Raw genomic sequence first — 144179 nt, forward strand, 5'->3', positions numbered from 1 at the left:
GAAACCTGGCTGTCTGCAGTGATTTGTGATATGGAATTTACTGCCTGAGAGAGTTGTGGAAATGGATTCAATAGGAACATTCAGAAGAGATTTGGATAAATATTTGAAGGGAAACAATAAAATGTCAGGCCTTTAGGCAAAGGACAGGAGAGTGGGGCTAATTGGATAGCCTGACAAAAGAGCCAGCATATGCATGATGGTCCAATTGGCCTCCTTCTGTGCTGTATCATTCCATAATTGTACGATGCTTTGCTTTTGCCTTTTGGATAGGTTTTCAAAGGTTATCAGCAGGGATGATTCATAACAAGTCATGTTTTCGCCCCCTTCTTGCTCTGGGCATTACAGTGCCATCTGTGTTCTGTTTCGATAATTGGCTCACAATATTATGAGCTTCTTCAGAGATTTGAGTTTCAAAGTCGCCCATAGTCCCCCTTCTGAAGCAGTTGCTCTGGCGCTTAGCGATGAATTAAATTGATAGAACTGCTCCTGTTGTTTATCATGAAATCTGGTGACAGGTCATGGATCCATCTGTCCGGCTTGTCATTAGCCGCCAGACTGAGCTTCACAGACGCAGGCTGTTTGAATAAGACTCTGCAAAGATTCACATGGACAGTGCAAATTCAGATCAATTCAACTGACAGCTGCATAGTCATTCTTTAAACATAGATCACTACTTTCCTTTAGTTGTCTTTTACATTTAGTTTGTCGTCCTGGTTATCTGCTCCAGAAGTAAATCTAACTGATAAATTGTCAAAATGTTGAAAGAGTTTCAGGAACAGAGAGAGCTAGGGGCTCACACATACAAATCGTTGAGTGGTAGGATAAGTTGAAAAGGCTGTCAGAAATGCAAATGGGATCCTTGGCTTTATAAATAGAGGCACAGAGTACAAAAGGAAGGAAGTTATACTGAACCTTCATAAATCACCAGTCAGGCCGGGCTCAGCTAGAGTATTATGTTCAATTCTGGAAGCATGTCAAGGCCTTGGAGAGGCTGAAGAGCGGATTTAGTAGAATGGCACCAAGGATGAGGAACTTTGGTGATGTGGCGAGACTAGAGAAACTGGGATTGTTCTTCTTAGAGCAGAGAAGGTTTAGGGAGATTCACTAGGCGCATTCAAGTTATAAAGCATTTTTGTTTGGGTTTTGGAAATACAATGCTGTACTGACTAACTGGCTTGCCATAGTCATGTGACTCTGCCATGGGGCATTCTGCCATCTTAGGTCAGTTCAATAAAGGTTCCCACTGAAGAAATGCAGCTGTCCTTATACATGAAACAGAAGAGTAACTAAGGAGAAACTGGGCTGAATTTTACGGGGATGGGGGCAGGGGTGGGAGTAGGGGTTATTGCTCCCCAGTAGAGAAGTTAGCCTTGAGCCAACCAACTTTAAAAAAGGCTGCCCCGGGGGCAGCAATAAAACGCTAGTGGTTGTCTTAAGATAATTGTGGGACTTCCGACCCTTGGGGACAGGAATTCCACCCTTGAGAGCTGCTGCAAGGAGGGCAGTCAGAGAGGGGGAGTGACTTCGTGGGGGGGGGGTGGGGTGGGGTGGGGGGGTACCCCTGATGGGCACAGGGCACTCCCACCAAAGGAGGTACCCCTTTCCTTCCCACTTTTTCACCTGCGATGGTGATAAAGTCGGCTGGTCTCCTCCGTTCCGTCTTCACCTGTGATGGAGGTGGAAACCGGCCCTTAACTAGCCATAAATTGGCCAGTTATGGGCTTCCAATTGGCCTAAGGGCGGGCAGGCTGGTTGATGCCTTACCCGCCCACTGTGTTATGGGGGACGTTTTGGGGGTGTGGGGGAAGACAGCGGGTTACTGCATGTGTTTTTGTTCCACCCACTCCTGCAAATGCAGTAGCTGGGGATTGGGGGGGGTGGGGTAGCAAAATACCCCCGCGCCCCCCCCCTACTGTTTCCACTGTCAGGAAGGTCAGTACCCGAGGACCCAGATTTAAAGTAACTAGTAAAATAATCTGCGGGAAGATTTTTTAATGCAGTGATTTGTTATGACCTGGAAGAGTGGTGGAAACAGGTTCAATTGTAACTTTTAAAACAAAATTAGATACGTGTGTGCAAAGGAAAAAAATTCGGGACAATGGGAAGGAGCAGGAGCGTGGGACAAATTTGATAGCACTTTCCAACAGCTAGCACAGGCACAATGGGCTGAAAAGCCTTTTTTTTTTTGTGCTGTATGATTCTATGCATTGTCAGCATGAACCCAAATGACTAAGTAAAAGAAACACTGCTTTCCCTTCACTATCCTTGTTTTGTAATAACTGAAGCTGGATTCGCAATTGCAGCATCGCCAGATAGTGAGAGCTTCTATACAAAACATGATTGAAAGATACAGCTCGTTAATCTTTGATTATTATACTGATAACTTTACCTGGAATTTCTAGTAGCTTCAAGTTTTATTGGTGTGATGTATACTGCAATAGATCAGCAGCACTGTGCTCTCTGTTGGAAATAAGATGTGACATTCAGACATTCTTAATGTGGGTTTATGGGCAAAAATCTTGGGAGTGGGGTTAATTGGGCAGTTTTTTCAAAGAGCTGGCACAGGCGCAAGGGGCCAAATTGCCTCCTTCTGTGGTGTATGTTTCTGTGGAAGTGGATGTCTACAAGAAAATTGACCTGGAGTGGGTCAGAGATGGCCAGTAGCCTCTGTGCTGGCTAGGGAGGTTACCTCTTAAAAAAATATAAAACTGTACCCTAGCCAACTAATCAATGACGGAAGATTTCTGTCCTGTTAATTTTAAAATCTCCTCTCTACCACCCATAGCAACATTGGATGTGAGGAAATACCAGATGTGCCTTGTGACCAAAATGATGGTAAGTATCTTGTTATTCACGTTAATTATAATACACCATCCTTAATTGGATGACTTACTATATGCCCAAAGGCACCTCCAGCGAAAAAGCCTGGAGGGTCAAGTGAGAAATTGTTGGGGCAGTTTGCCTTACATTCCACTAGACTTCTGTTGGCTCCCAATGTAATTCCTTAGAAAGTCCAAACAAGTTTCTGGTGTGAACTTGAATCATCACAAATGCCGCATGGTGGCTCTCAAACTTGGAAGATTGAAAAAGCCAAGCAAACACCTTGTTGCCTTCCCATTGCTCAAGTGTAACTCCAAATTCAGCTGCTGCCTAATCACAATATTCACAACACAACTCAACAAACATATCCTTCCCGTGAAAACCAGAAATACTCGGTTCAAAGTCTTCCATGGTCTTTATAAGTTCGAGTGGTTGGTTATCAAAGGAACAGTTGGGGGATTTTAACAGATAATGGTGAAAACAGCATTGTAAAGGTTTGATGATCACCCATGGATATTCAGTAACCAGGCTAAGAAAATTCCATTCAATTCAACGACATTAATCAAAAAGTATAGTTCTTGTGTAAAATAGCAGAGAAATGAGACCATTTTTTCCCTTCCAATCAATTTTTAGACAGCACAGTGAAAAACTTCAACAATGAGGAGAATAACAACAGACTTCAGGAGGACATGGACAGACCAGTGAATTGGGCAGAGACATATGGTAGATGGAATTTAATGCAGAAGGATGTGACGTTATATATATCTGCCGAAACCCTCGTCCATGCCTTTGTTGTCCCTAGATTTGGTAATTCCAGTGGTCTCTCGATAAGCTTCCCATTTTCCAACCTCTGTAACCATCAGCCCTTCCAAAACTCTGCTGCCCTGTATCCTATCCCACGCCAAGCTCAAATCGCCAATTTTTCCTGTGTTTGTCCCCGCTTGGTGGGAAAATCTACCCCATCATCTCGAGATATGGATGGGAAATGTGCATCTGTTTGAAAAGCTGTCCATTAGTTTTCCTTCCAGTAATAGTAGAATCCAGGGAATGACACATCAGTATAAGTATTAGTTTGCACTTGAAGTGTAAATGTTCCTCTAGAATCAACTCAGAATGACAAAGAACCATGACAACTAATGAATAGCTCAAAGCCCTCCTGGATAAAGTAAGGCCAAATATACTGAATGTCTTGAAAGCCCAAGGAGAAAGTAAACAATAGCAACCACCTCTCCATCAATGACTCAACGTCAGTGGAACATGCGCCATAACATAGGAACAATGAGACATAAAAACATTTAGAACCTCAAACCCAAAAGCAAGTTAGCCCAGAAATGCATCAAGTTTAAAGGAAATAATGAACTTGCATTTATAGTTCATTGTTCACATCCACAGAATGCCCCAAAGCATTTTATAGCCAATGATTTGTTTTTGCAGTGTAGCCACAGTTGTTCAGTAAGTAAACAGGGCAACCATTTTGTGCATTAGAAGGCTCTGTAAACAAAAATGACCAGTTAATCTGTTTTTTATTTTAATTGAAAGATAAACGTTTGCCTGGACGTAGGAGGCTTTCCGCTCTCTTCGTCAAGTACTGTCATTTTTATGTCCACCTGATGAAGAGGCATGGAGGACTAAAGTGGATAATCATCGAAAACGAACGCGGGATCTTTATAAGTGATTAACCTGCATCTGTTCAATGTAATGCAGGCAGCATGCAAATGTCACGCTGCTTGCTCATTTAAATAATTGCTGCATGCAGCCAGTGTTAACTGTGTTATTCATTGACTGCATGCTTCAGTAGAGGGCACAAAATCATAACTTGCTAGCACCATTTAAAGCTAACCTGTGCCACTTAAAAGGGAAGGAGCATTGTGGCTATAGAGCAGGTGCTGGCAGTCCTGTAGGAAGTGACTCTGACCTGGGAGACGGTGAAGAATGCACAGCCTCGGAGAGAACAGGCTGAAAGGTTTTGGAATGCTGCCCTGAAGACCTTGGCGGAGGAGGTGGAAAATGGAAGAGGTGTGTATCTGTGGAGCCAGGAGGTCCATAGACACAAACTCAAAAGACAGTATGAGCAGGTAGTTATGGAGGCCAATGCCAGGAGTCAAACCCTGTGAACCTGAATGCTGTGCTGCAAGAAGTCCAAAGATTTCACACATGTGGTCAAGTTCAGTGAATTCATCTTCAAAGGTCATATCCAACCAATTGTACCACGAGCCTCAGACACTGCTCGATTCACCACGCCCTCATTACTCAACCAGTAACAATCTCAATCAATCAGAACTCATTTCTAACATTCCTGACCCGCTCACATTTAACATGGGTGCAAGTCTCACACCCCACATCTCAGCCTGCAATCACTGCCAGCTATTCAACTATGAAAGTCACATCAGTTAAACAGATTCTATCATACTCACTGAAACTCTTCCCTCGCTCTGGCAGGTGAAGGTGATACACAGAAAGAGGCAGCAGAAGGAGTCCAGATCATCAGTGCAAATGATAAGGTTGTGGCTTTTGCAACAATCTTCAGCCAGAAGTGCTGAGTGGATGATCTACCTCAGCCTCTTCCGGAGGTCCCCAACATCACAGATGCCAGTCTTCAGCCAATTTGATTCACTCCATGTGATGTCAAGGACAAGCTGAAGGCACTGGATAATACACAGGCTATGGGCACTGGCAATACTCTGGCAGTAGTACTGAAGATTTGTGTTCCAGAACTTGCTGTGCCCCTACCCAAGCTGTTCCACGCCACAACATTGGCATCTACCTTGCAATGTGGAACATTTCCTGGGTATGTCCTGTACACGAAAAACAGGACAAATCCAACCCAGCCAATTACTGCTCCATCAGTCTACTCTCTATCAGCAGTAAAGTGATGGAAGGGGTCATCGACTGTGCTATCAAGCAGCACTTGCTTAGCAATAACCTACTCGCTGACGCCCAGTTTGGGTTCTGCCAGGGTCACTCAGCTCCTGACCTGATTACAGCCTTGGTTCAAACATGGACAAAAGAGCTGAACTCCAGAGTTGAGGTGAGAGTGACTGCCCTTGACATCAAGGCAGCATTTGACTGAGTGTGGCATCAAGGAACCCTACCAAAAATGGAGTCAATGGGAATCAGGGGGAAAACGCTCCACTGGTTGGAGTCATACCCAACACAAAAGAAGATGGTTGTGGTTGTTGGAGATCAGTCATCTCAGTTCCAAGACATCAGCCCAGGAGTTCTTCAGGGTAGTGTTCTCAGCCCAACCATCTTTAGTTGCTTCATCAGTGACATTCCTTCCATCATAAGGTTAGAAGTGGGGATGTTAGCTGATGATTGAACAATGTTCAGCACCATTTGCGACTCCTCAGATACTGAAACAGTACATGTCTAAATGCAGCAAGACCTCGACAATATCCAGGCTTGGGCTGACAAGTGGCAAGTAACATTCACACCATACAAGCGCCAGACAATGACCATCTCCAACAAGACAGAATCTAACCATCGCCGCTTGGCATTCAGTGGCATTACCACCACTGCATCCCCCATTATGACTATCCGGGGGTTACCATTGATCAAAAACTGAATTAGACTAGTCATATAAGTACTGTGGCTACAAGAGCAGGTGAACGGCTAGTAATCCTATGGCGGAAACTCACCTCCTGACTCCCCAAAGCCTCTCCACCATCTACAAGGCACAAGTCAGGAGTGTGATGGAATACTCCTCACCTGCCTGAATGAGTGCAGCTCCAACAACACTCAAAGCTTGACACTGTCCAGGAAAAAGCAGCCCTTGATTGACACCCCATCCACAAACATTCACTCCCTCCACAACCAATGCACAGTAGCAGCAGTGTGTACCATCTACAGAATGCATTGCAAGAACTCACCATGGCTCCTTAGACAGCACCTTCCAAACCCATGACCGCTCCCATCTAGAAGGACAGGGCAGCAGACTCATGAGAACACCACTACCTGAAATTTCCCCTCCAAGTCACTCACCATCCTGACTTGGAAATATATCACCGTTCTTTCACTGTCGCTGGGTCAAAATCCTGGAACTCCCTCCCTAACAGCACTGTGGGTGTACCTACAGCACATGGACTACAGCAGTTCAAGAAAGCAATTCGCTGCCAAGGGCAATTAGGGATGGGCAATAAATGTTGGCCTTGCCAGTGGTGCCCACATCCCATGAATGAATTTGAAAAAAAGCTAACCGAAGAGGCACAGCCTTGCCTGCATGACCTAAGGCCATGGAGGAGACAGTGTTGGTCATTATTGGGGTGGCTATTGCTGAAAGCAGGGTCTGTGCCAGGGCTGAGACTATCAAAGATGACCATATCCTCATATGTAACCATTCTCCTCATTTCCCCCCTCCTCTGATTCTCCTGATTTGTAAGCTGCAGATGTTACAAACATACAGCTCCTTCCTTTTCCACTTAACTTCACCAAAACATTAACCTTTTGCCTTTTCCCATTCATATACCCAATAACGCAACCTGTTCAGGCAGTGGAGAAACACCACAAAAAGAGCGATGATCATGAAGACAGCACCGTTGCTTGATTTCAGACACAAAGCTATGTGTGTTCAGATACTGTGTGTATCTTAGAAGATCTATTAGAGGCAGGATGGTGAGATATTGGGCATGAGTGGGCTGCAACCAGGGCAGGGTGCAAGAATAATGCAGGTGCCAGCTCGTGAAAGAGTAAAGTTGCACATGGGTTTCACTGCAGGGGACTCAGATGAACACTCTGGGCTGGCCTACAGAAATACACTGATGGATATGCACAGTGACATGCTTGGTGTGTTGAGAAGCCTGCCAGAAAGCCTGTGGTCAATGTCAAGGGGAGTGGATGATTCCGGCACCAACTCTGCACAGGGCTTGGAGCGCATGCTTCTAGCATGGGTGTTGTCGCCCACTATGGTTTGCACGCTTGTGGATGTAACCATGAAGCAATGTCCGGCCAATGTTGCAGCCTCCATTGATACATAAGCAAAGTCGGCCAACACCTGAGTGATGTAGTGAAGCTCAGGCTGCTGTCACACAAAGTCATTTTGCTGCCATGCACGTTCAGACTGCTGCCATTGTGCCTGTGGATTGCAGTGTGCAGGGAGTCACTGTAGTCCAACTATCTGTCCTTCAACAATCACTAGGATAGCTGAGGCGCCTCTCTGGAGGAGTGCCAGTAGCTTCACAGACTACGAACCTGCTCTTCTCTCTCGGGAAGACAGCATTTGTCCTCCGCCCACTGTGCCTTGCTACCAATGTCTTTGCTGCTGCCTCTCAGCCAGCCAGTTCAGATTGCTGCCTCCAATGCTGAGGTGGTACAGTCCCCAGCTGGCCCTCCTAGGGCCAGAGCTGCTCAAGGTCACCCTCCAAGGCCATCTGCAGCCCCTCCCCCCCCCCCCCGCCATTGAAAGTCAGCAGCCCTCCACCAACCTTGCTGCAGCCACTGGGGTAACATAGCCTGGGAGCATTTGGAAGGCAAGGGCACACAGAAGACAGGCTGTGAGAGAATGCACTAGGATGATTAGTTTGTGTGCAAAGTGGCATGGTTTGATTTATAACTTTGGTTTGAAATGTTTGTTCTGTATTGACGTTTTTTACTTTATGGCCAAGCGGGATACTCTGATGGTCAGTGGCCGAGGATTGGTAAGCTGTGTGGGACTGTTGGTGAATGAAGAATTGGAGCTGCATTTTGTGGTATTTCAGTCAGACGAGTTGCTCACAGACAGTTTGGGCAGAAGAAGGCTGAACAAGTTACATCCTTCCTTTCCTTTCCTCTCCTCTCCTCCTCCTCATGCTTGTTCTCCTCAACCTAGGCCTGGTGGCCAGAGCCGTCTGCTCATGATGACAAAGTTGTGCAGCATGCAGCAGACCACCAAGATGTTTGATAGCTACTCAGCTGAGTACTGCAGGGCTCCTCAAGATCCAAACCGGCTGCAGAATTATTGGCTTCCGCACGCCAATGGTTTGCTCTGTCATGTTTTTGCAAAGTGTCTGCACACATGGTTCACATGACATTTTGGGACACCAAAGGCAGATATGGCGCCCAAAAATACAATCACTAATGAGCCCAATTTCTTGCCCACAATCTTGATTTAACATCCCATCCCTCAATAACACAGCACTCCCTCAATATTACACAGCATGTGTCAGCCTAGATTATTCATTTAAGTCCCTTAAGTGGGACTTGAAGATATAACCTTCTGTTGTAAAGCGCTACCACTAATCCAATTGCAAGAATCTATGCCAATAAAGAGAGAGACTGTAATGCCGCAAATCCAAGATCAAGGCAAATTTGGGAAATTTCAGATCCATCAGGATTTGAAAGAGAGAGGACAGATTATGTTTTCAGTTTGTGTTTTGGGATTTTGGTGAAATTTACAGTTATCCATAGTCCTAATATCCTCTGTTCTTATTGCTAGAATCGATGTACAGGTTGCGATGGAAAAAGCAGAGGTGCAGCGAGGGCAAACTATTCCAGAATGCTGTCAATATATTCATTTCATTCACATAAAGAGATGCATATTTATATCCTCATGTCAATGTAAGCAAGTGGAGATGAAGGCCTGATAACTAATAGGAGTTTTCAGCGTTGCTATCTTGGCTAATCTTTATGTAAGAAATAATGAACATTACAAATTCAAATTTGCATTTGGAATTTGGGTAGAACTAAAGCTTAAGAACCATAGCTATGACTCAATCAATAAGACTCTTATTTCTATTCAAATGAACAAAGCAACTGAAAGGTTTAACACATTTAAAGTCCTGTGGACTGATGTATTAATGTTTGAACAAAAGCAAACTACTGTGGATGCTGGAAAACTGAACTTAAAAACAGAAAATGCTAGAAGCATTTAACAGGTCAGGTGGTATCTGAGGAGTGAGAAACAGAGATGACGTTTCAAGTCGATGACCTTTCATTTGAACAGTATTCATACATTTATAATGTGTAAATATTAATTTATATCAGTTGAATGTCAGCCATGGCTCAGTGGTATCATTCTTGCCTCAGTATCAGAAGGTTGTATGTACAAGTTCCACTTCAGAGACTGGGCACCCCAATACAGTGTTGAGGGAGTGCTGCACGTTTGGAGGTGCCATCTTTAAGATGAGTTGTTAAACTGAGGCCCTATCTGCTTTCTCATGTGAGTGTAAAAGATCCCATGGGCACTATGTCGAAGAAGAGCAGAGAAGCTATTCCTGGTCAAAAACAGAATTACCTGGAAAAACTCAGCAGGTCTGGCAGCATCGGCGGAGAAGAAAAGAGTTGACGTTTCGAGTCCTCATGACCCTTCGACAGAACTTGAGTTCGAGTCCAAGAAAGAGTTGAAATATAAGCTGGTTTAAGGTGTGTGTGTGGGGGGCGGAGAGATAGAGAGAGAGAGGTGGGGGGCGGTTGTGGTTGTAGGGACAAACAAGCAGTGATAGAAGTAGATCATCAAAAGATGTCAACGACAATAGTACAATAGAACACATAGGTGTTAAAGTTAAAGTTGGTGGGAAGCTCCCACTCCCATCCCCACCCCCTTTCTGTTTCCCCCTTCCTTTTTTTTTCCAATAAATTATAAAGATTTTCCTTTTCCCACCTATTTCCATTATATATATAAAAAAAACCCCACTAGAGCTATACCTTGAGTGCCCTACCATCCACTCTTAATTAGCACATTCGTTTAGATAATATCACCAACTTTAACTTTAACACCTATGTGTTCTATTGTACTATTGTCGTTGATATCTTTTGATGATCTGCTTCTATCACTGCTTGTTTGTCCCTACAACCACACCACCCCCCCCACCTCTCTCTCTCTCTATCTCTCCGCCCCCCACACACACACCTTAAACCAGCTTATATTTCAACTCTTTCTTGGACTCGAACTCAAGTTCTGTCGAAGGGTCATGAGGACTCGAAACGTCAACTCTTTTCTTCTCCGCCGATGCTGCCAGACCAGCTGAGTTTTTCCAGGTAATCCTGTTTTTGTTTTGGATTTCCAGCATCCGCAGTTTTTTTGTTTTTTGTTTTTTGTTTTTAAGCTATTCCTGGTGTCTTGGCCAATATCTGTTCCTCAATTAACATCACTAAAAACAGGTTATCTGGTCATTTTCACATTGCTGTTAATGAGTGTTTGTTTATTGTGTACAGATAATGTTTTCTACATAACAATAGTGACTACAATTCAAAAGTGCTTCGTTGGCTGTAAAGCACTTTGGAACATCCTGAGGTTGTGAAAGGCACTCTATAAATGAAAGTCTTTATTTCTTTAGGTATTGCTTTTCTCTCAATGGAGCTTTCCTTCTGAAATGATTTCTCCTAATTGCTCAATGTTCAGACAGAATAAAATTTATCTTTTCTACTTTCTGTCTTTGCCCGTATATTAATGTTTCACATGGCTAGTCCAGCTGTCTCTTGATTTAATTGGTTTCTGAACATAGTTTATGGAAAAGCGGTAAATACCTGCCTCCATCTTGAAATTTAGGAAGATTAAGAAAACTTCATTTTTAACTCTCATCATTTAAAAAAAAACTGTGGCATAATTCTTCACAGCCATTCCAGCTAAATGCCACTCAAACAAAATGTGTTTCAAATATTTTACTGTTCCAACAAAACCCTAGGCAGTTGGAATGGTAGGAGGTGGGGACTTTTAAATTGTATTTCCAATGGTTTCTTTCATTTTTAAATTGAATTAAGTCCTTGTAAAGAGGACTTGATAAATACTTGGAAATAAAAATTCTAAAACCAAGGAACCTTCAATAGTGTCACCATTCGAAAAGAATAGATGCACCCTTAATTTTAGTGTAATTTATTTTTAGATTCTTTAGCTCAGATTTTCTTTCATTCGATTATTGACTTCATTGGAAGTAAGCGGATGGGATGGCATTCTTGCTCATTTTCACACCTCTCGGATTTCTTTTTGCAAATCATGAGCGATGCTGCAAATGTTTGTCCATTTTTTGGGGAAAGGCATTGTTGTAATATGCCTTTAATGGATAGCACATGACATCACTAAAAGGGAAGTGTGTCATCCGATCCAGTCTTAGTTTCACTTTTTCGCGCACACAGCTCTGCTGCTGATGTCTTCATGCTTTACCTCGGTATAGCTGTTCTTAGTGCCTAGTCTAAATGAATGAACTCACAACTTGTTTACCTAATCCCTTATGATTGGTGCCTTTATATCATTATAGCAACATGACAGGCATACTAAATTAAAATTCCAACAACTGCAATAATCAGCTGATGCCGACTTCTATTTGATCCATAGCTGTATATCAATGGGTGCTTGAATGTGACCGGTCAGTTCCAGAAGGAAATCCACTGGCTTAAAACTGACCATCAGTGTGATCGAGTGTGTCCTTGTCCCTTAACTATCATCTCCCCTACTCACTGCGTGGCCCCATTCCAAATCATAAAGTGTCAGAGGAGTATAGGTATAGGACATTGAAATATTGAAAAGTTGACATTTACTGGAGGATAAATGCCCATATGGTGAGGGTTGGTTAATTCAGTTGTCTAGATGGCTGGAGTGTTATGCAGAATGATGCCAACAGTGTGGTTCAGTTGGCTGTGGTAATTTGTGTAGGCCTGCCTCTTTGCCTTGCCTCATGCTTTATGTAGAGTGGTGCTCCTCAAACTATACAACCCTTTCTCTAATAGAGAGAAATGCCTATGGCCCTTCGTGGTCAATGGCTAATTCCCTACCTACCTATGAACAATTATTTATTTTTTAGCAAATGCAAATGCCTGAAGCCAAGTGATAGTATCCTTCTTATCTGCTGAGTTTAAGGTGATTAGTCCGCCAATTAGTCTGTAGAGGGGACTCTCTTAGGGAATGTGCAGCATCATTTGTACTTTTCCACAAGTGAATAAGGGGTTTGTACTCAGGCCCCATTGGTTAGGTTGGCTGCATAGGGGGCCTGTCCTTGCCTGAACCTATTTAGCAAGGATCACTCCAGCCATGGTAGTTCAAAGCCTGTCAATCGACAGATGGGGTTTGTCACAAGTAACTTGTTCATGACTTTCCATGTTTCCCTTGATCCTTGATCCTGATGAAGTCTACCTGGTAGATCTTCCTCAGGAAGGGTCCTACATACGGAGCACCGAAATGGAAGGCGGGCAGTAGGGGGATTGAACAGGCCATCATGGAGCGGCAAGTGAAGTGCAGCATGTATGGCTTCAATCAGCTTGTGGGCCTTTGTCAGTCGGCGGATGTTCAGCAGAGTGATGTTGTGAGGACAGGAAGTTGGGAGGGGTGTTGAGCGGAGAATTCCAGCTATGATGCACATTGTTGCGTTCAAAACAAGATGTGTGTGAGATGACCTTAGCCAAACAGATGCACAGTGCTGTGCTGCGGAGTACGATAGGGCAAGTGCTGAGGTCCGGAGTGTTGTGGCAGCAGCACCACATGTAGATCCAGCAAGCTTGGTTAGTAGTTGTTCCTGGTTTTCACCTTTGGTGCTGTTTTCTTCTTCAAATGCTCCTGGAAGAACAGAGTCCTATTGAGAGTCGCTCCCAGTTATCCTGGGTTGGGATTATGCTTTAGTCTCTGGCCATTCATGTAGATAAGTAGTTATTTTTTTGGCACTGGTGTTGTGGAGATGGGATACACTAGATAAGGTTTTAGAGGGATTTAACATTAGACACCATGTGCTGCAGTAGTCGGTCAACTTTGTAATGTCTTGTGTTAAGGATCTGGTCCAGAGGACAGAGGATAGAGCACAACAGATGTCATCAGCATAGACAAAATTGCGAGGCATGATTGTTAGCAGGTCATTTATATACATATTGGACATGATTAGGGCTAGCACTGAGCCCATTGGCCTATTTTCCCCATATACTTCTCCCTTGCCCAATGTAGACTCTGAATCGTCCACAGTGAATAAGTGTTTCAACAACCATCCCAGGTTGGAAGCACCCTGGACAGCTTTCGGAGCAGGCCAGTGTGGCACACTGTATCAGAGGCAGCTAATGCTTGTCTTCAGGTTCTTTTGGAAGCCATTTTTGATGTAGGTGGTGAGTGCCAGAACTTGATCACGTGCTATGTCCCTTACAGAAATGCTTAAGGATGGTCTCTATTTCTGGAGGAATATGCTGTAGGATAAGTCAATCAAAGATCTTAAAGTACACAGAAAGTAGTGGAATAGTTGACCACTAATGTGAGATCTGTATGTGTTATGAACTATGCTGGATAGGTAAAGAGGTAAAGACCTTCTGGTCCATTCAACCTGTCCCACACAAATAAACTGAGCTTTCTCTCCTTACTTTGAGGAAGAATTAGAGGAGGATAAAAAAAGCCACAAAGAGACAGATTAAGTGAGTGGGCAAAAATATGATAGATGGTGTAAAATGGAGGGAATTGTGAGTTTATCCCCTTTGGTCTCCTTATCTAAGGAAGAATATACTTGCCTTAGAGGTGGGTACAGCAAAGGTTCACTAGATTGGATCCTGGAATGAGAGGATTGTGCTGTAATGAGAGACTGAATAAATTTGGCCTATACTCTTGAGTTCAGAGCAGTGAGAGGTGATCTCATTGAACTATAGAAGGTTTGAAGGATTTTGACAGGGTAGATTATTTCCCTTGGCTGGAGAATCTAGAATATGGAGGGCCTTAGGATAGGGGGTTGATTATTTAGGACTAAAATGAGAGAAAATGTCTTCACTCAAATGGTTGTGAATCTCTAGAATTCTCTTACAGTATTCACAGCCCCCTGTTATATCATGGAATAAATTTAGGGCTGGGATAGATAGATAGATTTTTGGTCTCTAAGGGAATCAAGGGATTTGGGGAGTGGGTAGGGATGAGTAGACTTGAGCAAAAGATCAGCCAGGATTGTATTGAATGGCAGAGCATGCTCGAAGGGGCCTATGCCTACTCCAGCTCCTGTCTCTTATGAGATCAAAGTTATTGACTTAGAAAACAAAGATATTTTGTTCCTCTCTGTTTTTAAGGCCTTCTAACCACACTCCCCCCTCCCCCATCACCACCACCATTTAATGGGAACATTTCCTTTGAGCATTAATTGTAGCAGGATCATAAACACATTATAAAGCTGTGGACTATTCTCTACGGACTCCAGGAAGTGCTTGAGAGTTAATTGAGGTCTGACAATTCTTTTTTGACTTTTTCCTATTTGGAAAGCACTCAACATGCTCTTGGTACCATTCCCAACAACGTAAGAGTGGAACTCACAAACATCCTCTCCTGTCATCCTTGGCCAAAATTCATTACAGAACCAATTGATGTCACCTGAAAATTAGTGATTTCATTTTGGCCATATTTTGTGGATCATTAGTGGAGCTTAACTTTAGTATGATACAGTGAACTTCGTATCTGTGAAGTCATGATTATTTCATGTTGCACAAATCATCCAGAATAGTTAGACTTTACAGCTTATACATGGTAAAACATGTTAAACTAATTGTAAGTTAATTATTGTTAAGAAGTGGATAACTGAACAGCAATTAGGATAGGTCTAAATGTTTCCTTTTTTTCTCATTAGGTTACATAACTGCTTTTGGACTCATTCGTCTGCCCATTATTCCTTCGCCCAGTCTTCACCATGCATTGGCTAAACACCTATCTGAAAGGAGAGGATTCTAGTACAGAAGCAGTATTTTTTCAATGTTTGGAAATGTCACACATTTATACGCGGTGATGTGTGCTGCTCCCTGATGCCTGTCAAAGAGAAGGGAAGTGCGTGTTTAACAAAATGCAGTTATTGTGAAAACTTCAAAAGGATGGAATGATTCCCATAGCCTCAAAGTCTAACGGGGCTTGAGGTGGAAGCTACGGGGGAGGGCATGGCCAAACCCTTTGTTAGACTACAGAGATTTCTCCGGCGGACACCCATACTTTTTGTTTTCCTCATTGTGGCCTACCTGATGGCTGGCAGCCTGCTGCTACTGCAGCGGTCAGGGTTTTCCATACAACTGGGCCCGCGTGGTGTCTCCAGCAGCCAGGCAGTGCCAGCTTCTGCCACAACTGTCCTAGACAAAGCTATGCCTGATCCTGAAACAGTATACAGCATGAAGTACAAGTCCAAAATGCCAGTAAGTGTGCGGGTGTGGGATGAGCCAGTGCTGAATCGGAAATTTGGACCGCGTTGGCTGATATCAGGACATCCTGAAATTGGCCATTTGAGAAGGAGGTGGTTTAGCAGCTTTGTGAAGGAACAAGAGCCAAGGCAAAGACTGGAGATTGGAACAGTCAAGAAAACAATTGGAAGCAAAGGTATTGATCATTTAAAGGCTAATTCGTTTTTCTTTTCTCCCTCTTATTCCTGTGACTGTTTTCCTTTAACTTGCTCATTGATTTTTGTGTATATTACAATTTCAACGGACTACAAATAATGAAATATTCCTTTTTACGTGAGGAGAATCAGAACTGAATTAAGGTGAGCCAGAAATGGTGTTGGTGGTCTGTAGGATGTAGGGAAGTGTTGTCCACTTTGTCAGCTGGAAATTCAGAAATGGCAAATTGTATTATTGATTAGCAAATAAAAAGTATGTAATAGACACCATCATTGGATTATTGTACGTGTATTGCATGTGTACTTTAATCTTTTTAGTGCATTTGTTGCCAAAATGGTCAGATGGGTTTGCCAGTGTTTTTTTAATCATTGTATGTGCTTTGCTTCCTTGACAACTGCTTGGCAAATCTGTTATGCTTGATATTGGGGTGTATTTCACACAAACATTAGCCCATAATTTCCGATTAGAGTTAGAACCCCTTTGTCCAGTGCCGATAAGGTAAAAAACTACCCATTAACCTGCATATGCTGAAAAAGCTCTGACTTCCAATCCATGATGCAGAAGAACTCCAACAGCGCAGGAATCCTTGGATAGAGTGGCAAAGAGGATCGATGCAGAAACCTTGCCCCCTTTTCATGGCATTAGCTGCCATATTCTGGTAAGTGTTTTGTATTCTGATAAGTGGTCAGTGTGTTAGTGAGTGGGTAATTGGGTAGGGTGGTAGATGAGTAAGGTGGTAGTTGGGTAGGGTGGCAGCTGGCTAGGATGGTAGGTGGGTCTCATGTTGGGGTGGAGTCAGGGGGGGAATTGGAGGTGGTCAGTGTGAGTGATTGAGGGGTCAGTTGTATAGTTACCTAGGAGTTAGACGAGGATTTTTTTGTCTAACAGTTCTTGGGTAACTATTCAGGTAAGTAAGTCAGAACTGTCCGAAGTCTACGACTAACTCAGAGTTGGAGACTTGTTTTGGAGGGACCCAGGAAGCAGGGAGATTGCCGATCGGAAGTTCAAACTTCCTGGGCAGTTCTCAAAGAATCAGTGTGTTAGGACTTTTGAGGGATCCTGAAGCACATCTTGGGTCATAAGTTTTGTCTCCGATGGTCTGGAGACTGGAGATCTGATTCATTGGCTCCTTATTAACAGACGGGTTGCTGACACTATTTGTTAGGGAATGAGTTCAGGAAGGGTGGTCAAGGCTGAGATTCTAGACTCATTTACCAAAGTGCAGGGTAGTTTTCATCTTCATTGCCTGGCTGCTAATCTGATGTAACAGATTGCACACCAGTTGTGTTACCTGTCCAACTTTCATCTTATTGAAATGAAAAACAGGATGAAAATCAAGTGTGTTCGAAAATAGGTGGGTGACCCACATGGCCACATTTTCATCCAGGCAGTGAAGGTGAAAATCACTCCCTGTGAAATGTTCATCGTGTGGGTACTTTGGAAGTATAAAGTTGAATGCCCCAAGAAGCCCTCTTCATCTGAACACACGTTTGGATCGTACAAATGACTGGGGAGGGTGGGAAATTCTGAAAAAGAGGAACAGGAGAAGAATTGTTCATTTACTTCCCCGCTTCACTCAAAGGGAAAGATTATTTGGCTTCTTTGTTGATCTTAAAAAAAAAATAGCTTTCATTTTGCTTTTGACCTGCTCGGTTTGTCTTCCTTTCTGATGATTATACACTTATGTAGGTTATGCTGGTATCTTGTTTCCAGGGTGTTTTGCCCTGCTGTACATGATGTCTGTTTATATTTTCCCCACAAGGAAGATGAGTTGCAGCTGTCAGCTGGAGGAGCAGTAACTTGAGCTATGTTTCTCCATGACTGCCCTTGATTGGGCTTCATTGCTGGTTGACCAGAAAGTTGCTATGGGGGTGTGACAAATTATGTCAGATTTTCTCTCCCCTCATTTGGAGTGTCCCAGTACCACAGGACTCTTGAGTAAGTGGCCTGGGAAAGAACTGCAACAATCAGGACCTTAACTGATGGATTTCATCAAAATCACACAGCACTAATCTGAGCGCTCTCATACTTCTGTGCCACTGGGTTATATATGAAGTGTTAAGTACATTTGACAGGTATTTGCATTGAAGTGTAATGGACTGTTGGTCTTTTTCTTGTTCTGACCAAATTAAAGGTTTTACATTTTTCTTATACTGGTGCGTTATTGTTCAAAATGGGAACAGGAAGCAAACACTTAATTTTTGTCTATTTTTGAATTATTATATATACTTCTGTGAAGGTCGATCTTGTGTAAAAGTCAGCTCCATGATGTTGACAGAAAAAAAAAGTAAGTTTTCATATGGCTTGCGTAAAATTTCCCCCTAGTTTCTCAGGGATCAAACTGCGTTGTGATAATAATTACATACCAGTAATCACCAAGGGTCATTAATTTCAAGACATGTGTAGGAATCTATAGATTTCCCCTTGCCAATCCTGTCGGCAATCTCCCAGCCAATTGACAAGACAACTGTGTACCAAATGATCTATCATGACACCTTGGAGAAAGAATAACAAGGGCGCAGCTCGATTTAAACTAGAGAAATAAAGTGTAAGAATGGGTTAACAGGCATCAGCAAAATGGTCATATTATCACCTATGGAGCCATCTGACTCTCCAACCTCAGAAGTCGAGAAAGGTTTTGTTCCAGAACTCAAGGCCAATGCAGGGTGGTGCACAAGATTCATGAAAAGGGGTGATTTAGTGCTCCATCAAAAAATAAAAATTCCACAGCGTCTGCCGCCTGAACTCAATGATAAAATCATCAGATTCCACTGTTTTGCCATTTTGACATTAAGAGAAGAATGTGTATCGATTGGCCTGAGTTGGAAATATGGATGAGGCACCGATGAACTTCAACCTGCTAGCAAGCAAGACAGTTTCCAAGGTTGACGAAGAAACAGTCCTTGTAAAGAGGACTGGCCACAAGAAGGCCTGGCTCACAGTGCTTCCATCTTGTACAGGGGATGGCACAAAATTAAAACCACGGGTGGTATTCAAGCACAAAGCCTGCCCCAAAGGGAAATTTCAGAAAGGCATTGTCACCCCTGTTCATGAGAAAAGCTGCGTGGATGTAGATGGTTCCAAGAAATGGATCAATGAAACTTGGAATTTGAGAGGAGGACTAAGCAAAGAAAACAGTTTGCTTATCTGGGGCATGTTCAAATCCCGCCTTGTCGGTGATGTAATCTGTGATGAGAGCTCAACCAACACTGATGTGGTGGTTATTCCTGGCAGTCTTGAGTGTTATTCAGCCTGTGGGTGTGGGTATAAATAAACCTCTCAAGGACCATATCTGAAAGACCTGGAACAACTGGATGTTGGAAGGTGAGAAAGCACCCTCATTTGCAATCTTGTGCCAGTGTGTCATAGAAGTGTTTTTTTGGACAATATTAGGACCCATGTATCTAAAATGTGGAATATCAGATGTGCTCGATGGTGCCAAGGATGATTACTTGTGGAATGATGATGCTGAAGTTACTGGTACCTACTGATGATGAAAGACTAGGAAGATCCATATGATGTTAGATAACCAGGCGATTGGGAAAAATGATTCGGTGATTCATATTCAAAATCAGAGTGATTCAGAATGATTTCAAAGTGAAATTTTATTGTTATTTCATTCTGGTATACATTTCTATGGAGTTAGATGAAATGCATATAGTTTGTAAGGTTATAAAATAAATGTAGCTGCATTAATGTGAATTTTTTAGTGTTGTTTGTTTTTACTTTATTCTATTGTGACAGTCTTTTTGAGTCCAAATCAAGCATTCCAATAAATCCCTCAGAAACATTACCATGTAAAAGTTGACTCCCAGACTTTTGACCTAGAATATGGGTCTCTAAAATGTGACTTTTTTTTTACGAAGTATATACAATATTAGTTACAGAAGTCTGAACGTTTTTAGCACTTTATTAAAATTACTGAATACACTCTACTGCAAGGATATCTGAAGACTGATATCTCCTCTAATCTCAGTTTCAGAGTTTCACTCTGTTTATTTGATGCAGTGGTGCCATATGATGTAGCCTGCAGGCTAACAGCAGCCCTTGCAAAGCCTCTGCTCCAGCCCTTGGACTGAACTTAATTTGATCGTAATGGAAGCCATCCAATCTTGTAGTCCATGCTTCAGTAGTGATCGATTGTAGTTAAATGACTTGTCTCCCCAATGCACTCCACCTTCTCCTGCTTGATTCCACTCCAGTCGCTCTTACCCCAGCCTGCTCCTGCTAAGGCTGCGCTAGGGGATCTTCTGCCAGCCAGCTCCAGCTGCTTCCTCCCCCAAGTCTGTCTGTGTTGCCTCTGCTGCAGTCACTGCCTCCCCATTTCAACTGCCCCTGTGTAATTTCGATTCAAGCCATGTTTTTCAAGGTGGCACATCAATAAGTCACTATGTAGCCCTCAAACAGAATTCAGTCATGCATCAAAGTTTATTCTTAGGCTGATGTATTCCAATGCGCTGGCTATTCCTTCTGTGCAGTACCACCAGTGACACCCTTACTAACAGCTTATACAGCTCTCAAGAAACCAGCTGTTTGGAATGTCAAAGCCGATATCCGTGCTGTTGAATGTTTTTTTTCACAGCTGAAACAGAAATTGTTTGAAAATTGTACATGCTGAGTATTAACTATTGCTGAAATCCTAATAACATTGGGTGGAATCTTATTGCCTGAATTTTTAAACAAGGGTCAGGACGGTGTTTTACCTGCCAGCTGTAATGGTGGCTTTTCACGCTGCACTGTCCTAAACCTGTCGCATTAATTATGCATTCCCAGGATACGTTTCAATGGCGGGCACGCTCTGACTCCTCTGCCACGCCATAGCCTCGTCGCTTCATCACGCCAGGCACCACATTTAAAGTACAGCCGTGCTCAGTGCTTCCAGTCCAAGACTGCAGCACAGATCATGTGGCCCTGAAAGGCAAGAAGACTGAAGCCCTCGAGCTCCTTTTGGATGCTCTGGAGGCCCCACTGTTATGTCCCCTACCCCCGCTCCAGCCGCAGGAGGGGCAACAACATTACCTCTCCAGGTTGGTAGGTGGTGGCACTGATCCCCACCGCCAATGTTGCACAGAAGAGGTTGGCCATCCAATGCAGAGAGAGTGGATGAATGATCTCATCCGTGCTGCCAGGGTAAGGCAACCATCTCACCACTCTAAACTCACCCACTCACAAGCCCATCACACACTCACTGGCATCTCACTCACTGCCAGCTCAAGGGACATCACCACTCACTCTCTCACACACACACACCCTCACATCTCCATCTGGCCTCATCTCCTCTGGAGATGCCTCCTCAGCCCTCACCATCTTGAGGCCACTTACACAGATCAACACGTGCCCCACACACACCCTGGGATACCCCCCCTTTCCCTAGTACAGCCCCCACTCTGCAGCCTCTTCCCTTGCCTCAGGCCACTTCTCCCTCTTCCCCTAGCAAGCCCTAGCCCTGCAGCCATTAAAAAGCCACCCACGTACGGCTGGTCTGGTCGGTAGAGACCTGCCCGTGAGCCCCCCTAAAAGTGATGTCGTACTGTCTGCGAAGCCTGGCACTGATGACTGGTGCCTGACGCGAGGTAGGCAAACAAACCTCGTGCGATGTGCAGCCCGCTAAGTGCATGCCTTATAAATGCTGTTGTAAAACACGTCCATGTTCTTTCCTGCTGATGTGGGTGGACGATCCAGCGGCGTGGGGAGTGAGTCCGGCTGGCTGGCCTTATAATAATAGGCCAGTGAGGATCCTGATGTCTGATGATGGGGAAAGTGGCCTGCCATCAATGGGTTGAGCAAACAATCCCAAACTGGCTTCACAACGTCATGAAACCGATTTTTGGCCTTCTCCCCATTTTGTCTGTTCACGCAACCGAACGCCAGCAGCCAGGGAAAATCCCGGCCATTGAATCAAGTTATTTTGTATCATCAACCCCATAAAACGAAATATTTTGAATGAAAGTCATAATTCACTCGTTGATTAATTAATTCATACTTCTAGGGTTGTCTGTACAATATTTTTTGAGGGAGTTGCAAATCGATGTTTCTTTATGAAGAAAAGTCCTAACACTCGTGATGGCCCAAACCGGATTTCCAGTGTGAGGGTAAAATGAACAGACCTGTGCTCTGTGCAGGGTGCTCGGTTTGAAGAGAGTGCAGACTGGACATAGGGTTACAAGGCTGGTGGCTGGTTTTGCAGCCTACACCCTTCCAGCAGCTCTGCATTGTGAGTGGGGATTCGCTGAATTTACTCTTTGCGTTTTCTCAAAGAAATGTTTCGCTGTGTTATCCAAAGAAGAAATGTACAAACAATTAGTTAGGCAACAGAAACGGGGCCTACCTCAACACAGAAATAAAATACTATCAGTCTCATTCTTGCCAAATAATGCCTCATCTGGATCCTGGCTAAAAGCCAGTGAGGCCTTCAATAGTGAGGATGATCACTTTGAAGGCAGTAAAATGGGAGGCAGCTCACATCCGTGAGCTTAGAGGTCGATGGATGTATTACTTGCTTCATATACTTTCTCCTCACACCAACACAGAAGGAAACCTGTGCCTCCTATGAACTAAAGTGTGATGATGTGCATAAGATGCTCCGGGATAGCATGATGTGCAGTGGACCCGTTTATTGACTCTGGATTACACATTTCAGGCTGTATCTTATGTGCTCAACCCACCCCACCCCACCCCACCCCACCCCCATCCTGTCCATCCCTGAGCTCATCCCCAAAATACAAATGGGAGGGGCACCAAGATTGGCAGCCTGCCCACCGTATTCAAATAAGTAATCAAGGGCCAATCAGTTTTGTTATCAAGATAATTGACCCTGATAATATGCGGCCCACACCATAAAATGTTTTTGACATGGGCTCATTAAAAAAATACATTAAGGTTCTTCAAAGGGTGGGAAGGAAGTGGGGAGCGGGGGTGGGGGGGTAGTTTGCTGTTTGGGAGCTGCCCCTTGCTGATCGCAGGCCACCCCATCCCCACCCTCTTGAGGACCCTTGAAACCTGCCTTCATTCCTACCCGCCTGCAGCCTTAAACCCGCCCCCTCCCTCCCACCCTGCCACACCGCCCCCCCAACCGACCCCGACCTGACCTGACCTGGCCTGACCTGACCTATCCAAGCCCCCCCTGCCCAAGACCCAGGATGTACTTTCTCCACCTGCAGTGCTGGTAGCCGCCACTGGCACGCTTTTGGCGCTGCTGGAACCTATGGAGCTGCCGGCCAATTCGATTGGCCAGCAGCTTCAGAGGGTGGGACTTCCCAGCGAGGGGTGGAAGTCCCACTTGGTCCTCGTTTAGCTGCCCCGCGGCACTTCATGACTGTGGAGCGGGTAGGCATGGAGCATGTTGGTTCCACGCCAACTTTGCTTCCTGTTTGGGGGCTGGGGGGATGGTGTGGTGGTGGGGGGAGGTCAGTGGGAACGAGCTGCCTGCCCTCTGATTTTATTCAGCCCATCATTTCCATCGTAAGCCTACGATCACTTCAGAAGATAATTAGTATCAGTCAGGCAGGACTGATTCTGTTAGAATAATTTACAGAGGAAACAGTAACAATTATTTGTCAGAGTCTTTTTGAATAGTACAATAGTTTCAAATCAGGATTGCACAGATGAACCAATTAAGCTTCTTGAACTGGAGATTGCTGACCTTTCGAACTAAAGATAGATAAATATTTCTCAGAAGGGGGTTTAACTGGCCAGTCCCTACAGGTTACGATCTTTCTCAGAGTTAAATAGGCGTTCCTGTTTAGGGTACTGTCTTACTGCTTTGTCAATTGTGATTAGGTCAAAACTATGACTAACTATACATCAAAAATGCCCAAATTTTTCTATCTCCAAGACTCTTAAATACAGCAATATCTTTGAGAAGCCAGTTTCTGAGAGAGGGGCACTTAATTTGAGTTTTGGACAACAAACTTCATAACACATGCACAAAGGCACCTGCGGTGTCTGACAGGTACAATCTAAGTTAAAGTTTTCATGATTTGATCATTTAATTGCCTAATAGCCGAATGATGTACATGAATTGTTTCTGATGCTTGGTGATTGTTTCCCCAGCTGCATACACTGGTATAATCTACAGGATTGGCCTGACCAGTTTCTTTTTCTGATGAAATTAAATTATCTGAAATTGCATCATCTGGGATGCAATTGTGGAAGGCCATTTTTATGGTGGTAACATGCTTAAAAGAACATTTATTAAGATAGAAAGTGCAGTACAGAGAGACCCCTCACAAACAACTAATATACCCAGGAAACTTTATGAAAGATAGGATGCAGCCTGCAAAGTCCCGAATGAGTTTTAGTTTTGTATGGGTGAGGGTGGAGAGAACACTGGAGAAATGATGTCCTGCAACGATGAAGACATGATTGAGGGTTTTCAGTGCCACTGGGGGTGTGAGAATCTATCACATGAGTAACCTTGGTGAAGGCTTGGTTGGAGATCCATACATGCATACGGATTAGGAGCAGGAGTAGGCCGCTCAGCCCCTCGAGCCTACTCCACCATTCAATAAGATCATAACTGATCTGACGATAATCTCAACTCCACATTCCTGCCTAACTCCAATAACCTTTCACCCCCTTGCTTATCAAGAATCTATTTAGCTCTGCCTTAAGAATATTCAAATACTCTGCTTCCACCGTCTTTTGAGAAAGTGAGTTCCAAAGACTCGGGACCCTCTGAGAGGAAAAAATTCTCCTCATCTCTGTTTTAAATGAGTGACCCTTTATTTTTAAACAGTGACTCATGGTGCTAGATTCTCTCACAAGGGGAAACATCCTTTCCACCTCCACCCTGTCAAGACCCCTCCTGATCTTATATTTTTCAATCAAGTCACCTCTTACTCTTCTAAACTCAAATAGATATAAGTCTAGTCTGTCCAACCTTTCCTCATAAGACATCCTGCTCATTCCAGGTATTAGTCTAGTAAACTTTCTCTGAACTGCTTCTAATATATTTACATCTTTCCTTAAATAAGGAGACTAATCCTGTGCAATAAATGATGACATTCTATTAGCTTTCCTAATTACTTGCTGTATCTGCATACTAACCTTTGGCAATTTGTGCACTATGACACCCAGATCCCCCTGCACTCAGAGCTCTGCAATCGCTCACCATTTAAATAACATGCTGCTTTCTTTTTCTTCCTACCAAAATGAACAATTTCACATTTTCTCACATTTTACTCCATTTGTCAGATCTTTGCCCGCTTACTTAACTTATCTATGTCACTTTGTAGCCTCCTTATATCCTCTTCACAACTTACTTTCCGACCTATCTTTGTGTCATCAGCAAATTTAGCAACCATATCTTTGGTCCCTTCATCCAAGTCATTTATATAAATTGTAAAAAGTTGAGGCCCCAGAACTGATCCCTGTGGCACACAACTTGTTGCATCTTGCCAACCAGGAAATGACTCATTTATGCCTACTCTGTTTCCTGTTAGCTAGCCAATCATCCATCCATGCCAATATGTTGCCTCCTACACCATAAGCTTTCATTTTCTGCAATAACCTTTGATATGGCACCTTATCAAATGCCTTCTGGAAATCTAAATATAGTACATTCATCGGTTCCCCTTTATCATTTGCACCTGTTACTTCTTCAGTGAACTCCGATAGATATGTTTTTTCCCTTTCACAAAACCATACCGACTGATGACTTTGAATTTTTCTAAGTGCCCTGCTATAACATGTTTAATAATAGCTTCCAACATTTTCCCAATGACAGATGTTGAGCTAACCGGCCTGTAATTTCCTGCTTTCTGTCTCTTTCCCCTTTTTGAATGAAGATGTTACATTAGCTATTTTCCAGTCTAAAGGGACCTTCCCTGAATCTAGGAAATTACAGAAAATTAAAACCAATGCATCAACTTTCTCACCAGCTACTTCTTTTAAGGCTGCTACAGGATGAAGTCCATCAGGGCCCGGGGACTTGTCAGCTCCAACAATTTGCACAGTACCATTTCCCTGTAGATTGTAATTTTCTTGAGTTCCTCCCTCCCTTTCATTTCCTGATTTACAGCTATTTCTGGGATGTTACTTGTATCCTGTATAATGAAGACCGAAGCAAAATACCTGTTCAATCCACCTGCCATCTCCTTATTTTCCATTAATAATTCCCCAAACTCACTTTCTATAGGACCAACACCCACTTTGTTAACTTTTAAAAATAGCTATAGGAAGTTTGACTATCTGTGTTTATGTTTTGAGCTAGCTTTCACTCGTACTCTAATTTTCCTTCCTTCTCAATCTTTTAATCATTCTTTATTGCTTTTTATATTCTGTCCAATCTCCTGACCTGCCACCTATCTTTGTGCAATTATATGCTTTTTCTTTAAGTATGATACTATCTTTAACTTTTTTAGTCAGCCACGATGGTTGGTCCTCCCCTTGGAATTGTTCTTTCTCGTTGGAACGTATCTGTTCTCTGTACTCTGAAATATCCCTTTAAATGTCTGCCACTACATCTCTATTGACCTATCTCACAGCCTCATTTGCCAGTTCACTTTAGCTAGCCCTACTTTCATACCCTCATAACTGCCCTTATTTAAGGTTAAAATACATAGTCTTAGGCCCACACTTCTATCCCTCAAACTGAACGTAAGGTTCAATCATATTATGATTGCTGCTACCTAGGGGCACCTTCATAATGGGCCATGAATTAATCCTATCTCGTTGCACAGTATCAGGTCTAATATAGCCTGCTGTCTGGTTGGCACCAGAATGTGCTGTTCTAAGGAAATATCCCAAAGACGTTCTATGAATTCCTCATCTAGGCTTCCTTTGCCCATCTGACTTTTCCAATCTATATGTAGATTAAAATCTCCCATGATTATTGCCGTACCTTTCTGGCAAGCTCCCATTATTTCTTCCTTTATACCTTGTCCTACTGTGTGGTTACTGTTAGGGGGTCTGTGAACCACTCCCACAAATGACTCCTTGCCTTTAACGTTTCTCATCTCTACCCAAACCACTTCTACATCCTGTTTCTTGAACTTTGGTCATCCCTCTCTATTGCACTAATACCATCATTAATTAACAGAGCCCCCCCACCACTCCAATTTTTCCTAGCTTCCTGCCCTTCTGAAATGTCATATACCCTTCAATATTCAAGTCCCAGTCTATGTCATCTTACAGCCATGTTTCTGTAATGGCTATCAGATCATAATTATTTGTTTCGATTTGCACTCTCTATTTGCGTTTTATTTTGAATGCTACATGCACTTAAATGGACAGCCTTTAGTTTTATGCCAGACCTGCTGAGTTTTTCCAGGTAATTCTGTTTTTGTTTTTGTTTTGGATTTCCAGCATCCGCAGTTTTTTTGTTTTTATTATTTAGCCTTTAGTTTTGTCCCTTTATTATTTTTGTAACCTCTAGCCTTATCTGCTGACTTACTTTTAGATTTGTACTCTGTCCTTTGCTGTCAAGGTCTGCTTATCCCTTCCAATATTAATTCCTTTCTGTCTTGCCTTGTCTCTATTCTTTGATTTGCCACATCTTCCCAAATTTGACCCCTTGCCCCAGCTATTTAGTTTAAGACCTCTCTACTTCCCTAGTTATGCGGTTCACAAGAACACTCACCCCAGCACAGTTCAGGTTTAGACCATCAGAACGGTACAGCCCCCACTTTCCCCAGTACTGGTGCCCGTGCCCCACAAACTGGAACCCACTTCTCGCACACCCAGTCTTTGAGTTGCACATTCATCTCTTTAGCTTTATTTACCCTGTGCCAATTTGCATGCAGCTCAGGTAATATTCCAGAGATTTTTACTTTTGAAGTGCTGCTTTTCAATTTAGTACTTTGCTCCTCGTATTCTGTATGCAGAATCTTTTCCCTAGTCTTCCCTATGTCGTTGGTACCTCCATGGACCATGATCACTCGATCCTCCGCCTCCCACTTCAAGTTCCTTTCCAGCTCTGAGCAGATATCGTGAACCCTGGCACTGGGCAGCAACGCAGCCGCCTGGGCTCATGCCCTCAACTGCAGGGACCAGCATCTACCCCCCTTAGAATGCTGTCTCCTATCACTACCACATTCCTCTTTGCTCCCCCCACTTGAATGGTATCCTTTACGATGGTGCCATGGTCAGTCGGCTCATCCACCTTGTAGTCCTTCTTCTCATCCACACAGGTAGCCAGCACCTCATACTGGTTTGACAAAGGCAGGTGTTGTAGCTGTTCCATCACCACATGCTGGCTTCTCTTACCTGCCTGACACACCATCACATCCTCCCGTTTCTGACCGTTTACCAACTCTAAAGTTTTGCCGAACCCAAGCGGTGTGACCGGCTCCTGGAATAAAGGGCTGAATTTTCAGTCTGACGTGCGGGTGGTGAGCCCCTCATGTTCGTAAGTAAAGTCACCGCGCGCCATCGCGATATTTCACTGAAGTCCGACGCGCGCCAGCTAGTTAATGGGCTAGTTAACGGGCTAGTTAAGGCCCTTTATTCGTCAATCGACGGCGATTTTTAGACGCACATGCAATCTTCGGTTCGGCGCACGGACAGACGGGTAAGAGACTTTTCTATGAACCTCATCCACGGGCGGGATAAGAGGGCTCAGTGGGGTCGTCAATCTGTTTTGTGGAGTATTTATTGGAGAAAGTATTTTAAACTTGCCTGTGTGATCTGTAGTAGTTCAGAATGAATTCCAGCAGCTTTCTCTGTACTTTGAACCTTCAGCTCAGCACTCAGCACTTTATCGGGCCTGCAGCTTTCCGGAGCTTTCCTTAGCCTGGGTATGGGATGTGACATGTCCACTGGAGGCAGCTCCTCTGAGGAGGAAGGGAGGGCTAGAAGGGGGAGGAAGCCAGGAATGCACATTCAGCCTCCAGGGGAGCCACCTTTGGGTGGACAGGTGCAAGGACAAGGGGTGCAGCTTCAAGAGGTAGTCCAAAGCAGAAGGGGCCACAAAAGACGCCACTATCCTGCTGCCAGGGTTTACAGGCGGCAAAGCAGCTACCTCAATATGACAGGTGCAGTGCCGAAGGAGGCTTCGATTGTGGTGTGGTCAGCTATGTCGTAGGTTACAGGTAGTTTGAGAAAGATGAGCAAGTATCATTTAGCATCTATTACTGTTATGTTAAGAGACTTGGGACTTTTTTTGCTTACATTGAAGGTGTTATATAAATGCAAGTTATTGTTTAACTTATAGTGGAAATTCAGCATAAACCTTCCACCCCACCACCACCAAGAAATTACATTTTCTGTTGTTTGTATAATTTCTCCAAACCACCAAGAAACTATATATTCTGTTGTTTGTATAATTTTTCCCAAGTTTTGCTTATTTACAGCAGGAAATCAGAAGAACTCCCACAGAAACTACAACTGATATTTTTTTTTTCTTTAGTTTAACGGTGCCCTGACATATGTGTTACTATGAGCTGTGTAAAAATCATGCTCTGCTGCATAGGAGGTTCAAATACAATGCGGTGGGGCTGTGCACTGCAGTGTTCACATCCAAAACGCATCTCCAGCCTCACTGTGTCACTCACGCAGAGTGCAAACAAAGTTTCACATGCTTCCTGATAGAAAATGAGCAAGAGAGAAGATTTGTGGATAAATCGCCCTTGGCGCTTTCACATATCACCTAGCAACTGGTCATAATGTACAAGAGGCCTTAGAGCAGGTTGGCTGCTTAGCATTTACCCTAGGCAATGTTGTATTTAAAGGCATTTTTACAGACTCAACTCTTAATTTTTAATTATCTGTTAATTTAATTCTACTGTGCAATTTTATTTAAATTGCCAAATTTGAGTTATTGGCACCCTTGCAGCACCATCCAACACATCTTTGATGGGAACGTCTGATAGAATAGATGACAGGGGCAGTATTGACACGTTCCTCTTTCAAGAGAGAAAAGTTCAGTGAATTTGGTGTCCACCTTTATTTAGATCATTTCCAACGTGAGATTACAGCCTTGAAATTATGTATCATTGAAACTTACATGGGTATATTTTTCTTCTGTCACTGAAACTATGGAAGGTGAAATATTTCTTGGGCTGTGTCGCGAAATGAGCAATAGCAAATCAGCATCTGGCTTTTACACTCTGTCCATTGGATTTGGAGGGGAAATTCAGTGCATTGTAACATGGGCTGTTGATTTGCTTTGCCCCTTTTTTGTGCCTGTTTGTGGTCCTGCTCCTGCCCCCCGACAAATTTTGTGCCCCTCTTTTAACCCAACATTTTTACCTTTAGTCTCGTGTCTCAAAACTGTGAGCTAATGTCAACAACTGTGATTCGCTTTTTGCTGTTATTTAGTGCATTGATGGCCCAATATTGAATAGAAATACTGCTACCAAGCAGCGATAAGAAAGAATGCTGGCAGGAGCTGTGGTCCTGCTGTTCTACTGCTTTGCTGGTTTCTGTGGTAAAGCAACAGCAGAGGTTGAGCATGCTATGGAGTTTACAAACGTAGGAAAGGCAAGCAAGGCAGATTAGGGAAGGGCAGATATCTTTGCAGAAAAGGGCCCAACTTTGCTTCATGATCTGCAGCTCGGGAATCTGACCGATGGACTTTACCAGATCTATATTCAAAACACAACCGCCCTGCCCCACACTACCCCACCAAAAAAAATTCAAAGGGCAGAGAATTTAATGAACAGAGCACTGTCAGTCTCCTGGTGCATGTTGTGACTTGATCCTAAATATCATAATAGAAACAATGAAAAGGAAATTTAAGGAGGAGTTAAGAGGGACAGTTCTTTAGAAGCAGGAATTAGGACTCACGGAGGAATGCTTATGAACGATTTGTGAACAGAATAAAAAAGCAGTGCTTCACAGATGATGAGAAAACGTTTGACAAGGTGAAGCAAAAAAGAGTCAGAGTTGATGCAAAGACCTAAGGTTTATCATAAACCTGTACTGGGAACAGGAAGCAAATAAGAGTGAGTAATAAGCTGCATAAACTAGCTCTAGTAGCAGGTTCCATGAGGGTGTTGGCTCCCTTCCCTGTAAAGAAGTCCTAGGTTCCCTCACATTTTGAATGGATCATTTTGAATAGATTTTTTTTTTAAATTGCAAAGGTTTCTATGGGGTCACGTGTCATAATCCCAACCTGGTTTCCCAGCTGGGGCATACTTTTGCCATCAGTCGGACTGCTACACTCGTCGTATCAGACATATCAGCACCAATCCTAAGCCGAGTTACTCTCATGGACACTGTATGGACTCCCTGTGACCCTCCCTTGTTGCACCAATGGTGTTGTTTGGAGGGGTGGTGGAGAGAGGTTCTGTCTCCAACAAGCTATTCCTGAATCCTCAAAGTAAAGCCAGGTTTCAACCTAAAGTACACTTCCAGCAAAGCTGGAGTGTAAATGTGCAAAAGAGTTGCTGATGCAGACATAATCTGAAAACATAAGTAGTCAGGAAGAATGATCAAGAGAAAATTGATAAGATCATGGTGGGAAAGACAAGAAATTCTGGTACATTATTTGAGTCACAAAGAAGATGTTTGTTTCACCTTGCGTTCGGGGTCTGGATGGGGTTTCTTTATGTTTTGCCTGTTACTCTAAGAATGTTACCATAAGACATAGGAGCAGAAATTAGGCCTTTCGGCCCATCGAGTCTGCTCCGATATTCAATCATGGCTGATAAGTTTCTCAACCCATTCTCCCGCCTTCTCCTCGTAACCTTTGATCCCCTTACCAAACAAGAAACTATCTATCTCGATCTTAAATACACTCACTGACCTGGCCTCCACAGCCTTCTGTGGCAATGAATTCCATAGATTCACCACTCTCTGGCTAAAGAAGTTTCTCCTCATCTCTGTTCTAACAGGTCTTCCCTTTACTCTGAGGCTGTGCCCTCCGGTCCTAGTCTCTCCTACTAATGCAAGCATCTTCTCCACATCCACTCTATCCAGGCCTTTCAGTATTCTGTAAGTTTCAATCAGATCCCACCCTCATCCTTCTAAACTCCATCGATTATAGACCCAGAGTCCTCAAACATTCCTCATATGTTAAGCCTTTCATTCCTGGGATCGTTCTCGTGAACCTCCTCTGGATCCTCTCCAGGGCCAGCACATCCTTCCTGAGATACGGGGCCCAAAATTGCTCACAATATTCTAAATGTGGTCTGACCAGAGCCTTATAAAGCCTCAGCAGCACATCCCTGCTTTTATATTCTAGTCCTCTTGAAATAAATGCCAACATTGCATTTGCCTTCCTAACTACCGACTCAACCTGCAAGTTAACCTTAAGAGAAATGGACTAGGACTCCCAAGTCCCTTTGCACTCCAGATTTCTGAATTGACTCCCCATTTAGAAAATAGTCTATGCCTCTATTCTTCCTACCAAAGTGCATGACCTCACACTTCCCCATAGACTGTTATTTGTAAAAACCATTCTTGTTTATTTACAACTCTATCAACATCTCAATACTCTACATGATGTTGTACTTCAGCTTCTCACCAGATCTCACCCCTTAGTCATGTGACATTGCATCATAGTTACATCAGTATCAAATGTTAACCCTTTACATCTCCCCTCAACTCTTTATCGCAACCATGTACATCCTCCTACATCTCCCCCCAACTCTTTATCCCAACCATGTATATACTCCTACATCTCCCCCCAACTCTTTATCCCAACCATGTATATACTCCTACATCTCCCCCAACTCTTTATCGCAACCATGTACATCCTCCTACATCTCCCCCCAACTTTTTATCGCAACCATGTACATCCTCCTACATGTCCCCCCAACTCTTTATCCCAACCATGTATATACTCCTACATCTCCCCTCAACTCTTTATCGCAATCATGTACATCCTCCTACATCTCCCCCCAACTCTTTATCCCAACCATGTACATCCTCCTACATCTCCCCCCAACTCTTTATCCCAACCATGTACATCCACCTACATCTCCCCCCAACTCTTTATCCCAACCATGTATATACTCCTACATCTCCCCCACAAGTCTCGGACTTCACAGGGTTAGTCTCTGTGGTGCCTTGACCAATCTCCCTGGCCTGGTCCTGATTTTCTTTCAAGGCTGAGGATGAACTGCACTCTCTCATTGTTCGATAGGAGTGTCTTCCACCTGGCTGGTTGTAGACTTTCTACTTCGTTCTGTTTCCTTGACTCCATCTGGATCTAAATAGTATGTCCAAGATTCCATTGGTTTCCTTCCCAATGAGATCAAGGCTCTTCAGTTCCTTCTGATATTTCCCTGGTCTATCTCATTTCTATAAGATCTTGGGTGTGGAGCTCTTTCCATTACAGTTCCTTCTGTCTGTTGCTGTTAATCTCCTATCCACACACTTTCCCCGGGCTGTAGAACTTTCCAGTCTCATGCTCTGTGCCTGAAGCTGAAATTACGAGCTTGACTGTCTCTTTGTTGCTCCTCACACTTCCAAACTTTCTCACCGCCATCTGAGGTAATGTTAGGTTGTAGTGCTCGTTGTAGAGCTGGAAGTTGTGTTCACAGACATCTTCCCAACAATAATTCTAATAGCAAGAACCTGTTTTTTAGTGGTGAGATTCTGTAGTTAAAAAGGACTAAGTTAATTTCCTCATTTTTTTTTATCAATTCCATGATGGTTCAAACTCCTCTTCCTGCTTCTGCATTCGACTGAGGATATCTAGGTGAACTTGTCACATGCATGAAGCCATATTCCTGCGCAAAGTTATGGAACAGCTCATTAGCAAACTGGGATCCGTTGTCTGACACCACAACGTCCAGGATGCCATGTCTTTCAAAGATTCTTCTTAGTGATGTAATGACTGCCTCCCTCGTGGTGCTGCGCAGTCTCCTCACGTAAAGCCATTTGGAGTAGTCATCAGTGATGATGATGAAAATTTTGCCTTTACACTCAAATGAATCCATTCCCAGGCACTGCAGGAAAAGTGGAGGGTGCCTGTGGTTTGCTCTGCTGTTGGCTATTCACTGCACGTGTCAGACAATTCATGATTAACTCTTCAATGGAGTGACTGATGCCTGATCACCAGACTGACTGCTGGGCTCTTGTTCAGCATTTCACTATTCCCAAGTGACCTTGATGGATTTCCTGGAGAATGTTGCGTCAAGATGATTCAGGGATGACTAGTTTGTCATTTAAAAACCAATGTGTCATGGATGATTGTGAGATGTTTTCTTCGTTCGAAGTATTGGCAAAGTACTGAGTTGTTAGGAGTATAAATTGGCCATCCATTCTGGCAGTACTCTTTTATTTTGATGCAACCATCATCCTGCTGTTGTGCTTGCTTAATTTATTGTAATCTTTTCTCAGTGGCTGGTAAGTGTTCAGCAATGAGCAAATTATATTCTTCCACTTCCTCAATAAAATTTAAATCTTCAATTTGAATCCTTCCACTGGTATCCTTGAGAATGCATCCGCTGTTGTCCAGTACGTCCTATGAATATACTCAGTAACTGAATTGTATCTCATGAGTTTCAGTCTAAAACAATGAATCTTAGGCAGTATTTTTGCAATATCCTTTAGGGTAGAAAGAGCAACCAAAGATTTGTGGGTAGTTTCAATTTTAATCCACGAAGTAATCAGAGAACCTTTCACAGGCCCATTTGGCTGCTAATGCTTCTTTCTCAATGGCTGCTTAGCTCTTCTCTGTGTCCTCTGAGGGATCTTGATACGTAATAAACTGGTATTCTTTGTCCATCTCTTTGTAATTAAAACAACACTACACACAAGCCGGTACATATATGTCCACTGCTACAATTGTTGGCAACTATGGGTCGCAGGCCACTAGATTTTCTGGTGAAATTAGGAGATTTTTGATATTGTCAAAAGCATTTTGCTGGACCAAACTCCAGCATTGTTGACCTTGTCTCAACAGCCATCAGAATGGCTTGTTGATTTCAACTAAGTTTGGTAGGAACTTACTTACTTGACTCCCATGAATCAATATATTAAAAAGAAAACTTGATTCACATCCCAAGGAATCTTTGTAATTCTGTGATGCTTTTAGGTTGTGGGAACTCGCTGATGACCTTGGCTTTCTGTGGGTTGGCCGTAATTCCCGAAGTTTGCACAAAGTAGCCTAAGAATTTTATCATAGGCTTTGAAAACTCCAATTTGCTGATTGATGTCAACCTGCTTCTTGTAAGACCTTGTGACTGCTTTCACCCGACAGTCATATTCTTCTCTTGATGAACCGCGTACAAGAATGTCTTCCATATGGCGTACTACACCTTCAGTGATCTGAAGCATGGTCCTTTGGAATATCTCAGTTTTAGAAGCAATTCTGAATGATAACCCGGTAAAACAATTACAGCTAAACGGGGTGATAAAAGTAGTTGATCTGGATTCTTTGTCCGGGAGCAACTTCCAAAAGCCGCTGTTAGCATCTAATTTTGTGAAGAGGGCCCTTTTTTGGCACAACTTTCATCCACTGATGCCATTGGGTGGATCTCGTGCTCTATTGACTTGTTTAATTGAGTCGAGTCCATGCCTAACTCTAATTGGACCATTAGACTTTGGTATTGTGACCATTCCAGAGCACCACTTTGTCAGTATGGTTACTGGAGAAATTACCCCTTGTTGTAAAGTATTCAGTATCACTCTTGACTTTGACTAAGAGTGGATGAGGAACCTTCCTCACTGTGAAGAGACAAATAGGCTTAGCATCTGCCCTTAGGTTGATGCAATATTCTGTTTTCAGCTTTCCTAAGCCTGGAAATAGGGATGGAAATTCATTTCTGATCACATTTACTGGACGGCTCATCAGCAACTTCATAAACCTTGTAAACGAACCTCAGTTGCAAACATATTTTTCTCTTCAGTAATGATGACTCCTGGTTCTGTATAACTTACAGGGTTCCACAATCCCTTTATTCTTGTATCTTAATCTTGCCAAATGTTGGCCCTATTACTTTCAGTGTAGTCTCTCCTGGACCTTGCAACTGGATGGAGGATGGATGTGAGGTGGTTTTTTTTTTAAGCCATTTCACTTCATATAATACTGAAACACCTATGCCAGTATCTAGTTGCAATTCTGCAGGATGACCATCGACTTCTAATTTGATGCTCCAATAATTATTTTCTGTTTCATTAACTTCTCCTAAGAAGGCTTGATTCACGTCCCAAGGAATCTGTGGCTCTTCCACTTGCTGGATTTTATATGGTTTCTTCCTTTCTTCCTGTGAGCTATTGGAACTTTGGATCTGGAGATTACTTTAAAATGTCCTAACTTCCCACAGTTGTGGCGCTCAGCTCCCCCTGCTGGCCATTCTTCCCACTTGTGTCGGGTTTTACTGCCACACTGAAGACATCTGAAGATGGAGTTAGATGCGCTTTTTCCCAATTTTTGCAGGCTATTGCTTCACTGCGCTTTCTCTTTTTTTTTTGTCCGAAATATTGAATGGCCTCACTCATATCTTTATTTCTAAGAGATATCACTTTCCCCCTGAATAACTGCTCTGTTTTGCTTCTTAAGTTTAGTCTGTCACACTATTTGTACTGCCTTTGTGAGAGTTAAATCTTCTCTCATTTGCAAAAAAGTTCTGATAGGGTTTCATCTAAGACCTCAACCACTATATAATCACTCATTAATTCATCTCTGAGGATCCCATAGTCACAATTCTATGCAAGGCTGTACAGGTCATTTATAACTGAGTCAGTAGATTCGCCTGGTTCTTGCTTCCTCTTTAAATTTCACCTGCTCAATGATCATGTTTTCTTTGAGCAATGAAGTATAAATCGAATGCCTGGAGGGCACCCTGTCTTGCAATAACATCATCTGCTATGGCCCCTACTGCGTAAAGTACTGTTCTGATCCTTCTTATCGTTATGCAAACCTGAAGCTGTTCTGTACCTGGAGAATCGTTTTCTCCAATTGTCCCAGTGTTGAGCCTGTTGCGAGTCCTCAGCCCTTTGGAATGGTTCTGGGAGTGGCAATGTGGATTCCATGCTTACCCTAAGCTCTGGATCTGTTGCTGCTTCAGTAGTGTGGATTGTAGATTATGATCTGTACTCTTCACTGACTGGACTCCAAGTCTGTGTGTCTGCTTGCACCGACAGCACGCGCGATGCTCCAATCTCAGGTGAGTCTTTAATTTTTTTTTTTCCACTTGTCCTTTATCCAAGGATTTGCAGTCCTTTCAGGTCTGCTGTGTTCCTGTGTTTTTCTGGGTCTTTATGCTCCGTCTGTTGCCATCACAACTGCCACTATGGGCAGGATTTTCCGCACCCATCCGTCACCGCGATCTCCTGGTCCCGCTGGAAGTCAATGGGCTTCAGGATGGGGCATTGCCTCACCCCGCGGCGGGTCCACCCCAGACAGGGCTGGAAAACCCCGGACTATGTTTCGGATGGTGCACGTGAGCAGTCGACAGAAACCACCAGCTGCCAACATGTTTTGTCTGGGTTCAGGGCCCAGATGGGTTTTTCTTTAGGGTTTGCCTGATACCCTAAAAATATTACCATAGATTATTCTTCATAAAAAACATTTTTTGTTTATTTGCAGATCTATTTATATCTCAGTAACTCTACATGTGGTTGTACTTCTGCTTCCCTCCAGGTCTGTCTTAGTCATATGACATTGCATCCCAGTTACATCAGTATCAAGTGCTCCTGGTGTTAAGCATGTTGTTTATAAAAGAATCTTGACACAGAATCAACTGTCGGTATATTCAGCAGCAGCTCTTTACTTAGTATAATTATGCACACATAAGAAATGCTCTTTCAAATGCTCTAAAAGGCAATTCAAAGTTACACAGTTTCTGTTGGTTATATACACCATCTTCAGGATAACTCATCATTAACTCACAATGTCCTTATCTATATATCTAATTGTTAAGTCCTTAATTACAAATGAGTTTGCAACATAAACATGGAATGACCTGTACATCTCCTCCACAGTACCGGAGGAATTTGTAAAACAATCACGGAATGGCCTGACCTTCAGCACAAACGATGTTCACAGTTCAATCCAAAATGTAAACTTTGCTTATCTATCCTGGTATTTTACTGCTGTGCCCATCTCAACTTGACTCTGAAGTTAAGGAGTACAATTTATTGCAGTATAATTCACAGATCTTTCATCAACTTAGTTTATCCTGACCCAAAGATCACATTCCTTTAGCTTTAACATGGACTGACCCATGGGTTAGTCATTAGCTTCCGGGTTTGCCCAAAAGGTCATACTCATTCTAGTTTTTTTAACTGCAGACACTTTTAAAACATATCCTCCATATGGCCAAGACTGGGTAATCCCTTGATGCATCCTGTTATGCCTCTTCAACCCTCCAGTGATTTTTATTGTCATTGGCTGGTCAAGTTGACAAAAATTAGATCGGGGGAATACCGTGACTGGATGAAGTGAGGGACTGGGAAGTATAACGTAAAGGTCTGAAACAATCCAGCTTTATGACTGTATAAATACACCAGGTCACCAGCTTGTGGTGAGTCTGGTAAAAAGCAACTGATGAAAAAGATGTGGCATACGATTCCATGGAGAGCAGTAGACGTGTGCATTATGACTGTAAATTTACATACGTGTTATATGTCAGGTTTGTGTTTTATTATAACAGAATGATGGAAGGTTGAGATATTGCAAAGCTGTGCTTCAATAAGAAGCTAAGAGCATGTCGGAAGAGGAAAAACTTAAGCTTATAATGGTTAGCATAAAAAGATAAGAATTTAAAAAATATATAAGAAATGACAAAAGGCCTAACCCTTACCATTATACCTTTCAATTCCTTCTCTCACCAGGTACACATTCAGTTGACTTTTGAATCTTTATACAACTTGATTCAGTGATCTCCCTGGTTACTATTCTAAAGCTCAGTGTGGTTCCTGCATTTAACTACCTATTATTTTAACATCTATTATTTAAACTCTTCTCCACAGACACCAATCTCTGACCTTGAAGGTCAGATTGTGATCTTGAAGTTACTCACTGCTGTTTCTTATTGTTTACAATATGTATATTTTATGTGACATTTTGAATCGCTTATGTACCACCGGTGATGTGCAGCTAATATTGCTCCTTAAAATTTAATTAAGAGAGACATCCTTGCTAAAACTTGTCTGAAAAATACAGCAATGATTGATGAGAGGACAATGCATACAGTTATCCAACAGTATTTTAAAGGACACCATATTTTCTCAAACAATATAATTACAATTGAGTTGTAAAGGCCCCAGCACCTTATATGTGTGTGTGAGTTTCAGTTCCATTTTCTTTTGTTAAAGTTAATCAGGCTTACCTTTTGTTAGTGAAGTTACATACCGACATACGAATTAGGGTCAGGAGTAGGCCATTCCTTGAGCCTGCTCCACAATTCAATAAGATCATTGCTGCCCTGATTGTGGCCTCAACTGCACGGGCAGAATTTTGCCATCGGCGAGCAGGGGGTGGAACCCCCGACATCACCCCGCCCCATTTAAATTTTCAGGAAGGTGGGGCAGCAGCAAAATCAGCCGGGGGCCCACCGACCTGTCATTGGCCAATTGAGGCCATTGACAGGATCATTTAAACAATTAAAGGACCTGCCCGTCCAACCTTAAGGCTGGTGGGTCGGCCAGGAACCCCGGCAGCTAATAGAGAAAACATGAAACCTCATCCAGCAGCGGGATGAAGTTTCATGCAGGGTTCTAAAAATTTTAATAAAGTTATTCAGTAAATTATGAACGTGTCCCAACTCATGTGACATTGTCACATGAGGGGGACATGTAAGGGATTTTTTTTTCTATTTTTAACATTTTTCAAAGTCCAGGCAATCTCCCTGAGGCTGCACTTAGCCTCGGGGAGATGTGCGCATGCACGAAAGAGTGCATTCTCGCTTTTAGGGAGTCCCCCCCCGCCCCAACCACTCCCCCCCCCCCCCCCCCCCCCGCCCGCACAGGGAGCGCATAGTGCTTCCCGCCAGACGTCACACTGGGTGGGCCTTAATTGGCCCGCCCACATAAAATGGCGGCAGGGCCCGCTTCTCCGGTGGGGATCGGCTCCCCACCCATCGGAGATTGGGTCAGGCCCACCCACCCAACAGGCAAAAAATTCTGCCCCACATTTTCCCAACCTTTGACTCTTTTGTTGGTCAAGAATCTGTCTACTTCTGCCTTAAAAATATTCAATGACCCTTTCTCCACCACTCTTGAGGGGAGGCAGTTCCAAAGACGCATGACCCTCTGAGAGAAAAAATTTCTTCTAAACTCCGTCTTATTTTTGAACTGTGTCCCCTAGTTCTAGTCTCTCCCACAAGGGAGAGTCTCTCATCCACCCTATTGAGTGCCCTCAGGATCTTATATGTTTCATTAAGATCACCTCTCATTCTTCTAAACGCCAATGGACATAGGCCCAACCTTTCTTCACAAGATAAAGCCCCTCCATCTCAGCTATTCAGAAAGAGAGAGAAACAGAAATCAGGAAACTATAGGCCAGTCAGCCTAACATCTGTCATAGGGAAAATATTAGAAGCTATTAGTAAAGATGTTACAGCAGGGTACTCAGAAAAGTTCAAGGTAATCAGGCAGAGTCAACATGGTTTTGTAAAAGGGAAATCACGTTTAACCAATTTTTGGCATTCTTTGAAGGAGTCACATGCTGTGGATAAAGGGGAACTGATAGATGTACTGTAAATAGATTTTCAGAAGACATTTGATAAGGTGCAGCATCAACGGTTATTGTGGAAAATAAAATTTCATGGTGTAGGGCCTAACATATTGGCATGGATGGAAGATTAGCTAGCTAACAGGGGAAAATGGGTCATTTTCTAGTGTAATTTTCTAGATGTAATGTGTGGTGTGCCACTGGGATCAGTGCTGGGGCCTCAATTTTTTACAATTCATATAAGTGACTTGGATTAAGGCACCGAAGGTATGGTTGCTAAATTTGCTGATGACACAAAGATAGGTAGGAAAGTAAGTTGTGAAGAGGACATAAAGAGGCTACAAAAGTATATAGATAGGTTAGGTGATCGGGCGAATGGAGTATAATGTGGGGGAATGTGAAATTGTCCATTTTGGCAGGAAGAATATAAAAGCAGCTTATTATCTAAACGGTGAGGGATTGCAGAGCTCGGAGATGCAGAGGGATCTGGGTGTCCTAGTGCATAAATTGCAAGAGGTGAGTATGCAGATACAGCAAGTAATTAGGAAAGCTGATAGAATGCTGTTGTTTGTTGCCAGGGGAATTGAATATAAAAATAGGGAGTTCATACTTCAGTTATACAGGGCATTGGTGTGACCACATCTGGAGCACTGTGTACAGTATTGGTCTCCTTATTTAAGGAAGCGTGTAAATATTTGAAGCAGTTCGGAGAAGGTTTACTGGACTAGTATCTGCTCTGGGCAGGTTGTTTCATGAGGAAAGGTTGCACAGGCTAGGCTTGTATCTGTTGGAGTTTAGAAGAGTGAGAGGTGACTTGATTGAAACGTATTGTATAAGATTCGGAGGGCACTTGATGGGGTGGATGTGGAAAGGCTGTTTCCTCTTGTGGGAGAATCTAGAACCGGTGGGGCGGGGGTGTGGATGGGGGGGGGTCACAGTTTAAAAATAAGGGTTTGATCATTTAAGACAAAGATGGGGAGAATTTTTTTCTTTTGAGGGTCATGAGTCTTTGGAACTTTCTTCTTAAAAAAGCAAAGCCTTTGAACATTTTTGAGGTAGATTCTTAATGAGCAAGGGGGTGAAAGCTTATCGGAGTTGGTGGGAATGTAGAGCTGAGGTTACAATCAGATCAGCCATAATCTTAATGAATGGCAGAGCAGACTCGAGGGGCTGAGTGGCCTACTCCTGCTCCTAATCCGTATGTTCTTAGGTATGTTCGTATCAGTCGAGTGAACTCTCTCTGAACTGCTTCTAATGCATTTATATCCTTTCTTAAATAAGGAAACCAAATCTGTACATAGTATTCTAGATGTAGTCTCACCAATGCCCTGTACAACTGTAGCAGAACATCCCTACATTTATATTCCATTCCCTTGCAATAAATGAATTAAATTTGCCTTTCTAATCATTTGCTGCACCTGCATACTAACTTTTTGTGATTCATGTACAAGGACACCCAGATCCCTCTGCACCTCAGAGTTCTGCATTCCCTCTCCATTTAATTAATATACCGTTTTCTTTATTCTTCCTTCCAAAATGAATAAGTTCACATTTTCCCACATTATGCTCCATCTGCCAAATTTTTGCCCACTCACTTAACTCTGTCCTTTTGCAGACTCCTTATGTTCTCTTCAAAACTTACTTTCTTTGCTATCTTTGCACCATAAACAAATTTAGTTCCTTAATCCAAGTCAATGATTTAAATTGTAAATAGTTGATATTCCAGCACTGATCCCTGTGGCACTCCACTCATCAAGGGCAGCAGATAGATGGGAACACCACCACCTGGATGTTCTCCTCCAAGTCCCTCACCATCCTGACCTGGAAATATATCGGTTTCTTCACTGTCGCTGGGTCAAAATCCTAGAACTCCCCCCTAACAGCACTGTGGGTGTACCTATACCACATGGACTGCAGCAGTTCAAGAAAGCAGCTCACCACCACCTTCTCAAGGGCAACGAGGGATGGGCAATAAATGCTGGCCCAGCCAGCAATGCCCACATCCTGTGAATGAATAAATAAAAACATCTTGCCAACCTGAAAATGACCCATTTATAGCTACTCTCTGTTTCCTGTTAGCTAAACAATCCTCAATCCATGCCAATATGTTACCCCTATACCATGAGCTCTTATTTTGTGTAGTAACCTTTTGATGTGGTACCTTGTCAAATGCTTTCTGAAAATCTAAGTGCAGCACACGCACAGGTTCCCCTTTACCCACATCTGACATGTTTTGGTTTGATATGGGAGTCCTATTTCCTGAGATGAAAGGGCTGCTGTGATTTAGCCTATAGTGAGACAATAGGCTGGATTTTACACTTTCCCACCGATGGGTTTGAAGGCAGGGTACTTGTAAATTCCAGCAGATTGCCTGCCCATCGCCTACCCACCAACAAACAAAACTTCCTATCTGAAATTTCTCAGGGCAGTGGAGGCACCAGGCCCTTTACCCTATTGAGGCCCTTAAGTGGCCAATTAATGACCATTGAAGGGCCTCATCCAACACCTGCCGCTATTTTTCCCATAGTAGGAGGAGGCCCATGCCAAGTGGGTAGCTTTAGCTTTAGCTGTGAGGGCTGGTGATGGGCAAGGGTGGGGTCCTCGTTTTGCGGGTCCCCTGTTCCCATTTGAGGCAACCCCATCACCAAGTTCATATACTTCCTCCTCAACCCTCCTCCTCTTTCCATCCTTGCCCCACCCCCCCCCCCCCCCCCCCAAAACCAACTGCCATTCCCCTTAACCCCTTCAACCTTGCCTGACCCTGGCAATATCCTCCATATTTACCTTGGTGTCTGGTTCCAGTGGCGATCTCCACTGTGGACTGCCTGTAGTCCCAGCAGCGGCCACTGCTCCTTCCTGGTGCTGCTGAGACTATGGGGGCCACAGAGCTGCAGGCCATTTGATTGCCAGCAGCTTTCTAAGACGGGACTTCCTCCCGAGATAGGGATGGAAGTCTTGCCTTAAAGCTCTGAACGCTGATCCCAGTGTCAGATTGCCGAGGGGCGACCCTCGCTATGGTCGCTGGGATCGCCACTGACACTTTAGCTGGGACCATGGCGCCCTGTAACAATTGGTTGTGGCTCGAAAGGACAGAAAGCCCAAGAAGAATTTCTGGGGATCAGGCTTGTGCTGAATAGCACAAATATTGGAACGTTCTCTCATCTGCTGGCAGTTCCAAAGCGTCTTATGATTTTTTTGCCCGCTTTTAAGAAATGAATTTCACATCCCTCATATGTAAGTTACCTGCTATATATTAGATATGTCAATTATTTATGGTCCCTCTGATAACAGAGAAATCATATAAAACTCTCTCTGCAAGCCCCATATGTAATTATTAATGTTCTGACGAGCGCACAAAATGTTTCCTTTTTTTTTGGAAACACTGCTACTGCCCAATCATTTCCCTTGCATTGTTTTTTTTCTTTTTGCCATTAGATTTCCCTTGCCTTTTCAAAGTTACTATGCCTATTTCTGAAGGCCGCATTCTCTTACTTCAGTCTTCCCTCTGTACTGTTATGGCGTCTGACTTTCAGCCTTTCCCTTCAGTATTTCCCTTTAAGTGGTGCCAAGATTGACTTCTTGTCCTTCCTTCCTTCACCTCAGTTATCAATATTTATTGGATCTTTCTCCTTCTTCAAAAATCTGAACTCCCAAGTTTCCATCTGCCTTCCTCTAAGAGTCTCCCCACACTTTTCTGTTGTGCTTTAAAACCAAGCCAACTATATCAAGGAGATCTCAGCTCCAGCCTCTCGTACGTGCTTCATTAACTGATTTCAGCTGAGCGTTGGAATGACTTTTAGCGAGACTGGACAAAAGAGGGAAGAAATCAATTGCCCTCCAAACACCCCTGCTTGTCCGAGCATGTGGTAACATCGAACGTCAGGGCCAGACTGTTACATCACACCACATGTTAACATCACACCCCCGCCCTGGGAGCAGGGGGTGTAAAATGGGGCGGGATGGTAGGAGGGGCTGTGCCCACTGCCTACCCGCCTCTACTGGAATGTTACCAGTGGCAGGGGAGATGTTGGATGGCCCTCTCTGTCCTTAAGTGGTGTGCCCACACTTTGTGGCAAGGTGACCAGGTGTATATACCCTGGTGGCCTGACTGTGGCCGCGAGGTAGGGGTTGGGGGGAATCGCTCCGGTTCAGGCACCCTGTGCCCCACAGAGGGCCCTCCCCCCAGCAGAAAGGGCCACCTTGCTCCTGGTGGGGCTGCAGCATGCCTTGTAGGTGGGACTGTTATGTCTTGCGTACAGGGTCCGGATGGGGTTTCTTTAGGGTTTGCCTGTTACCCTTAGAATGTTACCGTAGACTGTTATTCATAAAAATCATTCTTGCTTATTTACAGATTTATGTACATCTCCATACTCTACACAAGGTTGTACTTCTGCTTCCCACCAGATCTGTCTCTTAGTCATGTGACATTGCATCATAGTTACATCAGTATCAGGTGCTCCTGATATTAAGCCTTTCCTTTACATGGAAATCCTGCCTCATGGGGGTGGATGCTACTGTAGTATAAGGGCCTGGCACATGTAGGCATGGACGTACAGGCACATATACTGAGTACAGTACCATCCACACAGTGATGTAAGAAAGCCCATGACCCAGACCCAGAGTCAGTGTGGTGTTGAGCAGAGAAGTGTAAAGACCTAAGCATGGAGGCAACCCCAAAGCTGTACACTTTACTGTACACGTGTAAATAGTTCGAGTAGTTGATAAAGACTTAGTTAACCCACAGAAGACTACAGAGACTGCTTTAAGACATACTGTTCTGTAACCAGCACCCTCCCAACAGCCACAACAGGCTAATAATTGCCTAATGAGTGTAAAATCCGGTCATGGCTTCCAGGGCCGATTTGGGAGATCACAGCTATCATTTACAGCTATAGTTTATGAAGCCTATGCAGTTTCCTAGGGCATGAGCTGAGCACTGACATAATGAGGTCCATTCAAAGGATCAATAGTAAGTATGCACATCATTAGTATATCTAAGTCATGCTTAAGGTGCTACGATCAATCTGGGAATATCCTGTGATGTTAGCTTACTAAGTTGTATTTGGGTGTTGTATATCCTGCACAACTTGGCTTTACAAAGAGTTGGCTGAGTGGAACTGAAATAGACCAGCTGCTTCACTTCTCCTGCTGGCTGTCCAGACCTCGGAGGACCTGGAACTGACAGGTGGCATGCATATATAAAAACAAAAAAACTGCGGATGCTGGAAATCCAAAACAAAAACAAAAACAGAATTACCTGGAAAAACTCAGCAGGTCTGGCAGCATCGGCGGAGAAGAAAAGAGTTGACGTTTCGAATCCTCATGACCCTTCCACAGAAGGGTCATGAGGACTCGAAACGTCAACTCTTTTCTTCTCCGCCGATGCTGCCAGACCTGCTGAGTTTTTCCAGGTAATTCTGTTTTTGTTTTTGTTAAGGTGGCATGCATATGCTGCCATCCTGAAACATCAACTCTGTGAATTCCTTTCCTGTACTCAGTAGTGAGCTGTGAGAAGTGGATTGAATGGTACCCATAAGATCAGTGAAGTCTGTCACATGGTGTGCCGGAGCTAACGCAAACCCCCACAGTGCTGTGCAGCCCTCCTGCTGATGCACTCCCCTACCCCAGCGCTACCTGCAGCACATTTGCTGATGTGACCTTGAGCCTGCGCCAATGTCTGACGCTCTGGCGGAACTGTCCTTTCAAAAACAGGACAAGTAAGATCTAGAGCCCGGACTCACCAGCTGGGAGGAGAGGCGTTGTGGCTCTGATCGCTAACATCTTAGCAGTTATGCTCTGCAGGAATGTCCAGTTCTCAGATTGCCACTCACGATGGTTTTGATAATGCGTGGGCAGCATGTGACGCAAGACTTTTATTGGAAAGAAGATACGCAAGGAATTAAGTGAAGTTTAGAGCCAGAAAGAGTACTGTGCTGCCTCATACAGATTTATCAAAAGCAATACGAGAGAGGTCATTGTAAATGACAGACTTGCATATTCTTGGATGGTGTGGCTGGTTCCTCTTACCTCACATGGTCTGTTAAAAGCCTAGCATACATTGCCCATGCATTGGCTATTGGAGTTGGCATTTACTGGCCTGGCCAACTCCTTCCATTGCCCTTGGGCAGATTTCCTTGGGCCCCTATATCTCTTCAATTCAAAGAGGGTTTCTATCCTCTCCCTGACCTCCTCCTTTAGTAGGACTTCTGCAGCAGAACCCAAAGAACAGGGGACTCTGTGCCCTGCCGGTGATTTCAGTGACACCCCACCGATACTGCGGGTGGTCCCTGTCCTAGCTTTTAAGCTTCTACGGACATTTTGGTCTCGCTGCAGATGTTTCTGCATTCTCCAGTGGTGACGGCGCTGAAGAGATTGGCAGGCAGAATCCTGGCATGCTAGCTGGGATCAGTGCCCAAGGATCTTCAGGGCCATAGAGCTTAAAAATAAATTTTCATTCCACATATCCGTTCAGCTTGCATATACTAATTGACGAAAGAAATCATATTTGATTCAGCTACTCAAAACATCTCTTACCATATGCTAACACTGGAGTCTCCAGCCTCTCATAAATTGGCTCAGATTTGTATGTTTTGCCTGCAACTGTGGAAAGGATTCTGAAATTAACCAGAACACACAACTTGTTAAAGGAAAATTCAACATTTGTAGAGGGGTGGGTTGGGAGGTCAGGACCATCTTTAGGAACAATCGTAATGTGCAACACGATGGCAGCATTTGAATCTGCACAATTTAATGTTTGTTGCCCACGCCCTTATCAGCAGCTTGCACACAGAGTGTAAAAGCCAGGACTGGCCGTGATTTCTAGCTGAATCTCCTATTCTCTGCTTTAGTAGATTAATGTGTTGTGTTCTTCAATAGGGGATGGTGGGTAAAGGCAGAGCTATTACATTGAGCAAGCCAGGCCAGGTTTTAAACACTGTGGTTAACGATTTCTATTGGTTTTGGCTATCAATGTATTTTACTTTCCAGAGATTAAACTGGGTGAAGTTTAGTCTTAGGGTAAGGGTTCTTTTATTGAAACAACAACAGATATATGTCACCTTTTAAATGGGGAAAATCATGCCAAGGTGCTTTGCAGCATTGTGGCAATAGAGAAAGGAGTCTCCCCGCTTGCATCATGCTGTGGTGACCTTATCTCATTGTCTACGTGCAATCATTAATTCCAAGTGCTGGATACCACTACTGTGACTCTCTGGACACTGTATCATTTTTATATCCTTTTTCGCATTCCTACTTACATTTTAGACCCTTGTGATGTAATCCATTAATTACCTGGACAATTAGCTTCAACCACGTTATTTTATTCCCAAAACTTGTGCATCAGAATTGCATCTTACAATTGAAATATTTGTGCAGAATGTTAACTGCTGCACTCAACAGCTAGAATGGTAGATATATTCATTGGTGATAGATTTACTAGACTAATTGACATTCACTGCTGCAAATTAAAAGCTTCTTGATTGCTTTTTAATTATCTTTAATAAGCCTTTAACTCATACTAATTTGGTAAATGGTATAACAATTTGTCATTTTGCCCTGTTGACATTTAAAATGCATTGTACAAATTAGGTTCAGATGAAAGGTGCACTTCAAGAGAGCAACTGCACAGCATTAACCTCTTTTGGAGGGGAATCCGCTCTACTGCCCACAAATTAACATTGCCAGTGCCTTTTGTAGCCATAATCCGAAGGGAAACACAGTGGGGATGAAATTGAGCTTTTGTTGTACCTGTGTTTTTTTATTAAGAATTGCTCTTCAAATAATAAAACAAGAGACAAAAAGAAATACACGTTTCATTGTAACAGTATAAACGTTGACCATTAAAATAAAACTACAATACTTGATTGAGTTTTAATGCTGACTATTTATGGTGAAACAGTAATACACCCCTTGCCTGTACTTTCCCATTTCAAAGACAAAATCATTTACATTTTGTTATTTTGTTGTGAAGAATAATCACTATCTGCAGTTTAATGTTTGATTACGGGAAGAGGTCATTCATCAATCAGAATGAATGGAAAAGCGTTCAGGGATGTTGTGAGATAAATTGCCATACAGAGTGAAAGAACATAGGGCATATTCAAAATAGGTCACACCAGGCATGCCTGCTTCTGGTCATAATGCTAATAAGGCCAATAGCCTGCATATTAATGAGCTTGCTCTTTGTGGGGAGGGGAAGAGAGCGTAGAATAGAGTCAGAGTAAAACAGAAGATTGTTAAGGCACTTTGAAGTTGGTGAATGCTTTTATAATTTGTTGTTCGTTTATCTTGATGTTGTGCTGTACAAAATGAGATTTTATTATTTATTCATTCATGGGATGCAGGCATCTCTGGCTAGACCATCATTTATTGCCCATCCCTAGCTGCCCTTGGGAAGGTGGTGATGAGCCACCTTCTTGAACCCCTGCAGTCCATGTGTTGCAGGAATATCCGCAGTGCTGTAAGGAGGGAGTTCCAGGAACTAAACCCAGTGACAGTGAAGGAACCTCCACGTCAGGACAGTGTGTGGCTTAGAGGGGAACTTGAAGATGGTGGTGTTCCCAAGCATTTATTGCCCTTATCCTTCTAGGTGGTAGAGGTTGTAAGTGTGGAAGGTTCTGTCGAAGGAGCCTTGGTGAGTTGCTGCAATGCATCCTCTGGATGGTACAGACTGCTGCCACTGTGTGGTGGTGGTGGTGGAGGAAGTGAATGGTGAAGATGGTGCATGAGATGACAATCAAGTGGGCTGCTTTGTCCTGGATGGTTTCCAACTTCTTGTGTTGTTGGAGCTGCAGTTATTCAGGCAAGTGGAGAGTATTCCATCACATTCCTGACTTGTGCCTTGTAGTTGGTGGACAGGTTTTGGGGAGTCAGGAGGTGAGTTACTCACCACAGGATTCCCAGCCTCTGACCTGCTCTTGTAGCCACAGTATTTATATGGCAGGTCCAGTTCCATTTCTGGTCCATGGTAACCCCTAGGATGTTGATAATGGGGGATTCAGCGATGGTAATGCCATTGAATGTTATGGGGAGATGGTTAAATTCTCTCTTGTTGGAGATGGTCATTGCCTGGCACTTAAGTTACAAGTATCATTCATGCCACACATCAGCCCAAGCCTGAATATCGTCCAGTTCTTGTTGCATATGGACACGGACTACTTCAGTATCTGAGGAGAGGCAAATGGTGCTGAACATTCGGCAATCATCAAATTGCACAATACATTGCACCATATAGATGTAAGTTATTTTTAAGTCATTTGTTTTAAGTCCATTAACATATTTGCTCCAAGGATCAAAATGCAGCATTTCATGACACATGCTCCTTTGTAAGTACAGCCTATAGGGAAGCACTTGGTTTCCAGTCAGCACTTGGAATCCTAAAGCATGAATGTTTGAACCTGTGTCTCACTACATGTTGCTTCTCTGGCACTCTTCTGCCACATCATCACTTTGCACTAATTTAAAAGGAAAAATGGTCATGCTAAAAGCTGAAGGTGTTCAGGACTTACTATTTACACACACACACACACACACACACACACACACACACACACACACATATATATATATATACATACATATATCTGCTCTACTTGAGCAAAGTCTGCATTGTAATTGCACTTTTTAGATAAGTATTGTTTTGCATCTTTGAGGACATTTCTCAAGGTGCCAATTTCAGAAAGGGAGATATAAATTACATCATCAGATCACCAGTCTTCTGGTAAATCTTGATTATTATTAAGAAGCAGTAATATCGTCATAAAGTTGCTCATTAGCATTTGGGTGATTTAGCTCCATGCAAATCATTTGAAAACGTAATTGAGATGGTGCAAACTACCAATGCTGTTCAGATTAACTTTTAAAAAGATGCCAAAGAACACTCCAAAAAATCTCTCTTGTGTTAATATTTTGGGAAGTCAGTCAAAATTGAACAGTGTGGATGTACTTTTCACAAGTAGCTTATGGGGGAATCCATTTTAGATCCAGAAACCCAAAAGCTAGATTCCATTGTCTCAAATATTAATAAAGAAGTTTTTAACCAGTGGAAATGAGCTGATGTTTACTGTGGAAGTAACAGTGAGGCCAACAGCACTTGCCATTTTTAACATGTAAATCAGCCAACAACTTCTAACAGCTGCGGTTAAATGCAAAATCAACCACACATAAACACAGTTAGATGCAAAATCAGCAAGTCTGAGTTGTCTTCTTTCCAAAGGCTGTTTGATTCACCATGTTGATGCAATGAATGCTGTACTTATGTCATAGATAGAGATTAAAATTGCCACAAAAAGTTAGGGCTATCCTGTTCCAGTGTAATATCCTCCTTAATGGTGTGGTTGGTGTTCATTACTTTTTCCTTTTGTCTCTCTTCATCCCATTTTTTCTTTCCCGCTCTTCATTTTGCTTTCACATTGTATTAAATATTCTAATGTACGCTTCCCGGCTGAGCTGCTCTGCTCCTCATTAACAATTCTTCAATCTGATTGGTTGAGGAGACAAGTAAGGTCCAAATCCAAAGAGGATGGGGCTTCAAAAAACGCAAGTTCCAATGCAAAAGCTCAGCCTGTGCGACAAGCGCAAGTGTAATGAAACCAATTGTTTGCGCTGTGAATAAAATCCAACATGTTGACAATGAAAGGCAGTACAGTATGTTCGTTGTCTACAGCACAATGGCTTCCATATTCACCAGAAATAGGCAACGTTTTTGAATAACTCAGAGCAATTGCAAGCATTTGAAACAAATGATTGACTGAGTCAGTGAAATTTGGCTGAAAATTGAACAGTTTTTAAATATTCTTCAAAAAAGAGACATGCTGTCAAAGCTTTTTCTTCTTGCACTCATCAGGGCAGACACAGGAATACCAATTGTAAAGGGAACAACAATTTATACTGCGTAAGAATAGAGTGCTAATTGGTTGACAAGTGGACTCTGGTAGAAGCATTGCCATGGAGAATGCAACCAAGAACAGTTGACTGCCAAGCCTCTATCAGTCAGAGTCTACTTGCCAAACAATTGGCACTCTCTTCTCATGTAGTATAAATTACTGTTTCCTTTACAGTTGGTGTGTTTGCATCTGTCCTGATGAGTACAAGATGAAAAGCTTTGGTAGCATGTCTGTTTTTTCAGCAATTTTTAAATAGTTGGGTAGAATTTAGTTTCAGGATTACATTTTTATTGTAAAAATGTACTGTTGCTTAGAACTGTTAACCCATAGAATTCTCAAGCAGTGATAATGCGCTAAGTATAATGAGATGTAGAACTTAGGGTGGCTTTGTTGTGTTTTTCAGCAACGCACATTGGATGTTTCAGAGATGAATCGAAGGAGAAGGCTTTGAAAGGAGCAGTGTTTTATGACTTTCGGAAAATGACTGTTTCACAATGTCAAGACAGTTGTGCTGAAAGGTAAGGGCAAATCTCACTGGTATCCCTTTTGGGTTTTATATCCATTTTACATCCTCCTTTGGTGTTTCCACATTTCTTCTTGCTCCAATTCCTCTGTGAAGATGATTTTGGCCCTGCTAAAAATGATGCTGGATTTGGTAGAGAACTGATTTTTCTTAAGAAATTTTTGGATCCCCTCCCCTCCTCTCAAAATTTGCTGGTGAGAACTCTGCCAACCATGGCAAAGATTTTAAGTTACAAGAAGCCCTGGACTCGATCTCACACCTTTCTGTTTGGGAATTAAACACTTAGGGACATGTTGCAACCAAATCATTGAATGTTTTGGATTTTATATAAAGAGCTGAATGATTGGAAAATTGACTTGCTAAAAGAAGGTAAGAAATAAGAACTGAAGTAGGCCCTTCAGCCCCTCAAGCCTGCTCTGCCGTTCGATAAGATCTTGGCTTATCTGATTGTGGCCTTACCTCCACTTCCCTGCCTGTTCCTCCATGACCCTTGACTCCCTTGTCAATCAAAAATCTGTCTAACTCAGCCTTGAATATAGTCAATGACCCAGCCTCCACTGCCCTCTGGGGAAGAGAATTCCAAACACTAATGACCCTCTGGGAGATGAAATTCCTCATAATCTCCATCCTAAATGGGAGACCCCTTATTTTAAACTGTGCCCCCTCGAGGGGAAGCATCCTCCGAGCATCCACCCTGTCAAGCCCCCTCAGAATCCTAAGTGTTTCTGAAGATAAGAGGGCAAAACACGTCTTTCAGTTTGAGCTTCTGGTTCTCAACCACATCAGGATCAGCGACAGAGCTGAAAAACGAGGGCAGGATTTTCCTGTGGGATTCTGAACCCTGCCATCATGCTCAAATGGGGATCAGAAGCCCACCCTGTATGGGGAAACAGTCAGTCGCATGTGATTTTCCTAAATTGGCCAGTCCGATTAAGGCTGGCAGGCAGGTTCTCGGAGCTGGGGGACCAATAGGAGGCCCTGCGGTTTGAAAGCAGCAGCAGGTTGCCATGGCAGTGAAGTGAGGGAAAGGGTGCCTCCAAATGGATGCTCGTTGTCGCCAACCTTTTTAAATTTAAAATGAATAAAAATGGCCTTTGCAGCCTGGTCAGCACTGTTGAAGGGAGAAACCCAAGCAGGCTGGGAGGGCCTCTAAGTCTGCCAGGAGCACTGACCCCACCACACACCCCAGAAAACCCGGTCCACCGCCTGCAGGGAGCTGAAATCCGACTGTAGAGTCACAGTTAACCTACGACAACAAGCCTTTATAGGCCCTTAACCTGCTGAATTGGCTACCCGCTGCTTGCAGGCAGGTAGTCCCATCCAGCCTCCAGGAAAGTGGCCCAGGGCAGGTTAGAGAGCCAGGGAACCAGAACCCAGGCCAGCAGCATGAAATTTCGTGCCCACTGACCACTGCCCTTGCATGATCGAGGAGGGGGCTAAAATGCCCGGGGCAGAACATTTTCGAGCACTTTTTAAATTATGTTTGTTAACTAGTCATCTGACAGCAGATTTGTTTCTACAGAGGTTACCTGTATGCTGGTCTGGAATATGGTGCAGAATGTTACTGTGGAAATCGAGTTACTTCAACCAATGCAAGGCAAGAGGATTGCAACATGGAGTGTAAAGGGGAGAAGCACACAGTCTGTGGTGGAGTGAATAGACTGTCAGTGTACAAAGTTGAGGACCTCCGACCAAGCAACAAAAGATGTAGGTCTCTTTCTTGGACATGTTTAAAAGAATATCACGCAACAGTGTTTGTAATTTTTCATTGATAATGCACCAATATATACTATACACCGCCCCACCTCCCAGTCCCTTAATAAAGATTCTTTTGCGCACAGCAATAATATTCACTTAACCAATTTATCAGAGTTCTGCGAGGACCATGGCTGCAGATTTTGGCTTTGTATCATTGCTGGGTTTGGTGCTACTAGAGGTAGATGCTGAAAACAATGAAGCAGGGTCTCCTCTCCCAATGACTTCCGGTGTGGCCTGTACCAACTGCCAGGTTGTGAAGGGTGATATTGCAGGAAGCCAGTACGCCAGAAGCATGCAGATTGTGATGACATTCGGAATCTTACACTGATTCGTCACCGAGCCTGCGTTTTTGGACCTTGCTGGTCCTGTTAATGCCCACTCTTAAACGCGCAGAGCTGAACATGTGTTCAACTGCCCGAGGGACCTCCCCCACCCCCTGCCCGCCCCCCCCTCACCTCCCCAGCCACCGCTAAAATCAACATTGATATCAGCATTCAATTTACAGGTTAGATGGCTTTGACTTCCATTTTTCTGTTGCGGAGTTAATGGAAGTTTTGTGTTGGTGGAGGGTTTGACAGAAGTTATTTCAGTTACTGGTTAGCCACATCAATAATTCCAAACACCGTTTCCTCCAAGGGACTGAGGACATTCAGTCATGACTGCTCCCCCACCGCCCCCACCACCTCCACCCCGCCCCAGGCCGCACAAAGTTTGCGTGTTGAAAACGCTTCCAAATTAAGCCGGTTCTGCTGGGCGCAAGACACTTCCATTGGGTGCGGGGTAATCGCACATTGTGATCTCCGTTCATGCTAATGAGTTTTGTTGAACTCCCCCTCCCAAATGTGAACTGATTGCTGATGATGTATTCCTATCCTTTATATTTCAATTGATTCTTTTATCTTTAAAGAATCTTTCACTGGAAAATTACTTGTATTCATTTATATACATGTACTCTGTATACCACAAATTTGGAATTCAAGGTAAGATATACAGCCAGGAAAATCCGAGGGATGGTTGTCTCTTCAAGGGATTTTTCAGCCAAAACCCAAATGATCTGTCCTCATTGTGTCTAGAAGGGTCCCTTTGATGAATCAGCTTCAGTTGTTTCTCATCTGCCATTGGCATTAGTCCCAGCATAAGCTGTCCATCTTGCGAGAAAACCTTTTCAAAATAAGTATTGTAGTTTTTTTTGGTTTGTCTCTATTGCCTCTACCTGAAAGGATTTAATGCGAACCTAAGAAAACTGAGCCTTTCCAAAAAAAAATGGTGAGTTCACCATGGCCACTGTATTAGTGATTGTAAGGATCATGTGACTGTATAGCCAAATCAGCCCTAAGCGCGGGTAATCTTAGGGGCGGAGCTTTCTAGTCGTGGACCTTGTTCACGCATGTAGCTTCTTCAGGAGCCCTGTAAATAAAGTTTACTGTTTCTAACAAGAAACCTTGCAGTACATCAATTGGCAATGAGGATAAATAGCTCCAACACTGCACCTTACCCCCTGAATGTGAGTATATCAATTTTTAAGGGAAGGTAAAAAAAGTATACCCACCAGTCTTCAACAGAATCAGCCCATACAACTCATCCATGAAAGACTGAAGTCAGTACATAGAGTGCCTTGGTTCCTATTTTGTGGCAAATAAAGTAACAGCAGAGGAGAAGCAGAAGGCAATTCTTATAAGTGCCTGCCAGAGCAAGACAAATAACCTCATTCATAGTCTGACTACCCTAGACTCATCCAATTCCAAATCTTCTAACAAGCTGGCAGACCCCGTGAAGACACATTTTCAGCCTAAGCCATCGGTGATTATGCAAAGATTCAAGTTCAACTCAAGAGTAAGGGCCTCGGGTGAGCCAATCACAACGTATATAATGAAGTTGGGCAAACCAGGATCTAATTTTATCAAGAGTCCGAGAACAGGTATGGTCAAATACCCGTTCTGAATACTGAAGAGTTAAAACCATCCTGTGCCCATGAAACTGAATTATGTTGTCAAGATGGAATCTTGTTGTGGGAAGTCAGAGTTATCGTCTCTTCACAAGGAAGAGAACTGTTCTTGACAGAGCTTTACAGTGCGCACCCAGGCATTTTGAAAATGAAGATGCTTGTGTGAAGCTATGTCTGATGGACAGGTATAGACAATGATATAGAAAAAATGGTTAAACACGGTCTCCAGTGACAGTCAACCAGCAACAACAGAAGTTGTCAGTTTCAGTTCCACTGCATCCGTGGGAGTGGTCTGGTCGACCCTGGATTAGACTGCACGCAGACAATGTAGGTCCATTTTTAGGTACCATGTTTTTAGTGATCATTGCACATTCTAAGTGGATGGATGTGTATGAAGTTAGATCATCGACATCGTGTGCAACTACTGAAAAGCTGCACCAATGTTTTAGTGTATGTGGCCTACCAGAAGTGATTGTTTCAGATAACAGCACTGCTTTCACTAGCACGGAATTCCAGAGATTCATGAACTTAAATGGAATTAAACATATCAAAACAGTACCATATCATCCCTCACCCAATATCATCCCTCACCCAATATCATCCCAGCAGAAAAAGCAGTACAAGTTTTCAAAGCAGGGATGAAGAAGTTGTTCGAAGGAACATTAGAAGCATGAATTTCACAATTTCTTCTCAACTATCGCACGACTCCTACTGCAACTATGGTTCAACACTGAATTACTACTGAAACGCAGCGCCTTGGTACAAGTTTGGATCTGGTGTTTTCTAACTTAGAGGGGAAGGTAGAGAAGAATCAGAGTAGTCAGAAACTGAATCATGATATTCACAGTAAAGAGCGAAAATTTACTGTGGGAGACACAGGTTTTGTGCAAAGTTTTGGAAGTGAACCTAGTTGGGTTCCTGGTATAATTGCCTCTGAAACTGAACCTTTGTCATATCAAGTAGAAGCGGAAAACCAGATTGTTCAAAAACATGTGGATCATAAGTAGGGACACAATCCAACAACCAGTTACTCCACCTGAAATCGAAGTCGAATCTTTGATCCCTGAGATGCCAGATCAACATAGAATAGACATACCCCATGTCTCTGTTGAAGTGAATGATTTTGAACTACCATTGTCTAAGGATGTCCCTGATGCTGCAGGTCCTGATCAAGTCAATCCAGTGGGGGAATCTCAAGCCATAGAGCTGGGTCACTCAAACCAAATTGGAAAACAACCTCAGGAACTTAATCTGTAATAGCATGAGCCGTGTGTATTTGTATATGTTAAGGATTAAGATTGTAAATTAATATTGTAAATAAGAAATGTAAAGTAAAATTAAAGGGGGAGGAATGTAATGATCATATGTAAAACCTTTCATACTGTTTTGGGGATTGTGACTGTACAGACGAATCAGCCCTAAACGCGGGTAACCTTAGGGGTGGAGCTTTCTAGTCATGGACCTCATTCAAGCATGTAGCATCATCAGGAGGTCCAACTAAAGTTTACTGTTTCTCACAAGAAACCTGTCCGGTAAACCAAGTTTATTACAAACATAAACCTTGAATATGTTAGTTTTTTTAATACTTGTCAGAAAACAGAAACTTTTAATGTTCTTAAGTGTTGGTCAAGTGCAATCAATACCAGTCTCTTCAAACTAACGCATTAGAAAATTTCTCTGTGGAGAAATGGACACATGGGCATTGCCTAGGTTACTGGCTGGTCTAGCTACACTCCCCGAAGGCAGTCCGAGAACCAGTCTCTGATGTGGTATATATATTCACTAGATACACTAGAGATCATTGTCAGCCTGGAGAATTCACAGTTCTCTATCGGACCATCATCTTCATCAGTGTCAGAATACGAGAGGGAAATTTAGTGGATTTAATGATGAATCCTTTTCTTACGTAGGTGTAGAATGTGTGAGGTTTCACACATTTCAACCCACAGACAGAAAACAGCAAATGTTCGTGTAAAACCAGCTTGGGGGAATCGCTCCCATAAACATTGTCACTCACAGTTAGTACATGATTAACACAGGGACTGCTGAGTTCTAGTGGAAAGTCGGGCCCACACAAGTACTCTATGATTCTCCACCTACCATATCGTCACAGGTTCAGTATACACTTTAGAATTTGTTTCCTGCAAATTTTTCCCCACTGTGTCTAGATTTGACAAACTAGACCCAATCCTACAGAAATCTGGACAACAGGAGTGCAAATCTAAAAATTGGGCATCGAGATAAGCAGGTTTTACACAAGTCCCTGAAAATGGCAAGAGGCCTGCTGGTTTCTACATGTCTGAACTCCTTGTTGTGAAAACCTCTGCACCAGAAATGCTAATTCATAAAATCTACCCCCATTTCCAAACTAAAGTTTCATGTACTAATACCCGTTAATGATATCAGGTAACACCGTCTTCTAATGCCTTTGTAAATACTGCTCCTTAATCCCCGTACATTTCACAATTTACCTAAATGAAGTTGAGTAAACAATATGTGAAGTGCATGGGGATTATGCATCACGATTGATTAAGCCCCTTAATCATCTTTGCAGAAGCTCCGAGTCCAGTTTAGTTGGTGAAAGGCAGAGGGATTAATGGTTTGCAAATCAACGCAGATTAGTATATTGGTGCCTTTTTATTTCAGAAAACCAAGGTTTGTTGTCTCTGCTCATTTATGTTGGTTTTCTCTCAGCTCAGTGGGTCTGAATATTTGCTTAACCAGCCTAAAGATCATAGAATTTCAAGCACAAATTACATTGTGTAAAACTGAGTTTCCACAATCATCTGCACTAATTAAAAAGCACGGAGTTCAAAGCCGGTTCTGTGCACAAAACTGGCCACACCTTGGATTGAATTAATCACCGTTGCAGGTTTCCAGTAATTGCACTCGTCTGTAGCTCATTGGAAACGCTTTCGAAATTAAACTGGTTCAACTGGGCGCAAGGTCACTAACGGGAACATGTTAAAAAGTATCGAATGTATTTTTAAAAATTTACTAAAGGCACTGGGCGGAATTGTCCCGGATTAGCACAAAGCGTGGTCGCAGGTGGGGTAAATGATGCTTCACCCCCTCGGCCGCAATGGCCAGATTTCGTGCCATATCAAGATTCCCGCCGCCTCATTAACAATGCGTTCATTGGCTGATTCTCTGGCCGGCGAGCTCAGATACGCCCGCCTCGCCCTGACCTCAAGAGCTTCCTCGCTCCGGCTGCCGTGTTTAAAGAGCACCAGAGCGCAGCCTAATTCACGGGGAGGATTTTCCCCTCGTCGGGTGGGCGGGTCCGGGAGTTGCCGTGCAGTGGCCCCTCCCCCACCCCCCCCCCCCACCCCCACCTCTGCCGCCGTTTCACGCCTGCTGGCCAATGAACAGCCAGCCAGAGTGAATCGCGCGCTGAAACGCTCAGCGCTGTCTGGGTGTGGGGGGAGGGCGGGAGGAGGGCGAGCGCTGAAGTCAGCGCACGTGCGTGGGTGATCTCAGTGAAAGCTCCCTGAAGGCACAGAGCTGCCTCGGGGAGCTGAAGATTTTCCACGTTAAAAATAAAGTTGTTTTTTTTTTTAAAAAACAGAAAAGCATGTCCCCTCTCGTGACTCTGCCACGTGAGCAGGGACAAGCTGAAAATGAGTTCCGAGAACTTTTATTTTATGCTTAACTAACATCGGAAACCTCATCCCGTCCGTGGATGAGGTTTCCTCAAAAATCAAAAGGCCGCTTGGCCCATTCACCCTCCTGCCAACTGTAAGGTTGGACGGACAGGGATAAATTTCAATTTAATTAATTTATTCATAATTTATCCACTCTTGATTGTCGGCGGGTGCACTGCGACTCCCATGCACGTCCGCAGACTGAAATATCGCGTGTGTGCGTGATGATGTGGGGGGATGCTCGCCCGATGTTATCACACGCTGTTTCACGCTGATGTGTGTTGGACGCTCACTCACACGCTGAGGTGAAAATTCAGCCCCCATGTGTCTACAGACCAGGACTGCTCCAGGCAACAGATGGCCCCGAGAACAAAGAAGAAGGCAGTCCCCAAATTTAGCAATGCCTCTCTGGGCTGCCTGATGGACACAGTGGAAGGCTGTCATGATATTCTCTACCTCCACAGGAGGCCCACTAGAGACACCAATCCAGCTGGGGAGGAGGTGACAGCGATGGTCAGTGCCACCGGAACACAGAGGAGGTCAGCCATCCAGTGCAGGAAGAGGATGAATGCTCTCATCACTCTCAACTCACACACTCACAAACCCATCGCACATCCACAGGGATCTTACACACCAAGGGACAACACTCTCACACACACCCTCACATCTCCAGCAGGCTCATATCTTCTGGAGCTCACTCCCTCATCCTGTCCATGGCTCTGCTCACCACACAAACATTCCACCCAGTGCTATGCATCCTGCTCACACTCTCTCCATCTGTTTTCATGCAGGAGAAGCTGGCTCACAACAGCAGGGAGAGGTCCCAGACTGGGGGTTGAATGGCCCACATTAGGCCCCTCACTCACTTTGAGGAGTGTGCCATCGCACTGACCGGTGAGAATGTCAACTGTGCCTGTGGTGACGATGAGGTCAGCGGTGAACACCCACATGAGGGTCCTGTACCACATCATCCCTCTCTCAACGCAACTCTCAACGCAGGATCATTCTCCTGCTTTTGACTCTGCTGCCATGCACTAATTATCTCTACTTTGATTCATAGAGAGCTCTGCCAAGCCACCGATGCCCTCAGCCAGCCAGTCCTTCAGCTCCATCCAGATCCTCCCCTCCAGCCAAGAGGACACCTCCTCCATTGAAGAGCTGGAAATAAGCAGCCTGGAAGACCCGTCACAGTGCTTACCCACACCCTCCACCAGCGCAGACACACACCTCGGTGGGTCTTAGATCTAGAGCAGGCTCAGGTTCACAATCTGGTGCTCACTGCACAGACACGTGTCTTCAGCAAGAGGAGGCAGGTTCAGCCGAGCTCCCTGGCATTTTGAGGACTGCTGGGGAAGCAGCATCTGTGAGGTCCGAGTCAGATGACGAGCCTTTGGATTTGGCCTTCCAATTCACTGTGAAGAGTCAGCAGAAGACAGGAGAACATCATGTAGAGCTGTTGGAAGCCCTCAACAGAGTGGCACACGAGTCGGAGGAGTGTGTCTGCCTGTTCTCTGACCATATATGCACTCACGGAGGTCTCCATGGGAAGGATGACAGGTGCCATGGAGACTCTGGACCATCAGAACGCGGGGATGTGCACAGACCTGCACTCCATCGCGGGAGCCATGAGTGAGTTCCTGCAGTGGCAACATGAGAGGGAAATTGGGCACCTCAACATCCCTCCAGGTGTTCCTTCCCCTCAAGGAGTCAGGCCGGGGCTTTTGGGCATCCGAAGGGAGGAGGAGTGGCAGCTGGACACCACTGGACCATTCCCTCAGGAATTTCAGAGGCTGTCCACCCCCTCCGAGGCCCCTTTGCCTGTAACCCTCCTCAACCTTGTCCTCTGTCACTGCACTGTGCTGGCCCACAGCTCTCCAGAGGACGCATTGCAATGTCACCAGAGGCAACAGGACCAACCGTTGCACAGGCTGCCTCCAACCCTCCTGTGGATGTCAGGGCAGCACCTAGAAGAGAAGTTGAAATATTCTGATCACAAGTGGCTGCACAGGAGAACACCTTTTGTCACTTTATAATCTGAAAATATATTCACTGAATAATGTGTAATGGTGTCTTTCAGCTTCATTCACGGGTTCTGCGAGACCTCCCACTGCATCCCCCATCCAACTAGCAGTTCAGCTGCGCACAGTCAGACCATGAGTGGTTCTGAACGGAGGAGTGTGTGTGTGTGTTTGTCAGGGCCTTTCAGAGCCTCGTGCGAGCACTCTCCCACATACACAGAGCCTTCATCCATCACACTCCATCACACTCCATCACACTGTCCTGAGCATTGTCAGTGCTGCCTGCTGGGGATCACTTTCAGTTGTCCATCTGAGCTGTATCTCCACCCACCCACTCCACACTCCCATGCTGCACCTGTGACTAACCAGCCTGAGGCTCCGCTCACTTTTGATTTTGGCGATTTTGGTAGTAGTCAGATTTTTGCTCAACTCCCCTATTCTTTCCCCTCTCCCAGTCACCCATGTCCTTTCCCCCATCACTGTTACCACTACCATCGCACCCTCAACCCTCCCACCCTACCAGCTCCCTCACACTCACCATTCCCTCCTACCACACCCACTCTCAGATTGCATCCCAGGAGGCAGTCATTGACTCCACAGACCCCTCCCTTGCACGTGCATTGGGCATCCCCTCTCCTCTTACTCCCTCCTCCACCCTTAACTACTCCTTCTCCTGGACTCTTTCCCCCCACCAAACTCCTTTGTCTATCCAAACTCCTCTTACACCTTCCTCCCCCCCTTACACCTTCCTCCCCACCTTACACCTTCCTCCACCCCTTACACCTTCCTCCACCCCTTACACCTTCCTCCCCCCCTTACACCTTCCTCCCCCCCTTACACCTTCCTCCCTCCTCTGTACTCTCCCCCATCATTCTCCCCATCTCAGTCCGTCATGGTGCCCAATGCCAACAGGGCTGGAAAATTCCGGCCACTGACCTCTGTACTCCAACATAACAAATCGGGATGTATTGTTTTTAAGTCATTTTCTGTCATTTAAAACAGGCTGGTTGTCATGAAATGTGTGGTTGCCAAGCTTGTTTTTTTTGAGACAGTCCCTCACTGAAAAGGGAAAGTGAAAAAGGAAACAAGGAATAAAAGGAAACTGACCCTCCCAGCCAGAAAGAAAAGCCAGTAAAACCTGGCAAGTGACCGGTACTGGTCCTAGCTGGAGTTCCATTTTAAGGTACACAAAACTAGTTAGGGACCGGAACCAGTCATTTCCCAAGTTTCACTGGTTTCTAAGGAAACAAAAACTGCTGCTGAGATTTGGAGACCAAAACCTCTAGGCAGATTGAAACTGGCTGAGGCAGTATAAAGGGAGGTAGAGCCAGCCAAGTGCTGTTGTAGCTGTTGATGAGTGGAGTGGGTGCAGGACAGGCAAGCTGAAGGCAACAGGCTCCAGATCCAGAAGCTGCAGCTGTTTCTGTTCCTGGGAGATAACATTGGTGGGTCTGTGCCACCCTGATCATGTTCAGGAGGTTCTGCGTTTGTGGTGAAGACTGCGCCTGTGGAACTCGGATTGGTTGTGTGCTGTTGTTGGCTGGGGATGAGACCAGCTACTAGAAGGAGGGGAGCTGAAATCCTTTGAGGAAGGCAGAGTTTTGAAGAGCTTTATAACTGATCTTGATAACACATATGTGGTGTGCACCACTGAGCCAATTTGTAAGGTCTACCTCAGTTGTATCTGTCATTTGATGTGTAATATATAGTTTATAATCAACCACAATGTGCCTGTTAATTCATGTTTAACTTATGTTGATTCTGGGTGTTAAAGTATAGGACATTATCGAGTATTTAATGCTTTCTTTGTTTGACTCTTGTATAGTAAAAGATTCGTCTGTTTTAAACTGTGGAGTCTTGCAACTTTATTCTTTTGGTAAATAACCGGGAATTCAGATTTTTTTTAAAAAAAGAAAAGGTTACTGGTCTCTATCTAGGTTCTAGATGGTAATTGACACTGTGACTATGATGAACTAATTTTCAGCTATGTCAATCAAACTGCATCCAGATGCCATTTTTAACCACATCCAGGAATGTTTTGAAAGCACCATTTTATTTTTTGTTTTTAAAAATTCTAGCACTGGCTTATGGCAGATTTTTCAGTATGCAAATCAGTTTGACCAGAAACTTAGGGGGGAGGGTGGGAATGCTGCTTGAAATCAATGAAGTTAGCACTGAGATCAGTGATTGTGCCCAAAGCAGAGCTCCTACACCCAGGAATAAAAACAGGAAATGCTGGAAAAACTCAGCAGGTCTGACAGCATCTGTGGGGAGAGAAACAGAGTTAATGCTTCGAGTCCGTATGACCCGTCTTCAGAGGGTCCCTCTACACCCAGGAATTGGTATACCAGCTATTGCCTCTACTCTGGTGTGCGTTGAACACTCTCTGGTTTGCTTTCTTTCATATTTTCTGGTAGTTTACTCTCAATACAATATTTCATAGTATTTAAAACCAACTGCAATCATTCATTTTCACTTGTCTTGCCAATACTCGCTCACTTACACTGAGATGTGTTTTTGCTCCCTGAGCCCTATTGAAAGTTTGTGCTGTAAGAATTCTTGTTTAATGTAATTTCAGTCACAAGTGAATTTACATTTTGTGCTTTTTTTTTGGTTCAGTATAAACCTTCCCTGTGTTCTAACTAAAATTACTTCAGATAAGTGAGTGGGTGAGAAGGCTGAGAAGTCAGATAGGCAAAGCATACGTTGCAGAAGCAGCTCAGGTCAGATTGGGGATGGAATGACAAGGAAGCTTGAGTGGAATTTGCAGTTGCCAAGCGTGTGTTCTTTGAGACTGAAAAGGGGAACCAAAAGAAACAAAAAGAAGGAAACTGACCTTCCCAGTTTCATCCTTGATAGCGCCTTTCATCCGCCAAGTCTGATAATAAGTGTTTTCGAAGATGGATTTATCAGGCTGAGAGTTGAAAAGCTGCGGAGCTGGATTAGGTTTATAGCTGAGAGAGTAGATGTAAAATTGTGTCGCAAGTCCTGGGTCTGACCCTTGACGCACTGAGAGCAGCAACAGATAGAACAGGGCTATATTTCTGCTCAATTTATTTTCCCCCAAAGTCCAATTCTGTGATGCTGCCTTCTTAACCATTCCTTTCATGCTCCAGGCAGTTTGAGGGGTGTTTTTAGCTCAGCCAGATCCCATTGTTCACACTTGAGACTTCTATCACCGTATTGAATGGGTACAGGAATGGATACTAACTGTGGCCATGACGTAAATGGTCAGAACAATCACCAGCACAAAGCCAGAACGGGGCAAGACTTAAGTTTGAGATCAGACCTTTATGGGCATTTTCTCTTGAATGCATTCTGCAACTTAATTAGCCTGGACCAAACATGTTTAATTCCAAGAAGTGAACAAAAAGTCAAAAAGAACTCTGCATTCATTCACCTTTACAGTATGGAAGACATTGTGGCATGGTGGCAGCATCCCAACATCTGGGTCAGAAGCTCTAGGTTTAAGTCCCACACCAGAACCTGTGGGCCACAGATGGTGTGTTCATGACACAATTCAATGGGCTGATATCAGCCCAGGAATACTTCTACCACCTCTACGCTTTTCCCCAAAGGGAAAATCATGCGTGTAAAGATACACTTCAAAAACAATCTTTGCAGTCATACAAACAAACAAAGCTTTCCATGAGTAAGATATCAGAACAATTTCTAAATGTATCCTAACCAGTACCAACAGCATCAGTTCTGTTTTAGAGAAATGCTATGGTTACAAAGGACTGGATTTTGTGAAGGTAGAAACTAAAGTATCATAATTTTTTTAAAAACACAAGTATTACATTTCACAAATATAAAATTAGCTTTTCAGGCCCAGCGAATGTATTCAGCAGTAATTATTAATTTAGTGCTTTGTTAAAAACCCAGTTCAACCTCAATCAACCAGTTAACTGTCACATGAGTTGGGACATGTCCGTAACTTTTAAAAACGCTTTAATTAAATTTTTTAAACTCTACATGAAACCTCATCCCGCCCATGGATGAGGTTTGATGCTTTTTCTAATGCCCGCCAGGGCTCCTGGCCTGACCACCAACCTTAAGGTTGGACGGGCAGGTCCATTAATTACTTTAATGACTCTGTCAATGGCCTCAATTGGCCATTGACAGGTCGGCGGGCACACAGCTGATTTTGCTGCGCCCCCTCCTACCTGAAAATTTAAATGGGGCGCGGTGATGTTGGGCGTCCCCCCCTGACATTTCCGCGTGTCATTTTATTCATCAGCGAGTGGGCCCCGCCCCCTGCTCGCCGACAGGAAAATCCTGGCCCTTGTTATTTTGTGTGAATTCCTGAAGTTGCTGCCAGTTCGAGTGGAGTACTGATAGTTGCACTGTTGCTGTACCTTAACTTACCCTGCTAACCTTTGGCCTCTTTCTTTTCTTTCTTTTTAACTTCTGATACTAGTTTCATCCTTTCCCCTCCCGAAGGTATGAGCTCCTTCTGGAATACAGGGCTTAATGCCAATTGATCTTTGATATTTCACCCCACTGAACATATTTCATACATGATTATTAAATACATGTGTTGACACATTATTTGACAGCCAAAATCAATCCTGCTCCAACATTCATGCAGACTCACATCCAGCAGTGGTTGCTGAATAATAATCAGAAATGGGAGCCCATGGGAATGGGATTGATCTTCTCTCTTATTCAAGATTATTGTGGTGAATTGTAGGGGCTTACCACTGACTGAATGGAGAGCTGGTAACTACGCACAGACTTGAGGATTGAACCTGGGACCTTTCCAGTCTGGTATGTGTGGGTTGGATATTCTTTAGACAATTTTGTAGCAGGAGCTTTTAGTCTCTTTTTTTTTGATGAGAAAAATCAATTTTTTTTCCCCGGTGTACATTTCATATTCTCTATCTTTTGACTACTAACCAACATTTATTATCATATATCTTTGATGGTTTCGATCAGGGTCTTTTTTCATCTTGGTAGCCTCAGTGTATATTAAATTTAATTTGAATCCCAAATAGCTTTCATTTTTGAAGCTGCTTCTAGCTTCAGACTTGTGAAGCCCAGCTTGGTTGATTTTTTTTTTCTTTTACCAATTAAAATCTTGCCGGCATCCTCAGTTTATAGATCCAACCTTTCACTTGGGTTCCTCGATATAAAAAATCAAGAAGCTTCTCTTCTGTGCCAAATATTTGTTCTCCCTTCAAAAGTTCTTAACTTTCTATAAACCTGAAGATATTCAAGACTTGAATTGTTCCCAGATCCAAAGGGACATACTGACAGCTCATTGGCAATAAAATAACTTGATCTGTCTTGCGTCTAGACTCTGTACCCCATCTCTTTTCATCGTTTTCCATTTTATCAATACTGCAACCACTGAACTTTTCAAAATCCCAGGCCATGTCTACTGCTCTACCTCCTGGATCGCAAAGCTTATGAATATCTTATCTCCCTCCACCTACTCTTCATTCTAGAATCGTAAGATTTTGAATGCCATTACCTCATCTGTTTTACTATTCTAAAAGTTAATGGTGGTTGCACCGTGGATCTTGACCTTTCACCTTGCTTTTTGACTTTTAAGTGACATGCAGCCCTTTTTAAATGGGTAGATCAGCTTTGATTAATTGTTTTCAATTGGATTGTTTTTCACATATATACCAGTGTTGGAACAAAATGCTTGCAATCTGAAATCTCCTTGTAAATGTTTTAAGGCATTTATGACTAAGTTAAGTGAAATCATTTATACTGCTCCAAGGTCTATGCAATCCACACCAAGCCAATACTACCAATGTCTTAAATAAAAATAAAAACAAAAAACAAAAAACAAAAAAACAACTTTAACTTTAACACCTGTGTTCTTTTGTACCATTGTGGTTGACATCTTTTGATGATCTGCTTCTATCACTGCTTGTTTGTCCCTACAACCACACCCCCCCCCCACCTCTCTCTCTCTCTCCGCCCCCCACACACACACCTTAAACCAGCTTATATTTCAACTCTTTCTTGGACTCGAACTCAAGTTCTGTCGAAGGGTCATGAGGACTCGAAACGTCAACTCTTTTCTTCTCCGCCGATGCTGCCAGACCTGCTGAGTTTTTCCAGGTAATTCTGTTTTTGTTTTTGCTACCAATGTCTTATAGTTTGGCAAATGCGGCTAAAGTTAAATGAACTTGTTACACGTGTGTTATACATATATTTTATAATTCTGAAGTATTGGGTTATATTTCTTCTCAAGTTTCTTTCCTTCAAAGTTCGGTTCTGTGAACCAGTCTTTTTCACCACATCTTTCATGTTCTAGACGTTGTGAGGAATATCTTTAGCTGAGTTAGATGATATTGGTCATGTTTTGAGCATTCTCTGCAGTAGTAAGGTGACAAACCTTTGACATTGAGCTAGAATATGCAGTCTACAGCAACTCCAGGAGAGGAACTGATGCACAGTTAAGCTACTCCATCATTAACTTTATGATAACAGTATTTTGTTGTCTGGTACATCTTTGAAATGCATTGAATGACTTGAAGTTCTCTATTTGCATGGTAGATACAAACTGAACTCACTACTGAGTTAAATTTTGTCCATTTAAGTCTAATTACCCTTTTGATGATGTGATGAGCATTAATTACTGCAAAACAACCTCTGTGGCACTAAAATTAACAATCACAAGCGTGCAGTCTCATCCCTTCAGGTATTGATTGTTGCTGGAGATTATAACAGTGTAAAATTTTTAATTATTTTTACTTTACTTTCCTTCCTTTCTCTCCATTCAATCTTTCTTTCCTTCTCTTTGAGCTGAATTTTAACCCCTGAAAATGGATGGGTTATGCTCGGTTGAGATGTTAAAACTTTAAAAATCTTAGACCCAACAGGGGCAAGGGGAGCCAGCTAACCAGCTCCCAGGAGGCGGGTTGTCCGAGTATATGTTTTAATAATGCTGGCAGCCTCTGATTTAACCTGCCTCTCAGGTTTGACAATGGCTGCCTGGACTCCCCAGGCTTTGGAAACAAAGCAGTGGAAGGGAGGTGAGGGCAAGGACAACGTCAGGGGAAAGGCAAGTACTACCTCTAAGGCACCCAAGCTCATTTTTCCTGGAAAGAATTTTTAGTCCCATGGGTGGGTGTGCGCCCAGCCCCAATCAGGAGTAAAATAGTGTGTGATGATGTTGGGCGACCATCCCTCTGTCATCGTGCACTTGTGCGATATTTCAGTCAGCAGGCGCGCGCGAGAGTTGGCAGTGCACCCACCGACAATTAAGAGGCCTGGTAAGGCCCTTAAGCAAGCAATTAAGTAGAATTTTTCACTGCCCGTCCAGTCTTATGATTGGCAGGCGGCGAATAGACCAGGCGGCCTTTGCATTTTTCACGAAACCTCATCCACGGGCGGAATGAGGTTTCCAACATTAAAGAAAAGGCAATAAAATTTTTTTAAAAAATCATTTTTAACGTGTCCCTCTTCATGTGACTAAGTCACATGCGGGGACATGTTTATATTATTTCTAGAATCTTTACTTTTCATTTTAAAATTCTTCAGCTCCCTGAGGCAGCCCTGTGCCTTCAGGGAGTTTTCAGTCCTCGCTCCACCACGCATGTGCAGACTTCAGTGGTCTCGCTCCTCCCGCTGAGGCCCTCAGCGCGTGTTTCACGCTGGCTGCCCATTAATTGGTGTGATAACGCGGTGGGAGCCCGATCGCTCTGGGCCACGGTCCATTTTGCAGCTGCGCCTGCCTGACGAAGGAAAAGCCTTGCCCCCGAATCGAGAGGCAACGTAAACACAGGGGTGATGGAAGAATGGGACTGTGTGCTGGCAGCATGGTTTTGGATTAGTTCACATCTATGGAGGCTGGGAGATGGATAGCTAGTCAGCAAAACATTGGAATAGTCAAGTCTGGAGATAACAAAGGCATGGATGAGGGTTTCAGTAGCAGATGGACTGAGATAGGGGTGGAGATGGGGGATATCACCGAGCTGGAAGTAGGCAGTCTTGATGGTGGAGGCTGGAAGTTCAGCTCAGGGTCAAATAGGTCATAAATGTTGTGGAGAGTCTGAGTCAGCCCCAGACACTAGCTAGGGAGGGGGCTGGAATCAGCCATGGAACAGAGTTTGTGGCTTTCTACAAACATCAATTTATTGCTATGTTTCTAGTTACAGTTGAAGACCTTGAAGAAGTTGCAGAGGAAATTCACCAGTGTCACCCGTAGTTCAGCTGGTAGCACTCCCGTCTCACGGTTGCAAGTTTCCAGGTTCACATCACATTCCAGGATTTAAACAAAATCAAGGTTGACCCTAGAGTGCAGCACTGAGAGAGTGTTGCACTGCCGGAGGTGCTGTCTTTCGAATGAGGGGTTAAACTGGGGCCCTGTTTGCCCTTTCAGTGGGATGGAAAAGATCCTTTTTGGAAGAAGAACAGGGGAGTTATCCCCAGTGTTCTATCTGATATTTATCCCTCAATCGGCATCATAAAAACGGATCATATGGTCATTATTACATCTGTGTTGGTGAAAGATTGCTGTACTTAAATTGGCTACTGCATTTTCTACATCACAACAAGGACTACACTTCAACAGTGTTTTGAGACACCTGGTAATCATGAAAAGTGCTACATAAATGCAGGTCTTTCTTTTTACCAGGAGTGAGGGGCTTCTTTCGTATGGAGAGATGAGAAAAGCAGAGATTGTTCTCCTTGGAGCAAATAAGGTTAAAGGAAAGTTCAATAATTTCAAAATTATGAGGGTATAATAGAGTAAGCAGGATACATTTGTTTCCACTGATGGGTGGGTCAGTGATCAGAAAACACAGATTTAGGATAAAAGGCAAAAAAGGGAGTTGATGCGTGATATTTTTTGCAATGAGTCATTATGATCTGGAATGGGCTGCCTGATGGGTCGTGGAAGCAGATTCAATAGTAGCTTTCAAAAGGGAATTAGAAATATATATGTAAAGGAAAGGTTTGTGTGATTATGAAAGTGGAAGTGACACTAATTGGAAGGCACTTTCAAAGAGTTGGCAGAGGCACAAAGGGCCAGTTGGCCTTGTTCTGTACTGTACGATATTAGGAAAGCTCTTTACTTGCCACATTGGCAGGGAAAAATCACATCAAACCAGAAAATGTTGCCCTAACATGAGCAGCATGACATTCATCATCTCAGTTATTAAATTAAATAATGTAGAAATGCCTTTGTTCATCATGTCTTTGGTTGAAAGACATTACAATGACTCATCATTGTGATTTAATGGGCCAAATCGTGCTTGAGAAATAACAGCATGCTAATGACACAAAGCCATTATCAATGCACAAATCGACCAGCAAATCCACAAGATACTCTTTGAGTTGCAGTGTTCCAGAACTTGCTGGTTGATTCACGCTGTTCCACCTTTCGATTCATACAAATGGCATCTTACCTTTAGCCTCTGTGTTCAAAAGGACTTTCTGAATTTTCACAGCAAGTTCCCATTAAACTTGCTGCACAAAGTTGGGGTTGGTGATTAAGGGCAGAATCTTCTGGTCGGCATGCGGGGGCGACACGTAAAGTGACACACGGTGATGTCGGGCATGTGTCCCAACGCCACTGCGCATCCTTCTGATCTTCCATTTGGCAGGCACGCACCGGAGTTGTCTGCACACCCGCTGAACTGTCAAAGGCCTGTTAAGGCCTTTAATAAACTAACTGAAGCAGTTGTCAGGGCTGCCCGTCCAACCTCAAGATTGTCGGGCAGGCAAAGAGCCCAGACGGCCTTTGCATTTTTCATGAAAACTCATCCATGGGCGGGATGAGGTTTCATGAAGGACATATTGCTTCTCTAAAAATTTTTATTAAAATTCATAAACATGTCCCAGTTCATTTGACACTGTCACATGAGGGGACACATCTGAATATTTTTATGTTTACCATCTTTTGCACTGAACTTGATCTCCCTGAGGCTCGGAGCTGCCTCAGGGAGATGCGCGGGAAAGAGCGCAGCCTCCGGCTCTCCCTCCTCTGAGCCCACTTCATTGGCCCACCCACATAACATGGCGGCGCACAGCCAATCACGGGCAGCGATCTGCTCCGCGCCCATTCTCAACTGGCCCACCCGACGGGGAGAAAATTCTCCCCCTAAGAGCATAATCTCCCTCTTAATGTCATGATAATTGTTAAAGTAATGTCAATCAATATAGTCATTTGATAGTTGTTATGATATGGCAGGCCGTCCAAATCCACAAGGGAAATTTAGCTGTGCTGTCACAACAATTTTGCAATCTGTATTTATCTTGATAAGATTTATGCACTGAATTCAGAAATGAGTCCACTAACAACTTCAGGGATTTTAAAAATTAAACTAAAACATTTGTTAACAAAAGGAAATAATTCAAACACAGACATAAGATTACAGTTACTTGATATTATAACAAATCCCAAAATTCCTAATTAACCTGACTCCCAACTACACACCCACTTTAAGGCAACAGTCCAAAATAAATTTTAAATTTAAATATGCAATCCAGCAAGATTACTACTCGACAGTGGAATTCCAAAGGCTTTTAACACAACTTTAGTTACTGGACATAGCAGACATCTGCAAAAGTGGCTAGGGGCTTTTCCCCAAGGCTGCTTTACACAGTGATAAAAGCAAAATACTGTGGATGCTGGAAATCTGAAACAAAAACAAAAAATGCTGGAAAAACTCAGCAGGTCTAAATGCAACTGTAGAGAGAAAGACAGAATTAATGTTTCGAGTCCATAAGACTCTTCTTCAGAGCTCTGTCTTTCTCTTCACAGATGTCAGACCTGGTGAGCTTTCCCAGCATTTTTTGTTTTTGTTTCTGCTTTACATAGTGTACCTTTCAAGATGTTACATGGCCACCCACCACAAAACCTTCCATCCTTCTTTATGTATGTTTCTCTCTCTATAATATCAAAATCCCATTGTTGTACATGTCTTCGGAAATGTACTTTTCCCATAATATGAAAATCTTCCATGTTGTCAATATGGACTCTTTCCTTTTGGGAAAAATAAACATAATAACTTTGCCCTATTTATCTTGTTAGTTGTAAACATCTTACCATCCCTTCAAAAATCAAACAACCCCTTCACTTATCTAAAAATGCAAATTTCATTCATACCTTATCTGTGGAACCCTCATTCTCACTTGTCTATCTCCATTTCAAAAGTCTGCTTTACACCTAACTCTTGATAATTTCAACCTTGCAGTCTATCTGACTCTAATTCAATTAAATCAGTCACACAGACAGAACCATTCCACACTCACACCCGTAAGCATGCAATAAGTTTATGAAAAATATGATAGTTTTGTGACAGAGTACAGAACTTGAATTTTGCTGATAAAAGAGACATGTTGAAGCTTCTCATCTTGTACTCATAAGGACACTTCGCAAGAATACCAATATAAGGGTAAGATGCTATATGTGAAGAGAGTGCTGATTGATTGGCAAGCGGACTCTGATTGGTAGAGCGTTGCCTTAGAGAATGCAACAGTGATGGTGACTGATGGCTAACTGCCAAGAATTGTTTAACAGTTAAACCAGGCAGCTTGACCCTGACTGGTCAAGGCATTGCCCTGAGGAATGAATCAGAGAATGGCTGTCACTAATTTTGTACACACGTTGCACCTATTTCAGCTAAACAAAATATGGCAGCTATTCACAGATTCATTCCTCAGGGCAGTGCCTTGGCCAATCAGGGTCAAACTGCCTGGTTTAAATTTCAAACAATGCTTGTGCATTCTCCATGGCATTTTCCACTTGCTAACCAATCAGCACTCTCTTTACATATAATATAAATTGTTGTCTTCCCCCTATATTGGCATTCTTGCAAAGTGTCCTGAAGAGACCGATACAAAAAGCTTTGATATGTTTATTTTTCAGCAAGAGTCAATCAATATCATGTAGTAGGTTTTTCATAAGAGATTTGTATGTATTTTTCCGACTTTTACTTTCTATACCTTCTCTCTTAAACAAATATTACTTTCCCTCTCTCTATTTCTCTTTCTGTGCCTGATTTGACATTGCATTCACACACTTTGATTCATGTAACTTCTCCACCAATCCTTTTTCTTCTCCAATCCTTTGTTGCCATTGCCATACTGTCATTACCTCACGTATCTGGCAAGTTATGGTGCAAAATTATTTTGAGTTGAAAGGGGCAAGAAAATATCTAAAAAATTACCTCAAGCTCCCTGCAGCAAAATTTGCCCCATTGTCTAACATGTTCTGTATGACGTGCATTGCAAGGTATGTGAAAGATGATGGAGGAATGCTAGTGAATACCAATTTGGTGACGGGGTTGGGGCTGATAGTGGGGAAAACTTATTTCCGGTCATGATTCGTGATTTTATTATATTAGAGGTTTTTTGTTAGCTATAAAACATTCAGGTTATGTGTCATAAATAAAGTTATTTAGTATGGTCTTTTACAATACAATGATATGTGTAATTATCTGATATCTGACAATATAATTCCAGTCTAACTGGCATTAAACAGTTCAGACTATATGACACCACACCATGCTATCTCACATTAGACATTATTGTTTTATTTTACTGTCTGACATTCAGTAATTTTGTTGCATACCCTTTTGAAACAGAGGTCAATTTGACCTTTTTTTTTTGTTTAGCTATAATGATAGTCTTTGTCCTTGGTGTTAAGAACAAAGATAATGTGGTGGCTGACTCAGAACATCCCAGAGTGAGGGGGAGGGACGGGAGCTGGAATATCTGAGCTAGAAAGAAAATTCAATGGGTTAGTAATTACATTATGTAATGTCTTGGCGGCAAATATATCACAGCATGACTCATCCATCAATTATCCTAACAAGGGAAAAAAAATTATAGACTGACACCTCCTTCCCTGCAATTCAGAATCTTAATTTGTTTTTAGGCCTCTTACCTTACTTCCACTTATTTCATTTCACTGGCAAATTGTACAGGTGACATGCAGTCATGCTCCTCTGTAAAGATGTAATATCAGATTACATGGTTCTTTACTTATTGCTGTTGTCGCATATTATCAACCTGTGAGTTTAAATGCTATTTTTACACCTGTCGCTGGGTCAAAATCCTGGAACTCCCTTCCTAAGAGCACCGTGGATGTACCTACACCACATGGACTACAGCGGTCCAAGAAGGCAGCTCACCACCACCTTCTCAAGGGCAACTAGGGATGGGCAATAAATGCTGGTCCAGCCATCGAAGCCCACATCGCGTGAATTAATAAATAAAACCTTACAACATGTTGGAGCCAGCCCTGCTATAATAGCATCTGAGGTGCTGTGCCTGTAAGGAGAGGAGAGTGCTCAGATATGCTGGGTGCAGACCCCAACCCTTGGCAAAGCTGGAAACAGGGAGAGAGACCAACACAGGATCACAGTTACAGACATAAGAGCAGCAGTCACAAGTTCCAAAAGCATGAAAATTGTCTTTGGTAGGTTGGTGGGGGGTTGAAATTAAGAAAGAAACATTTTTTTCTTCTTTAATGGGATTTGGATGTCACTGGCAAGGCCAGCAGTTGTTGCCTATCCCTTGAACTGATTGGCTTGCTAGGCCATTTCAGAGGGAAATTAAGAATCAACCACATTGCTGTGGGTCTGGAGTCACATGTAGGCCAGACCAGGTAAGGATGGCAGATTCCTCCTTCCCGAAAGAACATGCAAACCAGATGGGTTTTTACAACAACTCATGAGAATTTCACTGAGACTGACCTTCAATTCCAAATTTTTATTGAATTTCAATTTCACCAGCTGCTCTGCTGGGATTTGAACCCATGTCCCCACAGCATTAACCTGGGTCTCAGGATTACTGGTCCAGTAACATTAGCCCTCTGCTACCATCTCCCGCCAATCTGCACAAACCTTTAGTAGGCTGCCCTCAGGACCCCCAGGGACTCTCTGTTTGGCCATACAAGCACTAGTCTCAACAGCAGTATTCTTTTCAGACTCAGCTCCACCAGGGTATCCAGCAAGCCTGTGAGGACTATGCAGATGAGGTGGGAAGTTGGAATTATTTCTCCTCTCTATTAACATGGTTGTGCTGGGCCTGCACCGTCTCCAGTTTCAGGCCTCAGTACTGCCATTGGGAAGCCATAGAAGTCTTGGGGTAGCACAGTACGGTGGACACTAGATGCAATGCATCTCTGCCTTTTCCCTCTTAGCTAGGCCTCAGAACTGGGAGCATTCTCAGGAAGAGGAAAGTCTCTCTTTCTATCACACGCACATATTAACTAGGAGCTGTGAACCATTGTGCAGAAGATGTGTGTTGTAAATTGGATAGCTGTTCTACCCATCTGAGATACCAAGCAACTGAATAGTGTTTTCTTACTCACTAGCAGAGCAGAATTATCTCTCAAGATTAGCTGTGCTCCTATGTTAAGCATTCATTCTTCAGCTGAAAGGCTTAAACCAAGCCCTGAATGCTTACTCCAATGGTCCAGGTGGACATCACAGGCTCAAAGTACTATTTGAAGATGAATATCTAGCTTCAGAATCCTCCATCAATTGTTCACTATCAAAAGGATTAACTGACCATCCAGTTTGTTGCTGCTTGTAGAACATTGCCGGTACAGAATACCTACACTTCAAAGTGCTTTACTATGTGAAGCTCTTTGAGATGTGTCGACATGACAAGGCACCTCGTAAATGCAATTATTTTTGTTGCTGTCACAACTTACCCAGTTTGCAGGATAGTGTAGGATGGTTGAGAAATACACTTAGTACCAAGATGCCAGCGAACTTTCAAATTGTGCTCAGTATATAGGATTGGCAGCCTTCCACAGTCGCTTGAGCCTCCAGAAATTAAAGATTGATTTCCTAGATGCTGCTGTGAGAGGAAACAAAAATCGTAAGGGGGTTAAAGAAATTGTATGGGTTTTTTCATTTACTCTTAACACCATTGTTTATGAGTTTTGAAAATATTGGAGATGGGCAAGAAAGGCTGTTTGACTGGGTGGGTGGTTGGTGGTGACAGGTCATGTGAAAATAATGCTGCCAACACACCTGTATGTGCTGTACATTAGATCAACCAGCCAAAGCCAAAACTACTACTAGTTTAACATTAAATAATACATTGAGATAAAAGGGGAAAAAAAGCCTATTTTCAATGAATTAGAATTGTGCATTCAATTTTTTTTAAATATTCATTCACAGGATGTGGGCATTGCTGGCTGGGCCAGCATTTATTGCCCATCCCTAATTGCCCTTGAGAAGGTGGTGGTGAGCTGCCTTCTTGAGCCGCTGCAGTCCATGTGGTGTAGGTACACCCACAGTGCTGTTAGGGAGGGAGTTCCAGGATTTTGACCCAGCGACAGTGAAAAAATGGTGATTTGGTTCCAAGTCAGGATTGTGTGTGGCCTGGAGGGGAGCTTGCAGATGATGGAGTTCCCATGTATCTGCTGCCCTTGTCTTTCTAGGTGGTAGAGGCTGTGCTGTCAAAGGAGACTTGGTGAGTCCCTCTTGTAGATGGTACGCACTGCGTCCACTGTGCGTCGTGGTGGAGTGAATGCTTAAGCTGCTAGATGGGGTGCCAATCAAATGGGCTGCCTTGTCCTGGGTGGTGTCAAGCTTCTTGAGTGTTGTTGGAGCTGCACTCATCCAGGCAAGTGGAGATTCCGTCACACTCCTGACTTGTACCTTGTAGCTGGTCGACAAGTATTGGGAGTCAGGAAGTGAGTTACTTACTGCAGAATTCCAAGCCTCTGATCTGCTCTTGTAGCCACAGTATTTATATGGCTGGTCGAGTTCAGTTTCTGGTTAATGGTAACCCCTAGGATGTTGATAGTGAGGGATTCAGCGGTGGTAATGACATTGAGTGTAAGGGGAGAGGATTAGATTCTCTCTTGTTGGAGATGGTCGTTGCCTGACACTTGTGTGGCACGAATGTTACTTGCCACTTATCATCCCAAACCTGAATGTTGTCCAGGTCTTGCTGCATATGGACACGGACTGCTGCAGTATCTGTTGTACTGTGTACTGTACCACACCAAGTATAACATGTAGGTCATTCCATGCGTTTTAAAACTAATCTCAGCAGATCAATTCAGACTGCAGAAATCTGCATAGGGACCTTGTTCCAAACCAGGACAGTGTCAATTGTCTCAGCTGCGACAGTCAGAACTTGCATTCATATAGCAGCTTTAATGTAAGACATACTCCAAGCTGACTCACAGAAGCATATGTAAAAAAGTGGGCACCAAACAAGGAGATATTAGGAAGAGTAACCAAAAGCTTGGCCAAATACAATGGTTTTAAGGAGGGTCTTAAAGGAGGAGAGGACATAGCTGGAGAAGCAGAAAGGACTAGGAAGGGAATTCCAGAGTGGGAGTGCTGGAAAATCAGTGGAAGGAAAAGTGATATTTAATAGAATTCTGACATGAATTTAAAAAGATTTGGGCCTCACTTTAAGTAAAGGACCTTTTGAAATCAGACCAACAAAGGGAATAAAGTTCTCCTCAACTCTATTCCATATCCCTATTCCTTATCTAAACGAAAAGGGTTAAATATTTGACATAGGTCAGAAATTTTCTGATGGCGAGGTTTACCATCCCATTACTGGAGAAGTCGACAGGGAATGCACCCCCAGCAATGTCCCACATGCACTTAATGGACCGTTAATAGGCTGTAGGTGAGACTTTGACCCCTCACTCGGGCAGAAGCCCTGCCTTAGAGAGCTGCCAGCCAATCGTGTCACCGGGAGCAGTGGCCACTGCTGGAATTACAATCAGTCCCCAAAAGTCAAAGTGCTGGAGGCCACAACACACTGGGAAGTCTGAGGTCTTGCTGCAAATTGGGGAGGGGAGGTCTGGAGGAGGGTGGGTGGGGGTTGAGGGGAGGGGCTTGTGATTTGAAGGGCACGTTGGGAGGGAGCACCCAGGGGACCCAGACCTTGGGGATGGGCCAGGGATGGAGGTGACTGCCTACCCCCCCCCTTCCCCCCACCCCCCCCACCATACCTGAACACCTCCATTAATTAGCCACTTAAGGTCCTCAATTGGGGTATGGATGACAGGCCTCATCAGTCCCTGTAAAATTGCAGACAGATCAGGGGAATATGGTTGGGGAGAGGGAATGTATAAGCCCCCTGCCTGCAAACCTGCCATTGGGACCCATCGTATTCCTCCCTTTGTTTCCAGAACACACTACTATTGCATCTTGTTTTATTATTTAATTTTCATTTGACCAAAATGTAATTTGTGGGATCACCAATAGTAACTAACAGTTGCTAGGCATGGTTTGATAACTTCCTTCTTGGGCTAATAACCAGCAGTAAATATTCTGTTATTCCAGCATGCTGTAGATTCTCTTGTAGTTCACAATTCCACTAACATATTTTCATTGATTCCTTGCACTGTAAGCTGCCCTCTATTGTGTCAACAATCAAGTCTAGCTTTATAGCCCTCTTGAATTTGTCATGAAATTCTGAAAAGCTTAGTGTCTACACCTTAAGGGATGTAATCAGAATGGGTATCATCATTAATTGGTGAAAAACAAGTCTTTTTAAAGATATTTCTTCAGATATTTTAAAAAATATTCCTGAACCTCTCTGAATATTTCTTCCTTTTGGTTGATGTCAATTTTTGTTCTGATTACACTTCCACAAAGTGCCTTGGGATATTTTCCAATGTCAGAGGTGCTATTTAAATGCAAGTTGTTGTGTCCCAGATGCATTGAGCATGCATTAAGGTCTGAGACAATCGAGGAAGAAACACTTGCGTCCCATGGAAGACCTGACCGGACGTTAGGGCTGTTTCCTCGTTGGGTGAGCAGCACTTTGACATCCTTGGCAGCACCACAGCCCCATTTTCATTCCTTTAATTTAGGAAGGGGTGGGCAGCAGAGAGCGTTATTCTCATAGGATTGTGCTAGGTCCATTGTTATTGATTTAAAGTAAAATGCACTTTATGTTGCTTCAGATAGGAATGTTCTCTATCGAGGATGTTTCAAGAGACCCAGGAATCTAACTGCAACCTTCCCCGTCTACTCAATCCAGCCTAACCTGACTGTCGCTAAATGCACTGAATTCTGCACTAAAAAGGTAAGTGTAGTCTCCCATTAAGGAGAACAAAAGATATGATAGCATGTCATGATTGGCCATTGTTTTGCGTGTGAACAGTATGAGTGATGTGGAAAACTCTTGAATGTTGGAGATGAACGGAAGTTTAAATTGAATTGAAGGTTGGTTTGAACATTAACATTGGAGGTGTGATGGGGTTTGTCAGAATCCCCAGCAGAGTTGAACAGTTAGTCCTGGCATTGTGGCCTTGATATCAACAAGTCTGAAGAAGTCACAATGCTCTGGCCATCATTGCATGGGGTAGGATTGATCTAACCAGCTGGTCTTTTCTTGTCCCTCGATTTCACATCTTCATGCATCTTCGCTCTTTAAAGACACTAACACACATACCATACCTTTATAGTATTTTGCTTTTACTTCAGCACTTGTTTGGATTCTGAGAATCCTTTTTTTTAATGAAATGATGGCCTGAACATAACATTGAAGACTGCTGAATATGAAATCCCAATAAACAAAGAATAGACTTCACTTATAATCGAAGAGCTGAGATAAATGTAGAGCTGTCTTATCTGATTAAAGTACAGAAATGGAGCTATAGTCTAGAATTAGGTCATTAAATATGAAAACTGAAAAATGCACAATGATGTGACATTAGTATAACGATCGTGAAAGCTACTTTAATTAATTAAAGGCGCAAGATGGTTTTCTTTTAGATTTAATATCTAACCACAGTAATGACAGAAGTGAATGATAGACAGAACCCTTCTAGATCACAGCATGGGAATAGGAGCAATATCCAGCTGCTCCTTAAAGTAGCAAGATCTGGAGAAGGGCATCACCCAGTTGTGAGGGAATGGGAGTGTTTGACTTATAGAACAAACATCCATCAGGACTGCATAGAGACAGCTAAGTAGGCCTGATGGGACAGCAGTGCAGGGTGAGGCTCAAGCTCAACAGGGACTAAGATGTGCCACCTGATCCGGACTAACCTACAGGGTAGTCAGTTATCCACATTGGACTACCAATATCGTGGAAGTCACTAATGCCCTCAACCTTTATGCCACAAGCTCCTGTAAGATACACACAGGAATCACCTGTTTTTCTTTCCTGTGCCTTCCACTAAAGCATTTGAAATCAAAAGAGATTTTAGCCCTGCACATCTGGCAGAGATCAAATGTACGAACAATTAAGAGACTCACTCACTTACCTGCTCAGATCAAGATCATTTCTGACCATTTGCATGTTATCCTATGAGATTGATTTACATTTAAGGTGATTATCATCCTGTACTAATAACAACTCAGAAAAATCGACGGGAGGATATCTAGTTAATTTAATTTTGATAGTACTGCCAACAGAATTAATTTAGCCACAACACCAGTGTTCTCTTTTCTTTATATAGTGGCATGAGATTTTTAACATTTACTCGAACCGTACCAGAATAAGGAGACAGGGCCATTGGTTTAACATGTTATCCAAAGGACAGCACATTTAACAATGCAGCACTCTCCCAGTTCTGCACTGGAGCTCCACCATAGGTCAGGAATGCAAACCTCCATCCAGTCTGGGCCTCAACTGTACAATCTTCTGACTCGACAGTGAAAGTTGACCGAGTGAGATGAGCTGAGACATTCTTACTTGGGTATGATGTCGGAGTAACATTCTGATTGTATTGGGTAACTTTCACACGCCTTGAATTTCTCCCAAAGTAAAGTTTCCTTTTAAGTTTGCATGCCAAAAAAGAGAGACTTGCACTTGGTTAACTCTGCCCATGACCACCAGACAAACATTAAGCGATTTACAATCAATGAAATACTTTTGAAGTAGAGTCATGGCTGCAATGTAGGAAAAATGTCATCTAAATTACACATAGTGAGCTCCCACAAACAGCAAGGTGATAGTGGCCAGATAAACTGTTTTTGTGATGTTTATCAAGGGTAAATATTGAGGAGACTGAGAATAGCTTCTCAGCTCCTCGTCAAAATAATGACTTTTTTATATTCACTTGAGCGGGGTAGACAGGGTCTTTTTGGTTTAACATCTCATCTGAAAGACAGCACCTCCAACTGTGTAGCACTCCTCCAGTATTGAACTGAAGTTAATGTTTGCGCTGAAGTAGGATTTGAACCCAGGACCTTGTGAGTGAGAGTGCTACCAACTGAGCCATGGTTCAACAGCAAATCCTGGACAGAGTAGATTAATGTTTCTGCATTTTACTTCTGCTGTCTTTGCCTTTTTAAATCTTGCTCAAATTTTATTTGCTGTTGCACTGTAGCATTCAGTGTGGTTAAATGCTCTAATTGTTAACTTTCGCTGGTACACCTGTATTTTAATTATTCATACATACCTTCCAATTCTGTTCTTTTGCATTACATTTATTTTGTATGGATTTCATCCACAAAATGGCTTACCAAAATAATAAGAGCCGTCCAGATACAAGTCTACTTTAATGTAAGGCATTTGGCTTAAACCTGAAATATAGATTGGTGCTGGACTGGGGGTTAAGTGTACCTCAAAATACAAATTGAATAATAACTGAAACAGCAAGCTCTTACATACAGCCATGTGAAAATGGCCAGATAATTTATTTTTATGTTGTCAATTGAGAGATAAGCATTGGCCAGGACACTGGGAGTGCTACACTGTATGGAGGTGCTGCCTTTCAGATGAGACATTAAACAGAGGCACCATTTGCCATCTCACGTGGAGCTACAGGGTAGAATTTTCGGGTTGACAGACGGCCAGGACCTGGGGAGCGGCCAGAAAACAGACCACCCACCGCCATCGGCCCCCGAACTTGATTTCACCCTGGCTGGCCAATTAGCAGCCGGCCAGCATGAAAGGCACGCTGAAAGGCTCAGCACTGCCGGGGTGTGGGGGTCGAGCGCTGCAGTCAGTGCGGGCGTGGGGTGAGCGCGGAAGGGAAGCTCCCTGAAGCCAGAGAGCTGCCTCCGGGAGCTGAAGAATTTAAAAAAAAGTATTAAGTAAAGATTTTGAAATCAGAACAAAAATGTCCCAGCATCAAAGTCAACTGAACATATACATTATAAAAATTCTGTCCGTTTTTTTTAAAATTTAGTAACAGGGAGTTCATCCCGCCTGTGGATGAAGCTTCCTGAAAAACGCAAAGGCCGCCAGCCAACCGGAATGTTGGACGGGCGACAAAAAATCCCAGTTAATTGCACCACTAATGGGCTTAATAGCCTCTTAATTGTCGGCGGGTGCATTGCCGACTCTCACATGCACCTGCCGACTGAAATATCGCGTGAGAGCGCAGTGATGTTGGGACGCTCACCCGACAGCATGGGGCGCTATTTTACCTGCAAGCGGATCAGCCAGCATACTGAGTGAAAAATTCTGCCCATAAAGTTTGATCTTTCCGGACCGCTCTCTAATTTACAATGTACAGAAGGAAACTCATTTTATTTGGATGGCGTAAGGAGAATATAGTATTGGGTTTCTCCATTTAAATTTAGCCTTTGGGAGCAGTGTTAAAGGTGGACATTGTGTAACTAATACGGATCAACATTTCCCTGATGATAGAGTGAGTTAACGCAGGCCAACTGAGTTAGCCGATCGGATATGAAGCTGGGATGGGTCTGTTCAAATGCGCCAGTGTGTCAGTTAGCTATGGACAGGAAACCTTAACCAGGGCTTGGTTTCTCTGCTGAAAATTCCATGGGCTGGATTTTATGCTTTCCTGCTGGGTAAGGGAGGCAGTAGGTGAAGTGCGCAGCCCACTACCTCTCACCCCCTTCATTTCAGCACATCGAAACAAGCCTCTGCCAGTCACTTAGCAGCTGGCAGGCTGAAGCACTGGGCACTTTGCATTGTGAAACGGAGCTTTGTGCCCAATTGGGCATTTAAGTCGGGATGTCTTGCAGGAGTGAACGTTGCCCTAGTCCCAGAGAACCATAGGCTGACTGCTGATCGGAGAGGGACACGACTGGTGGTGAGTTTATCCTGAGGGTCACCACACCTCAGGTGGGGGGGCTGGGGGTGGGGGGGGTGGGGGGTGGAGGGGGAGGTGGGGGTGGGGGTTGGGGGGGGTTGGGGGGGGGGCGATTTTGCGAAGGCTGGGCCTTCATGGACGACCTCAGTTGGTATGAGAATTGAACCTGCACTGCTGGCGCCACTCTGAATCACAAACCAGCCATCCGACCAACTGAGCGCAGGAGAGAGGTCAGGCCAAGAACCAGAGGTCAGTTCAAGCCACCAACTTAAAGGACCACTTGTCCCAACCCCCCTTAAGCCAGCTTATATTTCACTTCTCTTCTATTTTTCCTTAGTTCTGTTGAAGAGTCAGACGGACTCGAAACGTTAACTGTGTCCCTCTCCGCAGATGCTGTCAGACCTGCTGAGTTTTTCCAGGTATTTTTGTTTTTGTTTTGGATTTCCAGCATCCGCAGTTTTTTGTTTTTAGCTTAAAGGACCCTTCCCTTTCACTCTACCTAATTGTTATGCTTGCCTATAAAATATGAACAAACAAAGTCTACGAGCAGCCAAATGCTGCCACCTTCAGCAGCAGACGCCGCTGCTAAGTGTAGCCATGGCCTTGTTTGCAGGTTTTTTCATCCACCCTTGTGCAGCCTCCTTATTCCTGGCGTAATTCACTCCCAACGTTTTCTCCGTGCGACTGGTGAAAATTGGTCTGGACAATGAAAAATTGCAGTCAATTGGCTTTTTAACAAGCTTATTAATTGTTCCCCCCCCGCCCCCCCAAATCAGTGAGCAGGTTTCCAATTTCAGTAGCCACTCACCTTCCATAATATCGGAGACTGGTGGGATGGTGTCAGGTTGCCAACTCAACATCGTCATGCCATATTTTATGTAGGTGGGGGGGTGGGGATGCGGGTCAGGGGTGGCCCACCTGATTTATGGCCATAAAGTCCAGCCCCATGTGTAGACATGGTAAAAGGGTTGGATTGAGATCAGCTGGGCTGTGTACCATAGTAGATTAGTCAGCAGTCGCACACAAAATCTGGTAACCTTGGCGAAGGGTCAGAGGGCTGCTGCCTCCAATGGTTATCTACCTCAACATGACATTCTTCAAAAAGTGCGGAAAATATTGGAAGAAGATTGGCTGAGTAGTGGATAGTGTAGAGGATAGCCATAATCTCCAAAATGATATAGATGGGTTGGTGGAGTGGGCGGTAAAGTGGCAGCTGGATTTTAACATAGAGAAGTGTGAGGTCATACATTTAGGGAGGTCAAACAGTTACAGGGATTACACAATTACAGAGGGGTAGATGAAGTGAGAGATCTTGATGTACAAGTACACAGGTCCCTGAAGGCAGCAGTTCAAGTAGACAAGGTTGTAAAGAAGGCATATGGAATGCTCTCCTTCATTGGCAGAGGTATAGAATATAAAAGTAAGGATATAATGCTGGAATTGTATAAAACACTGGTGAGGCCACAACTGGAGAATTGTGTGCAGTTCTGGTCACCACATTACAGGAAGGATGTAATAGCTCTGGAGAGAGTGCAGAGGAGGTTTACAAGAATGTTGCCAGGGTTAGAAAAGTGTAGCTACAAGGAGAGATTGGATAGGTTGGGGTTATTTTCCTTAAAACAAAGAAGGTTGAGAGGTGACTTGATTGAGGTGCTCAAAATTATGAGGGGAATAGATAGTGGACAAGATAAAATTGTTTCCCTTGGTGGAGAATTCTAGAACCAGGGGACGTTGATTCAAGATAAGTGGCAGAAGGTGTAGGGGGGACATGAGGAAGGACTTTTTTACACAGAGGGTAGTGGGTGTCTGGAATTCACTGCCCAAGTTGGGTGGTAGAGGCAGAAATTCTAAACTCTTTTAAAAAGTACCTGGATCTGCACCTTAAGTGCTGTAAGCTGCAGGGCTATGGGCCGGGTGCAGGAGGGTGGGATTAGAAAGGGCACCTGGGTGTCCTCGGGATGGCATGGACAAGATGGGCCGAATGGCCTCCTTCTGTGCTGTAACTTTTCTATGGTTCTATGGTTCTAACCTGCAGTTATTTCAGAAATTGCAGCCAGACACATACTTTACTCTGCCTTTGATGACCATGCACTGACATATTTGTGTTCATCGTAACGCTTTCAATGGGGCATTCCTGATGGTTATTGTTTTTGCATCTGGGTGGTAGTGGAGTCCACAATCCAACCTCATATCCTTGTAAACTGATGAATATTAATATCATGTTCATTTTTTTTAAAGGCCACAGGCAAACAGATTATTAATGATTGAAATGATCATTAGTTCCTCTGATGCTTTTGCAAGCTTGTCTGCAGTAGTGAGAATCTTGCTTCAAAGGTTATCATTAACAGATCAGGACAGTTTCTCTCTGAAGACATTTTATGCAGCGGAAATAGAAAATCAGTTTTTGAAAGAAAACTGATCCTTTCCTTACTTAAATGAATTACAGTTAACTGAAAAAATTTTGCTTTTACCATTAGGGTTGGCAAGGAGCATGTACTTTAGTTAAATTCAAATTTATTTGGGTCCGTGATACAGAGATTTGCAGCTCGGAATTAATATTGATACCCTCTGGAGGTGCATGTTTGCACAAATGCTACTGGAATTATTATACTAAAGTTCCCAGCAAAGAATAATTGACAAGCTGCAAATTTAAAGTTCCAACTTTGCACCATCTCGGCCTCGTTTCTCTCTCTTTCACCCCCAGGTGCCGAAGCAGATAGGCAGCATTCTAAGCATTGTGGAAGGAAGCATAAGGTGACAAAGAGATCAAGTGAAAAGGCAGTACTGTGGTTAATGGATTTTAACGTAGACAAATGTAAGGTCATCAACTTTTGCCCTGAAAAGGATAGAACAAGGCACCCCTTGAAGGCCCAAAGAGACTTGGGGTTTGGGAGGGGACGGGGAGTGGGGGGCTGGGTGCTGTCAGGCTCATAGATCAATACGTTTTTAAAAATTCATTCACAGGATGTGGGTGTCGCTGGCTGGGCCAGCATTTATTGCCCATCCCTAATTGCCCTTGAGAAGGTGGTGGCGAGCTGCCCCCTTGAACTGCTGCAGTCTATGTGGTGTAGGTACACCCACAGTGCTGTTAGGGAGGGAGTTGCAGGATTTTGACCCAGCGACAGTGAAGGAACGGTGATATATTCCCAAGTCAGGATGGTGAGTGGCTTGGAGGGGAACTTCCAGGTGGTGGTGTTCCCATCTATCAGCTGCCCTCGTCCTTCTAGGTGGTAGTGGTCGAGGGTTTGGAAGGTGCTGTCTAAGGAGCCCTGGTGAGTTCCATGTCATGAGTAGGTACAAAAAATAATCAAAATGTCGGATAGAATTCTGGCCTTTATGTCTAGAGGACAATAGAGGATGGGGTGTACTGGGGTAAAAGTCACGCTTAAGCTATACAAAGCCCTAGTTAACCCATGCATTGTGAGTGGCTCTCAGTACCACTCTTTGGGAAAGATAAATCAGCCCATGAGAGAGAGTGCCCTATAGATTTACCAGCATGATACCCGGACTGAAGGCAAGGAGAGATTATGGAAACTATGGTCATGTACTCTGGTATTTAGAAGGTTAAGGGGTGATTTGACCAATGTTTTCAAGACATTAAGAGGAACAGAAAGAGTCGATGGAGAGAAACTATTTCTGCCTTGGGAAGGTCCAGGACATAACCTAAAAACTAGATCTAGATTCAAAGTGAAATTTGGAGATAATTACACACAAAGGATGTAGAAGTTTGGAGCGTTCTTGGAAATATATGATAGATGAATTGTTAAATTTAAATCTGAGATTAATAGATTTTTGTTGACCTAAGATATTAAGGAATATGAATCAAAGGTGGGTAAACAGAATTGACACGGATCAGCAGTGATATCATTGAATGATGCAATAGGCTAGAAGGGCTAAATGGCCTCCTCCTGATTCTGTGATCCTAGATGAGTCAAGAAAGGGAAAGAGCAAAGTGGTGAAGGGGGGGTGGGAGCAGAGGGGAGGGGAAGTGGGGGGTCAAGTGCTTGAATTCTAAAGTTGAATTTTCTGATGACTAATAGTTATCAAAAACTTTGACAATCAGTGCCTCCACCTGATGATGCACAAAAACAAGGGGGAAAATACTTTTCTCATTCAATTCTCATTTTGGAGACTTCCAGAGAATGCTGACCAAATGCTGGATGGATGACTGTGCCCTATCCACACTGTAAGATCTATGAAAATAAAGTATGGGTCAAAAGAGGGATAAGAAGTCAAACTTCTGTTGCAGTGGGGTTAGTAGGATTTTGCGCACTTTGTTTCTCTTTGCGCTGTGGAATTAAGAGACGAATCAAAATGCCATTAACAGTCCCTTAGATGCCAGATTACTGGTTATACTAATGTTCTCACTCCCTTCAAAGCAATGGGTCAACAGTCTGGGGATTGATATAAAATGTATATCTGAGTCTTGGCCTGCTTTAAAGCAGTTTTGGATGTCAGAATGCCAGTTCTATTTCTTTCTTACTTTTTGAAGGACACCTTGAATAACGAGTTGCATGATTTTTGGTTTTGCACATTTGAAATGTGTTGCTAAGCCAGTATATTTTCTTTGTAGTAAAATATTAATCAAGTGAAGAGCACAGCTAGCCAAGATAACTTATTCCATTTTGTGCAGGCTTTTTGGCAATTAGTCTTGGATGCAACATTGATATCTTAAAGATCCCATCGTATTAATGTGAGATACAATGGTCCCACCTCAGTAATTTCTTATCTTGGCACTGGAGCCAAAGTAGATGTTTGATTGCAATTGTGACCTGAGGTCAGCTGAATTTCTTTGGATGAATGCTTTCAACCTTGTCTTTTCTTACTTGCAAATACAGCTGCTGGCAATTCTGTAGAATGCACATGAAGACATCAAATAGTGAACATTATGTGCTCCCTTCAGGACTTTGATGATAAGGTCTGCACCATACATGGTAACTGATCTCTTATAGGTGTCAGCTGTGGCTCAGAGATAGCACTCTTGGCTCTGAGTTGTGGGATCAACTTCACAGCAAAGATTTGAGCGTCAGACTTTGTCTGACTTTCTAGTGATGGTGCAGTGTTTTTACTCACAATAAGAGGTTTTGGTGGAAGAATTAACCCAGGCTGGTCTTTTGGTTCAAGCTGGTTTATTTTCAAGACAACTCCTCAGTACTACTGACTGCCAAGTAGCTTCCACACAAAGTGTTCCATCTTTTGCTTTTTATTCTATTTAGATGGGATAATCAATGCTTATCACCTGTTTAACTAGCAATTGTCTTTAACAAGGTGATTGCCAGGCAGTGTGATTATTTATACATTGACAAGTGTCACTGGTACTATATTTTGGGTGAGATGTTAAACAGGGGCCCTGTCTGCATCTCAGCTAGACCTTAAAAGTCGCATGGCATTGTTTCGATGACAAGGAAGGTGGTTATTCCTGGTGTCCTGAACAATATTTATCCTTCAATCAACATTACTGAACAAAGCAGGTTAGCTGGTCACATTGCTGCCACACTTCTTACACAACAATGGTAATATTTCAGAAGTGCTTCACTGGCTGTAAAGCATTTCGGAATGTTCGTAGGCCATGAAAATTGCTATATCAGTGCAAAGTGTTTAATCTCCGCTAAGTTAGCAGTGGGAGAGGACACCACATTTAGTCTCAATGCTACTGAGATAACGAAAGAAAAGTCACTCAAGGGTTTTCCCTCTCATTGCTATCCAGTGACTACTAGAAAGTGTGATTCTCATCCTACTTGGATACCCGCACATTTTTATTGGCTTCTCATGCCCATTGTGCCAGAGGGTAAATGCGAACTTGTCCATTTTGGCTGGAAGAATAGAAAAGCGGCATACTATTTGAATGGAGAGAGGTTGCAGAACTCAGTGGGTCAAAGGGATCTGGGTGTCCTGGTACATGAATCACAAAAGGTAGGTACAGCAAGTGATTAGGAAGGCAAATGGAATCTAGTTGCTTATAGTAAGCAGAATGGAATATAAGAGTAGGGAAGTTTTACTGCAATTGTATAGAGCCTTGGTGTGACCACAACTAGAACACTGTGTACAGTTTTGGTCTCCTTATTTGAAAAAAATATATAATTGCTTTAGAAGCAATTCAAGCAAGGTTCACTCGACTCATTCCTGGGATGAAGGGCTGATCTTATGAAGAAAGGTTGAACAGGTTAGGCCTGTTCCCATTGGAGTTTAGAAGAATGAGAGGTGATCTTATTGGAACACATAAGATGTTGAAGGGACTGGATAGGGTGGATACCAGGAGGATGTTTCCTCTTGTGGGAGAAACTAAAACTTAGCGGCATAGTTCAAGGTCTCCCTTTTAAGCCAGAGATGAGGAGAATTTCTTTTTTCTCTCAGAGGGTCATTAGAGTGTGGAATTCTATTCCCCAGAAGGTAGTGGAGGCTGGGTCTTTAGATTTATTCAAGGCTGAGTTAGATCGATTTTTGTTAGACAAGGGAGTCAAGGGTAATGGGTTACAGACAGGAAAGTGGAGCTGAGACCACAAGCAGATCAGCCATGATCTTATTGAACGGTGAAGCAGGCTCAAAGGGCCGAATGGCCTAGCCCTATTCCTAAGACATATGTTCCTATGATCTCCATTTTAATATCTGCACATATTCAAGATTGTGTTGTACATCCATATTCCTTGAGCCTGGGATTTTCAAGGTGCCCATTTCTTTCATGCTTCAGAAATTTCCCCCTACTGACATTTAATGGGATTGGACTTCAGTTCATTATTAAGACATTTGAATGAATCAAATACACCATGGTCGGGAACATTTCTCTTACTGCTTATTTCCAATGTTAGACATATAAAGGCAGAATTTCACGAGTGTGCTGGGAGGCCCGATGTCTGCCACCAAAACTGGCGACAACCACGTTGACTTGATCTCCAGGAGCCCTGGCATCGGGGCTCCCAACTCCACAGGGGACATTCAATTGCTGCACTTCCCCCAGTCGGACAAAAATCCTTCCCCCGAGATCTGCCGATGCACCATGGGCTGCCAACGCCCCTATACTGGCAGCGCCACCTGCTGGGGATACACTTGGGCCTTCACTAGGGTTCATCATGGGATCCCTGGAGAAAGATAAGGGAGGGCATGTTAGGGGTCACAGAGGGCATTGCCGGTGAGTGGTGAGAGGGGTATTAGAAGAAAGGTCAGGAAAATGGCTCTCAGTGGGACTCCCACTTCCTGATGCTGGGCCCCTCAATCGGGCACTGTGCCTTTGAACAAGAGCCCTTCGTCCTCCCAAAAAGGCCTGTTGGGTTTGCTTGTTGGTCTCCCAACATGACGAGACCCCATCGCTGGTTGAATACCACCGGCTGTGGAAATGAGACTTTTAAATGGGAAATTAATGCCCATTTTAGGGCCTCAAATAGCATCCGGGCAGGAAGGCTGTGCACAAGCCTTCCCACCCCCCACCCTCCCACCTAAACTGCTACCCCGCCCATCTTTCCCACCTTAGGAACTCGCCTCTTAGGTGGAGGGTTGCATGGGTGTATTAGATTCCGCCCATTGAAACAATTTGTAAATTGCGGAAATAATTTATTCCTTTGTTTTTTTAATATTTTGAGCCTGTTAAAGAGTTTGTAGTCTTTACTAGTGAATTCACTCCATGTACATTTAATAGTTGTTAGTGCTGTAGTATTTTAATCTTTGAAGTGATGCTTGCATTATTAACAGCTTCTTAAACATTAAACATATAGCATATTTAGTGTGACTACTGAAGCTATTTGGTGTTAGATAAAGGACTCTTTTGATTTGGAATGCATTGCCTGAAATGATGGTATAAATGTAGATTCAATCGTAGCTTTCAAAGGGAATTGGAAAAGAGAAAGATGTGCAGAGCTATGTTGAAAGAGTGTGAGAGTAGGACTAATTGGTAGTACTTTCAGAGAGCCAGCACAGGATTGATAGGCCAATTGGCCTCTGTCTGTGTTGTATGATTCTATGGCTGGCTGCGCTGGAACGTGATAGCAAACCAGCTTTCTGCCAGTTATCATTCGATGATGATAGCCTGGAACAGGCTGAGTCATAGATTCCTTAGGTAAAAGGAGATGATTATTTGATATGACGAGATAAGAATAGTATGGCAATGAGTAACTTCCACCTTTTTTATTCTTTCATGGGATGTATGCATTGTTGGCAAGGGCAGCATTTGCCCATCTCTAACTGCCCTTGAACTGAGTAGCTTGCTGTGCATTTTCAGAGGGCAGTTAAGAGTCAAGCACATTGCTGTGGGTCTATACACCAGACCAGGTAAGGACAGCATATTTCTTTCCCTAAAGCCTTTGATCTGGTTGTCAGACAAGTTTAGACCTGACACAAAATCACAGTGAGCAGGAAATAAGAGGAATTTTAGAGGCATAATCCTGCAACGTTATGATCAAGTTAAATCACCTGATGTGATAATTGTGGTGGGTGGCTTAAATGTTAAAATCAGTGAAGGAACATGAGCAATGCGCGTCCGTGAAAATGGTCTTTGATCGAGAAATGAATGAGGAGAGAGACTGATACAATTTTGTCAAGAAACAGATCTGATGGTGGCAAAGACCTTCTTTAGACAACCAAAAAGGAGACTTTGCACTTGGAGAATACCAGGTGGTATGTATAGAAATCAAATAGGTTATGGTCTGAATTTTTCGGCTGGCATGCGGGGGTGGGTCTGACCCGCCTGCGTGTAAAAATGTCAGCGCGCGGGTGTGCGTCCCGATGTCATTGCGTTGTCTCGCGGGCACGAGCCGGAGTCAGCTGTGCATCCGCCAATAGCTGATAGGCCTATTAAGGCCATTAACAAATTAATTAATTACATCACCTGTCCAACCTTAAGGTTGGCGGGCAGGCGAAAAGGCCAAGAGGCCTTCATGCTTTTTAAGAAGCGGGATGAGTTTTCCTAAAGCTTTTACCACTTAAATTTTTTTAAATTCCGAAATATAAAACCACGTCCTATCTCATGGTCACAGTCACAGGAGGGGATGTGTTTAATTAAATTTCCAAACCAAGTAAATGTATTTATTTATTTCAAAAGTGCTTCAATCTCCCTGAGGCACGGAGCTGCCTCAGGGAGAATGAAACACTCGGCACATGCGTGAAAGAGCACTGGCCCCGACTCTCCCTCCCCCACCTCCCCACCCCCGCCCATACAGGTAGTGCTGAGCACTACGGCTCCTGTATTACTGGCCTTAATTGGCCCCATCCCCGCATGTAAGATGGCGGCACGGAGCTGATCGTGTGACCACCCCTGCCCACTCCTGCCAAGCCTGCCCACCGACTGAAAAATTCAGGCCTATGTGAAGGTTAAACAACGTTTTAGAAACAGTATAAAGAAGGCTCAGACAAATCCCAGCATGGACATAAATTCACATCACTTTCATCTTAATTTTTGCCACAAAGAGAGACTGAAAATATCAAAAAGGCAAAAGATGTGCAGCCATTTAGTCCCTGACATGTTGAAGGATGAGAACATCAGAGAGGCATTCACTCTTAAAGTTTAAAAAAAAAACAAGCATGAATGTCCCAAGACTGAGGAAACATAGCAAGCAGAACCAGAAAGAGAAAGCAAATGGAAAAACATGGAAGTGAGTACACAATATGCTGCAAAGGGATTATTACTAAAATGGAAAAGGAAAAGAGACGAGGAGTGGATGACAGATGAGATACCAGCAATGATGATAGAAAGAGGAAAGAAAAGAAACACACCTGAGTATGGTGACATTGAGAGCACAGTAAGGAATCCATGTAGGTGGGAAAAAGATAAATTGTATAATGAGATGTGTGCTGAAGTGTTAGAGCTGTAGAGAAATCACAAAATGAAAACAAAGCGCCAGAAAGTGAAATCTTTGGCAGATAGATAAAAAAAGGATAACAACAGATATCGGGTGAGTGAAAGGGAAAGATGGTAAAGTATTGTTTGAAAGGGATGCAGTAGCAAAAGGATGGACAGAATATATAAGGGAATTGTATGATAATCCAAATTGAGAGAGTCCTCAAGATATAGAGGCAAATGAGGACCAAACATTATGATATCAGAGGTAAAGAATGCTTTGAAACTGATGAGTACAGGAAAAGCTCCAGGCATAAATAAAGTAACAACTGAACATCTAAAAGCCTTTGGGGAAACAGAATTAGAAATGATAACAGAAATTTGTGATCAAATATATACCAAAGGATACATCCAAAACGACTTGAGACATTCAATATTCATTAAGTTAGCTGATAAATCTAAAGCAATGGAGTGCAATCAATTTAGGACTGTAAGCTTAATGAGTCATGTCATTAAACTGATCTTGAAAATCCTAATAAAAAGAAATAATAACAAATTTGTGAAATGCAGTCTGGATTTAGACTTGGAGTAGGAACAAAAGAAGAAATATTTAACCTAAGAACAATCATTGATAAATATCTACCTAGAAATAAACAAAACACATATATATTATATATATATATATCAATATGTCTCATAGACTATGAAAAAGTGTTGTGTTTATCACTAAATACTAATAGACGAGCTGTTGAAATGTGACATTGACAGTAAAGATGTGAGAAAGCCTCTATTAGGACCAAATAGCAAGCATCAGGCTAGAAAATGGACAATCAGACACATTTCAAGTGAATAGAGGAATGTGACAAGGCTGTGTACTCCCAGGGGTAAAAATTGGAAGCAGTACACTGACGACACATGCAGTTTCAGAAAGCACCCTACAAAATATCGTAGATCAAGCAAAATCTAAAAGTTCAGAATATGGATTGAGTATGAACACTAGAAAGACAAAAACAATGGTATTTAGAAGGAATACATTAGAAGAAACTAGACTGAAGATGTAAGTGGATGGTGTCACACTGGAGCAAGTAGATAAGCTTGTCTGTTTATGAAAAATGAGAACACAAGATGGCAGATGTGATGCCAAAATTAGAAGGAGCATAGAGAGAGCCAAACCTAATTTTGTGAAGGTGGAGGAGGTGTTAACAACAAGAAAACTCAAGCTTGTAACGAGGAAGAAACTCATAAGATGCCACATTCTATCCACTTTTCTGTATGCCTCAGGAGCCTGGACAATAAATAATGAGTTGCGGAAGGAAGTAGAGGCCTTTGAAATGTGGATGCCAGGTAGATGCTAAAAATTCCACAGTCAGACAATAAGACCAATGATGAGGTGCTTGAAATTGCAAGAACAAAAAGATCTCTTAAAGAGTGACATCCAGAAAAGACCATCTACAAGATGCATTGCAGAAACTCACCTTAGGCAGCACCTTCCAAACCCATGACAGCTAACACTTGGAAGGACAAGGGCAGCAGACACTATCACCTGAGAGTTCCCTTCCAAGACACTCTCCATCCTGACAATTTCGGCCCAGGTGATGAGAGCTGAAAAGCTATGGAGATCTCTTGTAGAGAGCAGCAGTGTGAGGGGTTGACCTAGTCATAGTTGGATGACTGATGTCACAGAGTGGTTGCAGATGAGCGACAGTGGATGTGTGAGGATGACGTGTGTGACATTCCATTGGTAGGAATAGCTACAAGCAGCAGCAGAGGACATTAGTGATCCAGATGGTTTTTTGATGAATGTTTCATAGTCGCCGTTACTGAGGCTCGCTTTCAATTCCAGATCTTATTAATTGAATGTAAGTTCCACCATGGTGGGTTTTGACAGAGTATTAGTTTGGACCTCTTTTTACTCGTCCAGTGACATTACCACTGGGCCACCATCTACCCCTGAATCTAACCAATCCAAACTACTAGGAAACCTCTCATGGATGTGTGCTTACTGATTCAGGATGGACAAATATAGCACATGGCTACTTAATGTAGTGTGATCTCACGGAGAGAGGAATGTTATGCAAAAATGATAAGAAATCATCCACCAATATGGCCAACAGTTATTTTTAGGTTTTTTTTTTTATTCGTTCATTGGATGTGGGCGTCGCTGGCTGGGCCAGCATTTATTGCCTATCCCTAATTGCCCTTGAGAAGGCGGTGGTGAGCTGCCTTCTTGAACCACTGCAGCCCATTTGGTGTAGGTACACCCACAGTGTTAGGAAGGGAGTTTCAGGATTTTGACCCAGCGACAGTGAAGGAATGTCGATATATTTCCAAGTCAGGATGGAGAGTGTCTTGGAGGGGAACTATCAGGTGATGGTGTTCCCACATGTCTGCTGCCCTTCTCCTTCCAGGTGTTAGCAGTCATGGGGTTTGGAAGGTGCTGCCTAAGGTGAATTTCTGCAATGCATCTTGTAGATGGTACACACCTTCTGCCACTGTGCGTTGGTAGTGGAGGAAGTGAATATTTGTGGTTGGGGTGGGCTGTTTTGCCCTGGATGGTGTCAAGCTTCTTGAGTGTTGGAGCTGCACTCATCCAGGCAGGTGGGGAGTATTCCATCACACTGCTGGCTTGTGCATTGAAGATGGTGGGCAGACTTTGAGGAGGTGAGTTACTCATCGCAGGATTACTAGCCTCTGACCTGATCTTGTAGCCACATTCTGTCAAGATATTTTGCTTAAAGGAAAATGTTTTATGAAATTAAATATTTTTTAAGGGTTATGGCAAAAGATTTCTTCAGACTTCAGTCAGCATGTAAATGTTATAATGACCACATGAGGAGTGGTGAAATTACTCCTCTATTCTCCTACTCCAGGTTTGATGTAACAGGGCTTCTTTTTGTGAGTTTAGAGAGGATGTGCTTTGCCAATTCTGTAGGAGTCCCACTATTTACACTTTCAGATCGCGAAGAGTTAGGTTTTCTTTGGTTAAACAAAGAACAAGCTAAATTTATTGAAACTATTTCCCGAACTAAAAAAACCCATGTAAATCATAACCACCATTCATATGTGACACATTCGTCTGGGCCCACACACACCTGTACAGATGGCAGAGAAAGAGGATAGGCCATCAGGATTTTTCCAGTTCACAAAAGATAAAACAAAGGGGTATATGGTTAGCTATTCCTTGGCTGGTTTCTATCACCTGATTCCACATTGCAGCCATTTTGTTCCATTAACTTCCTGGGTGTAGTTGCATGGAGCAGATTTCCACATTTTATCCCCAAAAGGTCTTGGTTCGCAGTAGATTTCTCTTGTCAGGATAATTATTTTACAAAACAGTGCACGATACATCCGAGAGAGAGAGGCAGAGAGGGCCCACAGCTTCATCAGCCTTTGTTCAGTCAAGCATTGTCTTTTGTTCTCTCTCTCTCTCCTGCTTGGTAAACCGTCCTTAAAACACTTTGTTGGCTTTATATTCCAGAGAAATTCTATTAGTTCATAGCTGCTGCAGTTATTGTTTCAGAACAGGTAATTGCATTTTGATGTCTCATTTCAGAAACATTTGAAAAGTCACAAGATGGTGTGAAGCTGACAAGGGATGGGATTTTTCACGCTCCCTTGGGGCTTGAGTGTCTGTTTTTCATCCCACTTTGTGGAATGCAAAACTATGGTGGGGATTTTCCAGTCCCAATGCAGGCACGACCTGCCGCGGGCAAAGTGTCACCCCAGCCAGATGTCCATTGACCTGCGACGAGACCGGAAGATCCCAGTGGCGGGTGGGTGTGGTAAAACCCCGCCCTATGTATTATAACAGTTTGGGCAAGTTTCATCATTGTCTCCTGAGGGTTCCAGTTTTCTTTTAAATCCAGCCACGACGAGAAAAAAGAAAAATTAGGAATTGTATCATTAAAAAGCAGACCCTTATAACAATGTGTAGAGATCTCCTTAAGTGAAATATACCCGTATTGTGTGTAAACAATCTTATCAACTTTGAAAACTAAGGTCTGAAAAGAGCACAATGCATAAGTCCTTGATGATTAAAGAAATTTGTGGAGTGCAGTGCAATTGACCTGCTTTTCAGTGTGCAGTTAGTGACAGGAGGAAGAACAATCTTCCTCCGTTGACAGTACAGACACATCATCGCACAGGGTACCAGCTGAAAAAGAGAATCAGGGGCTCATGTCACAATTTCATGCAATTTTCCTTGACAGGAGTTTCCCCTCGTTGTCATCAGGAGGACAGAATGTTACTGTGGATTTGCCACAACTCACTTCACACTTCATGACATTGCGAACGACCAACTCTGCGGAAAGCTGTCAACTGACACTACAACAGAGTTCTTGGGAGATGAAAATTATTGTGTTATCTATCAGACTCCTGTTCAAGGTAAAACTGAAAGATCACATTCTGTGGCTTTACAGTGACATGTTGATTTGAAACCTAAATACATTATATTTTTTGTTCTAGTCAGATTCTTGAATTCAACTAGTAGATATGTAACCGCGTATCATCAGGGTTTTTGCATTTATCCATTGAGTCCTTTTAAAGTATTTTTTCATTATTTTTTTGTTTGTGCATGTGAATTTTTAAGCAATTGTAATATGAGGGGATGGAACATTATCCAACGTGAGTACAAAGCCCTGTCATTGAGAACAGAGGTATAGTACTGCTTCCAGCTACAAATTCATGGACCATCAGTAATGTTCCCCAGCTTCAGAAGAGCACCCACTAACTGAGCACCAGTAGGACATGGTTCGATTCCCCCAGCAGCCATCATTTGACCCTTCTGATTAAGATTAAACATTTGAGGCCAAATTAGGGAGAGATGCTCACCAGGTTTTAGATTGAATTTAAATCAGTTCATTCCATGTAACACCCTGACACAGGCAGAAGAAAGAGGAGCCTTTCACTTAATAGTTTATGCTGGATTTGAGCCTTGGTCAGAAGAGTGAGAGCTGTTTAACCCTAAGTACCAACCACCCCTGTGTTACTGCTTCTTACACATACCCATCTGTGAATTAGCTATGGATGTAAAATGGAGGGGGGGATAAAAAATCTTAAAAGAATAATCCGTACAGGATTAATACAGCACATATTAATATACCACAATTTAACATATTTTAAGGAAAATCTAAACCACAAAAAAATAGTAAAAATGCTGTTATTTTAAAATGTCAGTACTGAGCTTAGAAACTGATTAACAGAGAGGCCGCTGTGGACCCTAATTTAACTCTCTGGTTGGAATTTTCTATGATTGTCTCCTAACTCATTGCCTGAGACCATTTAAATAGCTTGGCCCTCTGAATGGGATATGGATTTCCTGCCAGTGTTTAATATCCCAGCTGTCTTCAGAAGAAATTGGGGGATGGGGTCGGGGGGTAGTTACCATTAGCTCATCTTTTATTCCTGTTTTAGGTGCAATTTGTGATGATATTCAGAATTACTCTAATGCTGTGTGTCACTTATTGCCTTATTCATTTTCAGGGGCAGAATGCTGACTCACTGATATGCACATATCACACTTAGATAGAAAATCCACCTTAAATCCATCTTAAGCATGGTTCGCACACCAGAAATCTGTGCAGTTGGGTTTGAAGGGGTCATACCACATGATCCTCCAGGGATTGCGCGAAAGACAACACATTGCTGCCTTGGTCAGGAAAAGCAGCGAATCCAAAACACTAATCTGCATTAGTCCCAATTGGTCTGATTCAGATCACTTTGGATGCTGATTCTGAATTTAAGTATTTTGCATCTTTCTTTATTTTCTAAGCAACATATATGTGCAGAGGAATAAAATGTCCTAAAAAGCTACCTAGTGGGAATTAATTAAAACCCCATTCTTCCTCACAAAATGTTCCTTCTAATCCAATCTATTGCAGTTTAATCTTTGGATGAAGATATTGCATATTCAATCATATCCCAGCCAAGTGCATTGTACTGATTGTCTGGGCACCACAGTTCTGAATGTGATAAGAGGATACTTTGGCACAATTGTGGGCATTCTTGCATGACAAGCCCCTACTGCGGCAGTGAGTGAGTGCGTAGTGCCTGATGCCATTGACAGATGGAAGCAATGATGGAAATTAAACAGCCAAGAAAGCAAAGAGGGAGTAAGACTTTCCATCAAAATCTAAAGGCTGATAAAATAGCAGAAATGAACGGGTTGTGTGTAGTGTAGCAGGAAATTGAGGAACGGCAGTTTGATTGAAGGACATGACCTGACAATCTCATCCTTCAAATGACCGGCCTATCCTCAATTCCCAATATGGTGCAGGACTTCATGATTCCTCAGTCACTATATATATATTCCTCTGTGCTATTCATTATTATTACCTGCTGTGGTGAGACATATATATCTCTCTCTTTGCTAAACTCAGAAATCTCAGTCCTGAGCTGATTTAAAATGTTTATTTCTCAATTTGAACACTTACCTGCCAAGTATCCCTCACAATTAAACATTCGCACATGAACATGATTCATGGTCTGTTAACATTACACCATGTCTACTGGAATTAATTCTTCATTATAATTAGCAAAAGTAGGAATATTTATAGAAAAGCAAAAAACTGAGAAAATAGATGGGAATAAGGAGGGAACATTTTCTGCTTTTTAAAATGAGCTGTTTGGTAAGTCCGAGATGGGTGTTGATTATTGTTTTGTTCTTGGATAGAGTATCGAAAGAAAAAGGCAGTAGGAATGAACAGTCGCTTTGTTTTTGACTTTGGCATCCTAAATCCCAAAGTGGCAGGTATCCAAACTGAAAATCCAAATTTCAAACCGGACTCAGAGAAAAATCCCAAAACAAACTGTAGGAGAGTTCAGAAGAGAAACTCGCACTAGACTGAAATAGAAATACGTTTTAATTGATCAATCCATAACAATTGCACATCACAGTGGAACAACGTCAAAGACTGCCAGGGAGACTAAAAATAAATGTCATTAACTAAAAGAGAAAACTACGAATAATTTTGTCATTTCCTTTCTTTCATTCCTTTGTTGACCGGCGTGAACATGATGGGCCGAATGGCTTCCTTCTGTGCAGTAGATGTCTATGAGCCTTTCACTCAAGATCTACAGAATACGCAAGAGCACAATATGTCCTTACGGGGTTGCATATTTTTAGGAATAAATAGGACCAAATTACTGCACTACCCATGTGCAGGGCAATTTACTTTCAACCTTATCTTCCTCCAAATCATTCAGATTGCATTCAAATTAAATGAAAAGATTTTTTTCTCTCTCAAACCTAAAATGTTTAATCCAGTTGATTTACAATGGCCTACAATGAAACTATATCAGAGAAAAAAAAATCAGGAATTATAACAGATTTCATAGACCTCCACTTCTTTTCTAGACACCAGATGTACAGATAGGAAGTTCCTGCCTACAAAAACCAAGGTAATGGTTGCTCTCTCCAGCTTTCCAGGTGCTGGAAATACATGGGCAAGGCACTTGATAGAACACGCCACCGGATTCTACACTGGAAGCTACTATTTTGATGGGACCCTTTATAACAAGGGTATGTGTTCTACTTTGTTCTACCCCAGAAAGCCAATTAGCGAAAGTTTAGAATTGGAGCCAATCTTTACACACTGTATGGCCTACGTTTGCTCCTATGTTCCTTTAATAGCGTTTTATGAGTTTTTCAGTGTCCGCTGGATAACTGAAGCCTCAATACTCAAGATGTGACACTTCTATTTGTAGTACATCTGACCATACAGGTATTAGTCAATCCCTGAGTACATCAGTTGAATAAGACACGTTTGGCATCTTATCTGTTTATCATTTACAGGGAAATATAATAACAGGTGTCGATATGATTTTAAATTGATTTAGGAACCAATAAAACAATTAGTCATTCTATATGTTTATGTCTTCTAAAATAAATAAGTACCTTCTCTTCTTTTGAACTGGTGTTTTTCACTATCTTTGGTATAATTATTTCTTGCAATCTACTGTTCTGTTTTTAAATTTATGAAATTTGGATGCATTTGGCATTGAATTACAAAATGAACAGCACCCAATAGACTTACAGTCAGGATTGATCATGTCTAACAGTCAAAATAAATTTAGTACTGCAACAATCTTATTCATAAAGATATTTGTAACTTGTCATGTAAAAAAACTATTATGGTGGCATTAGCCCTGAACCCAATCTTTTTTTTTATCCTTTCATCGGATGTGGGTGTCAGCATTTGTTACCCATCCCTAATCTCCCTTGGACCAAGTGGCTGGCCACACCATTTCAGGGGGCAGTTAAGAGTCAACCACATCGCTGTGGGTCTGGAGTCACATGTAGCCCAGACCAAGTAAGGATGGCAGACTTCCCTCCCTCATTGGTGAACCAGATGGTTTTTATAACAATCGACAGTGGTTTCATGGTCACCATTACCGGTGCTAGCTTTTCAATTCCAGGTTGTTGAATTCAAATTCCACCGACTGCTGTGGTGGCACTGGGACCCTTGTTCCCAGGAGATTAGCCTGGGTCTCTGGATAACTAGTCCAGTGACGACACCACAATGCCAGCATCTCCCAAAGGAATTAAAATCTCATTTGCGTTTGAATAAACTGCATACATTGTTAGGAATGTGTGATGGTGCTGTCCAATGCTCAGTTGGCATTGTTAACTTATTTCTCATTGTTAGGTTTCAAAGGGGAAAAGGACTACTGGAAAAGTGGCCGGACTATCTGTATAAAAACTCATGAGAGTGGGAAAAGAGAAATAGAAACCTTTGATGCAGCCATCTTGTTGGTCAGGAACCCTTACAAGGCTTTGATGGCAGAGTTTAATAGAAAGCGTGCTGGTCATCTGGGATATGCATCGGAACGCCACTGGAAGAGCAAAGGTAAAAAGGGCAGATCCCGTTCTAACAACCGAATGGCTTTCCACAAAAGAGCATAGAGGGTGATGTTCAGCTGTTAAATTTTACAGACCCGGTGCTTGTCATGTCAGTGATTACCCAGTCACTTTGATAGATTTCGTTGGCCAGAATATTACCGTCAGCGTGCTGGGGCGGGCCCGATATTCCGATACATAAAATGACACGAGATGACATCGGGCGGGCACCTCCACGTCGTTTCCGTATTGTGTTCGGCGAGGGGCGCCCACTGAACTGTCAAAGGCCTATTAAGGCCATCGAGAAAGTAACCTACCTTGTTAAGAATGCTGTCTGTCCAAACTTAAGGTTGGACAGACAGGTCCATTAACTAGTTCAATTAGTTTTTAAATGGCCTCAATTGGCTGTTGACAGGTCGCTGGGCACACAGCTGATTCGGCTGCACCCCCACCGACCTGAAAATTGAAATGATGTGGGGTGACATCGGGAGTTCCACTCAACATCATCCCGCATCATTTTATGCGTGGATGAGCGGCACCCCCCACCCCGTTCGCCGACCTCAATATCCTGGCCATAGTTAACGTTTCGAGTCTGTATGACTCTTCGTCAGATGCTGCCAGACCTACTGAGTTTTTCCAACATTTTCTGTCTTTACTACTGCAGCTCTGTACTCTGATATGCAAAATTACTGAACAAAGTTTAAACTTTTTCTCTGCAGAATGGCCAGAATTTGTCAACACTTATGCCTCCTGGTGGGCCTCCCATACTTTGGATTGGTTGAAATATTGTAATCGAGTACTGGTGGTTCACTATGAAGACTTGAAGAGAAATCTCTTGCTTCAGCTGAAGCGCATGGTGGAATTCCTGAATGTCACTGTGTCCGATGACAGACTGCTGTGTGTCGAAACTCAAAAGGACGGAAACTTCAAACGATCTGGTCTGAGGCAGAAAGATTTTGATCCATTTACACTTGAAATGAAAAGTGTAATTAATAGTTATATAGAGATGGTGGATCAGGCTCTCAAAGTGAAAAATCTCACAGGACTACCTGAGGAGTATCTGCCCAGATGATATAGCTAAAGAGGTAAACAATGTATCACCACTTCAAGCCTGCATTCCTACGGTAGTGTGAAGATGATAACAGCATCAGAAGATCAGAAAAGAGGGTAAAGATTAGGGTGTTGTAACAAGAATAGATCAATAACCTCATGCTGCAGAGGACAGGGATCTTGAGTCAAGGAAAAGTGTGTCTTATTCAATTGGATTTCATGACGCAAGGTACTTTGACCTAAGTCTTGTTGTCATGTGTCTCTGGAATTTTTTATAGCACAGTTAGATGTCCTTTAACTCTTTCCATTCCAGGATGTTTCCCCACAAGATAAGACCGGAGTCAGAAAGAATTTGTGGCCTGTTTACAGTAGAATACAATTCATTTTTTTTAAGGAATGTAGAAATATTTTCAACAATTCATTCAGACATCCCCATAAGATGATTGTGCTAACATTGACCGTTGCATTATAAATGTAAGTTAAAGTGTAAATGAGAGAAGAACTGCTGACCTCTGTGTTTCAAGGACTATCTCGTGGAGATTTGCTTGAAAAGGTTTCACTGATTGTTTTACTGTGAAAATACTAGCAGATCTCAGTGAAATAAAAATTACTGGGTAAAGCCTTCAAGATTAGAAATTGCTGTTTGACATAAGAATGCATCTGTATGTTGTTCTTCTGCCTGCTATTTTAATGGAGGTATTTTAAAATAGTGGACAGAGGAATATCATGCAATTGTGTTCAACACTTAGACACTAGCATCAGAGTAATTTCTAGGCTGATGTAATATTTGAAAAATCCAAATTTACTTTAGTATTAAGCATATTTTTCTTCACGCCCTTTTCTCATTTATTTTCTAAACTAGATCAGCAGACACATCTCCAACTCAACTATTTGCCTTAAACCAAACATATAAATGACCTTTTCAAAAATATTTGGCATTCGATTGAAAAATAATTTCAGCATTTTAACATATTTCCCTCTTTAGTTTCAGTGAATAATTTAAACATGTGACCACTCTGCAGCAACAAATAAGACAAGCCTACCCAGCATGTCTGGATTTAGTGCTATTATCAGGATTGCATCAAGTAGTAGATAAAACTCTTTGTCATTACTTGTCTTAAAGTGGCCACAATCCCACTGGTTTACTTGGATATTCCCAACAGTTAGTAGGTTAGATACAAGTACTTAACCAGTTGGTGCAAAATATAGGCAGCAGTATTTTTTTTTTGTTGGTACCAATCTAATGTTGTCTTAAAACTGTGGTTACCAGACTGGCAGCAGTAACTTGGATTTACAAAGGCATTGAATGCACTGCTGATTCCACTTGGCAAAATGGTGCTCTGTACATGTTCTGTTCGCTGTTAACAGAGTCCAGTGATATTTTAAAATTAGAAAAACATTGACTGGATTCATCCTCCTTACAGACAACTCAAGTTTTATCCTCCATAAACTCCAACTTGCCCAGAATTCAACTGCCTGAAAATCCCATTCACCATCACCCCTTCACTTGCAGTTCTCTCTTGGCTTCCCAACCTTCAGTGTATTGCCGTGAAAACTCTTGACTTCATATTCAAATGTTCCTGTCATTCTACTCCAGTCCTCTGCCCTTCCAAATCTTGTCTGCCGATTGTTCCCTGCTGGATCCACCCTATCATCAGCGGGAAAGCCTTCCGTCATCTCAAGCCCACTCTAACTCTCTCCACCGTGCTGCATTCACCCCCACCTACACAAGCACCCTTTAAAACTATGACCAACTTTCTAAGTTGAAAGAGACAGGTAAACACAAGTTGTTGTAGATCCTGTTGGCATTTTACTAAAATTAAAAGAATAATATCATTAAACTTTGAAAAGATCAAGTTACCTTTTGGATCTTCATCTAGGTTGCTATAGGTCAGAAACTCACTTGATAACTCACTGAGCCATTAGGGGAGCTTTTTCAAAAATTTTAAGACTCCATAGGAGCAACAGTGCATTGCACAGCTTGGTCATTCTGGTCAGTTAGTTCTCAAGTGCTGGTTGAATAAGTTCAAACAATTTCTTGTGCTGGCATTGCCTGGACTCTTATTCAGCTGCATGGTGCTATTAGTATGATACAATTTATGATATGGAAACTGGCCAAACATATTTTAATATGCTTCTCTGCTTTTATGAATTCCAATTTGCAAGTGAGTCACTATAATGATGTTCTTTGAATTTTATGATTATAAACGTAAATAGTATTAATCCTCGCATTTGTTTACCTAATTAACCAAGCAGTCGCTCCTGTAGAATAGCAAAACAAACTTATTTTGGTGGAGACCTGTAGCTGCTCCTTCTGAAGAGCTTTTGTCCTCCTACTTTCTGAAGAAAGGATGCAAATTGAGGCTGGTTTTCAACTTGCCCCCCAGGCAGAAAACTGGCCTGGTTCAGAGAAGTTAAAAATCCACCCCATCATATCCTTCCTGGTTCTGAGTTTATTTGTTTAAAATGAGCAATTACTTCAGAAGAGTTCAAATGGGCCCCTGGATCATAACCCCAAAGAAAGTTGAACGGTTATTCCCTCCATCACTATATAGCCACTTGTTTGCTGATTGTGGCTTGAAGCTACTCACCAAGGTTGAGGGCTTAGCTCCCATCAACTCAAGATTTTGCAGAGTACTATGAGCACGATTAAATTCCATGAAAAATATTAAGTTAGTTCCACGTAACACAAGGGTAAGGTTTTGGCTTCCAATGTAATAATCATTTTCTGATCCCGATCTCAGTTGTATTATTTTAATATTTTTTGTACATGGCTACCAGTGTGCTGGGGCTGAATGGAGTAGATGGTGTGATCGGCAGCCCATTCCCCAACTTAAACATCCACTCCCTCCACCTCCATCGTTGGCAGACCGTGGTTGAAGTGCGTATCATCAACAAGATGCACTGCAGCAACTTGCCAAGGCTTCTTCGACAGCGCCTCCCAAACCAAAGCTTGTTTCACCTAGAAGGTGAAGGTCAGCAAGTAAATAGAGATATCACCACCTCCTTATTCTCCTCCAAGTTGCATTTTATCTTGAAATTAAAACAGAACCTGCTGGAAAAACTCAGCAGGCCTAGCAGCATCTGAGGAGGGAGAAACAGAGTTAACCTTTTGAGTCCAATGTGGCTCTTCTTCGGACCACGTTATCTTGATTTGGCCATGTGTTGCTGCTCCTTTGTCATCAGTGGATCAAAATCCCTCTGCAAAAGCACCATGGCAGTACCTTCACCACATGGACTGTAGAACGGCCACAAGCTTCTAAAGGGCAACCAGGGATGAGCAATAAATACCAGCTTTACCAGTGATGCCCACATCCCAAGAATGAATTACGAAAAGAAAGCATTCAATCATCCACTTGGACAGCAAAGGTTATTGAGATCAGTTATTTTCATACAGATCAGATATTGGCAAAGTGGGCTAGTACTCAAGTTAAGAATGAGGTGGTTGAAATGAAGAAGCAGTAATGCAGAATGGCAGGTAGCAAATTAGCAGTTCATGGAGAAGAACATCAGGAGGGCAGTAAAGCAGGATGTCAGTTCATAATGGCCATAATGCTTTGCTCTAAAGTTGAACTGAATCTCACCCCTAAAAGGTGGTTATACAATATGCAATCTTGCACATTGTTTTTTAATTGAACTGTTTCCTCTTTTTTTCTATTAATTAGCTGCCGTCATGATGCCAGAAAATTAACAAATAGAATTTTTTTTAAATTGGAGTATGGTAACACTAACTGAAATAGTATCAAAGCTCAGAAATTAGTTGTTTTTATTTAGAAAGCCAACACTAACCTCTCCAATTAATGATTGAAAAAGCACCGTGCATCCAGCGGGCTACGTTTTCATGTAGAAAAGGCTAGGGAAGCGCTGCCGAGCGGCATACTTTCGAAACTCCTGATCTCAGTAGCCTCAAATATTTCTTTATAGAAAAAGCAATCTCCTGCATTATTATATATGGATTACTTGTACAGCATCTGAGCTGTATTGGGTATAAACATTAAGGGACATATAGTATTATGCAGTGAGGTGAATGCAAGACCAGAGTCTGTATCATATCCTATAGATTTAGTATCAAAAGGCTTAACTGCTTTTCCACCCACCCTGCATTAGTTGCACATTATCTTTTATAAACTAAATATTCTTGTTTTGACAGCTATGTTGTCATTCTTATACAGATGTAATCTTGTGTACATTCTAATGACTGGAATGAAAGAAGAACCAATGATTGTAAATTCCGATTAAGTTTTATATCCTGGTTTATTGCATAAATATTAAATACAGATGATAATGTGTTTCTTTTTAAAATGCTAACATCACTCTCCTAATCAGGATTTAGGTAGGGGCATACCAACAAATCTACTGAATTAATGAAATGTCAAGAACAAGAATTGAAAGATAATACTATTTTTTACCATCATAACATCCATTCCATCAGGGATTACTGAAAGCAAAATAACGTTAAGGTCCCTTGAGTGGTCAGTGCTTTGTTCATAATTCCAATGATTTCTGGTAGGATTAAGAACATTAATGTAACATTAGGGTCAGCAGTGATTACCAAAATTGCACAATTTTGAGAGTAAGACCATTTCCAACTAGAAACTACTTTGGGTTATAAACCTGTCAGCCCAGTGCCTTTAGGGCCCGAGTGTTGAGCTACAAACAAAGGACTTGAGTTCAGTTTCAATCATTTGAACCCTTTTAACTTTCTGAGACTTATCCATGATTGGCCAGACTATTAGGTGGAGTGCCTTGTGAGCAGAGAGAATTCTTCTATTGGCTTATTGTGCAGTTCCATTGATGACAGCTGTAATGAAACTAATCTCTGTTACAAATTGACCAAACAAGTAGCTGGAACCTAAACGTGAGTATATTTGGAAAAAGGTGCACAAAGCACTTAACATGTGCGTGTAAATATCTTACATCTTTCACGTTATTGCTCTGGAATACAAATATAAAGATATTAAACACATTAAAATGTAGAGAGGATTCCAGGCAAATGTGTAAAGTACCCAAATACCCAATAAAGTACCCAATCTGGAAAGTGAGTGGCCACTTGAAAATGTTAGGCCTTTCCGTAAAGATTCTAACAATTATTATAACTTTTATTTGGCATGAATAGGTTGGTAAATTCTGATTATTGTCGTAGCTCAGCCGTTTCCCTCCCGTTGTGAATCCCTTCCCTCAGTTAATGATGTTTTTCCTGTTGTCTTGCTCACCCTTTTCAGCTTCCTGTTGTCATTTCATCCATTGTCAACTTCCCCCCACCATTTAGGCCTTCTGTGCAGATCAAGTCCCGCTGCTATCTTTGTAGATCTACCACTGCTTATGAAGATCGTTTCTTATGAACGTCCTGCTATTGTGGGTTATCCCCCTGCCCCCATATTGTGGATTCCCACTGCTGTCAGTCCCTCACTAGATTGCCAACCCTGGATTAAATAATCTCAACTTCCCTTATTAACTGCAGTTATCTACTAATTGACCATTTAATGTGCTTGTTTGGAATGCTTTCCCACTTTGTGGCCTTAAAAGTCACAGGTCAAGTTAATTTTTACCAGAACAGCATGCAGCTTTCCCCAAGGAGCTTATTAGCAAAGGGCCACATAAAAGCTCTGTAAATTACATTACTAATCTGTAAAGCTCTCAGTAGACCACATTTAAAGTTTTGCATTCAGTTCTGGACACCACATCTGAAAACGAGTATAGTGGCCTTGGAGGGAGTGCAGCACAGATTCAACAGACTGATCCCTGGGCCAAAAGGGTTAAATTATGAGAATAGTTTGCATGAATTAAGCAACAATTCCCTTGAGTATCGGAGATTGAGGATATAATTATAATGCTTAAAGGAGTTGATGGGGGTAAATGGAAACTATTTCCTCTTGTGGGGAAGTGAAGGATAAGGCAGTATACCTTGAAATCAGAGCTATGAGTTCAGGAGTGGTTAGGTTTCACAAGGAGAGTGGAAATAAGGAACTCTTCCCCCAAAGAAGATATTGAGGATAGGTCAACGGAAAATTCCAAAACAAGATTGATTTTGTTTTTAAAAGCAAAAAAACTGCAGATGCTGGAAATCTAGAACAAAAACAAAAATACCTGGAAAAACTCAGCAGCTCTGGCAGCATCTGCAGAGAGGAACACAGTTAACGTTTCGAGTCCGTATGACTCTTCATCAGAACTGAGGAAAAATAGAAAAGGGGTGAAATATAAGCTGTTTTAAGGGGGTCGGGGGGGGTGGTGGGACAGGTAGAGCTGGATAGAGGGCCAGTGATAGGTGGAGATAACCAAAAGATGTCATAGACAAAAGGACAAAGAGGTGTTGAAGGTGGTGATATTAGCTAAGAAATGTGCTAATGGGGACATTAAGCGTAGAAAGCAGGATGAGCAAGGTACAGATAGCCCTAGTGGGTGGGGGGGGGGGGGTAGGGATCGAAATAGGCTAAAAGGTAGAGATAAAACCAATGGATGGAAATACATTTAAAAATAATGGAAATAGGTAGGAAAAGAAAAATCTATATAAATTATTAGAAAAAAGGGGTTGGGGATGGATGAGAGAGTTCATGATCTAAAATTGTTGAACTCAATATTCAGTCCGGAAGGCTGTAAAGTGCCTAGTTGGAAGATGAGGTGCTGTTCCTCCAGTTTGTGTTGAGCTTCAGATAAGGGGACTCAGATCAGTCATGATCTAGTTGAACAGGCTCAAGACACGAAATGGCATATTTCTCTTCCTATGTCCTTAGCAGTATATAATACAACAATGTTCTGCTTTTGTATCCTCTAGCTCACTGACCAATCCCATGGGAGATCTGCTAGAATGTATGTGACAAATTGGCAACATGCAATTAATTGTAAATAGTTTCTCTTCTTATATCACAATGAAATTCCTCCTGCCCAGAGGAATGTTCTACTTCTGCTTTAGACTGGCTCCATTTCTGGCTGATGAAGAATGTGTGATTGATGTATGTAGTGGAGCTATTTGGACTGTGTCACTTTTTCTTTCCTGACTGCACCACAGTGCTGGGAAACGAGCCAGGCATCTCCCACATGAGTGAAAGGAAGCCCAGAGGCCAGAGCTATTGTACCTCCCCTACCCGCATGCCCCATAGCAGAGCTTCTGTCAAGCACTGACAAATGCCCAGAAACAAATTGACCATGCCTTGGCTATAGGTGGCACATGGGACAGACCAAGATGACCAGGATGTCCCAAAAGAAAATAGAAAAGCCAAAATAGTGGTAAAGGTGAAGCTGATTCTTTTATCCCTGTGGTCCTACTCAATTACAATGCATTTTAATGCTTATGTCGTACATGATGAATTTTTAATTGTTTGAGTAGTTTCATTTTTTTATCTGGTTTAATCAAATATGACCTTCATTTACTGCAACGTAAGCATCACCTGAGGACATACAGTATAAGGTAAATTAACAGATTTTAAAAAAAGCTGCCCATCAAAATCAAGATTTTAAGTCAGGCTTCCCGGCTGGACTTGGGTATCATAGTTACTGAAAATAAACAGTTTAAATACATGTGAGCCAATTTATCCAATGTACCCATTCAGCTAAAATGAGGAAAGCACAACCAGTTCTAAATGTACTACTCTCGTGAAATGGTACATGCAAATCTCAGTGAGAGTCTCCCATTTTCTCTGCTGTTCTTCACAACCTTGATGTCCTGCACTATTGGTCTCTGCTCTTCTCCCTCGCTTTGCCAATAAAACAATCAGATATTCTGAGTGATCAACTTGATTGTCAGATTATCATTTGTAAAGGTGATATCAGTTATTGATGCTTGAGTATTGATCAATCACAGAATGTTGAGCCTGTTTGATGTCTCTTTGGATAATGTCTACCAGCAAAAACAAAATTACATCAAAAGAACCCTAAATTGCCCCCAACCTCACAAATTCTACAAGTCTTTTATATTATAAAAGGATCCTGGGTATATGGTAGTGATTTCACGGGGTAATCTTCCCTCAGATTTGAATGTTCGTCATAGCCCACCCACCTTTGCTTTCATAGTCATTGATATCATCCAAACCAATCAGTTAGATTACAGTCTGGAAATTCTCTGTTGGCTGCCCAGTCTCCCTGCCAGAGTTATGTAGGGATGCCAACCCTCCAGGATCGTCCTGGAGTCTCCAGGAATTGAAGATCAATTTCCAGGACACTGCTGTGAGTAGCCCTGGAGAAAAATCCATCAGGAGAGTAAAAAATAAATAAATTATTTTTCTGTCATTTTCTTTTAATATTACGCTTCACCAGACAGGAAAATGTTGAAAATGGGAGAAAAAAAAGGAAAAAGATTGTTTGGCCAACAGTCAAACATCATCCAATTGGCTAATGGGTCTTCTGGCTTTTCTATTGGTATAGGAAGGCAGTGCATCACATGGATGGAAGTGTTGGCCGATTAATGGCTAGAGCGTGAGGGAGAGTCATGTGATTGAACCTCCAGGAATACATTTCATCACAGTTGGCAATCTTAAGCTCACAGGGGAGGTAGAGAGTGGCTCCTGCAGAATTTCAGGGCCTACATCACTTCAGTCATCTGTAGGTTTCTGTTATTCTCTGCTATGTGTGCATTATGACATAAAACAGACAATTATTTTGTTTGCCAGTTTCAATAACATATAAAATCTATACTTTTAAATGCCAAAGCAAGTCTGGACAAAATCTATGGACTGACGCTCAACTCCCAAAAGTGGGTGAGGGTCCTGTCAGGACTACATATTCAAAATAATCTGAAACAGGAACCCAACTCATCTCAAACCTTCATCTGCTTCCGGTTTTAGCAGAGGTGGGATGAGGGGTGGGTGCTCAATCCACCCGTTGGAAGTGGGTTAGTCATTTAAATATTATAATGAGGTTTCCTTTATTTAACAGGTATTTTATTTTTAACCACAGACATCTGGGTTTTTGAGATCTGGGAAACCCGGCAGGTGACAGGAGGCAAGAAGAGTTGAATCTATGGCCACCACCCCTCCCAAACCACCATCTGACCCCCCCGACCACCCCCCCCGCCCCCCAACTCCCCTGAACACTATCAGATTCTTCCCCCACCCACCAATATCCCAACCATCATTGGAATCCACACATTCTTTTACCCGGACTATCACCTTCCTCCCACACTCCCGTGGCTACCACCAGATCCGTTTCCGTTCCCTCACAAACAGTCCCCATCTAAGATGTGGAACCCTCATCCCCACAAAAGGAACTCCCTCCCCACCCCTCCCCTCCCCATGGTCTGGCTCTTCTGCCCCCAACCCGCAACCTTTCTTCTCCCTCCCCATTGTTCTCTGGTCAGCTCAGCTCCAGCCTTTTGCTGTAGGAGGTCCTCCCTGACAGGCCTCCAGCCTGGGACTGTCAGTCGGGCTGGCTGTGGCCAGAGAGCTACAGACAACTACAGGAGGTCTGGCAAAACCTCAAAATAGCACCACCTCCAAAACCACCCCCTTTCCTGTGACCCCTGCAGTACTCCCTCCAGCCTTCGAGTTAAAATCCAGGCTAATGTTCCCATTCAACAAGTTAGTTTAAATGTTACAAGCACACGTTCATAAAAACGATTGCCAGTTATCTTTTCATATATTGCTTTTATATCATTTTGGCATAAAGCCAGAGAAATAGCTGTCTGCAATGTTACTGTTTGAACAATTACTGCAGTAACGGCAAGTTCCTCTCTCTAGTATTTTAACAGAGGCATTAACTTGTTCGTTTGATTGTATTAATACCACTGTCAAAAAAGCAAAGAAGAAACAGTGTGTTAAGTATTTGTAGCAATTTGGTAATGACAAGATTTAATGTTTTTAAGATCCATTGTTAAATGTTTAAGAATATAGCCTGAATAGGGAAGCAACCCAGGCAATTGCTTTAAAGCAAACAGTTTCAAATCTTATGTTAACCTGCTCCATGCACTGATTATCTATGATCGATATTTGATTATTTTGAGATAAGATCTTATAATCCGATATCGGCAGTTACTAGGGTGAATGCAAACATTTTCAATACCTTCTGTAGTATGAGCTGGAGCAGGTTAGGTAATTGTTCAATGCTTGCACTTTGTTGAGTTCCTTAGCTCTTGAAAGGAAAATTCAGAAGTCAAAGCTGAGAAAAGTCAATATAACCCATTGAAATGCATCCCCCTCACAGCTGAGCTCCTCCATTATAGCAGCCAGCTGTTGTTTGAGCCTCCTTGACGTTTTTACAGGGAGTTGCCCTTGGACTGCTTTTAGGCAGTTCTTCCAGCACCAGAGATAGAGCACCATCAGTGAAGGCCTAGAAACAGTTACTCACCGTCTTTGCTGAGTTGTAACAATCTGTGTTAACTACAAAAAGAAAGTGAATTGTTGATCCTTCACAATAACAATTCCCACATTAGGATGTCAGGGTCTCTTATAGATACAGCACAGTATTACCACGCAACCTCCTTTTGTACAATACATCACATAGGATCAACATCACTCTACTGTTTTCTCATCAGGGCCTGGGCATATTTCCCCAAATGAAAGGTTCTGGACCACAAAAAAAAAATGCCTCTTTTTAAAGCAATTATTTATAGTTTTAACAGGTTTAAGCTTGAAATAATCAACTAGCAGATAAGAGGGCTTGCATAGACCAAACAATACTGCTGCAGTTACGATGCTGCATTTATGCCACTATTAACAGAGGTTAATAATGATCTTCATTTAAACTATTGTGCTGTTTCAGACAAGGAGCTTAGTTCTCGCACTATTGTGCTCTGCTGTTGTAATGGTTTCTTAAGTATGTTGTGACAGAATTTATTTGGCAAGATTACATCATTCACATCCGAATAGCAGGTTAAGTTCACACCACGGCCAATGAGATGCATGTAGGAAAATTATCTGTGTGCAAATGTGATATTAGGAGAGCTCAGGAACTGTAAAGTGACGCCACAATTGTTGTTTAGCCGTTAATCTTTTAAAGTTAGAGTTGTTCTTATTAACTGCAGTAGCATTAACAGATAACATTGATGAAACCTCAGAGACAAAGCATAGGTGAAAATTAACAATATCTAGTAGAACATGGGAGGCTGTTTAGAGGCAATTAGCAAAGTAATTTCAACAGGAAAAACAATTAAAGGAGCAGGTTGGTTGCCAAGTTAATGATGTTTCTCACAACACTTGGCCTGCAGGTGCATGCTACTTACCATAGGTGAAACAGCACAAATAACTGAATAATAAAAAAAGAAATGGCCAACTACAAAGAGGAGGGAGTAAAGGTGATTCAACAAAAGATTTCCCTTATCACAAAGGGTAAACAAATCAAGGCAATATTAACAATAAAAGCATTGCTGTCTGCATTGTTACTGTTTGAGCAAGTACAGCAAATGCCAATGATTTTCTCTCATTGAATTAGGTTAGGTAATATGTATAACACAAAAACAGAATTACCTGGAAAAACTCAGCAGGTCTGGCAGCATCGGCGGAGAAGAAAAGAGTTGACGTTTGGAGTCCTCATGATCCTTCGACAGAAGGTTCTGTGGAAGGGTCATGAGGACTCGAAATGTCAACTCTTTTCTTCTCCGCCGATGCTGCCAGACCTGCTGAGTTTTTCCAGGTAATTCTGTTTTTGTTTTGTATTTCCAGCATCCGCAGTTTTTTGTTTTTTGTTTTTTGTTTTTATCTAGGTAATATGTATTATTGTTATTCCATCTCATATAACTCAGAAGCATTAATTACCGTGGACCAATTGCAGTGGGATCTGACACTGGTCTAATCTGCTATTGAACCGGTCTTTCTTTTTTGAAGCAAAATGCTGCTACCTAGAAGTGGTTTGGGAAGGTCTCAGATTGAGTCAAAATGTATGCACGGCTGGTAGATGGAAGCCGTTAATCAGAGCTGTGATTACCTACCCTACAGGGAAGCAGTCAGTAGTCAATGCCTTTCAAATAGTGTCTGGGTACAATGGAGAGTCATTATGATGTTACTATCTCATCTCACTATTGGGAAGGAGGTAATTGTCTCCTTCACTCTCTAGACGATAATCCACCCATCAAAGAACCAGCACAGTTTTCATCCCATTAGTTTTCACTGATTAATTTATGAATGAATCCCCCTGCCCTAGCTATCTATATAACATGTTGTGTTGTGAGTTAATGTTATTCGACAGAACTCTGTGTAGCCTTATGACTAAGATGCATGTCACTATGCATGGACATCTTTTTTTTCTAGGCAACAGGCCAAAAGCAAAAACAGAATATGTTTTTACTTTTTATACGGTTCAGACATAAGAACAAGTAGAACTGCAATGGTGAGCTCCCACTGTCATCCTTATTGCTTATAATACCAAACAGCAGAAAGATTTCCTGTGTAGTTTGAGTAGGATTCTCTGGGGTTGAAGCGGACTCAGCCTGAAAATAAGGGCATCAACAACCTAATTAGCTGTAAACCTTGATGTGTGCTTGGCTGGTGTATGCCTATATTTCCATTTGTATGAAATTCTGTGTCCAATATTTTAATGAAAGCTTTAATTGAATTCAAATAAATTAGCTTATCCACTCTTAAAATAACAGACAAAAGAATCTCATGTAAACGTGTTAAACATGAATACGTTAGTATTGCATCATGTAAGTTCAAGACCATCACAGTTTATGTGGTTCTTTTGTGCCTTTTTGTGAGGGGCTAGGTAAAATTTTCTCAAACATAATTTTGTCTCCTCTTGCAGCATGAGATTGAACCTATTTTGCAATTTGCTGCTAGTATCGCATTAGCATTGGCATTATCTGTCCATTTGAGGTGATTGTGTCGATACTGCCTACCTAAATCAGACTATTTTGTTTATGTTGTACTCATTTAAGAGATGACACAGCCTTTTTAATACAATCCAGAATTATAGCATCATCAAACCATAAAATCTTATAGCACTGAAGGAGGCCATTTGGATCATTATGCCTGTGCTGACTCTTTGAAAGATCTGCCCAATCTAATCCCACACCCATCTTTTTCCCCATAAATCTGCAAATTAGACCACCTCAGGTACATGCCTTTTGAAAATTTCCATGGAATCTGATTCCACCATCCTTTCAGGTAGTGACTTCCAGATCTTAACAGCCCTTCATGTGAATAAAATTCTGCTCATTTCTCTCTAGTTCTTTTGCCAATCATTATAAGTCTATGACCTTTGGCTATGAACCATTTCCCTAGGAATCAGTTTTACCTTACTTGCTCTATCAAAACCCTTCATAATTTTGAATATCTTTTGAAGGTCTCCCTTAAGCTTTTCTGGTCAAAGGAGAAGAATCCCATCTTCTCCATTCTCGCCAGATAACTGAAGTTCCTCATCCCTGGTAAAGCTCCTATGTACCCACTCCAAAGACTTGACATCCTTCCGAAGGTGTGGTGCCCAGAATCGTACACAATGCTGCAGCTGAGGCCCAAGTAAAGGTTCAGCACAACTCCCTTTGCTTTTATATACTCAATGTATTTATGTCCTGAGGTGATTTCCTAATGTTGAGGGGTGGCGGCTCCACCCCCAAACCTCTCATCTCGCCGCCGCCGCCCCCCCCCTCCACAACCCCACCCCCACTCTTGCCTCGCCACCCCCCTCCCCCTGCACCCTCCGCTCTTGTATTAGGAAAGTGACATCTTTAATACATTGTTTAAAGAAGATTGCATGCTTTTCGCATTAATCTAGCAAATGAGAACCAATTCACTGGGAGTATTGCAGCTAACTCAGAACTAATAAACATAGAGAAGTTTAAATATGGTGGATAGAGTTTCTTGTTACCTTGCTGGTTTCAGAGTGGTAGAATACTAATGGAAGAAACCCAGTGTAGAAATATCTTCTATGTCCCAGGCCGCAAATATAAGTACAAAGTACTAAAGGGATATGATGTTTATGGATGTGTACCCTAGTAAGAGTCAATCTCAGGAAGAGGTTACAGGAGATAGTTGGTGGAAAAGATACTACAAGGAGTGAAGAATTTCATTTCTTGAGTAAAAACCATTGTTGGCTTTTGCTACAGTAAAGTCAACCTCTCTTCAGAAGTATGAGTAAACATGACTTTAATTTTAAGAAATAAAAACATAAACAATGATGGAAATACTCAGCGGGTCAGGCAGCACCTGTGAAGTGAGACAGAGGCCTGGATTTTCCAGCCCCGATGGTGGGACTCACTGCAGGGGATGGGGGGACCCAGCCTAAAGTCCGTTGGGTTTCAGCGGGATCGGATGGTGGGCGGGGTTGGAAATTCCCACCTGGGGTTAATGTTTCAGTTTGAGATAACCTTTCATTGTTACTGAAGAAAGATAGAAATGTAAGAGTTTTCTTTTTATCTATCTTCAGTTCTGATGAAAGGTCAGCCCCACCTGAAACATTAACTTTATTTCTCTCCACAGATGCTGCCTGATCTGTTGCATATTCCCATCATTTTATCTTTTTAATTTTATTTCAGATTTCCAACAGCTGCAATATTTTGCTTTTTTAATTTTAATTGCAATCCTCTAATTGAAAAACATGGGGGAACTGTTGAAAATCATTAAGTGACATTATTCTGTAATGTAATCTATCCAGTAGGTATTATTAATTCCTTAAATCCTAACAGTAATGTTTCATTGTTACTCACGAGAAAGAGATATATGGCTAGTAGCTCCTTTCACCATTTAGTAATAGTTCTTTAATATAAATGCTTTTGTCTGTCAAAAACCTCAATTGAACTGACAGCACATGAACCTTAGCCTAGTGAAACAAATATTAGTCATTTCATGGCTAGATTGAATCTTATCCATAACCTTTGAGTAAGATAACACTCATAAATGAGAGTTAATAGTTAAAATGAAATATAGTATCCTACTTACCTATTGAGTGGTTACATTATGTCATGACTTTTTATTTTTGAACAAATGTTTTCATTAATTTTTGACCTATGTATTTATTTACCCTATGCATAGTCACAGAGCCATGCAATAGCCTTGTCAGTAACTAGATGGAGTTCTTTAAGCCCAACTTCAAGTTTAATCAGCAAACACTCCTCAACAATGTGAGTCATTGTTTGGACTGCACCACAGCTGCAGTCTGGATGGTCTTGGTGACCCCACTGATGCTGGATAACTGCACAGAGGCCTTGGTCAGTCCGACAATGGTTTAAAAAGACCCATGGGAGATCAAGGCTGGGTGGACGACCATGGGGTCTCTATGATGAGCGTGTGGTTTCTGGTGGATGTTTTGTCTTGCCAATCCATCTGCCGTAGGTCCTAAGCTGTTACTCCGCAGTGTGGTCGGTTTAACCATATGGGATGGCTTACAGCTGGTGCGTTGAGGATGTCCTTGAATAAGGGCAGGCTTGTTTTGGAGTGGACTTCCTTTAGTAGCTTATCTGTTGCAATTACCCTCCTGATGTGGGGCAGGGGAGGTGGTGAAATATTGTTCAGGACTGGGAGCCAGAGGAGGTGAATTGGTCAAAGAGTACCTGTGATGATGTGCATTGTTGAGTTGAGTTGCACATCGACATGTTTGGTGTGGGCAGAATGGTACCATACTGGTGTGATGTATTCTGCAATTGAATACATGACGGCAAGAGCAGAGATCCTTAGGGTCTTGGCCTGCAATTTCTATGAGGTACCGGCTAGCTGACTGAGGAGGTTATTGCGGTTTTAATTTTTCCTGCAGTCTTGATAAGGTGCTGTCTGGATGTGAGGGTTCTGTCAACAATCATGCCTAGATAGACAGGGAGGAGATCATGCCATGATCTCTGACCACCCAGGGTGATGTTCAGTTCCCTCTGCTGGCATTGTGATGGCGGAATGTGCTAGAGATTGTTTGACTGGTGCTCAGTTCTAGGTACCATACCTTGTAGTAGTCAGCCAGGTTTGTAATATGATCATTCAGTGTGTCTTCTGGCTCAGGGAGCCTGTATGACGCAGCAGATGCCACCTGCGTAGATAAACTTCTGGGACCAGTTTGAGGGTAGCTCATTGGTGTACAGGTTGAACAGGGTTTGGGGTAAGACAGGCCTCTGGTGTAGCTCATTTGTCCGTTTCCTCTAGGTGCTCACTAGTCTTGTCACCCACATACATCCTGAACAGTCTGTCATACAGTAACAGTTCAATGGAGGCAGAACTCTCGATATCTTGGTGCATAATGTTATGTGAGGTCAAGGAGAATTGCTCCATTTTAAGATTGCTATGAAAGCCATTTGCAGTGAAAGTGGTTAACACGAGGACCTGATCATGTGGTTCTTCCTTGTCAAAAGCCTGCTTGGTCTACAGGGTGTTCTCCACTTCTGGCTTGATTGGATGCTCTACTTCCCTGGAGCATACTAATAGCAGGGATATTGGCAAGTTGTTTGATGCTAATTTTGGGTCTTTGTCTGGTTTTGGGAGGCTGATGACTTTAGACGTGTACCGGGTTTTGGCAGTTTTCCTCACGTATTACTCTTGTAAAGAATTGGGCCAACCAGGGGTGAGCGCCTAGGCCAAGGTATTTTAGAAACTCTGAGGTTGTTGTCATAACCAGCAGCAGTGCCCAGCTTGCTGGTTTGTGGTAATTTGTCCAACTCCAGGGTGGTGAAGGGTTCCGATCTGGAAGTGTGCTGCCTATGGAAAGATCTCCACTCACTCTTTCTCCCAGCAGTGACTTTCCCATGTGAGGAGATGGCTCGCTACCTGATTGGCATTTACAGATATATGGCTTGCCTGGATGAGTGCAGCTCCAACAGCACTCAAGAAGCTTGACATCATCAAGGACAAAGCAGTCCACTTGATTGGCACCCCATCCACAAACATTCTCTCCCTCCGCCACCGACACACAGTAGCAGCAGTGTGTGTACCATCTACAAGATGCACTGCAAGAACTCACCAATGCTCCTTAGACAGCACCTTCCAAATCCACGACCATTACCATCTAGAAGGAGAAGGGCAGCAGACATATGGAAACACCACCACCTGGAAGTTCCCCTCCAAGCCACTTACCATCCTGACTTGGAAATATATCACCCATTCCTTCACTGTCACTCAGTCAAAATCCTGGAACTCCCTCCCTAACAGCACTGTGGGTGTACCCACATGGACTGCAGCGGTTCAAGAAAGCAGCTCACCACCACCTTCTCAAGGGCAATTAGGGATGGGCAATAAATGCTGGCCTAGTCAGTGATGCCCACATCCCATGTATAAATTTTAAAAAAAGATCACTGGGCTGTTCCAAAGTGGTGGAGGACTTTCCAACATTTCTGACTTCAGCGGGTGAAGTGCAGGTTCTTTGTTGTCTCCTCCCATCGAGCATAGTCTAGGGATTCAATCAGATGGTCAGCCACATCTGCATCACTGGAGGACTTACATTGATGAAGGAGGGAAGCAGTCTGCTCTTCCAGGCAAGATATATGCAGAGTGTGTTATTCCCTTGGGATGGTTCTGCTGACTGCTTTGTAGACAGCTCTGCAGAAGCGACTGTATGCCAGCTCTACAGGGTATATTGGGAGGCTACAATCATAACACTTTGCTCAAATATCTTGCTGGATTCCTACCAGTTGGCTTTGATCTGTTGACACTCGGATGTCTAATATGGATCAGAGATGGTCTGTGATGGCTGTGTGGAAAGTTGGGCAGGATTTGGCACGATCCTGGATTAGGAAGTGGATTATGGTATACTAAGCTGACCCGGCACAAATCAGAAAAGTAATCATGTTTCCATCTCGCAGAGTGGATAGTTCCAGGCTGTTTGTGATCATGGATGAGAACAAGGTCATGCTGTGAGGTCCAGTTTGCAAATTTTTTTACTGTCTGCATTAACCTCTTGGTAGCCCCAATCTGTGTGGTGGCTATTAAAGCCTCCAGTATAGACAGCTAGGTGTGGTAGGATTGGGAGGACCTGTTGGTCCCAGCCAGCGCTAGGGGGCTTGTAGACATTCACTACAAAGGAGACACCAAGCTTGATGATGTCTGAATATTCAGTGGAGAACAAATGGACTGCATCAGCAATGGTTGTTTGGATAAATGTGGCACGCCCATGCTTAGGCTGTGCAATATGACATATCAAGTCAAACCCACCTATCTTGTACCTCCTGACATCATCTGATGGGAGATGTGTTTCTTGCATGTAGATCACATTGATGGCGTGTTGTTGGGCAAGGGTGCACATAGTCCCTCAACGTTGAGTTGCAGGATGTGAAGAGCCACAGGACTTCTTGTTGCTGGTGGGATAGATTTTTTTTACCCATTTCAAGGTGTATTCAATACAGAGTGGTTTGGCCTGACCCAACCTAAAAACCAAACTGAGTGGCATTCCCTGGAAAGGGAATTTCTCTCCATTTTTCTTGCGAGAAAGTTCAGACAAGCCTTGGCACCCAATATACACTTAAGGTAAAAAGTGGTTTCGCATCAATGCTAAACATACGGGCTCTACCCAACGGTAGCAGGTTATTAGTGGGTTGAAGATGCCAGTCCACCACTTGCTGACTGACCTATCCCTGTTCCCAGTATGGCTGTCACCGTTTTAGTTTGACATTCCATTTCTGATTGATCCCAGTAATGGCTGTGAGGTTATATAAACCATATTCAGTAATGTAGTAAGATGCTTCGATTAGCTTCCCGACAATTACTTTACATCAGAGCTTTAACATTATGACTTTTGATTCTGGTAATTTAGGAAATGATGGAAAACTGAAGGCCAAGACCAAAGACAGAGTCATTGAGCCTCTTCCATAATTTGACCAGACAATACATATTGCCTTTTGTCTCTGTTTACTTTATGTGGTTAAAAAAATTCCAATTTCTACTCTAACTTTTGGAGCACTTCTCTTTAATCAAATATGGTCTCCACCACCACACAAACTGCTTATGATTGAATTCAGTGTGAGATCGTGGTATTTTGACATCATCACCAAAGTTTCCACAATGATGTTGAGCTCCCCTCAGTCAGTGCAATGTAAGGGAGCAGAGCAATGTTTCCTGCAAGCTGTGTGGCAATGCAGTAACCCTAAAGCCCCTGAGCAAGCTATACGCAAGTCAAGTCCTTTAAGCTACTGTGCATGCACAGCTGCATATTAAAATTTAAAGGGGACACGCACTTAAATAAATTACCAACGCACTCTGCAAATAAATTGGGGCCAGCGGTGTGTTTTCACCCCAGCAGATGCAGCGAGCCATTTAATTCTCCATTCAATTTGGCGGGACCATAATAACTGGGTGGGAGGGGTAGTAAAATCCTGGCCTAGAGGTACTTTAGTGCAGAGGAGGTCAGAGTGCACTATATTTTCGTGTATATTTTGTGTCTGGATATGTCACTGAGGACAATCTTTTTGGGGCTAGATTGATAAAGCATACATAACAGAAACAGTGAAAAATAGATGGTGATATCACAAGGTTTTGTTTCACAATCAACAGATTCTAAATTCATTGACCAATCACAATTGAGATTTTAGTGTAATTTGTGATATTAGCACACAGAGAGTTAACGTGTCCCCATCTTTATCTGCTGTTATAACGGAGGCATTAACCCATTGACTTTAAATTTTGGCACCTGCACCCCTCCGCACCCCCCCACCCCCCCAACCTCTGTTTTAACCTGGGTAACACTTTTGAAATTAAAAAAAGTTCAGAAGACTTCTAAATAAAAGCATAAAACGCTAGAAATGTGTCAGACAGCGTTTTTGGAGAGATCCTGCCTGATCTATTGAGTACAGCGTTTTCAGTTTTTATTTCAGATTTCCAGCATCTGCAGTATTTTTCTTTTCCAGTTAGAAAAGAATCAATTCAGATTCACCAACTCATTAATGTCTTAAATGAGGGTGAATCTTGACTTTGTGATGTAACGTAAAATGGGGCATGACATAAGTGGCAGCTGATTTTACATCTCTCTTGAGTTACGTCAATCGAAATAAAAATAGAAAGAGGTGCAAATTGAGCTCCTGACTCACCATCAGCTGCTTTACACAATTGCACAATACAATTTCATCCCAACTCTGACTGACTAATAAAAATTCTTATTCTTGTGCTTAGTTACCCAACCTCAGTCGGAGCAGCAATAGGTGTGTTATAACTGATCTTGGCAGACGATGGCTATGGCCCTCACTCCTGATTGCTGACACCCAGTGTTTGTGTCATAGGAGCCGAGAATAGGATGGGGCCCAGCACTGATGTCCCCTGTCAATTTAATAGGGTAGTGGCCACTTGTATGAGGTACTGGAGGCCTGCAGGGGTACCTGTTCCTGACAAGGCCACAAGCTTCAGGAGAGAACGGGAAGAAATTGGGAATGGGAAATGCTCATTAAAGCTCTCTCAATACCACACGTGACGTGCTTAAGTTTCTGTTAAGTGTATAACTTCACCATGAGAGAAAACATTGCATTGAATCCTGTGCTTTCACAGTAATTCACAGTAAATAGAATATCAACTTTTGTGGCCCAGGAAGACAGAAATATTTTGGATTGTTACTGTATATTTTTATGTGAAAAATGGTTAGAAATAGGTTATTGCTTATATGAAATGAAGAAATATCTGAATACGTGAAATAGTTTGAACATTGGTATTTTAGTAAGTTTAACATGCTGAAGGTTACAGTTCCTGTATGAAGATGATGAACATTGCATTTATCCTTTTGTATCAACAGAATTTATTTTTGTACAAAGCACTTTTGTATAGCAACTTTGAACCATGTATGATAATGTAGAAATAAACATTTTACAAAAACTAAAAACTTTGTTTTTATATGATTCCATCTCTTTTATGTCTGCATTAATGAAGGTTGCTCCCCATTCTGTTAGTTAACAGGCCAATTATAGCTCTCATTTTTGCCTTGATGCAAAGTGGATTTGGCCCCGCATAATCCATTTAACTGTGAAATTGCCAAAAGCGTTGAAACACCACCTTATGGTTATAAAAACAAAAAAACTGCGGATGCTGGAAATCCAAAACAAAAACTGAATTACCTGGAAAAACTCAGCAGGTCTGGCAGCATCGGCGGAGAAGAAAAGAGTTGACGTTTCGAGTCCTCATGATCTCAGAGCAATGTGACCTCTTGCTGACTCTGACATGAGAACCAGCATCAAACTGAGTTTGAAAAGCTCTAAGGGACCTTAAACTTCACTTCTGATATTTTTGATGTTAGCAGAGGGATGACAGTTTGATCCTGGATTTTTTCTTTCTGTATGTCTTAAATGGAGCTCCACTTTCTCTGTCCAGGAAGCAAAAGCACAGCCAACAGCTATGGCGATGATGGCAAGTGGTAATTACACTGGACTAGTAACCCAGAAGCCCCGGCTAATGCTCTGGAGAGTTGGGTTCAAATCCTGCAAAGTGGTGCGTAATGACGCCAGGCAAGCATCCCAACGCCATCGTGCACTCTCGCGATCTTTTGGTCGGTAGGCGCACGCAAGAGACGGCAGCGCACCTGCTGACAGTTAAGAGGCCTATTAAGGCTCTTAAATAATTAAGTTGCATTTATCCCTGCCTGCTCAACTGTTCGGTTGGCGGGCGGACGAATAGGCCAGGCAGCCTTTGCATTTTTAACGAGACCTCATCCACCGGCGGGATGAAGTTTCCAACGCTTACTAAAAAAAAATAAAAATTTTTTAACATCCTTTGTTACATGTCCCCCTTCGTGTGATGGAGTCACATGCGGGAACATGTTTATCTCACATGTAAAAAGTTCATTTTTCATTTTAAAATCCATCATCTCCCTGAGGCAGCTCTGTGCCTTCAGGGAGCTGTCAGTGCGCGCTCCCCTGTGCATGCACACACTTCAGAGCTCGCGCTCCTCCAGCTTCCCACCCAGGCAGCGCTGAGGCTCTTAGCGTGGCTTTCCTATTGGTTGGCCGTTAATTGGCCAGCCAGAGTGAAATCGCCATCGGTCTCATGGCCGTTCCTGGGCACCCGACAAGGGGAAAATCCTCCCTGTTGTCCTTACCTGGTCTGGACTGCATGTGACTTCAGATCCACAGTAATGTGGTTGACTCTTAACTGCCCTTTGAAATAGCCTAGCAAGCCATTTGGCCCAACGGCAGCAAAGGCTGGCCTTGTCAGCAATGCCCACATCCCATGAAAATATAAAGAAAAAGAGTATTGGCTGGGTTTGCTGAGCTCATGTCTTTTTAAAACAAAAACAGAATTACTTGGAAAAACTCAGCAGGTCTGGCAGCATCGGCGGAGAAGAAAAGAGTTGACGTTTCGAGTCCTCATGACCCTTCGAAGGGTCATGAGGACTCGAAACGTCAACTCTTTTCTTCTCCGCCGATGCTGCCAGACCTGCTGAGTTTTTCCAGGTAATTCTTTTTTTGTTTTGGATTTCCAGCATTCGCAGTTTTTTGTTTTTATTTCATGTCTTTTTAATCCAGGTATGAGATATGTGTAAAAAGGACACCCTAAACCAAATTTTAAAGAATTGTTCACTTTATATATTTTATATACAGTGCATATGTAGTAGATTATGAAAATTTATAAAAGTTCATAATAGATTATGGAGCCTTGGAAATAAAATAAGTTCAGTTGGGTAAGCTAATTTGTTGTGCAATAACCATTGATCTGGTTCTGTTTGTTTGACCTCTTCACTCTGAGAATATGTATGTTCTCCAGCCTGGCAATAAATTGTCCTTTAAGTGTTAACTATTGTGATAGCACTTTCACCTCTGAATCAGAGCCAACACATAAAGGGTCATGAGGACTCGAAACGTCAACTCTTTTCTTCTCCGCCGATGCTGCCAGACCTGCTGAATTTTTCCAAGTAATTCTGTTTTTGTTTTGGATTTCCAGCATCCGCAGTTTTTTTGTTTTTATAACATAATCCAGGCTGAAACTTCAAGGTAGTAGTGAGGGAGTGCTGCACCCTCAGAGGTGCCGGGCGGAATTTTACGCCAGCAGGATTTTACGGTCCTGCCGAAATCAATGGAGTTTAGAATGACCCGCAGCATCTTCCGGCCCCATTCCTTTCATGACAGGGCCATAAAATTCTGGCTGCTGTCTTTTGGACGATGCATTAAACCAAAGCTCAAAAATATTTAATTGGTTGCAAAGGGATGTCCTGAACTTGTGAAAGATGTTATATAAATGCCTGTCTTGCTTAAAGTAATTGCAAGTGAATATTGACCACTTGAATGAGATACCAGAGGGCATTGAAAATAGGCAACCTTGCATCAACAATGAAGAGGGGAGCAAATTTGGAACAAATTGAAATATAAAATTTTTCTTCTTTGTATAAAGCAGTGAATGGATTTTCCAAAGACCTTTCCTAAAAGCAATTATTTGTGAAACGTTATTTTAGAGATTACAGCTGTACTTGCCTTAACTATTAAACGGACCTACAGACCATTAGGATCTTTTCCCAGCATGCATTTTGAACAAAGGCATCCATTTCTTCGGTAATTTTATCTAAATAATGAAAAATAAAAACAACTGCAGCGTTATGAGCTGTTTAGATCCCTGAGTTTATCGCAAGGTTAGAAGAATAAAATTAATTACTTAATGAATTGTCTGTTTAATAAAAATACTAAACAGATTATATAGCCTAGGCAAAAACAAAATTACCTGGAAAAACTCAGCAGGTCTGGCAGCATCGGCGGAGAAGATAAGAGTTGATGTTTCGAGTCCTCATGACCCTTCGACAGAACTGATATAGCCTAGGGTTGGATATCCCATGAGGGATAACCTAGTAAGTAACTCATTAATAGTTCTATAATAGTTTCCAGCTTTTCAAATATCAATATATTGGCTATATTTTTCATACATCTTTCTCAGTTCAACAAAAACAGTGACCCGAGATGAAAGTATTGCTGATGAGACCATAAGACCATAAGACTTGGGGTCAGAAATTAGGCCATTTGGCCCATCGAGTCTGCTCCGCCATTCAATCAGGGCTGATAGGTTTCTCAACCCCATTCTCCCGCCTTCTCCCCATAACCTTTGATCCCCTTACCAATCAAGAAACTATCTATCTCGGTCTTAAATAAACTCAATGACCTGGCCTCCACAGCCTTCTGTGGCAATGAATTCCATAGATTCACCGCTCTCTGGCTAAAGAAGTTTCTCCTCATCTCTGTTCTAAAAGGTCTTCCCTTTACTCTGAGGCTGTGCCCTCAGGTCCTAGTCTCTCCTACTAATGGAAACATCTTCCCCACTTCCACTCTATCCAGGCCTTTCAGTATTCTGTAAGTTTCAATCAGATCCCCCCTCATCCTTCTAAACTCCATCGGGTATAGACCCAGAGTCCTCAAACGTTCCTCATACATTAAGCCTTTCATTCCTGGGATCGTTCTCATGAACCTCCTCTGGACCCTCTCCAGGGCCAGAACATCCTTCCTGAGATACGGGGCCCAAAATTGCTCACAATATTCTAAATATGGTGTGACCAGAACCTTATAAAGCCTCAGCAGCACATTCCTGCTTTTATGTTCTAGTCCTCTCGAAATAAATGCCAATAATTGCATTTGCCTTCCTAACTACCGACTCAACGTGCAAGTTAACCTTAAGAGAATCCTGGACCAGGACTCCCAAGTCCCTTTGCACTCCGGATTTCTGAATTCTCTCCCCATTTAGAAAATGCCTCTATTCTTCCTACCAAAGTGCATGACCTCACACTTCCCCACGTTGTATTCCATCTGCCACTTCTTTGCCCATTCTCCTAACCTTTCCAAATCCTTCTGCAGCCTCCCTGCCTCCTTAATACTACCTGTCCCTCCACCTATCTTTGTATCATCTGCAAACTTAGCCAGGATGCCCTCAGTTCCTTCATCTAGATCATTAATGTATAAAGTGAAAAGTTGTGGTCCTAACACTGACCCCTGTGGAACTCCAATCATCACTGGCCACCATCCTGAGAAGGACCCCCTTATCCCCACTCTCTGCCTCCTGCCAGACAGCCAATCTTCTATCCATGCTAGTACCTTGCCTCTACCTTGGCTCTTGTCTTACTGAGCAGCCTCCTGTGCAGCACCTTGTCAAAGGCCTTCTGGAAGTCCAAGTAGATAACATCCATTGGCTCTCCTTTGTCTAACCTACTTGTTACCTCCTCAAAGAATTCTAACAGATTTGTCAGGCATGACCTCCCCTTGATGAAACCATGCTGACTTTGCCCGATTTTACCATGCACTTCCAAGTATTCTGAAATCTCATCCTTAATAATGGACTCTAAAATCTTACCAATGACCGAGGTCAGGCTAATTGGCCTGTAATTTCCCGTCTTTTGCCTCACTCCCTTCTTAAACAGGGGGGTTACATTAGCAATTTTCCAGTCCTCTGGGACCCTCCCCCACTCCAGTGATTCCTGAAAGATCACCACTAACGCCTCCACTATCTCTTCAGCTATCTCCTTCAGGACTCTGGTCCAGGTGATTTATGCACCTTCAGACCTTTCAATTTTCCTAGCTCCTTCACCTTGGTAATGGCCACCATACTCACCTCTGCCCCCCGACTCTCTTGAACTTTGGGGATGTTACTCATGTCTTCCACCGTGAAGACTGATGCAAAGTACCTATTCAGTTCCTCCACCATTGCTTTGTTCCCCACTATTACTTCTCCAGCATCATTTTCCAACGGCCCAATGTCCACTTTTGCTTCTCTCTTACGCTATATATATCTAAAAAAAACTCTTGCAATTTCTTTTATATTACTGGCTAGTTTACCCTCATATTCAGTCTTCTACCTCCTTATTTCTTTTTTAGTTGTCCTCTGTTGGTCTTTGTAGGCTTCCCGATCCCCTGGTTTCCCACTGCTCTTCGCTGCATTGTATGCTTTCTCTTTAGCTTTTATGCTGTCCCTGACTTCCGTTGTCAGCCATGGTTGCCTCGTCCTCCCTTTAGTATGCTTCTTCTTCCTAGGGATGAGTTTTTGCTTGTCTCCCAAATTACTCCCAGGAACTCCTGCTATTGCTGTTCCACTGACTTTCCTGCTTGGCTCATCTCCCAGTCAATTCTGGCCAGCTCCTCCCTCATGCCTCTGTAGTTGCCTTTATTCAACTGTAATACTGTTACATCTGATTCCAGCTTTTTCCTCTCAAATTGCACGGATAAATTCTATCATATTATGCTCACTTCCTCCTAAGGATTCCTTCACCTTAAGCTCCCTTATCAAATCTGCCTCATTACACATCACTAAATCTAGAATTGCCTGTTCCCTAGTGGGCTCCACCACAAGCTGCTCCAAAAAGCCATCTCGTAGACATTCCACAAATTCCTTTTCTTGGGATCCACTACCAACCTGATTTTCCCAGTCTACCTGCATATTGAAATCCCCCGTGATCACTGTAACCTTGCCTTTCTTACACACGTTTTCTATCTCCTGGTGTATCTTGTGCCCCGCATCCTGACTACTGTTCGGAGGCCTGTACATAACTCCCATTATGGTTTTTTTACCTTTGCGATTCCTCAACTCTACCCACACAGATTCTACATCATCTGACCCTATGTCATTTCTTGCTATCGATTTAATGGTTAATAACAGGCTAATTATATTATACAGTTTTGATCTCTCATCATTGCAAACTGTAAAGTGGGATTTGAATATGAAATAAATCCAAGAGGTATTTTTGCAACACTTCTGGTTTCATAACTGCAGGAAGTGTGCAGCAAAGTTTAAAATGTCCCCAGGTGGTCCACTGAACAGCTTGGGAACTTTTTAAATCACATTTTTAATCATTATGCTGCTGGATGAATCATGCCTTGAGTAGATGCCTCTATTAATGTTCAAATCGAATTGGCACTCTGATACAACTGATATTCCTCTACAGAGCCCCACTTATCCAAGTCCTACAATCTACCGAGATTTCTGTGCTCCTCCAATCCTGGCCAGTTGAGCATTCCTGATTTTAATCATGACACCATTGCTTCAGTTGCCTATGCTGAAGCTCTAGAATTTCCTCCCTTAGATCTCTCTGCCTCTCTTCCGCTCTGCCTTCCTTAAAGATACTCCTTAAAACCTCTCTCTCTTTGACCAATCTTTTTGGTCAACTGTCCTAATATCTCCTTATGAGGCTCAGTGTCAAATTTTGTTTGATAATGTTCCTGTGAAATACGTTGAGATGTTTTTACTAGTTAGAGGTGCCTTATAAATGGGAGTCATTGTTTTTGTCCTGAGGTGACAATTTAACTCAGCAATGCCAATCTCACATCAATATCAATGGGTAAGAGTATCAAAGCAGTACCTATAGAAGTGCTATAAATGCATTGACAGTTTTATCTTCCAAACTTGATACTGAAACACAATGAAAAAGTAGAAAATTCCAATTACTTTGAGTGGAGTTATCCCCTGGTGAATTAACTCTATGGCCAGCATTTGCGGGTCAGTGAGCGGGGGTGGGAAATGATGCATGGTGATGTCGGGCGTGCTTCCTGAAGTCACCGGCTGTCATTCAGATCTTGAGTCCGGCGGGCGTGCACCGGAGTCGGCTGTGTGCCCACTGAACTGTCAAAGGCCAATGAAGGCCAATTAAACACCAATTAATCTAATTAACGGAGCTGCCCGTCCAGCCTTAAGGTTGTCGGGCAGGCGAAGAGCCCAGGCGGCCTTCGCATTTTTCATGAAACCTCATCCACGGGCGGGATGAGGTTTCATGAAGGTTTTTAAAGTTTAATAAAAGTTTTTAATAAAATTCATTGACATGTCCCAGCTCGTGTGACACTGTCACATGAGGGGACATGTCTTAAAATTTTTTTTTCTTTATTAAAATTTTAAAATATCAAACTAATGTCCCTGAGGTAGCTCTGTGCCTCAGGGAGATTTTTGCACTCTTTCGTGTGCATGCCCTCTCCTGTCTAACCCCCCCCAATGGGGAGAAAGTTCTCCCCTATCAGTTAGGGCAGTGACCTGCTGATAGATGCACACAGTCAGCAATGCAGTGTGTACCACAGTTTCACTTATAGTTGCTATGTGCTCACAAAGGCAGACATGTTGCGCTGAAGAATGGGTCCAAAACTAGAGGTCAAAGATTTAAACTCAATGTTAAAAGATCTAGAGGGGAGATGAGAACTTTTTTCACTCAGGGTTGTCGGGATCGGAATATTCCACCTGAAAAGGCAGCGGTAGTCGATTCCAAGGCGAGTGCTGTAAGTCTGCACAGGGATGCGGGATAACACCCAATGAAAGCTCCCTGAAGGCAGAGAGCTGCCTCAGGGAGCTGAAGAATTTTAAACAATGAAATAAAGATTTGGAAAAGCAGGAAAAAATGTCCACCCGTCAGACCCCCTCACATGAACATATACGTTATAAAAAAATTCTGGCAAAACATTTGTATTTTTAAAAATTAATATCGGAAACCTCATCCCCCCGTGGGTGGGGTTCCCTCAAAAATCTATAGGGCACCTGGCTGATTCGTCCACCCTCTAACCACAGCGTTGGATGGACAGCAAGAAAAAAAAATTGCACTTAATTAATACATTAATGGCTTTAATAGGCTTCTTAATTGTTGGCGGGCAAGCTGCCAACTCTCAAGCACTGCCGCCAATAGAAATATCACGCGAGTGCACGATGACATCAGGACGCTCGCCTGATGTCATCAATGCGCTATTTTATGTCTGATTGGGTCGGGTGCGTGTCTGCCCGCAGGACATAAAATTCTGCCCCATAAGTAATTTTAAAATTGAATTAGACAATGACTTGACATTGAGGAACTTACAGGTTAGGGGCAAAAAGCAGGGTTGGAAAACCAAGCACAACTGCTCTTTCAAAGAGGCAGCACAGGCATGCCAGGCCAAATGGCCTCTACCTATGCTGTGAGCTTCTATGATCCCATGTTCTTCAGTAGCAGAGGGATGCAGGGAAGTGGCACTGCTGCTAAAAGTTGCGGAAGAATGTATCACGTGAAAGAAATATTATTGTGTTCAGCACATCTAGTTACTCCAAGGGGTCATGTATCCACCTCAGTTGGGAAACGATGAGCTGGATTTTATGCTCCCCCATTGGCTGGTTTGAATGTGTGGGAATGTGTAAAATCCAATCCAATAATTTGCTGTCACAAGTCAGTTCATGCCTGCATATCTCTGCATGTAGAACTGGAATGGGACTGTGTTATGACACAGCAGTTGGTAAAAACTGAGTTGTTTAAATCCCAGAGGGAAACTTGAAATAACTGACATAACCAATATTTTCAATTGGTATGTTTGAGATGCAGCTCTGAATTCAGGAATAAGACCACCGAGCCTCGAGGTTTTTTATATAAAGCTAAATTAAACATTTATTATTTTACAGCAAATTAAACATATACACATGTATACAATTTACTTCCATAATAACTTTTAAACAAATCCCCAAATTAACCACTCCCAGATAAATCTCCGCCAAGGCAGCAGTAACTCATGGACTTTAAACAGACACCAGGCAATGCACATTGATCTTACAAATTCAAAATGAGGTTCCTTGCAATTTGATTCCCTTGCAGACAAAGTTTGGGGCTTGCAGGCTGGTTAGGTCTTAAATGCCTCTACCTTATACACAATCTCCTTTTCCTCTTTATACCTAGCTTCCCCTTTGAATGTAAGCTTTCCATGATATCATTAGGCTTTTAACATTACATCTCCTAACAATAATATCCTTTCATTCCACTAAGTTTATTAAGCTGAAAAAAAAATAAACACATTGCTTGGCATCTTCTAGCTAGGTGCAAGATTTTACTCCCACTCTTGAATGCTTATTCAACAAATGCAAACTTACACTTTACCTTCCAGATTCCTTACGTTTATCTAATTAACATCTTAAAACCACTATACACCAAAGCACCCAGGCTAACTGGCTTTAATCCAATTAAAACACACACAGTCAAACACATAGGGCAGGATTTTCCTGTCGGCGAGCGGGTGGGGGGGGGGGGGGGGGGGGTGGTGGGGGGGGCGGGGGGGGAGCGGGGGGAGGGGGGGGGTGGGGTGGAACTCCTGACATCTCCACACCCCATTTAAATTGTCTGGTAGGAGGGGGGCGCAGCAAAATCAGCTGTGTGCCCGCCGACCTGTCAATGGCCAATTGAGGCCATTGGCAGAGTCATTTAGCTAATTAATGGACCTGCCCGTCCAACCTTAAGGTTTCCGGTCAGGCCAGGAGCCCCGGCGGGAATTAGAAAAAGCATCAAACCTCATCCACTGGGGGAGGGGTGAGGTTTCATGTAGGTTTTTAAAAATTTTATTAAAGTTTTTGTAAAAGTAATGGACATGTCCCAACTCATGTGACAGTGTCACAAGAGGGGACATGACAGGAATTTTTTTTTCTATTTTTAATATTTATCACAGAAAAGCCAATCTCCCTGAGGCAGCACTTAGCCTCAGGGAGATGAGTGCGCTCTTGCGTGCGCATGTGTGAAAGAGCGCACTCTTGATTTTGGGATTCTCCCCCCACCTAAGAGTGGGCCTTAATTGACCTGCCCGTGTAAAATGGCAGTGTGCCCTCGATCAGGGGTGCCGATCGGAAGTGTGCCTGTGCGCGCCTGTCATTCAACTTCACCCCCAATGGGGGGACAATCCTGCCCGTAGACACAGACCCCACTACAATTCCATTTTAAAAATAATTTCCAGTAACATTATAGACATTAATATCTCTTCATGACAGACTGCCACTGTCTTTTGGTTAACTGATCAGTCCAGATGTGTGTAACATTTATGTGGTATGGAATATAATGCGCCCTTGCTCACCAATGGGTGGGATTGTCCCAGATTTGCACTAAGTGTCGTAGCGGGTTGGTAAAACGTCCTTTTACCTGCCGGCCGCAAATGCAAACTTTTCACACTGCATCATCCCAAACCTGCTGCATTAATCATGCATCCCTGGGAAACAGGCCATTTCCATGGCGGACAGGCTCTCATTCACCCGCCACACCATCACCTCGCCGCTTCGGCACACCGGGCGCCTTATTTAAAGTCCAGCCACGCACACCCCGCTCGGCGCTTCCAGCCCAGGACTGTTGCAAAGAAGACCAGGCCCTGAAAGGCAAAATGACTGCAGCCCCCAGGTTCAAAGACGTGTCCCTCGAGCGCCTTTCGGGCACAGTGGATGCTCGCCGGGATGTCCTCTACCCCCACTCTGCCTGCAGGATGGGCAGCAACATCACCAACTGGTTTGGGCTGGGGGAGGGTGGGGGGAGGGTGATAGAGGTGGTCAGCGCCAACACCCTTCAAAAAAGAGGACAGCCACCCAGTGCTGCAAGAGGGTGAATGATCTCCTCCGTTCCACCAGGGTAAGTCACTCTTCTCATCACTCTCAACTCACACACTCACAAACCCATCACACACCCACAGGACCCTCACTCACTGCCAGTTCAAGGGGCATCACCATTCACTCTCTCACACACACCGTCATTGTCCTCATCCTGTCCATGGGACCTCTCACCACCCACATAGGCCGGGCATACTTGTCATCTGGCCTGGCAGGCATCCTGCTTACACTCTTTCCATCTCTATTCATGCAGGACAAGCTGGCACACAACAAGCGGATGAGGTCACAGACCGGTGGAGAAATGCCTGAAATCAAGGTTCTCACTGACTTTGAAAACAGAGCCATCCAGCTGGCAGGTGAGGAGTTCCCTGGCGTCCAGCACTCGGAGGACTGCTGGAGGCCAGAATGTTGCTGAGTCCGAGTCAGATGAGGAGCCTCTGGACTCGGTCATGTCACAGTTGCTGGAGCTGCAAAGGCAAGTTCAGGAACATCAGGAAGGGATGTCCGCTGCACTCCTCAGTTTGCAAGGCACGATCAAGGAGTCCGTCCACTTTCAGGCTGAGGCTATAGCGCCGGCATACCAACACATCAGATCTACACAACGGAAGGATGGCAGCCGCTATGGGACCTTAGTCCAGGAAGTCGCTCCTGACACTGCTGCGTGGGTTCAACTCCACGACTGATGGCATAGTTGGCCTACAACAGTGTGTACGCGAGAGAGGTGCAGGGCAGCTCGATCTCACTCAAACTACCCCTTCTCCTCAAGGAGTCAGCCAGGGGCACTTCGGCACCCATAGGGAGAAGGGATCAGCAGGTGTACCCCCTGGAGTCATCCATCCAGGTGACTCCTGGAGTGTCCGGCCCATCCGAATCCCCTCTTCCTGTGACCTCAGCAGCTCCAGCTCCACAGGCCGAGGAGGGTGCCACTGCCACACAGCGGGACCCTGAAAGCAGGCCGGGGCCCTCCAAGTCTCGGTCCTCCAAAGGACGCCCGCCAAAGTCATCACAGACAGGACGTTGCAGTCAGCAGGCTGCCCCACCTCCACTGTGGATGTCCGGGGAGCACCAAGACATAACGGCAGGGTTAGGAAGGTTGAGAAGAATTAGTTGCATGGGACATGGGTGTTGATCACATGTACATACTGTTCACTGTTGTCAGTAAACTCCTAAGAATGTCACCCTGCCTATGGCTCCTTGTTCTGATGAGCAGTGTTCGTGTCACTCAGATGTAAAACCTTTCTGCACAAGATAAAGGCAGGTGTCTCAGTCCAGGGCCTCTTCCCTGTGTCTGTGCAGCCTTCAGACCACAATGATGGTCTGGCCGTACACTCACTGACACATTAGTGATGCCTGCACCTTGATGGTGCTGGTCATTGCTGCCAGGATGTTGTGGGCAGGCGTCACAGAGTTCCGTCATTCTCTCTACATCATTAAGATGGGGCTGGCCTCCATCTCTTCAGCATCAGTGACCACTGATGCGGTGCTGCTGAAGGACTCAGGTGCTGAAGGCAAACAAAGGATCAGATATTTTTAAAGTTTCATTGCTGCATCTCTATGATATGACCCTGATCGTGGAGCACAAGCGACCTGTCCTCAGCTAGATAGGAGTCAGACATTCTCAGAGACGATGTAAAGATCTTTGGAGTGTCCTCACTGCAGGTAATCATCATCCTCCTGCAATCGAGTGACTGTTAAGGCCTCCACTGCATCTCCATGACAGGAGCATTCTCACAGAGGGTATTGACGCTGCCAGAAGCCAGATTGGAGTCAAACGTTCATAGATGCGCTGTGAGGATCTTATGGTGTCTCCTCACTGCATGTCATCATCATCCTCCATAAGTTAGCAGCTATGAGGGCCCCCCGAGTGCATTTGCCTCATCTGGTCAATGTAAGGGCTTCATTCCCACCATCACAGCCTTGGAGGACCTCCTCACCCTCATCCCCGTCAGCATCCTCCTCATCGGAGGAGACCTCCAGCTCCTCCACCTCCTCCTCAGCCAGCTCCTCTCCCACTTGCAGCGCCAGGTTGTAAACAACGAGCCACAGACGATGCGTGACACCCTCTGTGGACTGTATTGCAGGGCTCCACCAGACTGGGCCAGGCACCAGAACTTCATTTTCAGCATCCCGATGGTCTGCTCCACCAAGTAGCGAGCTGCAGCATGAGTCTCATTATAGCATCACTCTGCTGCAGTCTGAGGCCGCTGCCCCATGGGTGTCATCAGCCACGGTCTCTGTGGCCTCTGTGGACCCTGGAAGACGTCAGGGATCTGTGGGAGTCATGCACACTCCCTGGAAATGGTGCACAGACCTGCAGAATATGTTTGTGGTGGTCGCACACCAGCTGCACAATCAGCAAATGGAATCCCTTGTGGTTGACATAGTTGATTGTGTGTTGTGATGGAGATCTGAGCGCCACATGAGAGCAGCCGATTGCACCCTGAACCTGTGGGAAATTGGAGATCTGGGCAAATCCAATCGCCCTTGTATCCTGGTTGTCCTGGTCCCGGGTGAAATGCACAAAGTTGTGTGCCCTCGCAAGGATGGCATCCATGACCTCATGGATGCATTTGTGGGTGGAGGCTTGTGATATCCCACAGAGGTCACATGTGGAGCCCTGAAAGGAGCCACTAATGTTGAAATTGAGCACCACTGTCACTTTCATGGCCACTGGCAGTGGATGCCCTCCATGTCCCCTTGGCGCCAAAACCTGCAGCAGCTGGCAGATGTAAGTGACCAGTTCCCAAGACATGCACAGTCTTCAGCGACACTGGTTCTCAGTCATCTGCAGGGGTGAAAGGCAGTGTCCATAGACCTTGGGTGTCACTAGGCAGTGACCAGCAACGGCTCACTGTGGCTCTTCAGCAGCATGTGCAGGAGCCCCCAACACCCTCTTCTTCCAGAGGATGCTGCTCCTCCCTCTGCACAGCCAGGTGCCTCAGTCACTCTATTCACAGTCATCTTCACTCTCTGTAAACCATCAGGCATACAGCTAGTTCACCAGGCTCCATGATCCTGATGTACTCCTACTGAAGGGTGAAAGAGAGAGACACGTGGTTAGCATGGGTGCACTAAGAATCTATCCCAGCTAAGTGTGAAGGCCCCTTAATGCATTCCAGAGTGTGCTGGCCACCACTTGGATGGCCAGAGTTTAGTGTGCTGCATGACTACCCAAAACATCACCGTCTCCGTCCCACTCCACCTGACCGATTGGCAGCAGCTTTGCCCACTGGACTGCAGGCTATGCTCTCAGCTCAGGCACAGACATTCTCCTAACCCACACTGCAAGGCTGCACTGTTAGCTTGAACCTTGGGGGAGACTGGTCCCACCCAGGATGCTGACATTACAAGGGGCTGTGAGCTCCTCCAGCAGTGACTGCTCCATGGCCAGATTTAGCAAGGAGATTGTACAACGTGCCCAGTCGTCCAACTGTTCTGCAGTCCAATAAAACACTCATTAGTTTGCATTCTGTGCCCGAGAGGTAAAAAGCTCTGGAGCACTTGGTGCCATTTGATGTCCCTGCATTGCTTGAGTGGGCAGAGAAGCTAGAGGCCCGACTCCAATCATATCAATGTGGCTGTGCCTGAACTGTCTCAGCTGCAGAGGAATGGTTACTTCATACAGGTTTCCCTAACGTGTGGCCGCTTCCCTCACCCAACCTATCACCCCACCCCGCACATGTTTGTGCACTACCTTCGACCACAGAGCAGCCCTTGCACCCCCCCCACCCCCCACCAATGCTCCTCAACAGCAGGACAACCCTTGCCCAACCCACCTCAATGTACCTCAAACAAAGGGCAGCCCTTGTGCCTTCCCTCCCCCCTGCCCCACAACTCACTTCAACCGTAGGGCAGCCCTTGTCCACCACCCCCTCCAACCCAACTCAGCCACAGGGCAGCCCTTACCCCATCCCCCCCTGCCGACGCGCCTCAACCTTGAAGTCCAACAGGCAACCTGGGTGAGCGCTTTGCAACATTACTGTGCACTCACCTCCACTTTCCCCTCAAAGTGCGAGCCTTTTATGTGCTGTTGTGAAACACATCAGTGTGATGGCTGGACGATCCAGCAGGGGTCGGGGTGGGGTGGGGGGGGGTGGGTGAATGATTACGGCGGGCTAGGCTTGGAATGATATGCAGATGTATTGCAATGAGGTTCCTGACATCTGATGGCGAGGAACGTGGCCCACCATCAGCAGGCGGAGCAGACGATCGCAAACTGGTTTCACGACGTCGTGAAACTGATCTTTGGCCTTCTTGTCATATTGTCCACTCACGCCATCAAGCACCCCTGACGCCAGCGGGCACAGACGATTCCGCCCAATATGTCGGGTAGATTGAAGAAAGTACAAGTTATAATTTTTTTTTGCATACTGAGCTCACAATTAAATGAAAGCCACATTTCAGGGGAATGTGGGGAGTAGAGAAGCCGGACTAATTTGGTAATTCTTTCAAAGAGCCGGAACAGACACAATGGGCTGAATGACCTCCTTCCGTGAAGTATGATACTGCTTATATACCATTGTCACAAGTTATAGGTTTGTTTCGTTAAAGTGGTGAGATCAGGCTATAAGTTTCACAGAAAGTGAAATAATTGCAACATCTCTCATTCATCACCATTTTTATATTAAAAGCACAATTTTGAACACCTACATAGAAATCAGCAAATGCTAAAGTACGTTAGATTGAGCTACAAATGTAAGTGCAACTTCACTAGAACTGGAACATTGTAATTGTCTGAAATGCACCTCTGGTTAGAAACCAATGACCTTGACACTAGATGAACTCTATTACAACAAAGAATCCTTTAATGCCGCCTTATTTTATAGGAATCAAATCAGTTAAATTAATAGCCACAATTTCATTTACTGCAATGATATGGAAGCTCTGGTCCTATTATTTGTGCGATCTGAAGGTGAGGACAAAATCAATTTGTTTGAGCTTTTATATTTGTGCCAAGTGAAGCATTTCACAACAATTTTTTATCATTATTGCTTCAATTTAAAGGAATCTATCACCCAATTTTTAATGGTTAATACATTAACTGTGGAAAGAAACTCACAATTTAAAATTGAAAAGCAGAATATTGTATAAGCTGGAAATCTGAAATAGAAAATGTAGAAAAAACTCAGCATGTTAGGCAGCATTTGTGTAGAGAAAGAAAAACAGCCGATGACCTGTCATCAGAATTGGGGAAAGTTAGAGGTATAATGTCATAGTTCCACATCTGGCTGCACATTACTCATCCTCTTTCTCTCTCACCTTGTCCAAGTCATCAGCTGAGTTCTCAGTTGTCTTCGCATGAGGGGTTCACAAGGTGCTAAACAATTTTGGTGTGGAGTTAAGCAACATCTCAGAAGTGTAAGTTGTAACCATTCTTCATCAGCAATGCTTTCGCTGTATGTATTCCTCTTTCAGCTTCACCATTGATCGGGGTTATCTTGGTGAGCTGGTAGTGTGGAAAAATCCAGATGATGTCATGAACTTTTTAAACTTATCACCGGCAAAGTGTAGTCCATTGTCCAAGATTACAAGTTCTGGGATTGAATGTGTTGCAAATATCTCCATCAGCGATTTCATCACTGCTTCAGATGTGTGACGCTGCAGTTGCTTGACTTTACCCGTCTGGAGTAGTAGACTAATACTATCAAGAACATCTTACTTCTGTGTTCAAAGAGGTCCATCCCAAGATGTTGCCATGGTCTTGATAGAAAGGAAGATGACATCAATGGTTCTCTTGTCTCCATAAGACCATAAGAAATAGGAGCAGAAATTAGGCCATTTGGCCCATTGAGTCTGCTCCCCATTCAATCAGGGCTGATAAGTTTCTCAACCCCATTCTCCCGCCTTCTCCCCATAACCTTTGATCCCCTTACCAATCAAGAACCTATCTAACTCATTTTTAAATACACTGAATGACCTGGCCTCCACAGCCTTCTGTGGCAATGAATTCCATAGATTCAACACTCTCTGGCCAAAGAAGTTTTTCCACACCTCTGTTCTAAAAGGTCTTCCCTTTACTTTGAGGCTGTGCCCTCGGGTCCTAGTCTCTCCTACAAATGGAAACATCTTCTCCACGTCCACCCTATCCAAGCCTTTCAGTTTCTGTAAGTTTCAATCAGATCCCCCCCTCATCCTTCTAAACTCCATTGAGTATAGACCCAGAGTCCTCAAACGTTCCTCATATGTTAAGCCTTTCATTCCTGGGATCATTCTCGTGAACCTCCTCTGGACCCTCTCCAGGGCCAGCACATCCTTCCTGAGATATGGGGCCCAAAATTGCTCACAATATTCTAAATGTGGTCTGACCAGAGCCTTATAAAACCTCAGCAGCACATTCCGGCTTTTATGTTCTAGTCGTCTCGAAATAAATGCCAACATTGCATTTGCCTTCCTAACTACTGACTCAACCTGCAAGTTAACCTTAAGAGAATCCTGGACTAAGACTCCCAAGTCCCTTTGCACTCCAGATTTCTGAATTCTCTCCCCATTTAGAAAATAGTCTATGCCTCTATTCTTCCTACCAAAGTGCATGACCTCACACTTCCCCACGTTGTATTCCATCTGCCACTTCTTTGCCTATTCTCCTATTCTCCTAACCTGTCCAAATCCTTCTGCAGCCTCCCTGCCTCCTCAATACTACCTGTCCCTCCACCTATCTTTGTATCATCTGCAAACTTAGCCAGGATGCCCTCAGTTCTTTCATCTAGATCATTAATGTATAAAGTGAAAAGTTGTGGTCTCAACACTGACCCCTGTGGAACTCCACTAGTCGCCGGCCGCCATCCTGAGAAGGACCCCCTTATCCCCACTCTCTCTCTCCTGCCAGACAGCCAATCTTTTATCTATGCTAGTACCTTGCCTCTAACACCATGGGCTCTTATCTTACTGAGCAGCCTCCTGTGCGGCACCTTGTCAAAGGCCTTCTGGAAGTCCAAGTAGATAACATCCATTGGCTTTCCTTTGTCTAACCTACTCATTACCTCCTCAAAGAATTCTAACAGATTTATCAGGCATGACCTCTCCTTGATGAAACCATGCTGACTTTGCCCGATTTTACCATGCACTTCCAAGTATTCTGAAATCTCATCCTTAATAAAGGACTCTAAAATCTTACCAACGAGGTCAGGCTAATCGGCCTGATGATGAACAGCACAAATAATACAGCTTGATATTTTTCCCAACAATTTTGAGTTTTGAGAGACCCAACCATCAAACAGAATATCTTGCTCTGGCTTGACATTTGGTGATGCCCAACTACACTTGATGCAATCATTGCAGTGTATCGAGTCCCAGGACTCTCAGATTGACCAATCTCTTACTGTAGATGAGTAAATCATCATCTACACCGAGGTGTCTTCTCTGTTCATGGAACTGCATGGCATGTATGCTGGCCATCCTTTTAATGTAGTATTCTTTGGCCTGAGCATATTCTTCATCAGATTTTTGATTTTGTTCAGTTACTGTTGCTGATAGAGGCTTTGGTTGTTATCAATGCAAAAGGTTTCTACCTCTTCAACAAGGACTACCTCACCTCGTTCAGGCCTTGCAACTGGGTTACAGGACAAAGCATCTACTTAGTTGGCTGCTTTCCCAGAACATACTCTGTTTTTGCATCAAACCTCATCATCCTCATTCTGAATCGTTGGATTCGTGGAGGCATTTTTGCTAACTCCTTAGCATTTAAGAGTGTTCATTAAGGGTGTGTGGTCTGTCTCTATCTTTCATTGAAGACCAAGAACGTAATCTGCAAATTTTTCACAAGCCCATGTAGCAGCTAATCAGCACCTCTTTGGTTTTCTCAAAATACCTCTGCTGTGCTTTCTTCCAGCACCATGTATTGTCTTGTCGTAACAGCAGATATACTAGTTCATTGAGAACAAACAGATTGGGCAAGAACTTTCCAACTCGGTTTGCCATACCTACCAATTTCTGGAGCTTAGTTATGTTCCGAGGAACCCCTTTGATTGCCCTTGTTTTCTGTGGACCAACTATGACACCGGATGAATCCACAAATTGCCCGAGGAACTTGACAGTCAGCTGCAAGAATTTGCATTTGTTGAGTAACACTGGCTTCCTGTAAGCATTGCAACATAGCTCACACTCCAGTGTCATGTTCTGTCTGGGTGAATCCATGGATTAGGACATCATCCATATGACATGCAACTCCATCCAGTATCTCTAAGATACTTGATATTGCCCTCCGGAATATTTCTGGCAAAGGTAATCTGATGAAACAAAATCTCTCAAATGGTGTAATGAAGGTTGTGAGCAGTTTAGACTCTTCATTGAGGGGTAATTGCCAGCAACCACTATTTGCATCTAACTTTGTGAATTCTCAATTTTGCTAAACTCTCATCCATGGATAACTTTGCATTCAACTGCTTTGTTCAGCTGTCCAAGATCTATAGAAATTTTGATTGGTCCATTGGGTTTTGACACTGGGACCATTCCCAAGCACCAGCTTGTTGGTTCTGTCACAAGTGAAATAGCTACTTGTTTCAACATAGTCAATTTCCTTCTTCACCTTTGGCAAGAACTTTTCTGGGTGTAAACAGACACACTGGCTTCATCTCAGGATGTATAGTAATGTGATAAGTTGTCCTCGTCTTTCCTAGTCCATGAACAGCTGTGGAAATTCAGCTCTGAAGTTTTTAGACTGATCTTCTCGGCTTTCCAGTTCCTCTACTCTGCAAATCAGATGCAAGTCAGCACAGGGTTTCCTGCGTAAGAGTGAGCAACTCTGGTTCAGAATAAAGTTTGTGTTTTTTTCTCCCTCTATATTGAAGGGTTGCATTCAGTGGTTCTATGACCTTGAGTTCTATAATTCCTGGCTTGTGTAGCTTATGCACAATGGCTGAAAAGCATTTTCCTCTCACCATGTTTCAGCATCAGAAAGGGCCAAAGCTGCTGCACCTGTGTCCAACTTAAAGCGTCTCTTGTTTACTTCATCTAGGATAACAGCACTTCAGTAGCTTCCACTTGGTTCCTGTATCTCCCCAAGGAAAGGCATCTCAATATCATTGGTATCTTCTATTTCCTGGATCTTTCCACATTTCAAAGGCTTCTCTTTTTGCTTATTCTGTACAGGCCTCTTGCTGCCACACAGCCTGGAAGTGCCCCCTCTTTCTGCAAAACTGGCATTTGGCCTCTTTGGCGGGACAACACACTGTGCTTTTTCCAATTGTAGTTAGCTGGGACAGGTGATGGATGCTCTTCCTGCCTCCCCTGCTTCTGTACGGCCACATTTTTGCTTTTAAATTTAACATATTCCACTGAGTCAGTTGTTTTTGGTATATTGCTCTTTCTGTCACCCTGAATCACCGATCGATTTTGCTTCCTGACCTCAGCTTGTCTGCTCAGTTGAATTGCCTTTGTTAATGTTAACAAAGGGATACCTTTGTTCCATTGGGCTGCAGCATGGAGTCACCAACCCTCTGCTGCCTTCTTCAATCTCCTGGCTTCTCCCGAACCCTTGTGATTTAAACTCTGCCAACCACAGCCTTCTTCTGCTTGGAGCCTTTTTCTCTGCCTCTCTTTCCAGTGGTTCCTACTGGGTGACCTCCCTCCTGCTGGTGGCTCCTTCCCTGGTTCTCCCTCTATAACTGGGACCTCTCCCTGTCTCCTGTCTGGGACTCTTTAATGAAATAATGCTCTGCTTGTTGATCATATGACTGGGGCTTTCACGCATTTCCTTTTTTTTTGCTCTCTGCGCAGGCATTCTAGGTCTGTCATCCTCCCGAAGAGCTATAAAATGCTGGGTTGCACCTGCAATACCTGCTCCCAGGAAGGTAAGTCTAATCTTGTAACACCGTTCCCTTGGGAGAAAGAAAGCTTCACCATCATGAAGGTTTCTTTACAATTTCTTTATAAGAAGTAACATAACATCATAAACTTGTAACAAATAGCTTATTACATGCTGTACAGATAATTTTTTCATTTTGTTCCACACTTACACATCTTGTATTATAAAGTTACATAGACATAACCAAGGCAAAATCCAGTACATGTAACAAGTAGGATTAGCAGGATTTAAACATCACAGAATTATCATAACTCAAAACCTGCCTTTTCTGCTACACTTTTCCTTTAAATTCTGTGCAGAACAACAATTACATTTTTCCCCCATAATCTGCTCATAGTCAACCAAAGGTAGTGAAGATACATTAAAGTTTTCTTTAGAAGCATCTTGAACAGCTTGTATTTATATTTTGCACCATGGGT

The 144179-nt window shown here is 43.1% G+C and overlaps 1 protein-coding gene across 1 annotated transcript; it reads left to right on the top strand.

The window, feature by feature from the left end:
* Positions 1-15600: 15600 nt before the first annotated feature.
* Positions 15601-102925, top strand: LOC121283511 (WSC domain-containing protein 1-like). Its single transcript, XM_041198178.1, has 8 exons — positions 15601-16030; positions 51848-51962; positions 53490-53674; positions 79202-79323; positions 97226-97400; positions 100372-100536; positions 101663-101863; positions 102573-102925. Exons 1-8 carry the CDS (start codon positions 15601-15603, stop codon positions 102923-102925), a joined length of 1746 nt encoding a protein of 581 aa, XP_041054112.1.
* The last annotated feature ends 41254 nt before the right edge of the window (positions 102926-144179 follow it).

The sequence above is a fragment of the Carcharodon carcharias genome, chromosome 10, assembly GCF_017639515.1.
Source record: "Carcharodon carcharias isolate sCarCar2 chromosome 10, sCarCar2.pri, whole genome shotgun sequence".
NCBI lineage: Eukaryota > Metazoa > Chordata > Chondrichthyes > Lamniformes > Lamnidae > Carcharodon > Carcharodon carcharias.

Excerpts from the sequence above, each read along its gene's own strand:
- LOC121283511 (XM_041198178.1), top strand. The coding sequence starts at position 15,601 with ATGGCCAAACCCTTTGTTAGACTACAGAGATTTCTCCGGCGGACACCC. Across the intron at positions 16,031-51,847 it reads GAAAACAATTGGAAGCAAAG|CAACGCACATTGGATGTTTC; the intron begins GTATTGATCATT and ends TGTGTTTTTCAG. Across the intron at positions 100,537-101,662 it reads TGGGACCCTTTATAACAAGG|GTTTCAAAGGGGAAAAGGAC; the intron begins GTATGTGTTCTA and ends TCTCATTGTTAG.